This window comes from Rana temporaria, chromosome 6 (assembly GCF_905171775.1).
Source record: "Rana temporaria chromosome 6, aRanTem1.1, whole genome shotgun sequence".
NCBI lineage: Eukaryota > Metazoa > Chordata > Amphibia > Anura > Ranidae > Rana > Rana temporaria.
In genome coordinates, this window is record NC_053494.1 from 9,990,386 (window position 1) to 10,114,158 (window position 123,773).

Genomic DNA, 123,773 nt, shown 5'->3' on the forward strand with positions numbered 1-123,773 from the left:
CTTAAAAGGATGAGGTGGCAACCCTAAAGTGTGCGTCAAAATGCATGGTAGCAAAGTACATGTTAGTAAGATGCGTTGGGATGCCTTTATTAATTAATTGCATTGCCATATACCTGCAAAAGGTCTTCACATTTGTATGTGGGGCAGCTCATTGAAATGAATGGGCTGGCCTAAACGCACTCAAAAATGCACACACGCCATCGCACCTGCGTAGGTGTGAACAGAACAATAAAAACGACCATAAATGATCGACCTAGAATTATTGCTCTCACTCCAGCATGTGCGGCGATGCCTTTTATGTGTTCTGGGTCATCATTTACATACAAGTTCATGCCCTAGGTATGCGAAGACCCAAGAAGAGAAAGTACGCGACTGCTCTGTGCAGTTCCATTGCACAGAGCAGGTAAGTATAACGGGCCAGATTCACGTAGCTCAGCGGATCTATAGACCTGCTCGATCTACGTGAATTAAGATCCGCTCCCGCAAGTTTAGGAGGCAAGTGGCTAATTCACAAACCACTTACCTCCAAACTTGCGACGGCGGATCCTAAATCCCCCAGCGGAATTCAAATTCCGCGGCTAGGGGAGTGTCATATTTAAATCAGGCGCGTTCCCGCGCCGATTTAAATACGCATGCGTCGTCCGGGGAATTTCCCGGCTTGCATTGCTCCCACTGACGTCAATAGGACGTCAGTGGTTGCGACGTGAGCGGGACTTGCGACGCGCGTGTTCGTGAATCGGCGTACGCAAACGACGAAGGAAATTTCAAATTCGACGCGGGAACGCCGGCTATACTTAACATTGGCTGCGCCTGATAAAAGAAAGGGTAAGTATACGACGGAAAACCGCTACGGAAACGACGTAAAAACAATGCGACGGGTCCGCGTACGTTCGTGAATTTGCGTATCTCGCTGATTTACATATTATTTATCGTAAATCAGCGGGAACGCCCCCGGCGCCATTTTTAAATTTAAAAAAAGATCCGACAGTGTAACACAGTGTAACGCTGTCGGATCTTAGCCCTATCTATGCGTAACTGGTTCTATGAATCAGGCGCATAGATAGGACCAGTTTACGTCAGAGATACGATGGGGGATCAGGAGATACACCGTCGTATCTCTTTGTGAATCTGGCCCAACATATTTGTAAATTTTCTATAATATTATAATTTTTTTTACCTTTACAATCGCTTTAAGAACTGACGGCAGGCGATCACTAATATGTTTCACTTACTCATACGGTTCTGTAAATACACCCTGCTAGGAAGTGTACTTAGTCGGAGGGGGGGGCCATGTTTACCTAACTGAAGGATCAGATCCTCTACTTGAAGTCTAATAATTAAAGGGGGAATCCCTTGAAGCAGGAATCCTTTGTACTTACCAGCCATGACCGGGGAGTCCTGCGTCTGTGATCACGATCTCGGCGTGTGAGGGATATAATGTCTCTACGAGGAAATGAAAAAATATATCGGAAACTGAAAGTAACATTGTGACGGGAAGGACTAGTATCTCTTACTAGTAACTCTTACACTGCCGGTGTTGCAACTCCCTTGTCAGCAAACATATATGAGCTACCGAAGGAAACTTGCAGGACTGATAGACTGACAACCGATCGATCGGATCTCACAGAAGGAGACTCAGGTTCTAGTCCAGGCACAGCTGTGGTGTCCCCAGTGCCGGACAAGGATATTTTTATTTCATTTTATTTTATTAAAATGATATTTTACATATTTGCTATTCACTGTGCTATTATGCTATTTATATGGTTCTTCTTTACTATGTACTACCTACTAGACACACTGGGCCAGATTCACGTATTTCCGCGTAACTTAGCCGCTGCGTAACGTATAACATTTACGTTACACCGCCGCAAGTTTTACGGGCAGGTGCTTGATTCACAAAGTACTTGCCTGTAAAGTTGCGGCGGCGTAGCATAAATCCGCCCGCCTAATTCAAATGGGGCGGGGACCATTTAAATTAGGCGCGTTCCCGCGCCGAAGGTACCGCGCATGCTCCGTTCCTAAAATTTCCCGACGTGCATTGTGCTAAATGACGTCGCAAGGACGTCATTGGTTTCGACGTTGACGTAAATGGCGTCCAGCGCCATTCACGGACGACTTACGCAAACGACGTTAAGTTTCAAATTTCGACTGCGGGAACGACGGCCATACTTAACATTGGCTAGACCACCTAGAGGGCAGCTTTACCTTTACGCCGCGTATCTCTACGGAAACGGCGTACATTTACTGCGATGGGCAAAGCGTACGTTCGTGAATCGGCGTAACTAGTCATTTGCATATTCTACGCCGACCGCAATGGAATCGCCACCTAGCGGCCGGCCTGGAATTGCAGCCTAAGATCCGACGGTGTAAGTCACTTACACCTGTTGGATCATAGGGAGATCTATGCGTAACCTGATTCTATGAATCAGGCGCATAGATACGACCGACGGAACTCAGAGATACGACGTCGTATCAGGAGATACGCCGTCGTATCTCTTTTATGAATCTGGCCCCCTGACGTGCTCTCTCCTTGGCTGCATGATTCACCCGTCCTTCCCTTTCACAGTACAAGACGGGTTAAACATGAACATCTGCACGTACAATGGGACTGGAATGGGGGGAAGGGAGATATTGCAACATATTTAAACTGGAACTCCAGGCAAATATAACATAATTCCCAACTCTCCCCGATTTCGAGGAACTGTCCCTAATTTGAAACAAAGTCTCTCTGTCCCTCTTTCCTCCTCACTTGTCCCTCATTTTGGTCTGATCTATATTCCTTTCATGTCTAATGCTGCGTACACACGATCATTTTTCGGGTTGTAAAAAATGACATTTTTTTTTTATGTCATTAACCACTTAAGCCCCGGACCTTTAGGCAGCTTAATGCCCAGGCCAGGTTTTGCGTTTCGGCACTGGGTCGCTTTAACAGACAATTGCGCGGTCGTGCGACGTGGCTCCCAAACAAAATTGGCGTCCTTTTTTCCCCACAAATAGAGCTTTCTTTTGGTGGTATTTGATCACCTCTGCGGTTTTTATTTTTTGCGCTATAAACAAAAATAAAGCGACAATTTTGAAAAAAATGCATTATTTTTTACTTTTTGTTATAATAAATATCCCCCAAAAACATATCTAAATTTTTTTTTCCCTCAGTTTAGGCCGATACGTATTCTTCGACCTATTTTTAGTAAAAAAAAATCGCAATAAGCGTTTATCGATTGGTTTGCGCAAAATTTATAGCATTTACAAAATAGGGGATAGTTTTATTGCATTTTTATTAATTATTATTTTTTTACTGCTAATGGCGCCGATCAGCGATTTTTTTCATGACTGCGACATTATGGCGGACACTTCGGACAATTTTGACACATTTTTGGGACCATTGTAATTTTCACAGCAAAAAATGCATTTAAATTGCATTCTTTATTGTGAAAATGACAGTTGCAGTTTGGGAGTTAACCACAGGGGGCGCTGAAGGGGTTAGGGTTCACCTAGTGTGTGTTTACAACTGTAGGGGGGTGTGGCTGTAGGACTGACGTCATCGATCGAGTCTCCCTTTTATAAGGGATCACTCGATCGATACGCCGCCAGCTCCGGGGAGCGATCGCGACGGAGCGGCTAAAAACAAATAGCCGCGCCATCGTCCCGGATCGCTCCCCGAGGGAACCCGACCGCCGCATGTAGCGGGGGGGGGGTCCCGATCGGACCCCCGACCCGCGGAAAGGCAAGGACGTACATGTACGCCCATTTGCCTGTACGTGCCATATTGTGGACGTACATATACATGCGGCCGTCGGGAAGTGGTTAAAAACGATGGTGTGTGGGCTTCAGAGCATTTTTCGGGTTCTCAAAAACTGACCAAAAAAAAATTCGAACATGCTCTATTTTTTCACGATGTTTTTAACCTTGTAAAAAATGGTCCTGTGTGGGCTTTAACGACGTGAAAAATCCGCGCATGCTCAGAAGCAAGTTATGAGACGGGAGCGCTCGTTCTGGTAAAACTAGCGTTCGTAATGGAGTAAGCACATTCATCACGCTGTAACAGACAGAAAAACGTGAATCGTCTTTTACTAACACGGAATCAGCTAAAGCAGCCCCAAGGGTGGCGTCATCCAAATGGAACTTCCCCTTTATAGTGCCGTCGTACGTGTTGTACGTCACCGCGCTTTGCTAGAGCATTTTTTTTTTCACGATCGTGTGTAGGCCGTTTTAATGATCGAGTTGAAAAAAACTTCGATTTTTCTAGACCCTTAAAAACGTCTTTTTTTACAACCCGAAAAATGATCGTGTGTACGCGGCATAAGCCTATTTCTGACATTTGTTGCTTCCAAGTTAAAATCCCCCTTCCCTTTTTTTTTCTTTTTTCACATAAATAGGCTTGGAATGAGAAGCCCTTCTAAAGCAACACATACATACGGTTTTAGTGACAGCGGCCTGGGAGTTTCTCACTTCTGCCTAATCTTGTCCCATAAGGGGGGGGCACCAAACTGATTCTTTGCCCCGGGTGAAATAATATCTAGCTTCCCCACTGGTACTGCCTATAAGAGTACCAGTACCAGCCGTTCTACTCTAATAAAGTAAAGTGGCTAGTGAAGGGGGAGAGGGGGCTTGGGTGACCGGGGAGGGGGGGGGGGGTGCGGGAGTTGTCCGGCCGCTGTGGGAGAGACCTGTCAAAGTGGGCCAGTCTGGATGAAGTCCAGGGCCAAATTTTTGTCCCAGTCCAGCCCTGCACGTATGCCTGCTGCACGGTGGGGGGAGCTGATGTGTGTGGCTGGTGGCTGCAATGTCCTCCGGCCACCCGTGATCGCTCCACAGAGATGCAGAACAGGGAGCCTGTCAATGTAAAACCCTGCTCCATCCGGGGAGGAGAGAGAGATCTGCTGCTCCTAGTGATCAGGAAGAGCAATCTCTCTCCTCCTCCAGTCAGTCCCCTCCCCTCACAGTTAGAAACACCTCCCAGGGAACACATTTAACCCCTTGATCACCCCCTAGTGTTAACCCCTTCCCTGATCGCTGTATAAATGTCAATGTTTTTTTTTTAATTCGGTCTTTATTTTTTTAACAAAAAATAAACACTGATGGTGATCAAATATCACCAAAAGGCTCTATTTATGGGGGGAAAATAATACAAATTTCATTTGGGTACAGCGTTGTATGACCGCGCAATTGCCATTCAAAGAGTGAAAGCGCTGAAAGCTGAAAATTGGTCTGGGCAGGAAGAGGGTTTAAGTGCCCAGTAAAGAAGTGGTTAAGAAACAGAAGTTTCCATTCCTGGAGTCCAGATCTGTCTTCGCTGGGGCCGGCTCTTCGCTGGTCTTCACATCCTCTGTGCGGTAGGGTTGCCACCTTTTCTTCAAGCCAAACCCGAACATTTCAGCAGCCTGGCACACCTTTGGGTGCCCCAATAAGAGTAGTAATGTGGTGCACATAGCATACTGTAGTAAATAGTGGTTGTGGCCAAATTTCACTTGCTGACATCATCGCCTTGCCCCCCAGACAGCCGCCCACAGCTCCCGGACGGCAACAGATTTGTGTGTGGCAACCTTGGTTACATGGGGAGCCACAGCCCGGTCTGAATAATGCCTCTGGGTTTTTAGTCTGCCTGAAACCTGGACACATGATTCAAAACCCGGACTGTCCGCGTGAATAAATATAGAGGCGCTATACCGTCGGAATTGCTGCGGGATTCGGCCGCTAGCGGTGCGGTATTAACCCCCGCTAGCGGCCGATAAAGGGTTAATACCACCCGCAATGCGCCTCTGCAGAGGCGCATTCCGGGCGGTATTACCGCGGTTTCCCATTGTTTTAAATGGGAAGGAGCGGTATACACGCCGCTCCTCTCACCGCTCCAAAGATGCTGCTTGCAGGAGATTTTTTTCTCTCCCGCCAGCGCATCGCCTCAGTGTGAAAGCCCTCCGGCTTTCACATTGAGAAGGCTGGGCAGGAGTTTTTCAGGCGCGATAGCAGCGCTATTTTTAGCGCTGTACCGCCTGAAAAACTCCTCAGTGTGAAAGGGGCCTAAGGTTCTCTAACAACCCTCTGAGGGCTTCACAGAACAGCTGTACTTATACTGAGATTAAATTACACACAGGTGGACTCTATTTACTAATTAGGTGACTTCTGAAGGCAATTTGTTCCTCTGGATTTTAGTTAGGGGGTATCAGAGTAAAGGGAGCTGAATACAAACACCACACATTTCACATATTTATTTGTAAAAAATGTTGAAAACCATTTATCATTTTCCTTCCACTTCACAATTATGTGACACTTTGTGTTGGTCTATCACATAAAATCCCAATAAAATACATTTACATTTTTGGATGCACTGCTGTGCTCTGATGAAGAGGCCTCTGTAGCCTTGAAACGCGTCAGCCGGCAGTGACACTCCTCGGGGTATTCATCATCATATCGTTGTTGACAAGCCTTTTACACTATCTCGTTTGTGAGTAGTTTTATATTTCTTTTTTCATCTATTAACCACTTCCCGACCTCCTCATGTACATATACGTCAGCAGAATGGCACAGACAGGCACATGTACGTACCTGTACGTCCTCTGCTAGACGTGGGTCGGGGGTCCGATCGGGACCCCCCCGGTACATGCGGAGGTCGGGTCCGCTCGGGGAGCGATCCGGGACGACGGCACGGCTATTTGTTTTTAGCCGCGCCGTCGCGATCGCTCCCCGGAGCTGAAGAACGGGGAGAGCCGCGTGTACACGCGGCTTCCGCGTGCTTCACTGTGTCGGCGCATCGATCGCGTCATTCCTTTTATAGGGAAGACACGATCGATGACGTCATTCCTACAGCCACACCCCCCTACAGTTGTAAACACACACTAGGTGAACCCTAACTCCTACAGCGCCCCCTGTGGTTAACTCCCAAACTGCAACTGCCATTTTCACAATAAACAATGCAATTTAAATGCATTTTTTGCTGTGAAAATGACAATTGTCCCAAAAATGTGTCAAAATTGTCCGAAGTGTCCGCCATAATGTCGCAGTCACGAAAAAAATCGCTGATCGCCGCCATTAGTAGTAAAAAAAAAAAAATGCAAAAAAACTATCCCCTATTTTGTAAACGTTATAAATTTTGCGCAAACCAACCGATAAACGATTATTGCGATTTTTTTTACCAAAAATAGGTAGAAGAATACGTATCGGCCTAAACTGAGGAAAAAAAATTTTTTATATATGTTTTTGGGGGATATTTATTACAGCAAAAAGTAAAAAATATTGCATTTTTTTCAAAATTGTCGCTCTATTTTTGTTTATAGCGCAAAAAATAAAAACCGCAGAGGTGATCAAATACCACCAAAAGAAAGCTCTATTTGTGGGGAAAAAAGGACGCCAATTTTGTTTGGGAGCCACGTCGCACGACCGCGCAATTGTCTGTTAAAGTGACGCAGTCCCGAACTGTAAAAACCCCTCGGGTCTTTAGGCAGCAATATGGTCTGGGGCTTAAGTGGTTAAACTGTCAAACGGTAATACACGAGGCTGGTGCTGCCTTTCTTTTTCTTCTCTTTGGTAAATACTCCTAGAACCCCGGGGTGAAGTGCTATGTGACTCCTGGGGGACGGGAACCACAAACATGAAAGTGACACGACTTCTTTAACTTCTTCTGTACATAAGATTTCATTCTGCTGCCTGGAATCCTCCTCCTGGATGACGAGCGGACTGACAATCTAAACACAGTTAAAAATAAATCCCCAGATGTGCGTGCGAAAGAAAGACTGGGAGGCGTTTTCTGAGGTTTTAGAGGAATTACTTTCTTTAGTTTTCTGGTTGAAATCAGGAGGCTTTGACAATGGAGAGGAGGGCATTAAAAGTCAGGACGTAACATTGTAGTCAAGTGAAGCAGCATGCTTATTATATCTATAATATTATAATGTGGGGTGACACCTAAGTGCATCCAGTTCTGAAGGCCACTGAGATCATTTCCCTCTGGCTGGATTCCAGGAGAGGACGAAACATATAAAACTGGCAGCAGAAAAGGACCAACCAGTCCATCGAGACCTATTTGTTGTTTTGTGTGTGTGCTAGACTTTTAATTTCCTGTATCTTTGTCTGAGGATAGACCTACGTTTGTCTCAAGTATGTTGTACTACATGGAAGGCCCCCTTTTAAGTGTGCCCCCTCTCCCTTCTTAAGTGTGCCCCCTCTCCCTTCTTAAGTGTGCCCCCACTCCCTTCTTAAGTGTGCCCCCTCTCCCTTCTTAAGTGTGGTCCCCCCCTCCCTTCTTAAGTGTGCCCCCTCTCCCTTCTTAAGTGTGCCCCCTCTCCCTTCTTAAGTGTGCCCCCTCTCCCTTTTCAAGTGTGGTCCCCCTCTCCCTTCTTAAGTGTGCCCCCTCTCCCTTCTTAAGTGTGCCCCCTCTCCCTTCTTAAGTGTGGTTACCCTCTCCCTTCTTAAGTGTGCCCCCTCTCCCTTCTTAAGTGTGGTTACCCTCTCCCTTCTTAAGTGTGCCCCCTCTCCCTTCTTAAGTGTGCCCCCTCTCCCTTCTTAAGTGTGGTCCCCCCCTCCCTTCTTAAGTGTGCCCCCTCTCCCTTCTTAAGTGTGCCCCCTCTCCCTTCTTAAGTGTGCCCCCTCTCCCTTTTCAAGTGTGGTCCCCCTCTCCCTTCTTAAGTGTGCCCCCTCTCCCTTCTTAAGTGTGCCCCCTCTCCCTTCTTAAGTGTGGTTACCCTCTCCCTTCTTAAGTGTGCCCCCTCTCCCTTCTTAAGTGTGGTTACCCTCTCCCTTCTTAAGTGTGCCCCCTCTCCCTTCTTAAGTGTGCCCCCTCTCCCTTCTTAAGTGTGGTCCCCCCTCCCTTCTTAAGTGTGGTCCCCCCCTCCCTTCTTAAGTGTGCCCCCTCTCCCTTCTTAAGTGTGCCCCCTCTCCCTTCTTAAGTGTGCCCCCTCTCCCTTTTCAAGTGTGGTCCCCCTCTCCCTTCTTAAGTGTGCCCCCTCTCCCTTCTTAAGTGTGCCCCCTCTCCCTTCTTAAGTGTGGTTACCCTCTCCCTTCTTAAGTGTGCCCCCTCTCCCTTCTTAAGTGTGGTTACCCTCTCCCTTCTTAAGTGTGCCCCCTCTCCCTTCTTAAGTGTGCCCCCTCTCCCTTCTTAAGTGTGGTCCCCCCCTCCCTTCTTAAGTGTGCCCCCTCTCCCTTCTTAAGTGTGCCACCCTCTCCCTTCTTAAGTGTGGTCCCCCCCTCCCTTCTTAAGTGTGGTCCCCATCTCCCCTCTTAAGTGTGCCTCCTCTCCCTTCTTAAGTGTGGCCCACCTCTCCCTTCTTAAGTGTGCCCCCTCTCCCTTCTTAAGTGTGGTTAGCCTCTCCCTTCTTAAGTGTGGTCCCCCCCTCCCTTCTTAAGTGTGCCCCCTCTCCCCTCTTAAGTGTGGTCCCCATCTCCCTTCTTAAGTGTGCCGCCCTCTCCCTTCTTAAGTGTGCCACCCTCTCCCTTCTTAAGTGTGTCACCCTCTCCCTTCTTAAGTGTGCCACCCTCTCCCTTCTTAAGTGTGCCACCCTCTCCCTTCTTAAGTGTGCCACCCTCTCCCTTCTTAAGTGTGCCGCCCTCTCCCTTCTTAAGTGTGCCGCCTTCTCCCTTCTTAAGTGTGCTTTGCCTCCCTACATCCTACCTGGCAGGGCCCCTGGCTGAAACTGACTGAGGACAGAGATTTATCAGTTCCTTTCTCTACTAACCTCAGCTGCAGAGATGAATGGATAACAATAATTAGGAAGCGCTCAAAAGCGCCCCATCATTGGTGTCAGTGGGAGGAATAGTGCCCCATCATTGGTGTCAGTGGGAAGGATAGTGCCCCATCATTGGTGTCAGTGGGAGGAATAGTGCTCCATCATTGGTGTCAGTGGGAAGGATAGTGCCCCATCATTGGTGTCAGTGGGAGGAATAGTGCTCCATCATTGGTATCAATGGGAGGAATAGTGCTCCATCATTGGTGTCAATGGGAAGGATAGTGCCCCAGCATTGGTATCAATGGGAGGAATAGTGCCCCATCATTGGTATCAATGGGAGGAATAGTGCTCCATCATTGGTATCAATGGGAGGAATAGTGCTCCATCATTGGTGTCGGTGGGAGGAATAGTGCCCCATCATTGGTGTCAATGGGAGGAATAGTGCCCCATCATTGGTATCAATGGGAGGAATAGTGCTCCATCATTGGTATCAATGGGAGGAATAGTGCTCCATCATTGGTATCAATGGGAGGAATAGTGCTCCATCATTGGTATCAATGGGAGGAATAGTGCTCCAGCATTGGTGTCAATGGGAAGGATAGTGCCCCAGCATTGGTGTCAATGGGAAGGATAGTGCCCCAGCATTGGTGTCAATGGGCAGAATAGTGTCCCATTGTTGGTGTCAGCGGCAGGAACTATGCCACACTGTTGCTGAGAGTGGGAGGGAATAATGCCTCAAAGCAAGCAAAGGGCCCCAGGGACACAGTTTGGAGACCACTGCTGTATACAGAGAAAAATAGATTTAAGATATAAATACACTTTATAATTTTCCCAATCAGTGCTCTTCTTTAGTAAACTTCTTTCCATATTCATTTTTGTTTGGAAGAGTTATTGGTATTTTACAAATCAAATTTCTCAGCACATTCTTTTTACCTTTCATTTCTCAATCCTTCCTTTGCCAGGCTCCCCGTATCACCCCAATGCAATCATTGTATCATCGAGACTATCCTCTCCTATTAATAGTTCTCATTCATTGTCTGCAGCCTTCTACCTCCCCGGGGAAGTCCCCATCCTGCTTCCTTGTCTTGTTGTGTCACTAGGACAGGAAATGAAGGAAATCTCTCCAACAGGACAGAGCTGGCATAAAAATAAACTGAGGGGCAATTGGCTCCTCCCCGCAATAATTAACCCCCTCTGGGAAGCTCTCTCTCTCGAAAGGGAGTTACCTTGGGGGCGCGCTCCCGTGTCATACACTCGGCGTCCATAGCCGCCGAGTTTATGACTTGGCCCTACCCCCTGGCGGGCGTGTCATTGGATTTGATTGACAGCAGTGGGAGCCAATGGCTACAATGCTATCAGTCTATCCAATGAAGAGTCGAGAAGCCGTGGAGAGAGCGACGCTGGAGCACGCCCATGGAAATTTTAAGCTCAGGTAATTAAACGGGGGGCTGGGGGGCCGGACACTGCAAGGTGTTTTTTCACCTTAATGCATAGAATGCATTAACCACTTAAGACCCGGACCATTATGCAGGTTAAGGACCTTGCCCCTTTTTGCACATGGGCACTGCGTCGCTTTAACTGACAATTGCGCGGTCGTGCGACGTGGCTCCCAAACAAAATTGGCGTCTTTTTTTTCCCACAAATAGAGCTTTATTTTGGTGGTATTTGATCACCTCTGTGGTTTTTATTTTTTGCGCTATAAACAAAAATTACTGAGGGGCAATCAGCGTTTTTTTTTTCGTGACTGCGGTATATATATTCATTACACACAGGGTGATATAATTCAAGAATTTCTTTCTTTTATCTCACGTGTGAGTTAATTGTGTTTTGTTATCAATTGTTTAGGTGACATCTATTGAGACCCATTATTACATTATATTATGTTATATTATTATGTCCTACCATTTTACAGTGTATATATGTATTTTGTACTCATTAAACAATGTTTACACTGATTGATTCATTCTACTTAGTAGTGCTGCTTCATATAAAGTCCCACAACTTTTCTTTCTTTCCAAAAAATATCAGGGATGGAGGTAAATCAAAGGTATTGGCTCATACAAAGTCCCAACTTTTTAGCTGTTCTCAATACTCCAGGTGCGGCCGGACCAGAGTCTTGTAGAGCTGGAGAATTATCGTTTTATCTCTGGAGTTTATCCCCTTTTTAATGTATGCCAATATTCTGTTTGCTTTGTTAGCAGCAGCTTGGCATTGCTAAGGACCCCCTCTACTAGGACCTCTACTAGGAGCCCATCTACTAGGACCCCCAGGTCCTTTTCCATCCTTGATTCCCCCAGAGGTTCTCCCCCCCCCAGTGTATAGATTGCATTCATATTTTTGCCACCCAAATGCATTATTTTACATTTTTCTACATTAACCACTTACCCCCCGGACCATATTGCTGCCCAAAGACCAGAGTACTTTTTGCGATTCGGGACTGCGTCGCTTTAACAGACAATTGCGCGGTCGTGCGACGTGGCTCCCAAACAAAATTGGCGTCCTTTTTTTCCCACAAATAGAGCTTACGTTTGGTGGTATTTGATCACCTCTGCGGTTTTTAGTTTTTGCGCTATAAACAAAAATAGAGAGCCAATTTTGAAAAAAATGAATATTTTTTACATTTTGCTATAATAAATATCCCCCAAAAATATATAAAAAAACATTTTTTTTCCTCAGTTTAGGCCGATACGTTTTCTTCTACATATTTTTCGTAAAAAAAAAATCGCAATAAGCGTTTATTGATTGGTTTGCGCAAAAGTTATAGCGTTTACAAAATAGGGGGTATTTTTATGTCATTTTTATTATATTTTTTTTACTAGTAATGGCGGCGATCAGCGATTTTTTTTTCGGTATTGCGACATTATGGCGGACACTTCGGACACTTTTGACACATTTTTGGGACCATTGGCATTTTTATAGCGATCAGTGCTATAAAAATGCATTGGATTACTATAAAAATGCCACTGGCAGTGAAGGGGTTAACACTAGGGGGCGGGGAAGGGATTAAGTATGCCTGGGTGTGTTCTAACTGTAGGGGGGGGTGGCCTCACTAGGGGAAACACTGATCCTCTGTTTATACATTGTATGAACCGAAGATCAGCATTTCCCCCGCTGACAGGACCGGGAGCTGTGTGTTTACACACACAGCTCCCGGTCCCCGCTCTGTAACGAGCGATCGCGTGTGCCCGGCGGCGATCGCGCCCGCCGGGCACATGCACGGGAGTCGGGGGGGGGGGCGCGCGCCCCTAGTGGCGGCTGGGAGAGAGGACGTCATATTACGTGCTCTCGCCCAGCAGAGCCACCTTGTGGACGTATAACGACGGTGCGCGGTCGGCAAGTGGTTAAACCTCATTTACCATGTAGTTGCCCACCCCATTCATTTGTTCAGATCTTCTTGCAAGGTTTCCACATCCTGCGGAGAAGTTTTTGCCCTGCTTAGCTCAGTATCGTCCGCAAATACAGAGATTGAACTGTTTACCCCCATCCTCCAGGTCGTTTATGAACAAATTTAATACTTTGATTTTGCAATAAATCATTAATCACAAAGTGTGGCATAGACATTTTAATGACTTTTCCAAGGTATGACCCAAGTGGTTTGTAGCCATCACCCCTCCAGCGCTGGATTCCGAGGAATCTTTTGCTGTTTGTTCTTTTGCACAACACCAACCCCGGTGTTTCGGTTCCCCTCTCGCTGCAGAGAGCCAACATTAATTTCACAGGCTGACATATGTTGGTTCTACAAACAGCGGCTGAACTTTTATAGAATTACATTTGTGTCTCATTTAAAGGGGAGTTCCAGCCATTTGTATGTTTATTAAAAGTCAGCAGCAACAAAAAGTGTAGCTGCTGGCTTTTAATAAACAGACACTTACCTGCTCCAGCGCTCCAGCGACGCGCCGGCCGGGGCTCCGCTCCTCACCCCCCCTCCCCGGCCGGCGTCTTCATTCTCAGTGTGGGCACCCGGCCGTGACAGCTTTCGGCTTCACGGCCGGGCACCCACTGCGCATGCGCGAGCGGCACTGCGCATGCGCGAGCGGCGCGGCCCGGCGCCGCGCCGTGTAATTGGCCAGGAGATCGCCTAGGACCAGTGACGTGTCCTAGGCGATCGCCTACAGCAGCCACTTCCTGAAGGCGATTAAGCTTAGTCGCCTACAGGAAGGAGGAAGTGGGACAGGAAGTCCCACTCGTGCTGAAGCCCCCATTCCCCCCCAAAAAAATTACATGCCAAATGTGGCATGTAAGGGGGAGAGGAGTGGGATAAGAGGAAGTTCCAAATTTGGGTGGAACTCCTCTTTAAGTTCCTCATCCCCTGACATACATTGGAGAGTTTCAAGGTGAAATGCCATATGCAAAAAAAAGTGTTATTATTACTAGCTTGTACAATATGTAGACGTCGAGTGACAAGGGAAATGTATTATGAAAGTGAACTTGACCCTTTGTCTAAAATGTTAGAAGGTAACAAGATTGCAGCGAGTCTGCAAATATCTTTTCTTATTTTCAAACTGGTCTTTTGTACAGCAGGCTTGTCCAACCCGCTGCCCACGGCTATGAATGCGGCCCAACACAAATTTGTAAACTACTTCAAAATTTAGATTTTTTTGGGGAGGGGGGATGTTTTTGTAAAAAATACATTTACACTTAGCCAACACATGAGTTCAAAGGAAAACTTGTCTGCAGCCCATCAGCCTGTTGACACCATCTCCATCACCATCTCCATCTCCATCTCCATCAGATTTTAAAAATGGTCAGAGTAAGGAGTTGGAAACTCCAAGGAGAGGTAGGTTAAAAGTGCACTTTTTTTAAAGTGCTACTAAACCTAAAAACGTTTTAAATTTCCCTGTGCCCCCCTTCCCTTCCCTGTGTGAAGAGTAAGAGGGGGAGAAGAGATCAGCACTCTGAATGGCTGCATCTATTCTCCCCTTACTTCACTCAGCATTCGAGAAGCAGCAGGAGCCATTGACTCTTGCTGCTCTCAATCAAATGCAGTGAAGAGGAAGTGGGGGGGTGGGCCTAAGTCCTGCTGTGTAAGTCTATGAAGCACAGCTCTATAGACACACAGGTCGGGAGCGCGCAGACCATGTTTCTCCTCATAGCAAGTGGCTGGCTATGGTGGACATTAGGGATGTCCCGATACCGATACTAGTATCGGTATTGGTACCGATACCGAGCATTTCCTGAGTACTTGTACTCGGGGGGAAATGCTCCGATGCTTCACCCGATACCTGGGCAGTCAGGGTGATCGGTGAGGCAGGGGAGTTGCAAGTCTTCTCTGTGCTGTCTTCTCCCCCCGTGCTGTCTTCTCCCCCCGTGCTCCGTGCTGCCTTCTCGCTCCGTGCTGCCTTCTCCCCCTGTGCTCCATGCTGCCTTCTCCCCCCGTGCTCTGTGCTGCCGTCTCCCCCCGTGCTCTGTGCTGCCGTCTCCCCCTGTGCTCCGTGCTGTCTTCTCTCCCCATGCTCCGTGCTGCCTTCTCCCCCTGCGCTCCGTGCTGACTTCTCCCTCCGTGCTGACTTCTCCCCCCGTGCTCCTTGCTGCCTTCTCCCCCCATGCTCCGTGCTGTCTTCTCCCCCCGTGCTCCGTGCTGCCTTCTCCCCCCGTGCTCCGTGCTGCCTTCTCCCCCCGCGCTCTGTGCTGCCTTCTCCCCCCGTGCTCCGTGCTGCCTTCTCCCCCCGCGCTCCGTGCTGCCTTCTCCCCCCCGTGCTCCATGCTGCTTTCTCCCCCGTGCTCCTTGCTGTCTTCTCCCCCCGTGCTCCATGCTATCTTCTCCCCCCGCGCAGCTAAACTCGGCTCCTACCTTTTCCGAATGAACAGAGTCAGTGATCACCGACTCTGTCCAATCACATAACTGAGCATCGTAACCTGTGTTTACGATGCTTCAGTTTATGAATGGAGAGGAGCTTCTCTCCATTCATTTTAGCTGAGGCTGCTGAGAAAGGGACTGGGGAATCTGTGTCCTTAGTCCCTTTCTCTGTCTTAAAGGGGAGATGTCAGAGGTCTGTTAAGACCCCTGATATCTCTTTAAAGACCCCCAACAGGGCTGATTAAAAAAAAAAAAAAAAACATTGCAATAAATATTTAAAAAAAATAAAAATAAAATGTAAATAAAATAAAAAAACACACTGACAATCCACCCCCCCCCATTCTGTGCACTACCACTGCACATAGCAGGTAAGTATAATGCCCCGTACACACGGTCGGAATTTCCAACAAGAAAAGTTTGATGTGAGCCTTTGGTCGGAAATTCGGACCGTGTGTAGGCTCCATCAGACTTTTTCTGTCGGAATTTCTGCCAACAAAAATTTGAAAGCTGGTTCTCAAATTTTCTTCTTTTGTTCTTGCCGGAAATTCTGATTGTCTGTATGCAATTCCGACGGACAAAAAAACACGCATGCTCTGAATCAAGCAGAAGAGCCGCACTGGCTATTGAACTTAATTTTTCTCAGCTTGTTGTACGTCTTGTACCTCACCGCGTTCTTGACAGTCAGAATTTCCGACAACATTTGTGTGACCGTGTGTATGCAACACAAGTTTGAGCCAACTTTTCGTCAGAAAAAAATCCACCGTTTTCTTGTCGGAATTTCCGATCGTGTGTACGTGGTAAAACATGATTGTTATTTTAATAATAAAAAAAAAAAATCGGACTAGTAAGACTTTAATATTTGATTTGGAAGGGCAGACCTTGAGCTTGATCATATGTCAACATTTGCCTTACCTTTATTTCATGTCCGCTCTTAGTTCAAGAATAGATTCCAACAAAATGTTTGACTTCCTTCCAATTTCTTAACACAGATGACTACAATAATGAAAGGGTCGGAGACATTTGATTTCACCCAAAATGCTTTGAGCGAGAAGAGAGGAACTCCAAGTTGGGCTGGAAGATCACTTTGGTTAATACTTGTTTGGAAGGCCTGACCGTGAGGACGATTATATGACAACATTTACTGTATGTAGAAATTTTGTTCTGATCACATTAGCTCAAGAATGGTTCCCAACGAAATGTTTGACTTCCTTCCAATTTTTTTAACGCAGATGAATACATCAATGAAAGAGTCTGAGGCCTCGTACACACGACCAAGGAACTCGTCATAAATGAAACATCTTTTTCCTCGACGAGTTCCTTGTCAGGCTGGTCGAGAATCTTGACAAGCTTTCTTTGCGTACACACTGTCAAGACAAAATCTCGTCGTTCTCAAACGCGGTGACGTACAACACATACAACGGCAGGGGAAGTTCGATTCCACTGGCACAACCCTTGGGGCTGCTTTTGCTAATCTCATGTGTTTGCGTGTTAAGTAAAAGTTTGGTGAGAGACGATTCGCGCTTTTCAGTCTGTTACAGTGTGACGAATGTGCTATCTCCATTACGAACGCTACTTTTACCGAAGGTGCGCTCCCGTCTCATACTTTATTCTGAGCATGCGCAGGTTTCTAAGCATACACACGAACGTATTTCTCGTCGTAAACCAGCCCGACGAGGAACGCGACGAGGAAATTGAGACTCCCGACGAGGAAAAAGAGAACTTGTTCTCTTTTTTTCTCGTCGAGTTCCACAACAGTTTTCTCGACGAAAAACATACACACGACCGTTTTCCTTGGCAAAAAAAGCTCTGCCACCAAGTTTCTTGATGGATTCTGTCGAGGAAAACGGTCGTGTGTACGAGGCCTCAGAGGCGTGATTTCACCCAAAATGCTCAGAACGAGAAGGGAAGAACTCCAGGTGGCCTAGAAGATCCCTTTTCAATAATTGTTTTAGAAGCCCTGACCTTGAGATCGGTCTAATGTCAACATTTACCTTTTATTCTGATCCCGTTGGCTCGAGAATGGTTCCCAACGAAATGTCTGACTTTCTTCCAATTTTGTAACACAAATAAATATATTAATGAAAGAGTCCAAGAGGCGGGATCTGCGATTGGCACTGCGCTGACAAGCCATTCACCTCTGCAGCTAGGGGTTCGGATCCCGGTCTCAGCTACATGTGAATTGAGTTTGGTGGTCTCAGCCCGGCTCCCGGTGGGTGTGCGCTTAGTACGCCCTCCCACAAAAACCACCACATTTACGCGCACTCGAAATTGGGTTAACATGCACGCACTTTGACCACGCGGTCTCTAAAAAGAGAGGCGAAGGACTAACAGGGCTGGTTGAGCGGGCTAGATCCTCTCACTCCATTATAGGGAGTCCCTCTGCCCCGTTGGGCTTCAAAGCGGAGCAGGTAGGACGGGCTGTGTGGGAGGACCCCCTCACACACCCGCCATTGCCACCCGGGGCATGGAGAAAGGTGGCAGATTGTCTCTGGGGGAGGCCTGCCTACTCCCAACTCCTGCAGTCCGGCTCCTCTCTCGAGTACACGCACAAAATACACTTTAAAAAAAAAAAGTCCAAGAGACGTCATTTCAACCGAATTTTATTTTAAGTGCTGTGATAAAATGATGTCACCCAAAGAAAAGATGTATGTTTTGGCAAGGACAGTTTTGGATTACAACAAGATGTACATGTAATGGGATATCTGTGGTGTGACTAATCGTACATCATCCTTCAGTGACCATAGCCTAGTTGGCCATCGTGTCCCCTTCTTTCCCCCGATCACCATTCCCCACACCCCCAAAATCAAGATGGAAAGTCAAAAGTCAAAGTCAAGGTGGAATGAGAAATATAGAGAGGCAATGCATTGATCTTATTAGCCTTTCCAAGTTGTAGCCATGGAATGACAAATATTGGAATGCTTTGTGTATGAAGAGCATTTCAACTACATTTTGAAAAAAAAATAAGGTATATAAGAAACAACAAAAAGAGTGATTTTATGTGTTTTGTTTATAAAACCCTATATATAGATCAGATTCTATGTGATAACAGATTCTTTATTTTAAGATGTAATGAATTCACAGCAAAGGACACTAATGGAAAGAGAAATGAAGTTTATCTTTAAAAGCTATCTAGCCCCCCCCCCCCAGAGAATTGTAATATATTGCAACTTATCAGTGTGGTGGCTGCCTTCTCTATTCTCCTACCTGGTGATTATGCCAGAAAAACACTTCCTGTCCTGGGTGACAACGCTCACTCACTGTACTGGATCTAGCTATGAGTAGTGTTGTTACCTTAGGCTGCTCTCCTGATTTATGCCCCGTACACACCGTTGGAAATTCCGACAAGAAAAGTCTGATGTGAGCTTTTGGTCTGAAATTCCGACCCTGTGTAGGCTTCATCGAACGTTTGCTGTCGGGATTTTCCCGCCAAAAAAAGATTGAGAGCTGGTTCTCAAATTTTCAGATGGAAAAAATTCCAATTGTCTGTAGCAATTCCGACGCGCAAAATGCCGGCGCATGCTTGGAAACAATTCAATGCATGCTCGGAAGCATTGAACTTCATTTTCTCGGCTCGTCATAGTGTTGTACGTCACCGCGTTCTTGACGGTCGAAGGTTCAGAGAACTTTTGTGTGACTGTGTGTATGCAAGCCAAGCTTGAGCAGAATTCCGTCGTTATAAACATCCAAGGTTTTTCCGACGTAAAATCCGATCGTGTGTACGCGGCATAAGGCTACAACATCCCCGACCCCCTTTTCTCATCTCCAGTACCTAGGAAGAAATGTGCTGTAAATCACAGAAGATAACTGGGGAGGGTGATAACATTATTTGAGAGGAAGTTACAAGGACACTATTTTTTATGGCAGAATCAGTAGGTATTTTTCTGTACTTGCAGAAAATGTTCTTAGCCTGAAAAAGGAAACTAGCAGCCACCCCATCTACAGACTGGTAAGCTGAAATATATGACATTTTTCTTCTTGGGTTTAAATATCCTTTAAAAATCCCTGTAGATGGTGTTACATTTGTAATGTAATCTTCAAAAATAGTTTAGGGATTCTCCAGATCTTTGATCAAAGGACCATTATGTTTCTTTAATATTTCATAGAGAGTATCCTTGTCAGATTTAGAAAACCCCCTGATATTCCTGTAGAGCCCCCTCATCTTCTCCTGGGGAAGTCTTTTATTTCGTATGGTGTCGTATTGTTCGTCTATTAGCAGACCTTTAGTTTTGAGACTATCCAGGATGGGTTCCACCAGAGCACAGCGGGCTATCAGAGACTGTTCATGTTCATACGCAAAGCGCTGTACAAGAAACCTGTAATCAGAAAAAAAATATTCACAACATTTTACAAAAAAAGGTTCTTGTTGAGTGAGAATATATAAGGCCTCGTACACACGACCGCACATGTCCGCTGAAACTGGTCCGCGGACCAGTGTCAGCGGGCATATCCGATCGTGTGTACAGGCTAGCGGACAGATTTCCAGCGGACAAATGTTTCTTAGCATGCTAAGAAACATGTCCGCTGGAAAGCTGTCCGGCGGACATGTCCACTGGTAAGTACGTCTAACCAGCGGACCGAAATCCCGCACATGCGTCGAATTGATTTGACGCATGCGTGGAAGCATTGAACTCGCACGATAGAGAACGTCAGTGTCGTCTACGTCACCGCGCAGATTTTGGTTTGATGGTGTGTACAGCCATCAGACCGAAATCTCCCAGCGGACATGTCCGATGAAAACGGTCCGGCGGACTGGTCCGAACTGTCCCCTCGTCTGTACGAGGCCTAAGAGTTGTGGGTCTTTTTAAAGCTTTTGAATTTTACACTGGAAGGAATTTGCCATGTTAGTCACACTGAAACTCAATGTCTCCTCCAGGAGGGTTCTACTTATTTGTAGAGGTTCTATCAGGATTCCCATCAATGCACAGTGCCTAAGATCTACAGAATTTTTAGGGCTTAAAGCGGGGGTTCACCCTATAAACAAGAAAAAAAATAAAAAAAATTTCTTCTAGCATAAAATCAGGCATTGTAGCGCGAGCTACAGTATGCCTGTCTCGAATTTTTTATCCCCGTACTCACAGTGTAATCGTACATAGACGATTCCGACTGCCCACGGGGAATGGGCGTTCCAATCCAGACGGAAGGTGATTGACGGCCGGCCCTGGCGCGTCACGCTTCTCCGGAAATAGCCGAAATAGGCTTGGCTCTTCACGGCGCCTGCGCATAGCCTGTGCGCAGGCGCCGTGAAGAGCCGAGACCTACTCCGGCTGTCTTCGGGGAGCGTGACGTGCCAGAGCCGGCCGTCAATCATCCTCCCTCTCCATAGGCACGCCCATTCCCCGCGGGAGTCGGAATCTATAATGTACCAGTACACTGTGAGTACGGGGATAAAAAATTCGAGACAGGCATACTGTAGCTCGCGCTACAATGCCTGATTTTATGGTACAATGTTGACACTGAGGGTGAACTACCGCTTTAATGAAGGAGAAAAACACCCTTTTCCAAAACTGGGGCCTCCTTCTTATGGGAGCTCTACGTTCTGCTCAGACTGCTATCAGCACTGCACAGCTTGGCTTTTCAGTGGAGTTACTTGTGTCACTAGCCCAAGCAAAGTCTTCCTTTTGCCTTAAAGGGTTGTAAAGGTACAATATTTCCCCCCCTAAATATCTTCCTTTCCCTTAGTGCCGTCCTCCTTCACTTACCACATCCTTCCATTTTGTTTTTAAATGTCCTTATTTCTTCTGAGAAATCCTCACTTCCTGTTCTTCTGTCTGTAACTCAACACCGTAATCAGAGGCTTTCTCCCTGGTGTGGAGTGTCGTGCTCGCCCCCTCCCTTGGACTACGGGAGAGTCAGGACACCCACTAACACACAGCTCATTTCTCTATCTGCAACGTAGAGAGCGTCCTAACTCTCCTGTAGTCCAAAGGAGGGGGCGAGCACAAAACACAACACCAGGGAGAAAGCCTCGCATTACTGTGTGGAGTTACAGACAGAAGAACAGGAAGTGAGGATTTCTCAGAAGAAATAAGGACATTTAAAAGCAAAATGGAAGGATGAGGTAAGTGAAGGAGGACGGCACTAAGGGAAAGGAAGATATTTAGGGAAAAAAAATTGTACCTTTGCAACCCCTTTAAGGAGAATGCACAAGGATGGAAGGTCCATAAATACTGCACCACATTCCCTTTCAGTGAATTCTCTGTGGATAAAAATGGTTTATCGGTTAGGAGAGATCTCTATGACAAAGTTGCAAACAGCATTGAAGACTCAACGGGGGATCTCCACACTGCATTGTTACTAGTGTTGCTCACGAATATTCGCATTGCGAATATTCGACTCGAATATAGCATATTCGAGAAATCGCGCTATATTTCGAATTTCGCGGTGAATATTCGCAATTCCGAATATTCGCATTTTTTCAATTTGATTTTTAAAACAGATCACATCCTATCGACGTCTAAAAGCATTGCTGGTATGATTAGAGACCCTGGGCCGAGTAGCTAAGCTGAGGCGATCCTTTTATGTTGCCAAATTGAAAAAAAAAAATTGCGATTTTTCGCTATTGCGAATGCGAAAATGATTGCGAATTTTCGATAACTGTGGTAGGAGAACTCTGATTGTCTCTGATGCAAAAGGGGGGGCTTTGTGTATGTTTCTGTTATGAATATTTGTATGTTTGATATTATTATTTTTTGTAAGAAGGAAAAAATTGCGCATACCTTAAAAAAGGGGAGAATACAGCAGCAACTCAAAAATGTTATACAACATAAATTAATACAAGACAGAAAATGGAGTCGCTCTACAAGAATAAAAAATATGTCTAGTGACAAGACATGTGGGCAAATTATAAAATAAGCAAGCGCAAATAACTTGTGAAATACACAGTGAAACAAATATATAAAGAAATATAGTCCCAATAATAGAAAAATAATCTTTCATAAAAATGTCTTTGATATGTGAAGTGAAAAAAAGTCCAAAGCATGCAGCATGAACGTGTTCAATCTTCAAGGTGTTTGATTGACAAATGGCTGTGACAGATGGATAGAGTAAAGAATCACCACCAATGCAAAATACTTTTTATTTTGTATTGTAAAATATCACGAATATTCTGAGCCAATCAGAGTGCTCCTTCCGCATTTGCCGAATATTCGCAATTATTTTGTATTGTAAAATATCAAGAATATTCTGAGCCAATCAGAGTGCTCCTTCCGCATTTGCCGAATATTCGCAATTATTTTGTATTGTAAAATATCACGAATATTCTGAGCCAATCAGAGTGCTCCTTCCGCATTTGCCGAATATTCGCAATTATTTTGTATTGTAAAATATCACGAATATTCTGAGCCAATCAGAGTGCTCCTACAGCATTTGTCGAAATTGCGCAATAAATATCGCATTCGCATGTTGCGATATTTCGATAAAATATCACGAATATTCTGAGCCAATCAGAGTGCTCCTACCGCAGTTATCAAAAAATCGCAATTATTTTCGCATTCGCAATAGCGAAAAATCGCAATCATTTAATTTTGATAAAATATCACGAATATTCGAATTTAGCGAATATATCTCGAATATTCGAATATATATTCGAGATATATCGCGAAATCGAATATGGCATATTCTGCTCAACACTAATTGTTACACCCAAAATACATTTGCGGGATTATTTTATAATGAATACACAGGCCGCCGGTGTGATGGACTCTTTTTTTTTTTAAATGTTGGCTGCCATGTACATTTGGAATCACTAACTTGGAAGCAATTAATGAAAATGACTCTGCACTGAAACTCACTAATGGGTGACAGACTCCTTACGTGTTGAAATGAGTTAAGTTGAGTTGAGAGGTATCTTAATATAGCGTGGTCTTACCCCGAAGGGTCTCGACGTGCATAGCAGAGATCCTGGGAAAAGAGGACGCAGGAACCAAAAGCAGCACAGAGCGGCAGAAAGGGTGGAAGAGAGAGGCTACGCAGGAAAGGCTTGCGTGAAAATCTAAGTCTTCAGTAACCCGCGGAAGACCGGGATAGTAGGGGCCTCCTAGAGCTCGACAGGGAGGCTATTCCATAATACGGCACCCTGGTGGGAGAAGGCCCGACTACCACGCCGGATCTTCTTGGACACCGAGATGTAGAGGAGATCTCTGAAATGGTGTGTATGGATAAATTAATCTGTTTGTGCCAAATCAGATTTGAAGCCAATCTGGCCAGTTTGCTTTGACCCAGTGGCCAATGATGAGCAGTGAGGGATGGTGAACCAGCTGGAACTTTCTGTAAGAAGTGGGAGCAAAGTGATCTAGTGACCGGTCCAACAAACTCCTTAACTAGTTCATTGTATGTTGGGTCAATGTGGAATATTGTCTCGCAGAATACCACCATCCAACCCATTGACACATAATTGTCTGACCACTGAAACAGTTGGGGACTCTAATTAGACAGGGACTGACTCTTAGATCAGAATCATTATACATGGACATGACTGAGGGACCTGGATCTGGTGGCCTAGTCTTATGGAAAGAAGCCTCCTCTACAGAATAATTGGTGACAGGACCTCCTCTTATATTGCTTACCAAATGGATCAGATGGTGGATCCTCATTGGGCTTCTTTCTCTCTTTCACTGAAAATAATAAAAAAAGTACAGACATTAATCTCTCTATCCCGACATGTTATCTTATTTTAGAAGCAGAATTGTCCTCTTTTCAGTACACAAATAATACAGTATGGGCCAGATTCACATATAGTTGCGGCGGCATAACGTATCGTATATACGTTACACCGCCGCAAGTTTTCATTGCAAGTGCCTGATTTACTAAGCACTTGCGTGAAAACTTACGCCGGCGGCATCAGGCGCAAGCCCGCCTAATTCAAAGGGGCGTGTGCCATTTAAATTAGGCATGCTCCCGCGCCGGACGTACTGCGCATGCTCCGTTTTGAAATTCTCCCCGTGCTTTGCGCGAAGTGACGTCATTTTTTTGAACGGCGACGTGTGTAGCGTACGTTCGTATTCCCGGACGTCTTAGGCAAGAAAAAATTATTTGAAATTCGACCCGGGAAAGACGGCCATACTTTAACATGGCTCGTCTAAAGTTAAGCCATGTTAAAGCAGCCGTAACTTTGCGACGGGAAAAAATTACTAGCGACAATGTAACGAACGCGAAAACCTTTGTGGATCGCCGTAAATCCTCATTTGCATACCTGACGCTGGAATACGACGCAAACTCCACCCAGCGGCGGCCGAAATATTGCATCCTAAGATCCGACGGTGTAAAACAATTACACATGTCGGATCTAAGGGCTATCTATGCGTAACTGGTTCTATGAATCAGTCGCATAGATACTCTGAGAGATACGACGGAGTATAAGGAGATACACTGTCGTATCTCTACTGTGAATCTGGCCCAGTTTTTGCAAATCCGACGGACTGTTTACATGTTAAATCTTATGCCGCGTACACACGATCATTTTTCGTCATGAAAAAAACATTATTTTTCAAAAACGTCAAAAAAAAATTCGAACATGCTGCGTTTTTTAACGTCGTTTGTCGTTTTTCGGATTGTAAAAAATTATTGTGAAACAAGGTTTTTTTTCATGCTGAAAAATGATCGTGTGTACGCGGCATTAAAAGCAGCAGCAAACCTGCTGGCCTTACATGGTTGCTAATGTGACCGAACACCTCTAATTTTCACATTTAAACATTGTAAACAGTCTGTCGGATTTACAAATACAGGGCTAGATTCAGAGACAGTTACGCCGGCGTATCAGTAGATACGCCGTCGTAACTCTGAATCTACGCCATCGTAAATGTAAGCGTATTCTGGAAAACAGATACGCTTAAATTAGGCTAAGATACGAGCGGCGTAAGGCCCCATACACACGAGAGAATTTATCCGCGAATACGGTCCAGTGGACCGTTTCCGCGGATAAATCCTCTCGAGGATTTCGGCGGATTTTCATGCGATGGAGTGTACACACCATCGCATTGAAATCCGCGCTGAAATCCTCTGGCGATGACGTGTCGCGCTGTCACCGCGATGATGACGCGGCGACGTGCGCGACGCTGTCATATAAGGAATTCCACGCATGCGTTGAATCATTACGACGCATGCGGGGGATCCCTTCGGACGGATGGATCCGGTGAGTCTATACAGACCAGCGGATCCATCCGTTGGGATGGACTCCAGCAGATGCATATGTTCTGCATGTCAGCAAATATTCGATCTGCTGGAAATCCATCCCAGGGGAGATATATCCGCGGAAACAGATCCGCTGGAGTGTACACACCATAGGATCTATCCGCTGAAACCCATTTGCTGGGATTTATCTGCGGATGGATTCTATGGTGTGTACGGGGCCTAAGTCTCCTACGTCGCTATATGAGGCATAGCCAATGTTAATAAGTATGGACGTAGTTCCCACGTTTTGAATTTTGAAAATTTTACGTTGTTTGCGTAAGTCGTTCGCGAATAGGGCTTTGCGTAAATTACGTTCACGTCTAAAGCATTGACTATTTGCGACGTGATTAGGAGCATGCGCACTGGGATACGTTCACGGCCGGCGCATGCGCCGTTTGTGAGAAACGTCATTTACGTGGGGTCATGTTTTATTTACATAAAACACGCCCACCTCTTGACAATTTGAATTCGGCGCGCTTACGCCGGCAGATTTACGCTACGCCGCCGCAACTTACGGAGCAAGTGCTTTGTGAATACTGCACTTGCCTCTCTAAATTGTGGCTACGCCCGCACAAATTTACGTCGCCGTACCTGAATCTAGCCCACTGTATTTAAGCACATAAGCTCCGTTTTGTGGTGAAAATAACTGTGAAATCGAAAACTCCGGTGGGTGTAACAAGATGTCCGCCTGCCCCCTTCACACTCTATCATTACTGTGCAATGGTGTGGGGTGTAGCAAGATGGCGGCGACAGAACGTCACTTCCGGAGCAATCTGTGATGGGGAGCGGAATGTGACAAGACACCTTTCTTTAAAACCAAATCCCCCTATCCCTCTTTACTCCTCATTTGTCCCTCTTTCGTGTCTGATGTATTGACCTCTATTTAAAAAAATATATAATATTTACTAGCTACAAAAAAAACGTTTTTAATGATTTCATTTGTCATTTTAATGGAAAAATGCAAAAAAATAAATAAAACACATATTTTTTTTTGTGTGTCCTTTACCTACATAATTTGTGCCAAAAGGTGTCCCACTTTCCTGTCTCTGAAAGTTGGAACACATGTACAGTATGTCTATAACCAGAATTTTTTTTATGTACCGGTAACTAAGCCTCAAGATCTGAAAAAAAAAAGTGTATTTTTACCCAAAAATTGTGTTTGAAAAACCGCTGCGCAAATATTGTATGACATAAAAACTTGCACAACCCACCAATTTATTCTCTAGGGCCTGTGCTTTAAAAAAATATATATATACAGTGGGGAAAAAAAGTATTTAGCCAGCCACCAATTGTACGTTGTTTTAAACGTCGTTTTTCGGATTGTAAAAAATGATCGTGTGTGGGCTAAAATTACGTAAAAAACCAGCGCAAACGCTCAGAAGCAAGTTATGAGACGGGAGCGCTCGTTCTGGTAAAACTATTCATAATAGAGTAAGCACATTCATCACGCTGTAACAGACAGAAAAGCGCGAATCGTCTTTTCTTAACACGGAATCAGCTAAAGTAGCCCAAAGGCGATTGGAACTTCCCCTTTATAGTGCCGTCGTACGTGTTGTACGTCACTGCGCTTTGCTAGAGCATTTTTTTAAAACGATGGTGTGTGAGCAACGTCGTTTTAATGATGAAGTTGGGAAAACGTTGTTTTTTGGACATGCTGAAAAACAACGTTTTTTTTCATGCTGAAAAACGGTCGTGTGTACGCGGAATTAAAAGCAGCAGCAAACCTGCTGACCTTACATGGTTGCTAATGTGACCGAACACCTCTGATTTTCACATTTAACATGTAAACAGTCCGTCGGATTTGCAAACACTGGCCGGGATTCAGAGAGATCGGCGCATCTTTAGATAGGCGTAGCGCATCTCATATGCGCTACGCCGACGTAAAAAATTGAGAGGCAAGCTGAGTATTCACAAAGCACTTGCTCCCATATTTACGCCGGCGTAACGTAAATGGGCCAGCGTAAGTCCGCGTAATTCAAAGTAGCAAGGCAGTGGGTGTGTTGTATTATAATTAAGTGTGACCCCATGTAAATGCATGGCCGAACGAACGGCGCTTGCGTGCGCATGCTCAGAATCATGTCGCATTTACTCCCTAAGGCCCCATACACACCATAGAATCTATCCGCAGATAAATCCCATCAAATGGGTTTCTGCGGATAGATTCTATGGTGTGTACACTCCGTCGGATATTTTTCCGCGGATAAATCTCCCCTGGGATGGATTTCCAGCAGATGGATATTTGCTGACATGCTCAACAAATCCATCTGCTGGAATCCATTCCAACGGATGGATCCGCCCGTCTGTACAGACTTACCGGATCCATCCGTCCAAAGGGATTCCCCGCACGCGTCGTAATGATTTGACGCATGCGTGGAATTCCTTATATGACAGCGTCGCGCCCGTCGCCGCGTCATAATAGCGGCGACGGCGCGACACGTCATCGGCAGAAGATTTCAGCGCGGATTTCAATGCGATGGTGTGTACACGCCATCGCATAGAAATCTTCTGAAATCCTCGAGAGGATTTATCCGCGGATACGGTCCGCTGGACCGTATCTGCGGATAAATCCTCTCGTGTGTATGGGGCCTCAGATACGCCAGGTCCATTCATGCGACGTGAACGTAACCTACGCCCAGCCCCATTCACGTACGACTTACGTAAACAACATAAAATACGACGGCTGTTCCGACGTTTCCGCTGTCCATACCTTAACATGACTTACCCCTGCTTTATGAGGGGTAAACTTACGCCGGACGTACGCCTTACGTAAACGGCGTAGCTTACTGCGACGGGCGCAAGTACGTTCGTGAATCGGCGTATCTAGGTAATTTACATATTCAACGCGTAAATCAACGGAAGCACCCCTAGCGGCCAGCGTAAATATGCACCCAAGATACGACGGCGTAGGAGACTTACGTCGGTCGTATCTTGCCAAAATTCAGGCGTATCTCCTTTCCTGAATAAGCATATAGATACGTCGTCGTAAGTCCATTCTGAATCCCGGCCCCTGTATTTAAGCACATAAGCTCCGTTTTGTGGTGAAAATAACTGTGAAATCTAAAACTTTGGTGGGTGTAACAAGATGTCCGCTTGCCCCCTTCTCACTCTATCATTACTGTGCAGGAGTGTGGGGTGTAGCAAGATGGCGGCAAAGGGAACGTCACTTCCAGAGCATTCTGTGATGGGGAGCCGAATGTGACAAGACACCTTTCTTTAAAACCAAATCCCCCTATCCCTCTTTACTCCTCATTTGTCCCTCTTTCGTCTCTGATGTATTGACCTCTATTAAAAAAAAATATATAATATTTACTAGCTATAAAAACAATTTTTTTAATGATTTCATTTGTCATTTTAATGGAAAAATGCAAAAAAAAAACACTTATTTTTTTTTTGTGTGTCCTTTACCTACATAATTTGTGCCAAAAGGTGTCCCACTTTCCTGTCTCTGAAAGTTGGAACACATGTACAGTATGGCCCAGATTCTCATACATTCGCGCTGCTCCTGGGCAGCGTAATATATGAGCTCTACGTTACACCGCCGCAGGTCTACAGGTTTACATCCTGATTCTCAGAACACTTACCTGTAAACTTGCGGCGGTGTAGCGTTAGATTGCTCGGCGCAAGCCCGCCCAATTCAAATGGGGCGGGCACCATTTAAATTAGGCGCGCTCCCGCGCCGAGCGTACTGCGCATGCTCCGTCGGGTAAATTACCCGACGTGCATTGCGCTAAATGACGTCGCCCCGACGTCATTTGCCTAGATGTATACGTAAATGGCGTCCAGCGCCATTCACGGACGTCTTACGCAAACGACGTAATTTTTATTGAATTCGACGCGGGAACGACGGCCATAGTTAACATTGGTTGCGCCTGCTAATTAGCAGGGGCAACCTTACGCGTCGCGTACGCTACGCAAACGACGTTAATTCGCTGCGTCGACCTCGCGTATGTTCGGGAATCGCCGTACTTACCTCATTTGCATAGACGACGGGGAAAAGCGACGATGCGACACCTAGCGGCGGGAAAAAAAATTACTTTTAAGATCTGACAGCGTAACAGCCTTACGCTTGTCAGATCTAATGGGTACCTATGCGAAACTGATTCTGAGAATCAGTCGCATAGATACCCGGGGCCAGATGAGGTGTTACGACTGCGCTAATGGTGTTGCGCCGTCGTAACGCCTTTGAGAATCTGGCCCTCTGTCTATAACCAGAAGTGTATTTTTACCCAAAAATTGCGTTTGAAAAACTGCTGTGCAAATATCGTATGACATAAAAACTTGCACAATCCACCAATTTATTCTCTAGGGCCTGTGATTTAAAAAATATATATATACAGTGGGGCAAAAAAGTATTTAGTCCCCACCAATTGTGCAAGTTCTCCCACTTATAAAGATGAGAGAGGCCTGTAATTGTCATCATAGGTACACCTCAACTATGAAAGACAAAATGTGGAAACAAATCCAATCACGTTGTCTGATTTGGAAAGAATTTATTTGCAAATTATGGTGGAAAATAAGTATTTGGTCAATATCTAAAGTTCATCTCAATACTTTGTTATATATTAGGGCTGGGGAAATTAAAGATTAATTCCTCGATTAATCTTTAATTTTTTTGATCGTTCAAAATTATTTTTATCGATCAAATTTCTTGACGTCACCGGACAGTCTGGACAGTGAGACTTACCCTGCTGGATGGAAGCAAACTGCACCCATTGGATTGAGGTACCTTTGCATCTGTGAAGCAGGAGGATGCATCAGGCTCCATCAGGGGAAGGGGGCAAAAATAACCATCGTTTTCCTGTCCTAAGCAGTTTTGTGCAGACAATTCTTTGTGTATCGGCAACATCTGTTCCGTGCGAAAGACTGTTCAGTTCTTCAGAATATTGTCAATAAAATGCGATCATGTCTGCTTCCAGAAAATGTAAACACTCTGGTATGTCTGTGTGACTGGCTAAAGTGATGTCTACTATAAAGTGACTGACAGTCAATACTAGATACGTTTTATAATTAAAGTTAAACTAACTTACTACGTTTTTCTTAAAGTTTAATAAGAAAAAATTACTTACGTCAGTGCTACAGTTTGAATTTAAAACGTATTTGTGTGAACTGTGAAGTTAAGTCATGGATTGTGGAAACTAACTAGTGACGGGTGATTGTATAGAGTGTATACCACATTTACCACTGACTAATGCAGAGTTGCAATGCAAGGAGATCAGCTGAAAGTAGTTGGATCTGTATGTGCGTTATAATTAATCGAAATTAGTCGATTAATCGATAAAGAATAAAAAAAGATTAATCGAACACGAAAATTGTAATCAGTAACAGCCCTAATATATATCCTTTGCTGGCAATGACAGAAGTCAAACGTTTTCTGCAAGTCTTCACAAGGTTGTCACTGTTGCTGGTATGTTGGCCCATTCCTCCATGCAGATCTCCTCTAGAGCAGTGATGTTTTGGGGCCGTCGCTGGGCAACACAGACTTTCAACTCCCTCCAAAGGTTTTCTATGGGGTTGAGATCTGGAGGCTGGCTAGGACACTCCAGGACCTTGAAATGCTTCTTACGAAGCCACTCCCTCGTTGCCCGGGCGGTGTGTTTGTTATCATTGTCATGCTGAAAGACCCAGACACATTTCATCTTCAATGCCCTTGCTGATGGGAGGAGGTTTGCACTCAAATTCTCACAATACATGGCCCCATTCATTCTTTCATGTACACGGATCAAACGTCCTGTTCCCTTTGCAGAGAAACAGCCCCAAAGCATTATGTTGCCACCCCCATGCTTCACAGTAGGTATGGTGTTCTTTGGTTGCAACTCAGCATTCTCTCTCCTCCAAACACGACGAGTTGCGTTTCTACCAAACGGTTCTACTTTGGTTTCATCTGACCATATAACATTCTCCCAATCCTCTTCTGGATCATCCAAATGCTCTCTAGCAAACCTCAAATGGGCCCGGACATGTACTGGCTTAAGCAGGGGGACACATCTGGCACTGCAGGATCTGAGTCCCTGGTGGCGTAGTGTGTTTCTGATAGTAGCCTTTTGTTACGTTGGTCCCAGCTCTCTGCAGGTCATTCACTAGGTCCCCCCGTGTGGTTCTGGTATTTTTGCTTACCGTTCTTGTAATCATTTTGACCCCACGGGGTGAGATCTTGCGTGGAGCCCCAGATCGAGGGAGATTATCAGTGGTCTTGTATGTCTTCTATTTTCTAATTATTGCTCCCACAGTTGATTTCTTCACACCAAGCTGCTTGCTTATTGCAGATTCACTCTTCCCAGCCTGGTGCAGGTCTACAATTTGGTTCTGGTCCTTCGACAGCTTTTTGGTCTTCACCATAGTGGAGTTTGGAGTGTGACTGTTTGAGGTTGTGGACATGTGTCTTTTATACTGATAACAAGTCCAAACAGGAGCCATTAATACAGGTAATGAGTGGAGGACAGAGGAGCCTCTTAAAGAAGAAGAAAAATAAAAAATGGGTAGTCTATTGCGCTACAGTGTTGAAATGTGAACCAAGTAAATAAATGGGAACCAAATATTAAATAAATAGGTGATAGTATAGGTGAATACTAAAGCTGCTATATCTGCAGGTGCACAAAACCAATAACATATAATGTCGTTACGTCACGGTCTCATGACGGTCTCGTGACGGTCTTGTTACGTCACAAGACCGTGACGTAACGACGTAGGAAGCGAAACCTATGCAATCAGCCGGAGGCCAACGGAAGTAAGTCGGCTTGTCATCACCCCGCGTCCTATGCTGTAGCGCGAATTGACGATTTTAAACCCTTTTATGAAGATTTGAATAAATAATTTTACCACCGTACACAACGTCCTTCACTATTGTGGCATCTATCTTTTCACCTCATCCTTTGGCTCCATCCCTGAGATACACGGACACACGGATCCCAGGACCTCCAACGCCCCAGGACATAATTGGAATCCATTCAGGAGTGGCGGCGCTGACCCAACAGAAGGAGGAACCCTTTGCCCTATGCGCATATACCATCGGTTGAAGGTAAGGGCAATAGGAGATAAGTTATAGGATTCAAACACCATGTCTAGATGATCCATCCATTTGATTTGCTCCTCAAGATCATCCATTTGCTATTCCATTTATAGACTCTATTTACAGTGTTTATTGCCTCCAGTGGGGCAGTCACCTTCATGTTTTGGGCTCTCCTAGCCCACTTTTTTCAATGGAGATGGGTTTTAGGACAAACCTCGTTGACTGCGGCCAACTTGTGTAAGAGTTGGGTGTGGGACTAGGGGGAAAATTGAGGGGGGTACTGTTTTGCTGAATGCTTTCCCGGATCCCCTCAATTTTGTTAATGAAATAATCCGATAATTCATTGCAAAATTCTTGTGTGTCAGAGTTGGGGGCTTCCAAACAGACCGGATTCATGGTCTGGGTGACAAGCTTGAAGAGCTCGCGGGGGCGGTTTAGGGCATTAGAGATGATGTAGGAAAAATGTTTTTTTTTGGCCTTAAAAATTTCTTTGTGGTATTTTTTTGTTACTACCTTATAGGTGGTGTGGTTTTCATCTGAGGCGCTTCTTTTCCAAGCTGCTCCTGCTCTTCTGCGCTCTTGCTTTATCAACGCCAGCTGGTCGTTAAACCAGCCGGCGTTGTTTTTCCGGATGCAAGTTTTGCGTTTCGGTGCTACTACATCGGCTGACTGTAGTAACGCTGCGTTTATGGCATCCAGGGTTTCAGTGGCTGATTGGTGAGATTGGATTGTTTTTATTTTGTTCCCCAATGTTGTTTTGAAGAGTTCTGAATGGAGCTTCTTCTGAGATCTTGTCCAGTGCGTAGTCACTGGTTTTGATGTTTTTATTGATGGGGCGTTTTTAATAATTATGAATTTGATTATATGGTGGTCTGTCCATGGTAGGGGCTCATTTTTTTGGATTTTTACTTCCAGCTCTTGTCTGAAAATAAGATCAAGGGTGTGACCTGAGGTATGCGTGGGCCCACACACTAGCTGCTGCAGCCCTAGTGCTTTCAAGTGGTCAATGCAGGCGTCAGCAATGGGATCCTGTGGGGAGTTGGCCCAGAGGTTAAAGTCACCCAGCAGCAATAGATGTTTGCTGTTTAGGGTGTAAGTGGAGATGAACTCTGTTAAAGAAGAAAGAAGCTGCGATTTTGGACCCGGTGGTCTATAGCAGAGTAGGATATGGACGGTTTGTTTGGGGATTTGTTTGAAGTTGCAGCGAGAGGGTTTCCATGAAAGGAAGTGGGCTTTGGAGGATTGGTTTAGTGACCGAGAGGTGACTCTTGTGGATCACCGCCAATCCTCCACCTCTTTGCCCCACTCTGTTTTCTGTTATTATGCGATAATTTTCTGGCACCAGTTCACGTAGAATGGTGTTACAGTCTGCTGAAAGCCAGCTTTCTGTAATGAAAAGGCAGTCTAAATCGCATTGTAGGATGAGATCATGGATTTCAAGTCGGTGTCTTACTGCCGATCTTGTGTTGACCAGTGCGCATGATATGCGTTTTGGTTGGGATAGGTTGGTGCCATGTTTAGCGGTCGATCGTCGATCGATTCTAAACAGTCGTTCTTTCTTTAAGGCATTTTTGGTGGCGGTCGGCAGTATTGAGGCAAATGGCTTTATGCCCCAAATGGTTACTGCCGAATATCTCAGATTGGTCATGATTGTTGACGTCCTGGGGGGCGAAGTATTATCGGGGGGGGGGGTTCCGTAATGCTCGGAGGGACGATTCACTGAATCGTACTTCCCTGTTTGATCCAGAGGAAGGCGAAAAACCTCTGTCCGTGCTAAGCCAATGTGCCGTGGCAGGGCAAAAAATTCCTTCCTGACCCCCCAAGGGGCGATCGGATGGATCTCTGGATCAAGCTACTACGGAAGCCTGTGGTAACTTTTAGGGGGGGTGCCAATAGGGAGTTATTGGGTTGAGAATGGGGTGGGGGATAAGAATCTAGGGGTGTAACAAGCTGGGCCCGGGCTGAAGGCCTGTGCTCCTGCTGGGGGGCTATGCAGCTGGGTGGCTAAATCCTACTAGGAAGAGGGCTGTTGGACTGTTTGGAGGTGGATGGGGGGTGGATGGGAGGTGGATAGGAGGGGGTGACTCGTTTGAGGGAGTTTTTGGAAGATGCACGGTGTAACTCCGTGTATCTTGCCGCGCGACGCTAGGCCGCGGCTGAAGCCACGGTCTTTCCTTAAAATGCGGCCGCCGACTAGATCCAGAAGGTGGCGCGGGGGCCGCGGCTTGTCCTGAAAAGGACGGCCGCTGCAGGCAGTGGTGCGAAGGGGTACCCCTGTGAACCAGGGGCTTACCTTACGGAGGGAGCCGGAAGCCAGGGGAAGGCCAGAGGGAGCGGAACGAACGATGCTGGGCTGGACCGGCAGACCCTGCCTGTTCTGGTGCCTGAGCCACACGTCCTACTCCTAGGATCGTGCGCCATAGGTACAGGCAAGCACCAGATTCTAGCCCTGGGGGAGCACGGGGAGGACTGTGTAGCAGATGGGTACTCACGGAGCACACAAAAAACACGTAGACTGTGGTTCAGGGATGCAATGTCATCCCTGGCCAGCAGCTGGCGCCAGAGGGGTTCTGGCAGAGTAAGTTTCTCCAGCAGCCAATCAGAGGAGCTTTTCCCTTGTGGGGCGTGCTGGAGAGGGGTATATCTGTGACAGGTGTCATGTGTTCTAAAATCTTCGCGGGGTCCCGTTCCAGGTGCGGCATCCACCTTCAGGGTGTGCGCATCCATGGACCCCGCCGGCGTAGCCCACCTGGCCAAAGTTGCAGGCTACGAAAACCCTCATCCGGAGGTACAAGGGGACCCCAGTCAATTTTGGTTGGGTTCCTGATTATATTGAGAGGATCCCAGGCTGGGTGCCGTTCGATTGGGGAGTCGGTTTGAGGAGGACCCGGAGGCAGGTCGTCCAACAGAGCCTGAACAAACCAATTGGGGACCAGAGTACTGACAGGTATGTTTGCTGTCATCTGGTGACCAACGCAGAAATGTACTGGGAGGATTTGCTTCATTTACAGTATCTACCTAGCTCCTTTATTGTAATTGGCCTGTGAGACAGGCCTGCATCCTCCCAGAAATCCTAAGTGACACCTTGGCTGCCAGACTTATACAAAGAGGTCTGTCCGGGGGCACTTTACCCACTCCGATGAAGTGGCGACGAGTTACAAATTGGTACTACGCAGAGCAGTACTGACTGCTCCATTAATATCCAGGCCTGATACTGCAAGGTTCTTCTTTTCTCTCTATTCATCAACTTTGCCCTTCCTAATTGATGTTGATGTTGGCCTGGAAAAAAAAGCATTGGAAAAAAACTTTTTTCACTCTCTGGACCGTCGCTCACTGTTTTGTCTCTACAATTGCACCCCTGGACAATGCCAGGGTAACTTAATAGGCCGATCCCAAATCAACCAGAGGCTCCTCCGGGGGTAGCGCTACAATACAGGTATGTGAGAGCCAGAAATCTTGCTTGTTTGTAGAGGAAACCGAATACCACACCATAATTTGCAAATATTTTTTTTCCAAATCAGACGATGTGATTGGATTTGTTTCCACATTTTGTCTCTCATAGTTGAGGTGTACCTATGATCACAATTATCTAGCCCCTTCTCATCTTTATACGTGGGAGAACTTGTACAATTGGTGGGGACTAAGGGCCAAATCCTCAGCCAGGCGGCGTAACTTAACTTTCAGCAGTTAAGTTACACTGACTTAAAGTTTTTACCTAAGTGCCTGATCCACAAAGCACTTACGTAAAAATTTCAAGCAGTGTAAGTTAAGTGCCGCCGTCGTAAGGCGTTCCTCCTCTCCGGGGGGCGTTTACAATTTAAATGAGGCGCGCTCCCGCGCCGGCCGTACTGCGCATGCGTGTGACGTCATTTTCCCGACGTGCATCGCGCGAACGTAATTGACGCCGGGCGGCTTTGTGGATTGCGACGGGACACTAAAGTTGCGACGGGTGAAAAAAAGACGCGCCGGGAAAACAAATAATTAAAAAAAAAAATGACAGCGTCGCTCAGCATGCATTCCTGAGAGGGAGAACTCCATGCCAATTTTCAAAGAAAAAACCGGCATGGGTTCCCCCCCCAGGAGCATACCAGGCCCTTAGGTCTGGTATGGGTTGTAAGGAGACCCCCCCACGCCGAAAAATCGACGTAGGGGGTCCCCCTACAATCCATACCAGACCCGTATCCAAAGCACGCTACCCGGCCAGCCAGGAAGGGAGTGGGGACGAGCGAGCGCCCCCCCCCCCTCCTGAGCCGTGCCAGGCCGCATGCCCTCAACATGGGGGGGTTGGGTGCTCTGGGGCAGGGGGGCGCACTGCGGGCCCCCCCACCCTAGAGCACCCTGTCCCCATGTTGATGAGGACAGGACCTCTTCCCGACAACCCTTGCCATTGGTTGTCGGGGTCTGCGGGCGGAGGCTTATCGGAATCTGGGAGTCCCCTTTAATAAGGGGGCCCCCAGATACCGGCCCCCCACCCTAAGTGAATGGATATGGGGTACATCGTACCCCTATCCATTCACCTGTAGGCAAAAAGTAAAAGTTAATAAACACACAACACAAGGCTTTTTAAAATATTTTATTATTCTGCTCCGGAGGCCCCCCCTGTCTTCGTTATTAGCTCAATTTCCAGGGGGGGCTTCTTCTTCCACTCTCCGGGGGTCTTCTCCGCTCTCCGGGGGGGGGCTTCTCCGGACTCCGGGGGGCTTCTTCCATCTTCTCCCCTCTTCCGCTGTTGACTCGGCGAACCCCGGTTCTTCTGGAGATGTCCGGTGCCTTCTTCTTCAGCGCTGGCTGCCTGCTATGTTTGTGTGTTAGCTCAATTAGTAACAGGCAGCCAGCGCGGTCTTCTGTGACGTCATCTTGTTCTCTTCTGTTCTTCCGATCTTGCCTCGTCGCCTCTTGTCGCTGTAATGATGGAAGCGCGCCTTGCATCACATTTATATAGGCATCACCGTCCCATGATGCTCCGGTAGGTACCCACGTGGTGGGTGCCTACCCACGTGCACCCACCACGTGGGTACCTGCCGGGGCATGATGGGACGGTGATGCCTATATAAATGTGATGCAAGGCGCGCTTCCATCATTACAGCGACAAGAGGCGACGAGGCAAGATCGGAAGAACAGAAGAGAAGAAGATGACGTCACAGAAGACCGCGCTGGCTGCCTGTTACTAATTGAGCTAACACACAAACATAGCAGGCAGCCAGCGCTGAAGAAGAAGGCACCGGACATCTCCAGAAGAACCGGGGTTCGCCGAGTCAACAGCGGAAGAGGGGAGAAGATGGAAGAAGACCCCCGGAGAGCGGAGAAGCCCCCCCCGGAGTCCGGAGAAGCCCCCCCCGGAGAGCGGAGAAGACCCCCGGAGAGTGGAAGAAGAAGCCCCCCCTGGAAATTGAGCTAATAACGAAGACAGGGGGGGCCTCCGGAGCAGAATAATAAAATATTTTAAAAAGCCTTGTGTTGTGTGTTTATTAACTTTTACTTTTTGCCTACAGGTGAATGGATAGGGGTACGATGTACCCCATATCCATTCACTTAGGGTGGGGGGCCGGTATCTGGGGGCCCCCTTATTAAAGGGGACTCCCAGATTCCGATAAGCCTCCGCCCGCAGACCCCAACAACTAACGGCAAGGGTTGTCGGGAAGAGGTCCTGTCCTCATCAACATGGGGACAGGGTGCTCTGGGGTGGGGGGGCCCGCAGTGCGCCCCCCTGCCCCAGAGCACCCAACCCCCCCATGTTGAGGGCACGCGGCCTGGCACGGCTCAGGAGGGGGGGGGCGCTCGCTCGTCCCCACTCCCTTCCTGGCTGGCCGGGTAGCGTGCTTTGGATACGGGTCTGGTATGGATTGTAGGGGGACCCCCTACGTCAATTTTTCGGCGGAGGGGGGGTCTCCTTACAACCCATAACAGACCTACGGGCCTGGTATGCTCCTGGGGGGGAACCCATGCCGGTTTGGAATTTACAAATTGCCGTGGAGTTCTCCCTCGGGAATGCATACCAAATGCCGTCGCTTGAATGGGCCTTTACAAGGTGTGACTAACTTTAGACCATGTAAAAGCAGCCCTAGTTTTACACCAGGCAAACTAACACTTACGGCGAAAAAACTAGGCACAAAAGCTTTGAGGATCGCCCTAAGTGCTAATTTGCATACTAACAGAGGCATTTCGACTCGAAATGCCCCCAGTGGCGGATGCGGTACTGCATCCTAAGATCCGGCAGTGTAAGTCCCTTACAGATGTCGGATCTTCTGCCTAACTTAGGAAAACTGCTTCTGAGGATCAGTTCCAAAGTTAGAACCAGAGATACGACGGCTTACGCCGGAGTATCTCTTTTGTGGATTTGGCCCTAAATACTTTTTTGCTCCACTGTATCTGGTAGCCCAGTCTTATGGAAAGAAGCCTCCTCTACAGAATAATTGGTGACAGGACCTCCTCTTATATCGCTTACCCTCTGAAGTAGATGGTGATTCCTCATTGGGGTTCTTGCTCTTTCTCTCTTTCACTGAAAATAAAAAATGCACAGACATTAATCTCTCTATCCCGACATGTTACCTTATTTTAGAAGCAGAATTGTTTTCTTTTCAGTACACAAATAATACAGTATATGCTTATTTATTTAATTGATACAGTATAACAGTGCAAAGATTGCTGCTCAGGTAGCTGCCTACAATAAGCTCTCACCCGATTGGCTGATTTGGGTATGGCATGACATCATTGTCCTGTGCACCGCCATGCTGTATAAGACCTCATGTGCACACATTGGTGGATACATTTGGTCCCCTGTAAACAGTCGGGGCTCTGAGGGTGCTGCCTGGACATTATGCCAATAGTCCCCAACTGCCTTTGTCTTGTCACATTCGGCTCCCCATCACAGAATGCTCCGGAAGTGACGTTCCCTTCGCCGCCATCTTGCTACACCCCACACTCCTGCACACTAATGATAGAGTGAGAAGGGGGCAAGCGGACATCTTGTTACACCCACCGGAGTTTTAGATTTCACAGTTATTTTCAACACAAAACGGAGCTTATGTGCTTAAATACAGGATTTGCAAATCCGACGGACTGTTTGCATGTTAAATCTTATGCCGCGTACACACGATCATTTTTCGTCATGAAAAAAACGTTGTTTTTCAAAAACGTCATTTAAAATGATGGTGTGTGGGCTACACATAATTTTTCAGGTTCTGAAAAACGACAACATTTTTTTTCGAACATGCTGCATTTTTTAACGTTGTTTTAAACGATGTCGTTTTTCGGGTTGTAAAAAATGGTTGTGTGTGGGCTAAAACGACGAAAAAAACCTGCACAAACGCTCAGAAGCAAATTATGAGACGGGAGCGCTCGTTCTGGTAAAACTACCGTTCATAATGGAGTAAGCACATTCATCACGCTGTAACAGACAGAAAAGCGCATTGGGAAAACGTCGTTTTTTTTCATGCTGAAAAATGATCGTGTGTACGCGGCATTAAAAGCAGCAGCAAACCTGCTGGCCTTACATGGTTTATACAGTGAATAATAGTGCAGCGCAAAAACAGGAGCAATTAAATAATACAATAACATGAAATAGGAAAAAAGTCCATAATGTGCTCTGGTGCAGAAAATATTCCAACAGTAAAGGTAGGTGCAAAACACAATCCAGGAGTGATGTCCAAGAAAGAAGAAACCTCCACCAAATGGAAAGGATGGCCTCTCACCTTACTACTCAGACCAACAAAGGGTCAATCAGCATGAATAAAGCACAGCAAGCTTCCTGCTCTCAGGGATGTCAGCAGTATGTAGAGACTCGATCTCACAACAGCAGCCAGATAAGCGGATAAAGTGGAGCATTCAGGGCATGTAAAAAAGAAGAGGAAATCTAGTGCTCTCTGAAGCAAACCGATCATTTATTGAAATAAAACAAAGAACAACTCACATGTAAAAGCACTCTCGTCTGAGTGCTGAGGTACAGGCATAAAACACAGTGTATCCGATCGTGATACACATGGGAAAGCGATAGCGGGTGACGTCATGCGTAGCCCCTCCCCCTCGTGCGCGTTACGTCCCGGTGGGCGGGACTTCTTCAGTGTGGGGTGAAAGAGGATCCCAACCTGTCCTTTGCCACCGAAACCTGCTCTATGCCACCACAATCTGTCCTTTGCCACCCCAGCCTGCCCTATGCCACCGCAACCTGCCCTATGCTACCGACCTTTGCCACCCCAGCCTGCCCTATGCCACTGCAACCTGCCCTATGCCACTGCAACCTGTCCTTTGCCACCCTAGCGTGCCCTATGCCACCGCAACCTGCCCAATGCCACCTGTCCTTTGCCACCCTAGCGTGCCCTATGCCACCGCAACCTGCCCTATGCCACCACCACCTGTCCTATGCCAACACAACCTGCCCTATGCCACTGCAATCTGTCCTTTGCCACCCCAGCGAGCGTGCCCTATGCCACCTCAATCTGCCCTATGCTACCTCAACCTGTCCTATGCCACAGCAACCTGTCCTTTGCCACCCCAGCATGCCCTATACCACCCAACCTGCCCTATACCACCCTATACTATCATTTACAGGGGCCGTTTGGGGGTAAGCCCCATGACCCACGCTGCCTGCAGGGTGCTGGGCAGGATAGACAGGAGGGGGGGTGACACCATGTTTTGCCGCACCAAGTGACACCAACCCTAGTGACGCCACTGTGTATTAGACATTTATTTCTGCATATAAGAGCAGTGTATGGGACTTTTTGCTAAGATTGTGTTTCAATTTATTTTGCTGCAATTATATGGAGCATGAATTGTGTGCATGTTGAGTGACATCACACAGGCACCATTCAGATGATTTTTCACATTTGTAGCAATCTTTTTGGTTGATACATTTATTTTTCCTAGTTCATTTCACCTAGCACCCAAGTTATGTATGCACTGGTCCTTTTACTTATTACATTCGATGAATTCCTATCTGATAGACGTTATCGGCAGCCCAATGGCCAACTGAAGAAAACACGTATGGCAATGACGCTGCAAATTGCGAGGCAGTGGCTTGGCGGCAGGAAGTGATATTACCAGCGTGTAAGAAACTTTGCAACAAATTCATAGGAAACAATTTGCTTCAGAAAACTATTTGAAGAAAAAATAGGTTTGAGTTTTACATTTACTTTGTAATTTTCCCAGTCAATGCGTTCCTATGAAACTCCTTTCTATCCGCAAGATTTATTGATTATTAGAATTTAACAAATCATCTTTCCAAACGTTTCCGTTTCTATTTCTCTCTCTTTATCGCCCCTCCTTTGCTAGACTCCCCGCCCATATCTCATCTCTTTGCACTATTAATACTATTACATGCTGCACATCCTCTCTCTTCTATTAACAGCAGTGGCGGCTGGTGCTCTATTTTTTTGGGGGGGCGCAAACAAAACCCCAGTCAACCCCCCCCCCCCCCCCCCGCAACTCGCAGACAATGGGACCTGCAGACAGACAGAGAGACAGATAGATAGATAGACAGACAGATAATAAAACAAATATATAGATAGATAGATAGATAGATAGATAGATAGATAGATAGATAATTAGATAGATAAATAGATAATTAGGCAGATAGCTATAGATAGATAGATGGATAGATAGAGGGAGGGGGAGGGAGCGAGAGATAGAGCTATATATAATTAGATAGATAATTAGATAGACAGACAGATAGATAGATAGAGAGACATAGCTAGATAGAGCTATAGATAAATAGATAATTAAACAGATAGATAGATGGAGGGAGGGAGGGGGAGAGAGATAGAGCTATAGATAATTAGATAGATAGATAATTAGACATACAGATAGATAATTAGATAGATAGATAGATAGATAATTAGACAGACATATAGATATAGATAATTAGATAGATCGATAGATAGATCGATAGATAGATAGATAATCAGACAGACAGATATAGATAGATAATTAGATAGAGAGCGATAGATAGATAGATAGATAGACAGACAATTAAACAGATAGAGAGAGACAGAGAAAGAGAGAGAGAGAGAGAGGGAGAGCGATAGATAGATAGATAGATAGATAGATAGATAGATAGATAGATAGATAGATAGATAGAGCTGTAGATAGATAAAGAGATAGAGCTGTAGATAGATAATTAAACAGACAGATATATAGATATAGATAGATAATTAGATGGATATAGATAGATAGACAGATAGATAGATAGATAGATAGATAATCAGACAGACAGCTAGCTATAGATAATTAGATAGACAGACAAATAGATAGATAGATAGATAGATAGATAGATAGATAGATAGAGACATAGAGATATAGAGCTATAGATAGATAGATAGATAGATAGAGACATAGAGCTATAGATAGATAGATAGATAGATAGATAGATAATTAAACAGACAGACATATAGATATAGATAGATAATTAGATAGATAAATAGATAATTAGGCAGATAGCTATAGATAGATAGATAGATAGATAGATAGATAGATAGATAGATAGATAGATAATTAAACAGACAGATAGATATAGATAGACAGACAGATAATTAGATAGATAAATAGATAGATAATTAGACAGAGGTAGCTAACAGATAGATAGATAGATAGATAGATAGAGACATAGATAGATAGAGACATAGATAGATAGAGACATAGATCTATAGAGAGAGAGAGAGAGATAGATAGAGCTATAGATAGATAGATAGATAGAGACATAGAGCTATAGATAGAGAGATAGATAGATAGAGAGAGATAGATAGATCTATAGATCGAGAGATAGATAGATAGAGCTATAGATAGAGCTATAGATAGATAGAGACATAGAGCTATAGATAGAGAGATAGATAGATAGAGAGAGATAGATAGATCTATAGATCGAGAGATAGATAGATAGATCTATAGATCGAGAGATAGATAGATAGAGCTATAGATAGAGCTATAGATAGATAGATAGATAGATAGATAGATAGATAGATCTATAGAAAGAGAGATAGATCTATAGAAAGAGAGATAGATAGATAGATAGATAGATAGAGCTATAGATAGAGAGATAGATCTATAGATAGAGAGATAGATCTATAGATAGAGAGATAGATCTATAGATAGAGAGATAGATCTATAGATAGAGAGATAGATCTATAGATAGAGAGATAGATCTATAGATAGAGAGATAGATCTATAGATAGAGAGATAGATCTATAGATAGATAGATAGATAGATAGATAGATAGATAGATAGATAGATAGATAGATAGATAGATAGATAGAGCTATAGAGAGATAGATAGATAGATAGATCTATAGATCGAGAGATAGATAGATAGAGCTATAGATAGAGCTATAGATAGATAGATAGATAGATAGATAGATAGATAGATAGATAGATCTATAGAAAGAGAGATAGATAGATAGAGAGAGCTATAGAGAGATAGAGAGAAAGAAAGAGAGAGAGAGAGAGAGAGAGAGAGAGAGAGAGAGAGAGAGAGAGAGAGAGAGAGAGAGAGAGAGAGAGGACAGGCAGGACAGTCAGATAGATTAGATAGACAGACAGAGATAAGAGATTTGTAAAGCACAGCTGCAGGACGCAGGCACTCTAAGCCCTCACACACATACAGGAGATGTGAAGCACGGCACCCTCCCCCTCCCTCCTGTCCTCTCTCAGTCCGATCACAGTACAGGCTGAGCATACAGCATAAGGTGGTGGACATGATGGGGTGGACAGGACAGACAATGAGACAAATAAAGTATTTTAATAAAGTTAATTACCTTAGTCCTCCTGGAGTCAAAAGCGAAGTAACACTGCCCTGGGGAAAGCACCGCCCATTTCCTTCTGCAGTGAGGAAGCAGCAGGACCCAATTAGAGAGGAGAGTGGAGACACTGGAGAGTGATTGGCTCATGGCGCACAGCACATAGCCACAGAGCTTAAAAAAAAACTGCAAATGAAGCGTCTTGCCTGCTGCATTGGCATGACGCTTCAATGATGCTATAGCAGTGCTCTGAGTCTTTGACCGGCGCTCACCCTGAACATGCACCGTCTTAAAGGACCTTTTTTTTTTCTTAAAGGGCCCAAAAAAAAAAAATTTTTTTTCATTTTTTTTTTTTTTTTTTTTTTACTGGCTTTGGGGAGAGGGGGGGCGGCGCCCATGCGCCCCCTATGGACGGGCCGCCGCTGAAAACAGAGGGGGTTATTTACGAAAGGCAAATCCACTTTGCACTACAAGTGCAAACTACAAGTGCAAAGTGCACATGAAATTGCACCGAAAGTGCACTTGGAAGTGCAGTCGCTGTAGATCCGAGGGGGACATGCCTCCGGAGCCGATGCGAGTGGCCAGCAGGCACGATGGCCGCCGGGCACCCGCGATCGCTCGTGACAGAGCGAGAACCGGGAGCTGTGTGTATAAAAACACACGGCTCCCGGTTCTTTCAGGGGGAGAAATTACTGATCGCCTATTCATACAAACTATGAACAGCGATCTGTCATTTCCCCTAGTAAGTCCCCCCCCCCCAGTTAGAACACAATTAACCTCTTGATCGCCCCTAGCGTTAACCCCTTCACTGCCAGTGACATTTTTACAGTAATCAAGGCATTTTTATAGCACTGATCGCTGTAAAATTGTCAATGGTCCCAAAAATGTGTCAAAAGTGTCCGATGTGTCCGCCATAACGTTGCAGTCCCAATAAAAATCGCATATCACCGCCATTACTAGTAAAAAAAAATAATAATAATAATAAAAATGCCATAATTTTATCCCCTATTTTTTTTACCAAAAATATGTAGAAGAAAACATATCGGCCTAAACTGAGAAAAAAAAGTAAAAGACATTGGGGGGTTATTTACAAAACGCAAACCCACTTTGCACTACAAGTGCACTGAAAGTCGCTGTAGATCTGAGGGGGACATGCAAGGAAAATAAAAAACAGCATTTTTTTCTTGTACATGATTTACCCACTTCCCGACCGCCGCATGTACATATATACGTCGGCAGAATGGCACGGACAGGCATATTGGCGTACCTGTACGTCCCTGCCTAGACGTGGGTCGGGGGTCCGATCGGGACCCCCCCCCCCCCCGGTACATGCGGCGGTCGGAAATCGCCGGGGAGCGGAGCGATCTGGGATGAGGGAGCGGCTATTCGTTTATAGCCGCTCCATCGCGATCGCTCCCCGGAGCTGAAGAACGGGGAGAGCCGTATGTAAACACGGCTTCCCCGTGCTTCACTGTGGCGGCGTATCGATCGTGTCATCCCTTTTATAGGGAGACACGATCAATGACGTCAGACCTACAGCCACACCCCCCTACAGTTGTAAACACACACTAGGTGAAGCCTAACTCCTACAGCGCCCCCTGTGGTTAACTCCCAAACTGCAACTGTCATTTTCACAATAAACAATGCAATTTAAATGCATTTTTTGCTGTGAAAATGACAATGGTCCCAAAAATGTGTCAAAATTGTCCGAAGTGTCCGCCATAATGTCGCAGTCACGAAAAAAATCGTTGATCGCCGCCAATAGTAGTAAAAAAAAATAATAATAAAACTATCCCCTATTTTGTAAACGCTATAAATTTTGCGCAAACCAACCGATAAACACTTATTGCGATTTTTTTTTTACCAAAAATAGGTAGAATAATACGTATCGGCCTAAACTGAGGAAAAAAACGTTTTTTATATATTTTTGGGGGATATTTATTATAGTAAAAAGTAAAAAATATTGCATTTATTTCCAAATTGTCGCTCTATTTTTGTTTATAGCGCAAAAAATAAAAACCGCAGAGGTGATCAAATACCACCAAAATAAAGCTCTATTTGTGGGGGGGGGAAAGGACGCCAATTTTGTTTGGGAGCCACGTCGCACGACCGCGCAATTGTCTGTTAAAGCGACGCAGTGCCGAATCGCAAAACCTGGCCGGGTCCTTTAGCAACAAAATGGTCCGGGGCTTAAGTGGTTAAAGCGACGCAGTGCCAAATTGTAAAAAAGTGCTCTGGTCAGGAAGGGGGTAAAATTTCCTGCTCCCAGTCTTACCGTTGTCCAGGCGCTGCTCTAGATCTGCTGCCACTTGATTCTCATCGATGGCCTTTAGAACGCTTACAGTAAGTTCCACGCCATACGAATCCCCGTAGTATTGCAGAATCAGCTTTGTGAGGTCTTCGGGGTCTTTATTTTCCAGCTTGCCTTGGGGGATCTTGTTGTAGCCGTCCTTAACTGTGAACTCTCGATCACTTAACTTGTTACGGAAGCTCTTCAGACTCCCACTATTCAATTCGTTCAGAGCCGCGAGCACGCGATCCTGGACCGTCTTCTCCATTCTCCTCTATGACTTGCTGATTCGGGACCCTGCTCGGTGTTCTTCGATCTCTGCAAACGTCTCTCTACAAGGAAGTTTGAATGTAAAACCGCAACTCAGACTTTGTAAGCGGAAAACGAAAGCAATTTTTTCTCTTCTATTATTCCCGCCAGAGATGCCCTGAATACATTTAACCACTTCCATACCGGGCCTATTCCTACACTCCCCTCCTACATGTAAAAATCATCAATTTTTTGGTAGAAAATTACTCAGAACCCCCCAAACAGGGGCGTACCTAGTGCATTTGGCGCCCGGGGCGGATCCTATATCTGGCACCCCCCCCCCACCTTAAAATGTAAAAACACCCCACTTTGCCCCCTGCATACCTCTGCATCCTTAAATATCTCTTTGTCACTATCGTGTACACCCTGCACCCCTGGACCCCTTTACATTACACAGCACCTCTAGACCCCTTTACATTACACAGCACCCTGCAACCCTTTACATTACACAGCACCCCTGGACCCCTTCACATTACAGAGCACCTCTAGACCCCTTTACATTACACAGCACCCTGCACCTCTAGACCCCTTTACATTACACAGCACCCTGAATCTCTGGACCCCTTTACATTACAGAGCACCCTGCACCTCTGGATCTCTTTACATTACATAGCACCCTGCACCTCTGGATCTCTTTACATTACACAGCACCCTGCACCTATGGAACCCTTTACATTACAGAGCACCCTGCACCTCTGGACCCCTTTACATTACAGAGCACCCCGCACCTCTGGACCCCTTTACATTACAGAGCACCCTGTACCTCTGGATCTCTTTACATTACACAGCACCCTGCACCTATGGAACCCTTTACATTACAGAGCACCCTGCACCTCTGGACCCCTTTACATTACAGAGCACCCTGCACCTCTGGACCCCTTTACATTACAGAGCACCCTGCACCTCTGGATCCCTTTACATTACACAGCACCTCTGGACCCCTGTACATTACACAGCCCCCTGCACCTCTGGATCCCTTTACATTACACAGCACCCTGCACCTCTGGACCCCTTTACATTACACAGCACCCCGCACCTCTGGACCCCTTTACATTACAGAGCACCCTGCACCTCTGGACCCCTTTACATTACACAGCACCTCTGGACCCCTTTACATTACACAGACCCCCACAGCTCTGGACGCCTGTATGTTACACAGACACACCCCCTAACAGTTCTGGACCCCCTGCATGTTAAACAGACCCCCGTACAGTACAGACCCCCACTATAGTGCAGACACCCCCCACAGTGCAGTCCCCCCTCACAGTGCAGAAACCCCCCCTATAGTGCAGTCGTCCCCCCTCCCCCACAGTGAAGACACCCCCACTATAGTGCAGACACCCCCCACAGTGCAGTCCCCCTTCACAGTGCAGAAACCCCCCCTATAGTGCAGTCCCCCCCCCACAGTGAAGACACCCCACCCTACAGTGCAGTCCCCCCCACAGTGCAGTCCCCCCCCCCCACAGTGCAGACACCCCCTGTGATACATTTGCCTATATGTCTCAGTTTAATTCTCCCTGCTTGCCATTGTGATTACCATCCGGTTATGGAAGTGCTAATGTCCCCTCACTATTTCTAAAGGTTAATTGATCTATTGTGTTGTGTGAAGGAGATCTGTGTTTATGTGGCTTGTGTTAATTATTCTGATTGCTTCATTGTGGTAATTATCTCTCTATATGCGGGGTCGAGTTGTCTAGTTAATGTATTCAGTACAACTAGTACTCAACTCCACTGATGTCATTATCTAAAGAAAATGTGTTTTCAGACTCGGCTCCGTCGTGTCTGCCTACTCATCTGTATGGAAGCCCCAGTGTGAGGGGGGCGGAGATTTGTCATTGTAACAGTTTTGGAAATGACATATAAGCTGTGTGTTATAACATTAAACTCTGTCTTGTTCTAGCAGTAAGCCTGGACTAATGTGTGGCTTAATGGGCGATCTCAGGAATATTCCTCCTAGTGGAATATTGGGTGATGTTCTTATGGGAAGAAGGGAATCTTTGACGGGGATATCATACCGATACCGTCACAAATTGGTTGGCAGCAGCGGGATTTTCCCTTCTACTCTCCTTTACACCCGGGATTCCAAGCAGACACTGGAAGAACTACTGGAAGTTCGTGGAAGGATTGCTAGCAACAAAACCGAACGGGTCATCATAGCAGAATCAATGGAGATAGACCAGGAGAACGGGATTGCAGCAACGCCAGCGGTACAAGAGATGGAGACACCAGTGATTCAGGAGGAGGAATCGCCAGCCAACAAGCTAATGAGAGAGAAGCTAGCATGGTTCGGCCCGAACCCAACGGCAGATGTGGTGCTGAGAGTGATGGAGCTACAGGAGGCTAAAGAAATAAGGGACGCAGAACTACAGTTAAAACTGGCAGCAGTCCAACAAGCAGCCGCACCTTCTCCGAACAGTGAGTACAGCACAGCAGACGCAAGGAAGATTCCGTTTAGCGCTTTTAAAGCTTTTGATGAAAAAGACTGTGAGATTGATAACTACCTGGCGGATTTTGAGCGACAATGTAACCTGCACCGAATAGCTAGAAGAGAGTGGGTTGCAATATTGTCAGGCAAACTGTCAGGCAAAGCTTCTGATGCTTTCCGGACCGTGCCAGATCAGGATATCCATAGCTACGCCAGGGTTAAAGAAGTGCTCCTGGCTCGTTATGCAGTAACCCCAGAGTCCCACCGACAGAAGTTCAGGGACTCACGCAAAACCACGAAAGACTCTTACGCGGAATGGGCATGCCAGTTGTCCCTGTCGGCCTCTAACTGGGTTAACAGCAGCCAGGCCACCACCGCAGAGGACATTTTGCAACTAATGCTCCTGGAGCAATTTTACAATCACATCCAGACGGATGTCAAAGACTGGGTGAGAGATCGCAGGCCCATGACTCTACCAGAGGCCGCGAAGTTGGCGGATGAATATGCGGATACTCGCAAGACAAACCAGGTCACACCACGGGAACAACCTCCACGACCAACGGCGCCCTCACACCCACCAGCCGCTAGATACCAACCGCCTAACAGACCGATGACATCTAGCCCTCGCTATCCACGCCAGGAGGACAACGAACAACGCTGCTTCCGGTGCAAACAGTTGGGTCACTTCAAGCAGAATTGCCCCATGAATGACAACACCAGGTCAAATTGGTCTCAACCTGGGTACCGCCCACCAGCAGCAGCCCATTGTGTAGACTCGGCTTGGGATCCCCAGGAGCTGGGTCAGGAAGAACCATTGGGCACCCCTTACGAAGCCCTCATGGTACAATCTGTTATTACGGACAACAGGGAACACCATTGTCAGCTGGTCATGGGTGACAGCCATGAGCCGGAGGGGCCTTGGAGGGAGCTGGGCAGAAAGAGGCACCGCCAGCTACCCTCCAAGAAGAAGAGGTCCTGGAAGTCATATAACCAGCGGACCTGGGAGGAGAAGAAGCGACTGGAGGAGATGGAATCGCAGCGGGCGCCCCAGATGCGGGCCGAGATGTTCGCCAAGGGCCCACCGGTGGCCCCTTACACCACCACCCAGTTCCTGATGATGAAGGACCAAGTGGAAAGCCTGCAGGACATGAGCAAGCAGGATCTGATCCGTGAGTACATAGAGCTGGAGGAGTGCATAAGCCGCATGGAGGAGGAGAACAACCACCTGAGGTCACAGCGGGCTGAACCCCCCAGGCTTCATGAACTGGAGATGGAGCTGGAGAAGCTCAAAGAGGAGAACCGGCGGCTGCGGAGGGAGCAGGGGGTGGCTGACCTTATGGGGCTCTGAGTCCTCTCCCCCCCCCCCCCGGACTCTGAGCACCAGTGCTACAGCATTTCAACAAATATAACTTTTTATTTTTATGAATCTCCTGTGATTGTCACTTCAGAGCCATAACCTGCCCCTCCCATAGCGGGACACCTAGATGGCGGCGCACAGACCCATTCGCCGTCTTCACACTGGTGGCATACCTGAGTCTGAAGCAGTTGCCAAGGGAGGTCAGTCATGCCAAACGGAGTTAACCTCGGACTAAAAGCTCTAAACCCGTCAACCCTACTGGACCAGGGAAGGTCCAACCGGGTTTTCCGGAGCAGGGAGAAAAAGGGGGGCCATTGTGATACATTTGCCTATATGTCTCAGTTTAATTCTCCCTGCTTGCCATTGTGATTACCATCCGGTTATTGAAGTGCTAATGTCCCCTCACTATTTCTAAAGGTTAATTGATCTATTGTGTTGTGTGAAGGAGATCTGTGTTTATGTGGCTTGTGTTAATTATTCTGATTGCTTCATTGTGGTAATTATCTCTCTATATGCGGGGTCAAGTTGTCTAGTTAATGTATTCAGTACAACAAGTACTCAACTCCACTGATGTCATTATCTAAAGAAAATGTGTTTTTAGACTCGGCTCCGTCGTGTCTGCCTACTCATCTGTATGGAAGCCCCAGTGTAAGAGGGGGGCGGAGATTTGTCATTGTAACAGTTTTGGAAATGACATATAAGCTGTGTGATATAACATTAAAGTCTGTCTTGTTCTAGCAGTAAGCCTGGACTAATGTGTGGCTTAATGGGCGATCTCAGGAATATCCCTCCTAGTGGAATATTGGGGTGATGTTCTTATGGAAGAAGGGAATCTTTGACGGGGATATCATACCGATACCGTCACACCCCCCTACAGTACAGACAGTCCCCCCCTACAGTGCAGACCCAGACCTCACCCTACAATACACTACAGACCCCCCCCCCTTCAGACCTCCCGCCTGTCATCTCGGCTCAGATGATCAGCGCTGGACATGATGCACCACATGGCACGTGTAGCAGTCTACATGAAGGGGGAGGAGGAGGAGGAGGAGGAGGAGGAGGAGGCGGCGGCGGCGGCTTCACTCTGGCTCTACTCGGCTGCATGAGACAGAAAGGGCAGCAGCGCGGCCAAGAGAGGAGGGTGTCATTCGAGCACGGCGAGCACCCCCTCCCCACTACAGCTACCGGCTCTCCTGGCTGCGATGATCTTACCTGTTTAAACCCGTGGCCGCCCGGGTTTTCTTTGCATCGGTCATAGAGGGGGGGGCGCCAGCCTGACATCGCCCCGCCCCCCCCAGTGTGTGGCGCCCCGCCCCACTTAGTACGCCTCTGCCCCCAAACATTATATGTGGGTTTTTTTGTTTTTTTTAACAGAAATATATGTTTTTTTTAGAAGACACCCTAGGGAATAAAATGGCGGTGTTGCAACTTTTTATCTCACACGCTATTTGCGCAACAATTTTTCCAGCGCATTTTTGGCGGGATAAAAATGAATTGAACAAAACAGTAAAGTTGGCCCAATTGTTTTCTATAATGTAAAAGATGATGTTACGCCGAGTAAATAAATACCCAACATGTCACGCTTTAAAGTTGCGCACGCTCATGGAATGGCGCCAAACTTCGGTACTTAAAAATCTCCATAGGCGACGCTTTAATTTTTTTTACAGGTTACCAGTTTAGAGTTACAGAGGAGGTCTAGTGCTAGAATTGTTCTAGCGCATGCAGGGATACCTCACATGTGTGGTTTGAGCGGCGTTTACGTATGTGGGCGGGACTTACGTGTGAGTTTTCTTCTGGGTGCGAACTACCGGGGACAGGGGCGTTTAAAAAAAAAAAAAATAATTCTATTTTACTTTATTATTTTTATTTCTACACTTGCTTTTACGTTTTTTTTTTTGATCACTTTTATTCCTATTACAAGGAATGTAAACATCCCTTGTAATAGGAATGGTTCATGACAGGTCCTCTTTATGGAGAGAGGCGGGGTCAATAAGAACCCCACATCTCTCCTCCAGGCTGGAATTCGTGAGATTGAAAAACAAAATTCACGATCTCATGCTTTCCAGCCAGCTTTGTTCACAACCGCGGCCCAAGCGTGACGTCATAACGTCGCGCCTGGGCCTCCGACGGTCATAGAGATGGCTGGTGACCATGTGGTCACCGGAAATCTCTATGGCCATCATCCGGCAGTGGCTGATTCTTTCTTCGGGTCCCCCATGGCACCGGAGAAGCACCGGATGGTGGCGGGATGTCCCCTCCCATCGCCCGTAAGAACGATCAAGGGCAGTGGCGGTTCGTCCATAGAGGGCGCTGGAGCGCCGCCCCCTCTGGCTCTCACCGCCACTGAGTGAAATAACATAGATTCATGCATTGCACGAATCTATGTTATTTTCACCGCTGCCGCTGTTATTCAGATGGTCGGCGCTCAATGTCCAGCCATCTGAATAACGCCAGCTGGTTGGCTGTAGGGAAATGTCTATCAAAGCCAACGGCTCTGATAGGCTTTCCCAATACAGCCCTCGGGTCCCGGAAGCTTATTCTCGGAGCGCACAGACTGTACGCCCCTTGAATATGATGACAGGCGTCTCAGCCAATCACGTTGGCCGGTTCTGGCTACCTGTAACCTGATTGGCTGAGACGCCTGTCAGTCATCGAGGGCGGGAGAAGACATCGTGGGACGTGGATGCCTGACTCCAGTAAAGGTAAGTGCCGGGGGGGGGGGAGAACGCAATTTACAGGGCACAGTGGGGACAATTGGCACAGCGGCGACCATTAAAGGGCACAGTGGCTGCGTTTAATGGCATGGCACAATGGTGACAATGGATGGCACAGTGGCTGCGTTTAATGGCATGGCACAGTGGTGACAATGGATGGCACAGTGGCTGCGTTTAATGGCATGGCACAGTGGTGACAATGGATGGCACAGTGGTGACAATGGATGGCACAGTGGCTGCGTTTAATGGCATGGCACAGTGGTGACAATGTATGGCACAGGGGCTGCGTTTAATGGCATGGCACAGTGGTGACAATGGATGGCACAGTGGCTGCGTTTAATGGCATGGCACAGTGGTGACAATGGATGGCACAGTGACTGCGTTTAATGGCATGGCACAGTGGTGCGAATTGATGGCACAGTGGTGCGAATTGATGGCACAGTGACTGCATTTGATGGCATGGCACAGTGACTGCGTTTAATGGCATGGCACAGTGGTGCAAATTGATGGCACAGTGGTGCGAATTGATGGCACAGTGACTGCATTTGATGGCATGTAACAGTGGCTGCGTTTGGGCACAGTGAGACTGCAATTTTTTTTTTCCTTTGCGCCCCCCAAAAATTTTGAGCACCAGCCGCCACTGATCAAGGGGCAGAACTGCCGCCATGATCGTTCTTATGGTGCACAGAATCGTCGGCTGAAAACGAGGATATGTGAATGATGCCTGCAGCTGCCCCCATTATTCAGATATTTCCACTGAACCTCAAGGATGTCATATGACGACCTTGGGCTGGAAGTGGTTTTAAAGCAATATACTGCTTCCTGCTGCCACCTTTTACGGGCAGGAAATGTTGTTCAGCGTGCTGCCTCTGTCCTCAATGCTCAAGGAACCTTGAGTAACCTCTGGAGGAAACCTGTTTGAGAAAGGCTGCCCTTAAAAAAAAAAAAAAAAAAAATTTCTAGCATGCCATTCAGCAAAGTAGCGCGAGCTACAGTATGCCTTTATATATTTTTTTGGGCGCCGTACTCACTGTTTAATCGCGTAGTAAAGTTTCAGGGCAATGGGCGTTCCTATGCAGAGGGAACGTGATTGACGGCCGGCTATGGCGCGTCACGCTTCCCGAGAAGAGCCAAAATAGGACTTTGCTCTTCACGGCGCCTGCGCAGTCAGCTCCGATGTCTGTGCGCAGACGCCGCATAGCGCCGCGAACAGCCGAGTCCTACTCCGGCTCTTCGCGGGAAGAGTGGCGCGCCATAGCCGGCCGTCAATCACGTTCCCTCTGCATAGGAACGCCCATTCCCCGCGGGGAGTCTGAAACTTTACTACGCCATTAAACAGTGAGTACGGCGCCAAAAAAATATATAAAGGCATACTGTAGCTCGCGCTACTATGCTGAATGGCATGCTAGAAACTTGTTTCTCAGCCTCCGCTGGTTCATCAGATCCAAGTGGAGGCTGAGAAACGCGTCATCCCATTGGCTGGCCTGGGTCCCCACGTCACTTCCAGTCGTACGGCGATACGTTGCGTTCCACGCTGGAACGCACGCCGCTTTGAAGCAGCGTCCACGGCTCCTGGATCTCTTGTGGTCCCCCAAAGGCTCCCTAATACTTTGGACTTCCATCTTCCACGGTACCATGACACTGGACCAGCCGTTTTTCCCTATCATGCCTGTGTTATCACTGTCCTTGTGAGTAACCAATTTACTGTGTACAAAATTATTTTCAATTAAATTCTTATTTACTGCACTTAGTTTGGCGCATTTTCCTTCTTGTTTGTATATATCTTTCAGAGTTTGCTTCTGCTTCAGGATTTTGCTGCCGCTAGTGCTTATTGGACTTTTATTCATTTATTTATTCATTTTAAAGTTATTGACATGGACCTTATGATGGGTTAATCTTCTGATTATTGATTGTGCTCTTCTGATCATGCGCCATCTACCTATATGTATTATATTGACTACATTAATGAAAGAGCCTGAGAGGCGAGATTTCACCCAAAATGCTCAGAACGAGAAGGGAAGAACTCCAGGTGGCCTAGAAGGTCAATAATTGTTTTAGAAGCCCTGACCGTGAGATCGGTCTTATGTCAACAGTTACCTTTTATTCTGATCACGTTGGTTCCCAACGAAATGTCTGACTTTCTTCCAATTTTTTAACACAAATAAATATATTAATGAAAGAGTCCAAGAGACGTCATTTCAACCAAATTTTATTTTAAGTGCTGTGATAAAATGATGTCACCCAAAGAAAAGATGAATGTTTTGGCAAGGACAATTTTGGATTACAACAAGATGTACATGTAATGGGATATCTGTGGTGTGACTAATCGTACATCATACTTCAGTGACCATAGCCTAGTTGGCCATCGTGTCCCTTCTTTCCCCCGATCACCAATCCCCACACCCCCAAAATCAAGATGGAAAGTCAAAAGTCAAAGTCAAGGTGGAATGAGAAATATAGAGAGGAAATGCATTGATCTTATTAGCCTTCCCAAGTTGTAGCCATGGGGCCGGATTCAGATACCTGAGCGTATCTGTCCGGCCGGCGTAACGTATCTAAGATACGTTACGCCGCTGTTATTTTTGGGTGCAAGTTCCGTATTCAGAAAGAACTTGCGCCGGCGTAACGTATGTGGGTCGGCGTAAGCCCGCCTAATTCAAATGGGGATGTTGGGGGCGTGTTTTATTTAAATTTGGCTTGACCCCGCGTATTTTACGTTTTTTTTGAACGGCGCATGCGCCATTCGTGAAAACATCCCAGTGTGCATGCTCGAATATCCGCCGCAAAACGCCATTGCTTTCAACGTGAACATAAATTACGTCCAGCCGTATTTGTGAACGACTTATGCAAACGACGTAAAAATTTAAAAAACTTGGCGCGGGAACGAGGGCCATACTTAACATAGGATACGCCGCACATACCCCTCATATAGCAGGGGTAACTTTGCGTCGGAAAAAGCCGAACGCAAACGACATTAAAAAAAAAAGCGCCGGGCGGTCGTTCGTTTCTGAATCAACGTAAATAGTAATTTGCATATTCCTCGCGTAAACAAACGGAAGCGCCACCTAGCGGCCAGCGTAAATATGCAGCCTAAGATACGACGGTGTAAGACACTTACACCTGTCGGATCTTAGGGATATCTATGCGTAACCTGATTCTCTGAATCAGGCGCATAGATACGCCGTCGAATCTCTTTTCTGAATCTGGCCCATGGAATGACAAATATTGGAATGCTTTTGTGCACGAAGAGCATTTCAACTAGACATGTGCATTCATTTTTGTCCAAATTCATTTTAGTCCGAATTTCAGGTATTTTCGTTATCGTTTTAACAAACGATAACGAAAGCACAGAATCCGAAAACCGAAAGATCTGACATAAACAAATGCTTTATTTTCGTTTTCATTGCGACAACAGTTCGATATAGATAGGAGATTCGACATGACGCTGACAATAGCAATCTGTATCTATCGAACCTGTGGTCGAATGTGCCTAACCTTAACTCTATTAGTCCGAGATTATTCTACATAGAGAGAAAAGATTCGACATTATAAAGAGAAAAGATTCGACATTATAGAGAGAAAAGATTCGACATTATAGAGAGAAAAGATTCGACATTATAGAGAGAAAAGATTCGACATTATAGAGAGAAAAGATTCGACATTATAGAGAGAAAAGATTCGACATTATAGAGAGAAAAGATTCGACATTATAGAGAGAAAAGATTCGACATTATAGAGAGAAAAGATTCGACATTATAGAGAGAAAAGATTCGACATTATAGAGAGAAAAGATTCGACATTATAGAGAGAAAAGATTCGACATTATAGAGAGAAAAGATTCGACATTATAGAGAGAAAAGATTCGACATTATAGAGAGAAAAGATTCGACATTATAGAGAGAAAAGATTCAACATTATAGAAAGAAAAGATTCAACATTATAGAGAGAAAAGATTCGACATTATAGAGAGAAAAGATTCGACATTATAGAGAGAAAAGATTTGACATTATAGAGAGAAAAGATTCGACATTATAGAGAGAAAAGATTTGACATTATAGAGAGAAAAGATTTGACATTATAGAGAGAAAAGATTCAACATTATAGAGAGAAAAGATTCGACATTATAGAGAGAAAAGATTCAACATTATAGAGAGAAAAGATTCGACATTATAGAGAGAAAAGATTCGACATTATAGAGAGAAAAGATTCGACATTATAGAGAGAAAAGATTCGACATTATAGAGAGAAAAGATTCGACATTATAGAGAGAAAAGATTCAACATTATAGAGAGAAAAGATTCGACATTATAGAGAGAAAAGATTCGACATTATAGAGAGAAAAGATTCGACATTATAGAGAGAAAAGATTCGACATTTTAGAGAGAAAAGATTCGACATTATAGAGAGAAAAGATTCAACATTATAGAGAGAAAAGATTCGACATTATAGAGAGAAAAGATTCGACATTATAGAGAGAAAAGATTCGACATTATAGAGAGAAAAGATTCGACATTATAGAGAGAAAAGATTCGACATTATAGAGAGAAAAGATTCAACATTATAGAGAGAAAAGATTCGACATTATAGAGAGAAAAGATTCAACATTATAGAGAGAAAAGATTCGACATTATAGAGAGAAAAGATTCGACATTATAGAGAGAAAAGATTCGACATTATAGAGAGAAAAGATTCGACATTATAGAGAGAAAAGATTCGACATTATAGAAAGAAAAGATTCGACATTATAGAGAGAAAAGATTCGACATTATAGAGAGAAAAGATCACTGCTGGAATTGGGTGGGGGAAGTAGAATAAAAATAATGATGATGATGAATGTTATTGGCTGATTGTAACCAAAGAGGAGGAGCAGTAAAATAGCTAGAAGTTTGGAGAAACTAATGTGAAAGTCGGCTGACTGTTGGGGTAGACAATTCAACATGAACAACGAAGATTCGACATTATAGAGACAGTGTTGGGGTAGACAATTCAACATGAACGACGAAGATTCGACAAAGCAACGAAAAACATACAAACGTCGAATCTGTCATTGAAGGCTTATGGTGTCTGTCAAAAGTTCTAAGAAGATTTGACGAAGTAGCTAAACTGCACGACGCCGCGATCGTACATTTCCGGGCCAAATGCATCGGCCCATAGGCTATAGAAGAATTCGAATGTTGGTTGACTAGTAATAATAATTAACAAATATAATAATTATTACTAGTTTTATACAACATTAGAATTCTACTATAGCTAGCTTGTAGGCGGAACATTTGACCGGAAATGTACGATTGCGGCGTCGAACAGTTTCGCTGCTCCGTCGAATCTTCTTTGAACATTCGACAGACACCATAAGCCTTCAATGACAGATTCTACCAATTTTTGGACGAATGCAATTTTTAACAAATTAACTAAAAACAGATTTCGGGAGTAACTAAATAAAATTTTTCGGACTAAAACGAAATTCCGAAACAAAATATTTCAGCGTGCACATGTCTAATTTTAACTACGCTTTGAAAAAATAAGGTATATAAAAAACAACGAAAAGAGTGATTTTATGTGTTTTGTTTATAAAACCCTATATATAGATCAGATTCTATGTGATAACAGATTCTTTATTCTTTAAGATGTAATGAATTCACAGCAAAGGACACTAATGGAAAGAGAAATGAAGTTTATCTTTAAAAGCTAATCCCCCCCAGAGAAATGTAATATATTGCAACTTATCAGTGTGGTGGCTGCCTTCTCTATTCTCCTACCTGGTGATAATGCCAGAAAAACACTTCCTGTCCTGGGTGACAACGCTCACTCACTGTACTGGATCTAGCTATGAGTAGTGTTGTTACCTTAGGCTGCTCTCCTGATTTATGCCCCGTACACACAGTCGGAAAATCCGACAAGAAAAGTCCGGTGTGAGCTTTTGGTCGGAAATTCCGACCGTGTGTAGGCTCCATCGAACTTTTGCTGTCGGAATTTTCCGTCAAAAAAAGATTGAGAGCTGGTTCTCAAATTTTCCGATGAAAAAAATTATTCCAATTGTCTGCAGCAATTCCGACGCGCAAAATGCCGGCACATGCTTGGAAACAATTCGACGCATGCTCGGAAGCATTAAACTTAATTTTCTCGGCTCGTCGCAGTGTTGTACGTCACCGCGTTCTTGACGGTCGAAGGTTCAGAGAACTTTTGTGTGACCGTGTGTATGCAAGCCAAGCTTGAGCGGAATTCCTTCGGAAAAACCATCCAAGGTTTTTCCGACGGAAAATCTGATCGTGTGTACGCGGCATTAGACTACAACATCCCCCCAACCCCCTTTTCTCATCTCCATTACCTAGGAAGAAATGTGCTGTAAATCACAGAAGATAACTGGGGAAGGTGATAACATTATTTGAGAGCAAGTTACAAGGACACTGTTTTTTATGGCAGAATCAGTAGGTATTTTTCTGTACTCGCAGAAAATTTTCTTAGCATGAAAAAAGGAAACTAGCAGCCACCCCATCTACAGACTGGTAAGCAGAAATATATGACATTTTTCTTCTTGGGTTTAGATCTTCTCTTTAGAGTTCTCCAGATCTTTGATCAAAGGACCATTATTTTTAGTTAATAGAGTTTCCTTGTCAGATTCAGAGAATCCCCAGATGTTCATGTAGAGCCCCCCCTCATCTTCTCCTGGGGAATTTGTTCAGCTTGTATGATGTCGTATGGTTCATCTCTTAGCAGACCTTTATTTGAAATCTAGGATGGGAGACACCAGAGCAACGCGGGCTATCGGTGCCTCCTGATGGTTATACACGAGGTGATCCTCCTGGGGTTCGGGGGCAGAAGCTGTAATCAGAAAAAAAATATTCACAAAACTTTACAAAAAACGGTTCTTGTTGAGTGAGAATATATAAGAGTTGTGGGTCTTTTAAAGCTTTTGAATTTTACACTGGAAGGAATTTGCCATGTTAGTCGCACTGAAGCCCAATGTCTCCTCTAGGAGGGTTCTATTCATTTGTAGAGGTTCTATCAGGATTGCACAGTGCCTAAGATCTACTGAATTTTTTAGGGCTAATGAAGGAAAAAAACTTGTACACACTTTTCCTAAACTGGGGCCTTCTTCTTGTGGGAGCTCTACGTTCTGCTCAGACAGCTATCCACACCGCACAGCTTGGCTTTTCAGTGGCACTGGCCCAAGCAGTAGTGTATTTAGGTTTTGTGCTGCCCTAGGCCAGACTAAACTTGTGACCCCCTAATTTAAATATGACCCACCCATTCCTGTCAATGACACACCCCTTTCTCTTTAAGACCCGCCCTGAAATTTTCGAGTGGGGACACTAGTTCTTAGGGCCTGGGGGGGGGGGCATTGGATTCCCTTAATTTGCATAGATTTCCTCTCACTTCCTGTTTGGCTATGGGGCAGGAAGTGAAGGGAAATCTCTGCAATGGGACAGGGATGGTAAAAAATAAATTAACAGGGGCTATAACCCTCCCTTACGCTATCCAAAATGAAAAAAAAAGGTGTTGCCTCTAGTTCTTTAAGCACAAATTTCTGATAATTTGATGGAGAGGACTAAGAAGATATAACCATGCCAATGGTGCAGCTGACGGGGACTCTTTCCATGCTGCCCACCTGCAAAGTGCTGCCCTAGGTCTGGGCCTTGTTGGCCTAGGCCAGGATACAGCGTTGGGCCCAAGCAAATCCTCCCTAATGTCTTGAGGAGGATCCACGAGGATGGAAGGTCCATAAATACTGTTCCACATTCCCCTTTAGTGAATTATCTGTGGAAAAAAACTCACTAAGGGCCCATTCACACCTGAGCATAGAATTTACCGAAATTTTTCCGGCGTTTTTTACCACGTTTTTTACCGTGTTTTTGCCACGGTTTTGTACAGGTCAAAAGGTCACCAATGTAAAAAGCAGAAAAACGCCCAAATCTGCCTAAAAAGAAGTCCCAGAACTCGTTTGAGCTTCAGGCGTTTTGGGCTTCTGGCTTCAGGCGTTTTGGGCTTCTGGCTTCAGGCGTTTTGGGCTTCTGGCTTCAGGCGTTTTGGAGATGTGAACCATCTCCATAGAGAATAATAGATTTTTTCCCCTCCAGCGTTTTGTAGCTTGAGGCTCCAAGCTACAAAACGCTCAGGTGTGAATGGGGTCTTAGGGCTGATGGACTCCTCAGGCCTTGTACACATGATCAGTCTAAACTGATGAAAACGGACTGAAGGTCCGTTTCATCGGTTAACCGATGAAGCTGACTGATGGTCTGATGTGCCTACACACCATCAGTTCAAAAACCGATCGTGTCAAAACGCGGTGGCGTAAAACACAACAACGTGCTGAGAAAAATGAAGTTCAATGCTTCCAAGCATGCGTCGACTTGATTCTGAGCATGCGTGGGTTTGGAACCGATGCTTTTGCGTACTAACCATCGGTTTGGACCGATCAGTTAGGCGTCCATCGGTCAAATTTTAAAGCAAGTTCTATTTTTTTTTTGACCGAAGGATAACTGACCGATGGCACCCACACACGGTCGGTTTGGACCGATGAAACTGAACTTCAGTCAGTTTTCATCAGTTTAGACTAATCGTGTGTACAGGGCCTCACGTGTTGAAATGGTATATAGGGACGAATGAATCAGTTTGTGCCAAATCAGATTTGAAGCCAATCTGGGCAGTTTGCTTTGAAGGGTGGTGAGCCAACTGGAACTTTCTGTAAGAAGTGGGAGCAAAGTGATCTAGTGACCGGTCCAACAAACTTCATTACTAGTTCATTGTATGTTGGGTCAATGTGGAATATTGTCTCGCAGAATACCCCCATCCAACTCATTGACACATAATTGTCTGACCACTGAAACAGTTGGGGACTCTAGACAGGGACTGACTCTTATATCAGGGACAGGGCCAGGGAAAACTTTCAGCGAAAGACCTGATAAATGTGGCTCTGAACATACACTGAGCCCATAGAATCATTATAAATGGACATGACTGAGGAACCTATCTGGTGGCCCAGTCTTATGGAAAGAAGCCTCCTCTACAGAATAATTGGTGACAGGACCTCCTCTTATATTGCTTACCCTCTGAAGTAGATGGTGGTTCCTCCTTGGGCTTCTTTCCCCCCGTAAAACCTTCCACTGAAAATAAAAAATGCACAGACATTAATCTCTCTATCCCGACATGTTATCTTATTTTATCTGACAGCAGAATTGTCCTCTTTTCAGTACACAAATAATACAGTATATGCTTATTTATTTAATTGATACAGTATAACAGTGCAAAGATTGCTGCTCAGGTAGCTGCCTACCATAAGCTCTCACCTGATTGGCTGATTTGGGTATGGCATTTCATCATTGTCCTGTGCACCGCCATGCTGTATAAGACCTCATGTGCACACATTGGTGGATACATTTGGTCCCCTGTAAACAGTCGGGGCTCTGAGGGTGCTGCCTGGACATTATGTCAATAGTTCCCAACTGCCTTTGTCTTGTCACATTCAGCTCCCCATCACAGAATGCTCCGGAAGTGACGTTCCCTTCGCCGCCATCTTGCTACACCCCACACTCCTGCACACTAATGATAGAGTGAGAAGGGGGCAAGCGGACATCTTGTTACACCCACCGGAGTTTTAGATTTCACAGTTATTTTCAACACAAAACGGAGCTTATGTGCTTAAATACAGTGTTTGCAAATCCGACGGACTGTTTGCATGTTAAATTTTAAAAGCAGCAGCAAACCTGCTGGCCTTACATGGTTGCTAATGTGACCGAACACCTCTGATTTTCACATTTAACAGTCTGTCGGATTTACAAATACTGGGGTAGATTCACGTAGTTCGGCGTTTCTTTGTGCGGGCGTAACGTATCCTATTTACGTTACGCCTCCGCAACTTTTACAGGCAAGTGCCGTATTCTTAAAAGAAAGTTGCGGCGGCGTAGCGTAAATAGGCCGGCGTAAGCCCGCCTAATTCAAATAGTGAAGAGGTGGGCGTGTGTAATTTAAATTAGGCTTGACCCGACGTGATTGACGTTTTTCCAGAACGGCGCATGCCTTTATGGAAGAATGGCAAGAAGAAAGACATTTTTTAAAGATATCCATAAAAAGTGTCGTTTAAAGTTTGCCACAAGCCACCTGGGAGACACACCAAACATGTGGAAGAAGGTGCTCTGGTCAGATGAAACCCAAATCCAACTTTTTGGCAACAATGCAAAACGTTATGTTTGGCGTAAAAGCAACACAGCTCATCACCCTGAACACACCATCCCCACTGTGAAACATGGTGGTGGCAGCATCATGGTTTTGGCCTGCTTTTCTTCAGCAGGGACAGGGAAGATGGTTAAAATTGATGGGAAGATGGATGGAGCCAAGTACAGGACCATTCTGGAAGAAAACCTGATGGAGTCTGCAAAAGACCTGAGACCGGGACGGAGATTTGTCTTCCAACAAGACAATGATCCAAAACATAAAGCAAAATCTACAATGGAATGGTTCACAAATAAACATATCCAGGTGTTAGAATGGCCAAGTCAAAGTCCAGACCTGAATCCAATCGAGAATCTGTGGAAAGAACTGAAAACTGCTGTTCACAAACGCTCTCCATCCAACCTCACTGAGCTCGAGCGGTTTTGCAAGGAGGAATGGGCAAAAATTTCAGTCTCTCGATGTGCAAAACTGATAGAGACATACCCCAAGTGACTTACAGCTGTAATCGCAGCAAAAGGTTTGTAGGTAAAGTTGATCCGGGGTAAATCCGATTGCCTCTCGGGGGATCAGGAAGGAATTTTTTCCCCTGCTGTAGCAAATTGGATCTCATGCTCTGTTGGGTTTTTTTTTCTCTGGATCAACTGTGGGTATAGAGTTGGGTGTATGGGATTGTATTGTGTTTTTTATTTTGTTTGTTTATTTTTTTGTGGTTGAACTTGATGGACTTGTGTCTTTTTTCAACCTGACTAACTATGTAACTATGTAAAAGGTGGCGCTACAGAGCATTAACTTAAAGGGGGCTGAATAATTTTGCACGCCCAATTTTTTATTTGTTAAAAAAGTTTGAAATATCCAATATGTTTGGGGGTTCTAAGTAATTTTCTAACAGAAAAAAAAAGATTTTCACAAAAAGTGCCAGAAAATGCCCAGTCTTCAAGTGGTTAAATATATATATATATATTTATATATACTTTACAACCACTTTAACCACTTAAGGACCCCCTACTGATGATATACGTCGGCAGAATGGCACGGCTGGGCACAGGTACGTCGCCTTTAAGTGCCCAGCCGTGGGTCCGAAGCTCCGTGACCGCACCTGCGGGACCCGCGGACCCAATCACCGCCGGTGTCCCGCGATCGGTCACAGGAGCTGAAGAACGGGGAGAGGCGAGTGTAAACAAACCTTCCCCCGTTCTTCTCTGTGGCAATTTCAGTGATCGTCTCTTCCCTGATATAGGGAACGATGATCACTGATGTCACACGTCTGGCCCCGCCCACCTACAGTTGGAAACACACATGGGGTCACACTTAACCCCTACAGCACCTCCTAGTGGTTAACTCCTAAACTGCAATTGTCATTTTCACAGTTATCAGTGCATTTTTATAGCACTTTTCGCTGTGAAAATGACAATGGTCCCAAAAATGTGTCAAGACTGTCCGATGTGTCCGCCATAATGTCACAGTCACCAAAAAAAATCGCTGATCGCCGCCATTAGTAGTAAAAAAATAAATATTAATAAAAATGCCATAAAACTATCCCCTATATTGTAAACGCTATAAATTTTGCGCAAACCAATCGATAAACGCTTATTGCGATATTTTTCTTTACCAAAAATAGGTAGAAGAATACGTATCGGCCTAAACTAAGGGGAAAAAAAATGTTTTTTTATATATTTTTTGGGGATATTTATTATAGAAAAAAGTAAAAAATATTGATTTTTTTTCAAAATTGTCGCTCTATTTTTGTTTATAGCGCAAAAAATAAAAACCAAAGAGGTGATCAAATACCACCAAAAGAAAGCTCTATTTGTGGGGAAAAAAGGACGCCAATTTTGTTTGGGAGCCACGTCGCACGACCGCGCAATTGTCAGTTAAAGCAACGCAGTGCCGAATCGCAAAAACTGGCCAGGTCCTTTAGCTGCATAATGGTCCGGGTCTTAAGTGGTTAAACCTGAACCTTCCTGGGGAAGTCCCCTCTTTGTGTAACTCTTCGTTCTCTTGCATCAGCTCAACCCAGAGCTCTCCAGAAACAACACCAGATTGTGGTATTTTGTCTCTTTAATGTCCCTGATGATGAACATCTGCTTCACAAATCTGCCACTAGGGAAATACAGTGTATAGCCCACCATTGCTGATCATTCCTGACGTTTCCTCCGATCCTCTCTCCTTACATTCCAATCAATCTTCAATGTGTTCTACTCAGAGCAATGCAATAAGAAAACTACGATTGTATAAAAATGTTTTTATATTCTATTTACTAAGTTGCAACAGTGCTAAAAACGCGCCAGTAAAAAAATCTTAGACTCTGTTCCATGCTCAGTTTACACGCCCTCCGCTGAGACAAGACACCTGAAACATCTGCAGTGCATCTGTTTTCCATCACAACCTTCTTTTTTTTTTTTTCATGATTTTCTTAAAGAATGAAGAGGGAATCTCCACGTTCACTCCACTAAATGCAAATTGTTCATAATCAGTAGACAAAACCAGCACACACAGGAGAAATATCCTAAATCTGGCCATACACTATTAGATATTGTCATACAATGAATCCCTCTCTACTGGGCTATTGTAGTCTGACAGCTGCCAGTGGTGGCTGGACATGTGCAGAACGAAAACAATGTGTTTAGTTTCATTATTTACCTAAATTCATTTAGTTAAATTTGTTTCATTCGTTTAAGGCCTCATTCACACGACGGGCCGTTCGGGTCCGCCTGTCACGGACCTGAACGGCCGCTCCATGCATCCCTATGGAGCGTCGGATGTCAGCGGAGACATGTCCGCTGACATCCGATCCGATCCGCTAAAAACAGACGTATGGGGGCCACGTCCCCATCCGTCCATGCGGATCGGGTAAGATCTGATGAAAACGGACATGCTGTCCGCAGGGCTGGATTTTCTCTCCCTGCCGCCCCAAGGCAAGGTTCCACAATGCACCCCCTCCCCGCCAACCGAACCCCCCCCCCCCAAAATCAACTGAGAATGTGCGGCACGGTTAGTTCAAATATGTGTTTTTTTTTTTATCACTTTTTTTTATTTTTATTTATTTGTAGCTTGTCGCTTACTTTCTTAAATTTTTGTATAATTTTCTTATTATTTTTCTTATTATTTTTCTTATTCTTTACTTTTTTATTTTATTAATTTAATTATTATTTCTTATTATTTATTTATTTTTTATACATTTTTTTCACTTACCTTTTTTGCTATCACACAGGAGAAAACAATTTCCTGTGTGATAGCAATTGGAGGTGACATGTTCTCTTTATTGACCCTGTCACCTCCAAAACAGGAGTCCTAGCACTGTGCTAGAACTCCTGTCACAGCTGAGATGGGAAGAGCACAGCTCTCCCCTCTCTCTGTGTACATCGGCAGCAGGGACAGGAGACAGACTCGGTGGCCAGGGGGGGGGGGGGGGGGGCCCGAAGACAGAGCCAGCAAAGAGAGGTATGTGGGGTGGGGGGAGAGGGGAGGACGGACGGGAGCACATATTTTACAAATGATTTCGGCGACATCGCCGCAATCACTTGTTAACGAGCGAGAGGATTCCCCCATAACTTACCGCCCTTAACTGTATCTTCCGGGCGTCGGGGGACTCCATGCCACTGCCGCCCCTTGGAGCCCTGCTGCCCCAAGGCCTGGCCTCAGTGGCCTTGTGGGAAATCCTGGCCTGGCTGTCCGTTTTCATCAGATCGCTCCATAGGACACAGCGGTGCCCGACAAGCCCCTCCCCGCTCAGTGAGTAGAGAGGAGCTTGTCATCCGTCGGCTCAGCGGGGATCTGCATTCTGATCTCCCGCTGAGCTGGCGGGAGCAGGCGGACTCCGTAGGAACGGAGTCCGCCTGTGTGAATGGAGCCTAACTCGTTTTCGGGATTAGTTTCGTTTATGCGTTTTCAAACCCATTTGAATAATTTCCCAATTCAATTTTTTTTCGAATAGTTTTCGAATTAGAATAGTTTTCCAATTTCCAAAAATAATAAAATAGAATAGAAAAAAAAGGAATAGAATATAATTTTTTTTTCTATTCTATTCCTTTGTTTTCTATTCTATTTTATTATCTTTGGCATTCGGACAACTATCCGATCCCAGTGTTGTGTTTCATGCAAAGTCCCGCTGCCCCCTTTGTCCCCCATTTTGTCCTTTATTGTAACTATTCAAATTAAAAAACGATTTGAATTCAGATTTCGTCCGCATTCGAATTTCGTTATTTCAGATTAGTTTCAATTCGGAACTATCCTAATTCGGATACAACGGAAATTTCCGAAGAACGAAAATTTGTCCGCATTTTAATTGTGGTGGTTATCAGAGTAGCCAAACATTAACTGCATCTAGTTTGGTAGTGGGTTTTCTGCCTGGCTCCTTTAATTTTTCAGTCGAAGGATGCCGGGGGGGGAGGGGGCTAACAAGGCCACCCCACCAAGCAAATTTTGTCCGTTTCATCGGAACCTGCCTGAAATTCCAAGGCTTCATGCACACTGGACTTAAGGTATTAAAGTAGAGGTTAACCCGGAAATGTAAATTTTTAACATTAGATTGAGGCTCATTTTGTGAAGGGGAATCGGGTAGTTTTTTTTTAAATCGAAGCAGTACTTACCGTTTTAGAGAGCGATCTTCTCTGCCGCTTCCGGGTATGGTCTTTGGGACTGGGCGTTCCTATTTGATTGACAGGCTTCCGACAGGCTTCCGACGGTCGCATCTATCACGTCACGATTTTCCAAAAGTAGCTGAATGTCGGTGCGCAGGCGCCGTAAAAAGGGCCGCAACGACGTTTGGCTTCTTTCAGCTACTCGTGACGCGATGTATGCGACCGTCGGAAGCCTGTCAGTAGACTGTCAATCAAATAGGAACACCCAGTCCCGAAGACCCATACCCGGAAGCGGCGGAGAAGATCGCTCTCTAAAATTGTAAGTACTGCTTCGTTTTTTAAAAAAACTACCCGATTCCCCTTGACAAAATGAGCATCAATCTAATGTTAAAAAAAAAATTTCGGGTGAACTCCCGCTTTAAGGGGAACCCTGCACCATTTTTTTTTAAATGGCGTAGGGATCCTCCTCAAAAACCATACCAGGCCCTTCAGGTCTGGTATGGATACTAAGGGGAACCCTGCGCCAATTTTTTTTTAAAAAAGTGGTGCGGGAGTCCCCCCAAAAATCAATACCAGGCCCTTATCTGAGCACGCAACCTGGCAGGTTGCAGGAAAAGGGGGGGCACCCCCCTCCCAAACCATATCAGGCCACATGCCCTCAACATGTTCCCATGTTGATGTTCGACTCGAAAATCCGGCTCATCCCTACTATTGAGGATGAGGCCATATAGTGTATGGCCAGCTTTATTATTCAAATGAGTGACAGTCACATAAGATAAATATTTAGCCCACAGCCAGCTTTACCTTTCTCCAGCGCCTTCTTAAGGGCCAAGGCCACATCCTTCTCATCGATGGCGTCTAGAACCTCCACCGTCAATTCGGGTCCATAAGGAGCTGTGTAGTGACTCAATATCACATCCACTACGTCAAGAGGTTTTGCCTTCTCTAGTTTTCTCTTGCGAATCTTTGTGTAGCCCTCCTTGATTTCCCAGTCTCTTATTTTGGCACAGAACTTCTCGAAGCTCTCCTCACCCAGATCCTCCAAGGCGGTAAGCAATTCATCTCGCACAGTCCGTGCCATCCTCCCCTATGTGGTGCCTCAAGAGATGCCAAACTCCGCTCCGTCTCCAGCAGCTCGCCTGTTCTTCCACTTCCACGGAAATGAGATCTGCAAATTTCGAGCTGAATGAAAAGTGAAAGCAACTTATTTGTTCTTTTCCCGCCTTGAAAAAATAAAAATAACCCTGACTTAGTTCAAAGTCAGCCAGGCTTGTGTCAGCCAGAGGAGGTCGGCTTGTTTTTTGGTGCAGCAGTGAAGATTTGGTTGAATGTTTTTTTCTGAGTGTTGGACGTATAATGCAGCTTTGTAGATGAAGAGGACACTCCAACCACCACCGGAAATATAGTAGTAGTTCATTTCCTATAACATCAGTTTCCTCTTTCAGAAATTTTTTATCTGCACTAATCTTTCACACTTGACAACCGTGGTGTGTCATAATTCCACAGCTCCCAACTGTCCCTGATTTCGGAGGACTGTCCCTGATTAGGAGCAATGTCCCTCTGTCGCTCGTTCCTCCTCATTTGTCCCTCATTTTGGTCTGATCTATATAGTTGTATATAAAATGCACTATTTAGCTTTTTTTTTTTTTTTTCAAATATATAGGCCCGGATTCACGTAGCACTTACGCCGACGTATCTCGAGATACGCCGCGTAAGTGCACATATGCGCCGTCGTATCTATGCGCCTGACTCTGAAAGCAAGATACGCCTGAAACTAGGCTTTATCCGACCGACGTAAGTTTCCTACGCCGTCGTATCGTGGGCGCATATTTACGCTGGCCGCAAGTGGCGCTCCCATTGATTTACGATTCGAATATGCAAATGAGTAAAATACGCCGATTCACGAACGTACTTGCGCCCGGCGCATTAATATACGTAAGTAGTACATCCGGCGTAAAGTTACGACTCATAAAGTAGGTGTAAGTCAGCAGCATCAATGCAAATGGCTGCACCAGGGAACCCAGCCGTCGTTTTTTACGTTGTTTACGTGAATAGGGCTAGGTGTAGGTTACGTTCACGTCGTAGGTAATGATTCGACATATCTTTGGCGTTCGTTCCGACGTGATTCTGAGCATGCGCACTGGGATACGTCCATGAGTTCGTTATTCGTATCTTGATGGCGCTCAGCCCATCATTTACATGGGGTCACGCCCCATTAGCATGGCTCACGCCCACTGCCACTTACGACGAGTTACGCCGAGGGATCCCCAGCGTAGATTTGGGAGCAAGTGCTTTGTGAATACTGTGCTCGCCGCTCTGCGCTACGTCGGCGTAGCGTATATTCGATACGCTACGCCGGCATAACTATGCGCCGCTGTATGTGAATCCGGGCCATCATTTTTATTAATGCCCAACATGGGCCAAGACAAGGCATTACAAACAAATACAAGGGGACATTCAAGGAAATAACAACAGATATTAGAAGTAGGGAGAAGGGAGGGGGGACATCATCAACATTATCATAAGGAGGGAGAAGCAAGGCCGGGGTCCAGCACGGCTGCCAAAACAAAAAACATATTGTATATCCGTCGACCAGTACCCCTTAGGTAACACCATAGGGCCGTAGGCCCCTTCTAACAGTGAGGCCTCCATACAACCACAATAAAGACCCCAAGACCCCAGTCACCCCCCACCCAAACAGAGCCAACCACCGGGGCAGGGAGGGGGGCAGGAGGAGAGGGGGGGTGTGATGCATTTGCCTATATGTCTCAGTCTAATTCTCCCTGCTTGCCCTGTGTATTCTGTCCTCGGCTAACAGGTTATTGACGTGCTAATGTCCCCTCACTATTTCTAAAGGTTAATTGATCTATTGTGTTGTGTGAAGGAGATCTGTGTTTAAGTGGCTTGTGTTAATTATTCTGATTGCTCCCATGTGGTAATTATCTCTCTATATGCGGGGTCGAGCGGTCTAGTTAATGTATTTAGTACAACTAGTAATCAGCGTCCTTGATGTCATTGTCTAAAGAAAATGTGTTTTCAGTATCGGCTCCGTCGTGTCTGCCTAATCATCTGTGTGGAAGCCCCAGTGTGAGGGGGGCGGAGATTTGTCATTGTAACAGTTTTGGAAATGACATATAAGCTGTGTGTTATAACATTAAACTCTGTCTTGTTCTAGCAGTAAGCCTGGACTAATGTGTGGCTTAATGGGCGATCTCAGGAATATCCCTCCTAGTGGAATATTGGGGTGATGTTCTTATGGAAGAAGGGAATCTTTGACGGGGATATCGTACCGATACCGTCACAGGGGGCAAAGCAGAAGAGAGAGAAAAGAAAAAAAAAGGAGAAAGGAGAAGAGAGAAAAAAGAAAAGAAAGGGGGGGGGGGGCTTGGGAGGGGAAGGGCCAGAGCAGACCAGGGAGAGTTATCGGGAAACCCTGGTTGATTCAGGACGGCCCCCGAGCCAATCTGTATACAGAGCCGTGACTTCCTCAAGTAGTCCTAAGGGCAATACCTTCCGCTGAGAAGATAAAGTGGTTCCATAGCTCCCACGTCTCTTTACATTTTTCCTGTTGTTGTCTCGCAGAGAGCACCAAGTCTTCCGTTTTCGTATCACTATTTATCTTTTAAAAAGTTTTTCTCAGTGCTAAACCTTTCATCCAATTTCTAAATTGTTGCATTTGTAAATTTCAAGAGCCAATATAAAGAAATAGTAGGGGTTAAAAAAACAACCAAAAAAAAGCCGCACGTGTGGATTTAATGGATCTTTTTTTTTATGTATAATTCTCCTTTAAAAGGGCGTGTCGGGGGTGTGTCCTATATCTGCATATTTTTGCTAATAGGTGTCCCTCATTCCCATCTCAAAAAGTTGGGAGGTATGTAACTGCATAGATCTGTTTTCAGTGGAATGATGGGCACCATCAACACTGACATACAGTATCTCACAGAAGTAAGTACACCCCTCACATTTTAGTAAATATTTTCTTCTATCTTTTCATGTGACAACACTGAAGAAATGACACTTTGCTACAATGTTGTGTAGTGAGTGTACAGCTTGTATAACAGTGCACATTTGCTGTCCCCTCAAAATAACTCAACAACAAAATGTCCAAATTGGGCCCAATTAGCCATTTTCCCTCCCCGATGTCATGTGACTCGTTAGTGTTACAAGGTTTGGGGAGAAGGTTAAATTTGGTGTTATCGCTCTCACTCTCTCATACTGGTCACTGGAAGCTCATCATGCCACCTCATGGCAAAGAACTCTCTGAGGATCTGAAAAAAAAAGAATTGTTGCTCTACATAAAGATGGTCTAGGCTATAAGAAGATTGCTAAGACTCTGAAACTGAACTGCAGCACGGTGGCCAAGACCATACAGCGGTATAACAGGACGGGTTCCCCTCAGAACAGGTCTCGCCATGGTCCACCAAAGAAGTTGAGGTCACGTGCTCAGCGTCATATCCATAGGTTGTCTTTGGGAAATAGACGTATGAGTGCTGCCAGCATTGCTGCAGAGGTTGAAGGGGTGGGGGGGGGGGGGGGTCAGGCTGTCAGTGCTCAGACCATACGCCACACACTGCATTAAATTGGTCTGCATGGCTGTCATCCCAGAAGGAAGCCTCTTCTAAAGATGATGCACAAGAAAGCCCACAGACAGTTTGCTGAAGACAAGCTAATCCGGAATTTGACAGCCAATCCAGGTCACTTAGGCCTCGTACACACGACCGAACATGTCTGCTGAAACTGGTCCGCGGACCTGTTTCCGCGGACATGTTCGGTCGTGTGTACAGCCGACCGGACAATATTCCGGCGGATCGGACAGGTTTCCAGCGGACAAATGTTTCTTAGCATGCTATGAAACATGTCCGCTGGAAGCCTGTCCGTCGGACATGTTCGGTCGTCTGTACGACTTACCGGACATGTCCGATCAAGCGAAAGCCCTCGCATGCGTCAAAGTGATTCGACGCATGCGTGGAAGCATTGACCTTCCAGGGTCGCGCACGTCGCCGCGTCATCGTCGCGGCGACGGCGCGGCCACATAACCGCGTATCCTGTCCGCGGGGATTTTGGTTTGATGGTGTGTACAACCATCAGACCGAAATCTCCAAGCGGACCGTTTTCATCAGACAGATCCGCTCGTGTGTACAAGGCCTTACACTTGGCGTGGTCGACAGGATAGAGTAGGTCACCATCTGGAGAAGCAAAATGTTTGACAAAAGAGGTGACTTCTTGCAAGTTGTGTAGAGGTGGGGCTTCTTCCGCGGAGGACTGGAGATTAATGTGAGGACACCACGGGACCATCGGGATTTGTTGTGTTTTTAGACGAACAGCAATTCGTTTGGCTATGGTATGCATCTTTCTCATTAGGAAGTGGTAAACATATACAACTCCATCCTCATAGAATATAGCCACTATGTAATATAACGAGGTATTTATAATTCATAAATTTGTGCTTTTCTCGCATAGGAAAAAAAATCCCTGAAGAAGACCTCTAACCTGATTGGTCGAAACGCGTAGGGATACTATGTGAAACTCTACACAAGCCTAATGGTTTTATATCATTTGAGTTCATGTGTATTTTTCCCATTGTTGATGAGTTATGTTTTCATATGTCAAGGCCAGAATTGCTCTTTACGACCCCAATGTAATTGCATTAATACCTTTTCGATACTATGATACAAATAAATTAATCATTTTTATGGAAATCATTTGCTATTCCTTTCGATCATATCCTTGTTTGTTTGACTCCCTTCCACGTTCTTCCACGTTCTTAACACAGATGTATATTTACACATATTAATGACGGGGTCTGAGAGACGTGATTTCACCCAATTTTATTTTAAAAATATTCCAAACACAGAAAAGATATAAACGTTTGTCAATGACACTTCTGGATGGTTGTTCAGAGGTCCTTACAACGAGATAGACATATAATGGGATATCTGTGGTATGGATAATCGTAAATTGTTCCTTAGTACCCATAAGACCGTTGGTCATTGTGTCCCCCCATCACCACCACCCCACCCCCACCCCCACCCCAATCCCTTATTGGCAATTTCTCAAGGTGGAATGATGTATGTAAGAAATGTAGCTGTAGCTATGGAATGACAAACATGGGGAACGTTTTGTGTATATAAAAATGAACTTGTCTGCTTAAACATTTAGACTACAATTTTTTTTTTAAAAGTATATAAAAACGGAAAGAGTCATTTTAGACATTATGGCCCAGATTCTCGTAGGGCGGCGTAACGATGTGCGGGCGTAGCGTATGTTATTTACGCTACGCCGCCGCAACTTACAGAGGCAAGTGCAGTATTCACAAAGCACTTGCGTCCTAAGTTACGGCGGCGTAGCGTAAATGTGCCGGCGTAAGCCCACCTAATTCAAATGTGGAAGAGGTGGGCGTGTTTTATGTAAATTAAGCATGACCCCACGTAAATGACGCTTCGAACGAACGGTGCATGCGCCGTCCGTGGACGTCTCCCAGTGTGCATGCAGCGGATATAAAGCCTAAGATACGTCGAACACTGCCTACGACGTGAACGTAACTTACGCACAGCCCTATTTGCGTACGACTTACGTAAACGACGTAAAAAGATACGCTTGTTCCGACGTCCATACCTTGCATGGGCTGCGCCACCTAGAGACCAACTTTATCTTTACACCGGCTAATGTCTTATGTAAACGGCGTAACTAAATGCGACGGGCGTATGAACATTCGTGAATCGGCGTATCTTGCTCATTTACATATTCGACGCGGAAATCAACGGAAGCGCCACCTAGCGGCCAGCGTAAATATGCACCCCAAGATACGACGGCGTAGGAGACTTACGCCGCTCGTATCTTGGCCAAATCTATTCCTAACTGATTCTATGAATCAGGCGCATAGATACGACGGCGGCCATTCGGACTTACGATGGCGTATCTGGACATACGACCATCGTAAGTCTTTGCGAATCTGGGCCTATGTTTGTAAAATATTGCAAAAAATCCGATCCTTTGATCTACCCGTAAGACATTTTTGGGGTTGATTTACTAAAACTGGAGAGTGAAAAATCTGGTGCAGCTGTGCATGGGAGCCAATCAGCTTCGAAGTTCAACTTGTTCAATTAAAGTGATTGTAAATTCACCATGTGACTTTACATGTATCCCCTCCGGGCAGGCTGCCATTCGCTACAGTGGATTTGTTTTAAAAAAAAAGGAAAAGGCTAAATACCTTTTTTCACACCGCAGCTGTGCGGTCACGTGATCCCCCTGTGATGGCCGGCCCCGATCTATGGAGAGCAGTAGGAGGGGCCGAGATCCCCCTGTTCTGGCCGGCCCCGAACTATGGAGAGCAGTGGGAGGGGCCGAGATCCCCTTGTTCTGGCCGGCCCCGAACTATGGAGAGCAGTGGGAGGGGCCGAGATCCCCTTGTTCTGGCCGGCCCCGAACTATGGAGAGCAGTGGGAGGGGCTGAGATTTCCCTGTGATATCACCCGGCCAGCACAGGGGGATCTCGGCCCCTCCCACTGCTCTCCAAAGATCGGGGCCAGCCAGCACAGGGAGATCTCGTCCCCTCCCACTGCTCTCCATAGATCAAGTCTGCCAGCACAGGGGGATCTTGGCCCCTCCCACTGCTCTCCAAAGATCGGGGCCAGCCAGCACAGGGAGATCTCGTCCCCTCCCACTGCTCTCCATAGATCAAGTCTGCCAGCACAGGGGGATCTTGGCCCCTCCCACTGCTCTCCAAAGATCGGGGGCCAGCCAGCACAGGGAGATCTCGTCCCCTCCCACTGCTCTCCATAGATTAAGTCTGCCAGCACAGGGGGATCTTGGCCCCTCCCACTGCTCTCCATAGATCGGGGCCAGCCAGCACAGGGGGATCTCGGCCCCTCCAACTGCTCTCCAAAGATCGGGGCCGGCCAGCACTGGGGGATCTTGGCCCCTTCCTCTGCTCTCCATAGATCGGGGCCGGCCAGCACAGGGGGATCACGTGACCGCACAGCTGCGGTGTGACAGAAGGTATTCAGCCTTTTCAATTTTTTTTTTTAAAACAAATCCACTGTAGTGAATGACAGTATAATCTGAAGGGGATACTTGTATATTTGCTGCACTACTGTATGGGGGAGGGGCGGGCAGGAGAGCCACTCTCATGATGATGGGGAGGGAGGGAGGGGGAGAGGGAAGAGACTGTCAGAGCATAGCAGCAGATAACAGAGGAACATAAACTGACCACGGTAGTCAGGGCTCAGCAGTCATGATTACCGTGGTCAGCACAGACAGGGAGGCACAGGAACTGACAGGATCAACCAGGATTTTTACAAGTTAGGAAGGGAAAAATGACTTTGAACAAGCACTGTGCTATACCATACCTCTCAACATTTTGAGATGGGAATGAGGGACACCTACTAGCAAACATATGTAGGCATAGGACACTCCTGCTCGCCCCCTCAAGAGGCTTTCTCCACACCAGGGAGAAAGCCTCGCATTACTGTGTGCAGTTACAGACAGAAGAACAGGAAGTGAGGATTTCTCAGAAGAAAAGCAAAATGGAAGGATGAGGTAAGTGAAGGAGGACGGCACTAAGGTAAAGGAAGATATTTAGGGGAAAAATAAAATTCCTTTACAACCCCTTTAAGCTTTGACAAAAAAAAAAAAAAAAACCTGGAAGCTGATTGGTTTCTATAAAGGGCGGCACCAGAGTTTGCACTCTACAGTTTTAGTAAATCTCTGCCAATGTGTGACCCGCAGAGGGCACCGGTGGACAGAGCAATGAAGCGCTGCACATCTCTGCAGATACAAGGCACTGGGCTCAGTAAACAGAACTTTCAAGAAAAAAGTCATCAGGGAACTCTTTGATTGCACTTTGGCTTCCTAAATTTGTGCCCCAAAGGGGGTTCTCGAGCTGGAGGGGTCCATTCAGTGATATCCAACTCTCTGAGCTCATTAACTTCCATAGGGCCTCATGTGGTTTGAGACCTTATCTGAGATCAGCTGTACTGGACACAGACTGTTAGATATGTCCCATGCCTCCCCAGTGTGAGAGCAGGAGTGCTTTCACACTGGGGCGGTGCGGTTGCAGGACGTTAGAAAAAGTCCTGCAAGCAGCATCTTTGGGGCACTGTATACAGTGGAACTTTGCATTGCGAGTAACGCGGTTAATGAGCGTTTCGCAATACGAGCGCTGTATTTTAAAAAATCCTAACTTCGGTTTGCGAGTGTTGTCTCGCGAAACGAGCAGGATTCAGGCCAAAGCGGTGTGCAGTACCGCGTTTGGCCTGAGGTTGGGGGGGGGGGCGCTGGAGCCAAACAGAGCTGATCGCAGGCGATCAGCGCCGTCCGGAAATCCCCGGAAAGACATGAAAATACTCTGTTTCCGAGGTCAGCCTAGGTGTCCTCGGGCCTTTCCGGATGTTTTAGAAGCTCTCCACCCCCCCCCCCCCCCCACCCACCTCTGGCCGCATGCGGTATTGCATGCCGTTGAAGTAAAAAAAAAATTCGTTTCCATTGACTTCAATGGGGAAACTCGTTTTGATACGCAAGTGCTTTGGATTACGAGCATTCTCATGGAACGGATTATGCTCGTAATCCGAGGTTCCACTGTATACCGCTCCCATTGAAATGAACAGGCAGCGCTGCCGAAACGCCTGCAAAGTGCTTCGGCAGCGCCGCAACACGGGCGCTTTTAACCCTTTCCTCGGTCGCTAGCGGGGGTTAAAAGTGCCCCGCCAGCGGCCGAAAAGTGCCGCTAAAACAACGCGCTAAGGGGTCTTAACTATCCTTGTAGAGGGTGTTACATTTGTGATGTCATCTCCGGAGACGGTTTAGGAGGACTGCTCCAGATCTTCAATCAAAGGACGATTTTTGTCCTTTAAGATTTCATAGAGCGTCTTCTTGTGGGACGGAGACCAGCCCCTGATGAAGGTGTAGAGTTTCCTCATCCTGTCCTGGGAAGTTTTTTCAGCGAGTATGACGTCATAATCTTCATCAATTATCAGACCTTTAGACAAGAGACCATCCAGGATGGGAGCCACCTGAACACAGCGGCTGATCAGAGCCTCCCGATGTTCATCCACAAAGGGAACCACCTGGGGTTTGGGGGCAGAAGAGGAGGAAGCTGTAATCGGAAAAAAAAATGAAAATATTCACACAACTTTACCAAACAAACGGGGCTTCTCTTAGTGAAAATGATGTGTTTTGGGTCTTTTACAGCTTTCGGGCCAGATTCACAAAGAGATACGACGGTGTATTATCTACAGATACACCATCGTATCTCTGACGTAAACTGGTCCTATCTATGCGCCTGATTCATAGAATCAGTTACGCATAGATAGGGCTAAGATCTGACAGTGTTACACTGTCGGATCTTTTTTTCAATTTAAAAATGGCGCCGGGGGCGTTCCCGCTGATTTACGATAAATAATATGTAAATCAGCGAGATACGCAAATTCACGAACGTACGCGGACCCGTCGCAGTCTTCTTACGTCGTTTCCGTAGCGGTTTTCCGGCGTATACTTACCCCTTCTTTTATCAGGCGCAGCCAATGTTAAGTATAGCCGGCGTTCCCGCGTCGAATTTGAATTTTCCTACGTCGTTTGCGTACGCCGATTCACGAACACGCGCGTCGCAAGTCCAGCTCACGTCGCAACCACTGACGTCCTAGTGACGTCAGTGGGAGCAATGCACACCGGGAAATTCCCCGGACGACGCATGCACATTTAAATCGGCGCGGGAACGCGCCTGATTTAAATATGACACTCCCCTAGCCGCGGAATTTGAATTCCGCCGGGGGATTTAGGATCCGCCGTCGCAAGTTTGGAGGTAAGTGGTTTGTGAATTAGCCACTTGCCTCCTAAACTTGCGGGAGCGGATCTTAATTCTATAGATCCGCTGAGCTACGTGAATCTGGCCCTTCGAGTATTACACTGGAAGGAAATTGCTATATTATTCCCGCCGAAGCCCATTGTCTCCTCCAAGAGGGTTCTACTTATTTGTAGGGGTTCTGTCCGGAATGCTCCGCCCATCAAGCATTTTTATGCACACAGTAGACATGTGCAACTCGTTTAGTTCCAAATTAGTTTTTTAACGAATTTTTACAAATTAGTTAATTCCGAAATTCCAGAATTTTTCAATTTCCAAATTTTCGGATTTCCCAAAATATCGAAATTTCCAAATTTTCGAACTCCGAAATTTCGAATTTCTGAAAATTTGTAAATACGGAATTTCGGAAAGTCAAAAATTTGGAAAATTCTAAATTTACGGAATTCGGAAATTCTAAATTCGGAATTCAGGCTAGATCAGTACTATCAGAAATTTGAACATTTTGAAAAACAAAATAAAAAATTGTGTTAAGAATATAACAATTGGCAAGTACAGTATATCACAATATTAAAGTGGAGATTCACCCTTAAAAAAAATTCTGACATCACATGGAGTCGCGCCATCCTACCGACAGAATGCCGGTGTTTTTTTTATTTTTTTCAGCACATACCTCCTTATCACGATTTTCACCCCCCTGGGACTGGGCGTTCCCAAGCACTGCCTGTGATTGACAGGCTTCCCGAACGGCGCATACTGCGCGTCACAGGCTGCCGACAGAACCCGAACGTCGGTGCGCAGGCGCCCGTATAGAGCCGCACCGATGTTCGGGTTTTTTCGGCAACCTGCGACGCGCAGTATCCCCCGCTCGGAAGCCTGTCAATCACAGGCAGTGCTTGGGAACGCCCAATCCGGCGGGATTGCCGGGGGTGAAAATCGTGATAAGGAGGTATGTGCTGAAAAAAAAAAAAAACACCGGCATTCTGTCGGTAGGATGGCGCGACTCCATGTGATGTCAGAATTTTTTTTAAGGGTGAATCTCCACTTTAAGAAGACAGCACTGTAAGGTGGACTTCTCAACATGTTTCACCCATGTGTCAGGCTTCTTCAGGGGGGGCTGTCCAGTTTGAAAGTACAAGCCTTCTGTGTCTCCTAAAATAGATCCAAACGCTGCCACAATTTCTAGACGGCTATCTGCGTCAAGGGGACCATATGTGACAGGCGGCCACAGGGGGCATAGGAGGACCAGAAAAACAAGTTGTGCAGTGGACTTAATTCCAAGGGATCTAAAACGCTGTCTGTAACCTCAAGTGTGGATCTCCAAGACTGATGCTGTTTGACAGCCCCCTGGGATATAAACACGCTGTCAGACAGCATCAGTCTTGGAGATCCACACTTGAGGATACAGACAGCGTTTTAAGTCCACTGCAGAACTTGTCCTTCTATGCCTCCTGTGGCTGCCTGTCACATATGGTCCCCTTGACGCAGATAGCCGTCTAGAAATTGTGGCAGCGTTTGGATCTATTTTAGGAGACACAGAAGGCTTGTACTTCCAAACTGGACAGCCTCCCCCGAAGAAGCCCGACACATGGGCGAAACATGTTGGGAAGTCCATCTTACAGTGATATCTTGCTAATATTGTGATATACTGTACTTGCCAATTGTTATATTTTTAACACAATTTTTTATTTTGTTTTTCAAAATAAAAAATAAATCATTTTTAAATACTATATTTGATATTATGTGTAACATTAGTTTGCACCTAAAATATCCCCAATACTTCCCTTTTTCATCTACTAAACCTAGGGATGTGGTGCTAAAATCAAGTTGGTATGCCACGATCAAAAAATAAAACCTGGAAGCTGATTGGTTTCTGTGCAGAGCTGCACCAGACTTTTAGCTAGATTCAGAAAGAGTTAGGCCGGCTTATCTACAGATAAGCCGACCTAACTCAGAATCTGCGCCGACCTATGTTTAAGTGTATTCTCAAACTGAGATACGCTTAAACATATCTAAGATACGACGGCTTGCGCGGTCCTATCTTAGGTTGCAATATTGAGGTTGGCCGCTAGGTGGCGCTTCCATTGCGGTCGGCGTAGAATATGTAAATCAGTAGATACGCCGTTTCACGAACGTACGCCCGGCCGCCGCAGTACAGTGCAGTGCAGTTTCCGTAACGCATTATCAGGCCTAAAGTTATTCCATCTAATAGATGGAATAGTAATGTTAAAGTATGGCCGCCGGTTCGAAATTTTTACGTCGTTTGCGTAAGTCGTCCGTGAACAGGGATTTACGTCGTTTACGTCCACGTCGAAATCAATAGGCCCGTGCGGCGTACTTAGCCGCAATGCACACTGGGAAATGTAGGCGCCTGGCGCATGCGCAGTTAAAAGAATATGTCAAAAACGTGAGGTCAAAGCATATTAACATAAAACACGCCCCCTCAGCCGAATTTGAATTAGGCGCGCTTGCGCCCACCGCATTTACGCTACGCCGCCGTAACTTAGCAGGCAAGTACATTGTGATTCATGTACTCGCCTCACTAACTTTCGGCGGCGTAGCTTAAATGCCTTAAGCTACGCCGCCGCAAAGTTGCGGACATGTACCTGAATCTAGCTATTTGTACTTTTAGTAAACCAACCCCTATGTGTTGGGCCAGTGCGAAATATTGTCTGGTGAAATAACACCATCCACCTCACGTTATAATTGTCCAACCAGCGCTATCAGTATTGAGTTAGAGGCTCCAATCAAACAGGGCGCGGCTGTTATATCAGGGACATGGCCTGGGGGGGAAGTGTCAACTGAAGACCAATGAGAGCCGGTCCCTGAACATACACTGAGCCCATGGAATCATTATAAATGGACAGGACTGAGGGACCTATCTGGTAGCCTAGTCCTATGGAAAGAAGCCTCCTTTACAGAATACAGTGGAACCTCGGATTGCGAGTAACGCGGTTAACGAGAGTTTTGCAATATGAGCACTGTATGTTAAAAAATCGTAACTCGGTTTGGGAGTCTCGCAAAACAAGTAGGATTCAGGCCAAAGCGGTGTGCAGTACCGCTTTTGGCCTGAGGTGGGGGGCGCGGTAGCCAAGCAGAGCCGAACGTCGCACGGAAAGGCCCGAGGACAGCTTGGCTGACCTTGGCAAATCTCGGGTAGGAAGTCTTTCTGAGGTTTGCGGAGGTCAACCGAAGTGTCCTTGGGCCTTTTTGCCCATTTCCAAGGCTCTCCAGCGCCTCCCCCCGCCTCTGGCCACATGCGGTATTGCATCCCATTGAAGTCAATGCGGAAAAAATTATTTTCATTTCTATTGACTTCTATGGGGAAACTCGCTTTGATATGCAAGTACTTTGGATTACGAGCATTCTCCTGGACCGGATTATCCTTGCAATCCGAGGTTCCGCTGTAGTTGGTGGCAGGATCTGCTCTTATATTACTTACCCTCTGAAGTAGATTGCGGTTCCACCTTGTCCTTCTCTCTCCATTTAAAACCTTCCACTGAAAAAGAAAAGAAGAGAGAAGAACGGACATTAGTCTCCCTATCCCGACATGTTATCTTATTTCATCTGACAGCAGAATTGTCCTCTTTTCAGTACACAAATGTCATCAATGCGACATTACGGCGGACACATCGGACACTTTTGACACATTTTTGGGACCATTCACATTTATACAGCGAACAGTGCTATAAATATGCACTGATTACTGTATAAATGTGACTGGCAGGGAAGGGATTAACACTAGGGGGCGAGGAAGGGGTTAATGTGTGCCCTGCTAGGTGATTCTTACTGTGGGGGGAGGGGACTGACTGGGGGAGGTGACCAATGGTTGTCCCTATATACTTGTCATGCGATTTGTCGCACCCTATCGTCGGCCGTGAAACTGTTCAAATCGGTGTGACGCCGATTTTGCTGTGCCTCACCGATTTGAAAGAAAAAGAAGTCCCTGCGCTACTTTTGGCGAATTTAGGTGGGAATTGCATAGACACCTGGCATGAAGTCGCACAGATGTCAGCCAAGTCACACCTGAAGTCGCTCTGACCTGAAGCTTTGAAACTGCGCGATTTCAAGTGAAGTCGCAGGATTTCAAAGCTGCTTTTTAGTGTGAACTAAAGGGCTAAAGGCAGTGGCTGTGCATCCATAGAGGGCGCAGGAGCGCCACACCCTCTCTCCTGCACCCGGCCTTCTCTCACCAATAGATAGATTCATGCATTGCATGAATCTATCTATTGTCGCCGCTGCTGCCCCCTATTCAGGTGTCCGGCCCCTTGTCAGTGGGTGTGTTTTTGGAAGCGCCTGATTAGAGCCGCCGGCTCTAATAGGCGTCCTGACTAGAGCCGTGGGCTCTAATAGGCGTCCAAATTGGTAAACAGCGGGCGCAATGCTGTGCGTTTGCTGTTTATTTCGTGTTGTGTTAGAAAAGCGAATAAATCGCTTCCCTAACACTGACCCGCCTCTCAGCCAATCAGGTGTTCGGATCTGGTTAGCCTATCAGTAGTCCAATCATAGCAGAGATGGGAAGAGGACGGGAGAAGACATGGAGGACTCGGGACGTAGAGAGGACAGTGCCGAGACTGGTAAGTGCCGGGCAGGGGCACACTGGCAGCATTAGATGGGCACAGTGGCAACATTTGATGGGGCACACTGGCAGCAAATGATGGGCACAGTGGCAGCATTTGATGGGCACACTGGCAGCAAATGATGGGCACAGTGGCAGCAATTCATGGACACAGTGGCGGCAATTGATGGGCACAGTGGAAGCATTTGATGGGGCACACTGGCAGCAATTCATCGGCACAGTGGCGGCAATTGATGGCACAGTGGCAGCGCTTGATGGTTTTTTTTTTTCAGTTTGTTTGCGCCGCCCCCAAAAATTTTGAGCACCAGCCGCCGCTGGCTAAAGGTGTCTCCATTGCTCCCCTTTCAGAGTGGAGGCACCCTAAGACAGGATCACCAGGTGAAAATAAAGGGAAAAGCCCTAAAGGGGTTGTACCTTAGTGCAGTCCTCCTTCACTTACCTCATCCTTCCATTTTGCTTTTAAATGTCCTTATTTCTTCTGAGAAATCCTCACTTCCTGTTCTTCTGTCTGTAACTCCACACAGTAATGCAAGGCTTTCTCCCTGGTGTGGAGAAAGCCTCTTGAGGGGGGAGGGGGCGAGCAGGAGTGTCAGGACGCCCACTAACACATAGCTCCTTTATCTGCAATGTAGAGTGCGTCCTGAATCTCCCGTAGTCCAAGGGAGGGGGCGAGCACGACACTCCACACCAGGGAGAAAGCCTTGCATTACTGTGTGGAGTTACAGACAGAAGAACAGGAAGTGAGGATTTCTCAGAAGAAATAAGGACATTTAAAAGCAAAATGGAAGGATGAGGTAAGTGAAGGAGGACGGCACTAAGGGAAAGGAAGATATTTAGGATTTTTTTTACCTTTACAACCCCTTGTAAAGCCATCACATTTACGGATTTGTACGATACATTGTATGACGTTTCATTGAATACCATTTAAAGTGACACAAAGTATCCATAATGATTCTTTCCTCTGCATGTACAGTCCTGCCCATCTCACAGCTGGAATGCATTCATATATGAAGTAATGAATTCTCTGTAACCATAAACCTTTCCGGGAAGTCGCCTCCTTGTGTGACTCTTCATTCCCGGCTGTCAGCTCAGCCCAGAAACCAGTGACCAGGGAAAGTACCCGGATGGGGAATCTTGTCCCTTTAATTTCCCTGATTATGAACATCAGTCGGCTTCACAAATCTGCCACTAGGGGGCTATAGAGTCTGCCATTGCTGATCCTACCCCTGAAAATGGTACTTCCCTGGTTCTCAAGCTGGGGCAGCCAGCATTGGCATATCTCTCCTATGACAGGTCGGGTGTAATTGGGGGGGGGGGGGGGGAACTGGCAGCAATTGATGGGGCAAACTGGTGGCAATTGATGGGGCAAACTGGCGGCATTTGATGGGGCAAACTGGCGGCTTTTGATGGGGCAAACTGGTGAAGTTTAAAGGGGGTAACTGGCAGCATTTGACGGGGCAAACTGGCAGCAATTGATGGGTCAAACTGGCGGCATTTGATATGGCAAACTGGCGGAATTTGATGGGGCAAACTGGCGGCAATTGATGGGGCAAACTTGCATCATTTGCTTGGGCAAACTGGCATCATTTGATGGGGCAAACTGGCGGTGTTTAATTGGGGCAAACTGGCGGTGTTTGATGGGGCAAACTGGCGGCATGTGATGGGGCAAACTGCCATCATTTGATGGGGGCAAACTGGAAGCAATTGATGGGGCAAACTGGCAGCAATTGATGGGGCAAACTGGTGTCAATTGATGGGGCAAACTGGCGGCATTTGATGGGGGGAAACTGGTATCATTTGATGGGGCAAACTGGTGGCATTTGTTGGGGCAAACTGGCGGCATTTGATGGGGGGAAACTGGCATCATTTGATGGGGCAAACTGGTGGCTTTTGATGGGGCAAACTGGCGAAGTTTAAAGGGGGAAACTGGCAGCATTTGATGGGGCAAACGGGCTACATTTGATGAGGCAAACTGGCGACATTTGATGGGGCAAACTGGTGGCATTTGATGGGGCAAACTGGCATCATTTGATGGGCAAACTGGCAGCAATTGATGGGGCAAACTGGTGGCAATTGATGGGGCAAACTGGCGGCATTTGATGGGGCAAAATGGTGGCTTTTGATGGGGCAAACTGGCGGCAATTGATGGAGGAAAATGGCGACATTTGATGAGGCAAACTGGCGGCATTTGATGGGGCAAACTGGCATCATTTGATGGGGTAAACTGGCAGCAATTGATGGGAAAAACTGGTGGCAATTGATGGGTCAAACTGGCAGGTTTTGATGGGGCAAACTGGTGGCAATTGATGGGTCAAACTGGTGGCAATTGATGGGGCAAACTGGCGGCGTTTGATGGGGCAAACTGGCATAATTTGATGGGGCAAACTGGCGGTGTTTGATTGGGCAAGCTGGTGGCGTTTGATGGGGCAAACTGGCGGCATTTGATGGGGGCAAACTGTCAGCGTTTGATGGGGCAAATGGGTATCATTTAATGGGGCAAACTGGTGGCAATTGATGGGGCAAACTGGCGGCAATTGATGGGCACAGTGGTTGCCTTTGATGGGAACAGTGGCGACAATTGATGGGCACAGTGGCTGCAATTTATGTTTTTTTTTCAGTTTAGTTGCGCCCCCCCAAAAAATGTGTGCACCAGCCGCCACTGGACGCAAGTATCTGTTGATTGGCCCGGCTCATTGTCCCATTCCGAAAAAGAAAAAGCATTTAAAGCCTATGATGATATTTACCGGTCTCCAGGTCCTTCTTAAGGTCCGAGGCCACTTGCTTCTCATTGATTTTGTCCAGAACATCCGCCGTCAGCTCCGGTCCATAAGAAGCCATGTACCACCTCAAGATCAGATCCACCACGTCTTCTCGATCGGCAGTCTCTAGTTTGCTTCTGGGGATCTTGTTGAAGCCCGCCTCAGTTGGCCAATCATTGAGTTTGTTCCGGAACCTCTTGAAGGTCTTCTCATCCAACTCATCCAAGGCCGTGATCAGGGCGTCTCGCACGGTCCGGGCCATCGTCGCCTATGTGGTGCCTCAGAAGATGCCAACCTCAGCGCCGTCTCCAGCAGCACGTCTGCTCTTTGCCTTTTCAAGGAAAATATGTCTGCAACTTCCTAACTGAAAGTGAAAGCAGTTTCCATGTACGCTTGTTTTTTTGCTCTTGAACTTCCTCTTCTCTTTTTCCCGCCTTTAAAAAAAATAAATAACTTTAACTATTTTAAAGCCGTAGATGAGGTCGCCTTTTTTTTTTTTTTTTTGCGGTGCAGCAATGAAGAATTCCTTATACCGTACGTCTCTTTGGTCTTGCAGTTATATAGAACCTGTAAGGCGACTACGTAGAAGGAGAAGACAGGGGCCCCTCCCCCCCTCCCTCCACCGCCTTACAAATACTAGCAATTCATTTCCTGGAACAACAGTTTCCATTTACAGAAAGCGTATTATCTTCACTGAACTTTAATACACGAGACCGATGTGTGAGTTGTACGTACAATGATCAGATTACAGGGGAACTCTGGGAAAAAAAATCATATACAGTGCCTTGAAAAAGTATTCATACCCCCTGAAATTTTTCACATTTTGTCATGTTGCAACCAAAAACGTAAATGCATTTTATTGGGATTTTATGTGATAGTCCAGTGATGGGGAACCTTGGCACCCCAGATGTTTTGGAACTACATTTCCCATGATGCTCCACTCCAGTGTTGCCAACCTACCAGATTGAAATTTACTGGCACAACACCCGAAATTTACTGGCACAGCCAAATTTTTACTTGCATTTCACAAGAGTTACTAAATTACATTTTTAGGTGCAAATTTCAGTATTTAGGCTACAAACAAGTACACTAGGCAAATAGCAATGTGATTTAAGGTAGATATTAGGGTAAAAAAACATATTTTTGTTATTTTAGATATAATACGGGCAAATTATTTAGTCACATCACCCACTACCTCCATCCCCCTCTGCCACCAACACCCCCTGTCTCCATCCCCCACTCTCTGCGTTGCCACCATCCTCCCCTGCGGTGCCACCAACACCCCCTACCTCCAATCACCCCCTGCCACTAACACCCCCTGCCTCCAATCACCCCCTGCCACTAACACCCCCTGCCTCCAATCTCCCAATCTCACCCTGCCACTAACACCCCCTGCCTCCAATCTCCCCCTGCCTCCATTGCCCCCTGCCTCCATCGCCCTCTGCGGTGCCACTGCAGCCACCATCAATCCCCATGCGCAGTTCCAAGCCGAACCGATCTTGGCTATTTTTACTGGCACATTCCCGCAACCACGGACATTTACGAACAGGGGGAAAAAGTGCCCGTTTTTACGAACTGTCCGTAAAAATATGGACGGTTGGCAACACTGCTCCACTCCACTGCAGAGTGCATGAGCATCATGGGAAATGTAGTTCCAAAACATCTGGGGTGCCGAGGTTCCCCATCACTGTGATGGACCAACACAAAGTGGCTCATAATTGTAAAGTGGAAGGAAAATGATAAATGTTTTTAAACATTTTTTACAAATTAATATGTGAAAAGTGTGGGGGAGGGGCATTTGTATGGCGCCCCCCGGAGTCAATACTTTGTAGAACTCCCTTGCTCTACAATTACAGCTGCAAGTCTTTTTGGGGGATGTCTCTACCAGCTTTGCACATCTAGAGAGGGACATTTCTGCCCATTCTTCTTCTTTGTAAAATATCTCAAGTTCTGTCAGATTGGATGGAGAGCGTCTGTGATCAGCAGTTTTCAAGTCTTGCCACAGATTCTCAATGTGATTTAGGTCTGGACTGTGACTGGGCCATTCTAACACATGAATATGCTTTGATCTAAACCAGTGGTTCTCAACCTTTCTAGTGCCATGACCCCTTGATAAAATTTCACAAGGTGTGGGGATTCCTAACAGTAACATGATCCCCACAACATGATGCTGCCACCACCATGTTTCACAGTGGGGATGGTGTGTTCAGGGTGATTTGCAGTGTTAGTTTTCCTCCACACATAGGCCCAGATTCACAGAGAGCAAGGCGCACATTACGCCGCCGTAGAGCAAACACTGTACGCTACGCCAACGTAGCGCGGAGAGGCAAGCATTGCATTTAGCAAGCCAGTGCTCCCAACGCTGCGCCAGCGGGGCGTGGGTTTCGAAGGCGCACGCCGGCGTAGGTGAAAGTGGGCGTGAACCCATGCAAATGAGGCGTGACCCCGTGCAAATGATGGGCCGAGCGCCAGACAGGTACGTATCACGAACTGCTCATGTGCCATGACGTGGACGCATGCACAGCACCCCCCTGCGCCTGCTCACAACCACGCCGGCACAACTGCCTAAGCTACGCCGGATCACTGTGTACACCGTGAACATAACGTACGCCCAGCCAGACACACGTCCAATGCACAATAGGCCGGCTTGTGTTCCTTGGTGCAGACCTGTGCATGTCTGTTGCCGGGTTGCACCTCATTTATGGGGAATAACTTTACGTCGGACGTACAACTTACGCGCATCTCGCATAGCATGCGCCAGGCACACGCACGTTCGTGAATCGGCGTATTTCCCTCATTTGCATGTTTGAATGGCTAATCAATGGGAGCAGCACCATGCGCCCAGCCCATATGTGCGCCCACCCTACGCCGGCGTGTGCAAGCTACGTCGGTGGGGTGTAGCCTGTCTTTAGGCGCATGCTGGTTTGTGGGTCTGCCGCACAGATTTGCACTTACGTCGGCGTAACGTGTTATACATCAGCGTAACTGCTTTGTAAATCTGGGCCTCTGTGTTTTGCTTTTAGGCCAAAAAGTTAAATTTTGGTGTCATGTGACCAGAGCACCTTCTTCCACATGTTTGCTGTGTCCCCTCCCCCACATGGCTTCTCACAAACTGCAAACGGGACTTCTTATGTCTTTCTCCAATGTCTTTCTTCTTGTCACTCTTCCATAAAGGGCAGATTTGTGGAGAGACCACTAATAGTTGTCCTGTGGACAGATTCTCCCCCCTGAGCTGTGGATCTCTGCAGCTCCTCCAGAGTTACCATGGGCCTCTTGGCTGCTTCTCTGATGAATGCTCTCCTTGCCCGGCCCGGTCAGTTTAGGTGGACAGCCATGTCTTGGTAGGTTTGCAGTTGTGCCATACTCTTTCCCATTTTCGGATGATGGATTGAACAGAAGCTCCGTCAGATGGTCAAAGCTTGGGAGATTTTTTTATAACCTAACCCTGCTTTATACTTCTCCACAACTTCATCCCTGACCTGCCTGATGTGTTCCTTGGCCTCAGGGCTGGACCGGGACAAAAATTCGGCCCTGGACTTCATCCAGACCGGCCCACTTTAATTCAATAAAATATTGCCCCCACCCCCCCGAAAAATCACGCCCACCAAAAGGCCCCTACATCCATTATTGTAAATCATGAGAGGGTGAGAGAGAGGGGAATGAGAGAGAGGGAGGGTTGAGGGAAAGGGGGTGAGTGTAAGAAAAAGAGAGTGAGTGTAAAAGAGAGGGGGTGAGTGTAGGACCCCTTTTTACACTGAGGAGTTTTTTAGGCGCTTTTGGGCGCCTGTAAAGCGACTGAAAAACGCTTCCGCTGCAGTCCCAGTGTGAAAGCCTGAGTGCTTTCACACTGGGGCGCTGCCAGGCGTTAAAAAAAAATCTCCAAGCAGCATCTCTGTTTTAAAAAACGGCCCACTGAGCCATCGGCCCACCGGGAAACTCCCTGTAGTCCCTATGGCCAGTCCATCCCTGCTTGGCCTTCATGATGCTGTTTGTTTGCTAAGGTTCTCTAAGAAACCTCTATCATAGAGTGGGAACACAGTGGTGTGTTTCCACTGAAGTCTGTGGGGCACAAAATCCTGCTGCATCACACCAAAGTGGCACGTGTACCTTCTCCAAAATCGCATCGCAGTTGCATTGCATTGATTTCCAAGGGCACCATTGAAATCAATGTTATTTCCATTGTCATGTGCTTCTGGGCAACCCGAGTTGCATCTGAAGTCGCATTAGTGTGAACAAGGCCTTCCAGTCAGGAAGCCAGGAGCAAGCCACACAAGGGACACATCAGATCATTAGTAAGCCATGTCCCTTATGCTGTTTTTTTTTTTCTTTGGCTAAACCTAGGCTTTAACAAGTAGTTAACCTTATGGCCGGTCCAACGGGCTGTCCACTTTTCATGTGCAATCTGATCTTTGCATACTATCTGTGTCTCTCTATCTCTATCTATCTATCTATCTATCTATCTATCTATCTATCTATCTATCTATCTATCTATCTATCTATCTATCTATCTATCTATCTATCTATCTATCTATCTATCTATCTATCTATATGTTTTTTTATAGCTGAGCTGTTGCTACTGTTTACTCCTGACCATTCTGAGGGTGCAGTTCTCAGTTCTGACCAGGAGATGGCAGCAGATACAAAGCTATAAGGAGGAGAGCCGGGGCCCATAGACTAATGAGAATAATAGGATTGGTTGCTGTAGGCAACAACGCTGATATTTCTTTGCACTATTTTCATAGAAATAAGTTTGATAATAGTTTATAGAAAGGAAGATAACAGCACTTGACACAATTTGATGATATGTAAGAAATTCAATTATAGAATTCTTTTGCATTTAATCCCCCATAGAATTTATTGACAGTGGGCCGGATTCAAAGAGATTTGCGCATTTATTACGGAGGCGCAGGGCAACGATTTTGCCCTGCGCCCCCGCAATTTTTTTGCGCTGCCCTCGATTCACGGAGCAGAAGCTCCGTAAATTGCGCGGGCGCGCCGGGCATTTTGCAAAATGCCCGGCGCAAGAGCACGCAATTTAAATGATCCCGTAGGGGGCGGGAATCATTTAAATTAGGCGCGTTCCCGCGCCGATCGTAGAGCGCATGCTCCGTCGGGAAACTTTCCCGACGTGCATTGCAGCAAATGACGTCGCAAGGACGTCATTTGCTTCAAAGTGAACGTGAATGGTGTCCAGCGCCATTCACGAATCACTTACGCAAACTACGTAAAATTCAAATTTTGCAACGCGGGAACGACGGGTATCCTTAGCATTGGCTGCGCCTGCTATTAGCAGGAGCAGCCTTACGCTAAGCACGCCGTACGGAAACAACGTAACTTGCGTACGCAGGGCCCACGCAACAATTGTGAATCGGTGTTAGTATGCAATTTGCATACTATACGCTGATCACAATGGGAGCGCCCCCTAGCGGTCAACGCAAGAATGCAGCCTAAAATCTGCGTGGCATAAGAGCCTTATGCCACGCAGATTTTAGGCTGCAGTCGGCGTTACGATGTTCCTGAATCAGGAGCATTCGTAACGCCGGAGCAAGTAAGCAATTGCGCTGCGTAACCTATGGTTACATAGGCGCAATTGCTTCTTGAATCTGGGCCAGTGTAATGCTCAGCACACAACTTCAGAGCCCCATGGGCAGACACGTGTGTTTGGTGACTGGGTTTTAACCACTTGCCCTCCAGAAGGTTTTACCCCCCTTTATGACCAGGCCATTTTTTGCGATGCACTGCATTATTTTAATAGACAATTGCGCGGTCCTGCGACGCTGTACCCAAACAAAATTGGCGTCATTTTTTCCCCACAAATAGAGCTTTCTTTTGGTGGTATTTGATCACCTCTGCGGCTTTCATCAAAAAATGACGACAATTTCGAAAAAAAAAGCAATATTTTTAACTCTCTGCTATAAAACATCAATAAAAAAAATGAAAAAAAAAAAATCTAATTTCTTTATCAATTTAGGGCAATATGTATTATTCTACATGTTTTTGGTAAAAAATAAAAATAAAAATCGCAGTAAGAATATATCGAATGGTTTGCGCAAAAGTTATAGGCCTGTATTCTCGTACCTCGGCGCATAGTTATGCCGGCGTAGCGTATCGAATATACGCTACGCCGACGTAGCGCAGAGCGGCGAGCACAGTATTCACAAAGCACTTGCTCCCAACGTTGCGCCGGCGTAACGTAAATTCGTAGGCGTAAGTCGGCCTAATTCAAAGTAGGTGGAAGTGGGCGTGATCCATTTAAATGAAGCGTGACCCCATGCAGATGATGGGCCGAATAACCGGCGCATGCGCCGTCTCGTGGACGCTTCCCAATGCGCATGCTCAGAATCACGTCGGAAATACTCCTTAAGATATGTCGAATCACTGCCTACAACGTGAACGTAACCCTATTCACGTACTACTACGTAAACGACGTAAAATACGACGGCTGTTCCCTGGTCCATACCTTAACGTGACGTACACCTGCTTTATGAGGCTTAACCTTACGCCGGACGTAAGCCTTACGCAAACCGCGTATATGATGCGCCGGGCGCAACTACGTTCGTGAATCGCCGTATCTCCCTCATTTGCATATTTGCAATGAGGCGGCCAGCGTAAATATGCGCCCAAGATACGCCGGCGTAGGAAAGTTACGTCGGTCGGAGGAAGCCTATTTTCAGGCGTATCTAGTTCTATGGGTACGGCGCAGAGATACGACGGTGCACATTGACACTTACGCGGCGTATCTCAAGATACGCCAGCGTAAGTGCTACGTGAATCCGGGCCATAGAGTCTACAAACGATGGGATAGATTTATGTAACTTTTATTTTGTTTTACTAGTAATGGTGGCGATCAGCGACTTATAGGGGGACAGCGACATTGCAGCGGACAAATCTAACACTAAGTGACACTTTTTGGGGACCAGTGTTAAAAATATGCACTGTTACTGTACTAATGACACTGGGAAGGGGTTAACATCAGGAGTGATCAAAGGGTTAAATTTGGGTGACCACGTGTCCTGCATTTTGCAGGTCTGTCCCGGGCACCTTCATTCCAGGACAATGCAGTGTCCCGGAATGAAACTGACACAGCCACCCATCCCCCCCCCCCCCCCTGGGGCCAATCTGATGCCCCCAAAAAAGGTCGCCACATCACCGCTTTACTCACTGACAGTACTTGCCCTGGCCGGGAATGCCTGGAGGAGCACAGTCCCCGCCCCCTGCTTGTGATTGGAGAAATCATAAATCCCGCCTCTTGTGTCCAATCACTGTACTGTGATTCGTTACAGCACAAGCTGATTTTTGGGAAGGGGGGTGTCCCTGAATGGTAGATTGGAAATGTGGTCACCCTATTTTGACCGCTCCTTATTGGTCCCTTATTTTTTTTCTTTGACCCCGCGGTGCAGCGCACAAAAACAAAACACTACAGTGAACCAAAAAAAAGAGTGTACATAAGGTGCGTCATGTGGTTCTCGCCCAAAGAGGAAGGACCCATCTTTGCCCTCCTGGGGAGGAAAAGACACACACCTAGTTCCACCTGGCCAAAAGACCTGGCTGACCATTCATGGCCGGCCAAGGTCAACCAATGAGCATTAGGGGAGAAGCCTGGTGGGTGCCCGCCCCGGCTTGCCTTTGCAACCAATGTATAAGAAGAATAGGCTGCACACCACAGTATGTGACCCATAATCCTGTATTGGGACATCCCAGAGTGATGTGCTATATATACACATGGGTGTATTACTGTAAAGGTAACAGGAAGTCGGTGATTAACAAATCCCGGAACACCTGTGATAGGTGAAGGTGGGGCTATATATAGAATATAATTTGGACATACCTGTGTAATGACTAAGCACTAATTGTAGTGTGAAACGCGTCAGCCAGGCTCTCTTTCCCCCGTGGTGTCACTCTGGGATGTCCCAATGAAGGATTTTGGATCACATACTGTGGTGTGCAGCCTGTTCTTCTCATGTACCCCCCATAATGTCCTCTGTACCCCCATAGTGTCCTCTGTGCCCCCCATAGTATCCTCTGTACCCCCCTCAAAGTGTCCTCTGTACCCCCTCATAGTGTCCTCTGTTCCCCCCCATAGTGTCCTCTGTCCCCCCCCATAGTGTCCTCTGTGCCCCCCATAGTGTCCTCTGTACCCCCGTAGTGTCCTCTGTACCCCCCATAGTGTCCTCTGTACCCCCGTAGTGTCCTCTGTGCCCCCATAGTATCCTCTGTACCCCCTCATAGTGTCCTCTGTACCCCCCTCATAGTGTCCTCTGTACCCCCTCATAGTGTCCTCTGTACCCCTCTCATAGTGTCCTCTGTACTCCCCATAATGTCCTCTGTACCCCCATAGTGTCCTCTGTGCCCCCCATAGTATCCTCTGTACCCCCCTCAAAGTGTCCTCTGTACCCCCCTCAAAGTGTCCTCTGTACCCCCTCATAGTGTCCTCTGTACCCCCCTCATAGTGTCCTCTGTACCCCCCTCATTGTGTCCTCTGTACTCCCCATAATGTCCTCTGTACCCCCATAGTGTCCTCTGTACCCCCTCATAGTGTCCTCTGTACCCCCCTCATAGTGTCCTCTGTACTCCCCATAATGTCCTCTGTACCCCCTCATAGTGTCCTCTGTCCTCTGTACCCCCTTATAGTGTCCTTTGTTCCCCCCACCATAGTGTGCTCTGTACCCCCCCATAGTGTCCTCTGTTCCCCCCCATAGTGTCCTCTGTGCCCCCCATAGTGTCCTCTGTACCCCCGTAGTGTCCTCTGTACCCCCCATAGTGTCCTCTGCACCCCCGTAGTGTCCTCTGTGCCCCCATAGTGTCCTCTGTACCCCCCTCATAGTGTCCTCTGTTCCCCCATAGTGTCCTCTGTACCCCCGTAGTGCCCTCTGTGCCCCCCATAGTGTTCTCTGTACCCCCCTTATAGTGTCCTCTGTTCCCCCCCATGGTGTCCTCTGTTCCCCCCCATAGTGTCCTCTGTACCCCCCTCAGTGTCCTCTGTTCCCCCCCATAGTGTCCTCTGTACCCCCCTCATAGTGTCCTCTGTTCCCCCCCATAGTGTCCTCTGTACCCCCCTCAGTGTCCTCTGTTCCCCCCCATAGTGTCCTCTGTCCCCCCCCATAGTGTCCTCTGTGCCCCCCATAGTGTCCTCTGTACCCCCGTAGTGTCCTCTGTACCCCCCATAGTGTCCTCTGTACCCCCGTAGTGTCCTCTGTGCCCCCATAGTGTCCTCTGTACCCCCCTCATAGTGTCCTCTGTTCCCCCTAAAGTGTCCTCTGTACCCCCGTAGTGCCCTCTGTGCCCCCCATAGTGTTCTCTGTACCCCCCTCATAGTGTTCTCTGTACCCCCCTCATAGTGTTCTCTGTACCCCCCATGGTGTCCTCTGTTCCCCCCCATAGTGTCCTCTTTTCCCCCCCATAGTGTTGGGTGACCACATTTCCAAACTACCATTCAGGGACACCCCCCCTTCCCAAAAATCATCTTGTGGTGTAACGAATCACAGCACAGTGATTGGACACAAGAGGCGGGATTTATGATTTCTCCAATCACAAGCAGGGGGCGGGGATTGTGCTCCTCCAGGCATTCCCGGCCAGGACAAGTACTGTCAGTGAGTAAAGCGGTGATGTGGCGGCTATTTTTGGGGGCATCAGATTGGCCCGGGGGGGGGGGGGGGGTGGCTGTGTCAGTTTCATTCCGGGACTCTGTACTGTCCTGGAATGAATGTGCCGGGACAATCCGGGACACGTGGTCACCCTAGGTCAAAATCATTAGGTAATTATCAATCTGGGCACAGGAGTTTTTTTTCTATTATTAAGCCCACCACAACAGACCACCCTGGTGTAACGGGGCCCTTGTCCACTCTGTCACTGTAGAACCTCCCAATTCTTATTGGCTCCCACAAAGAGAATGCCTTTTGCAGACCAAAGGCCCCCCATCTTACTGGCTGACTCCTTATGTACCCTGGGCCTACAGGACCTACTGACCGGCAGGGTACAGTTGCCTCGCAACTCTGGGCTGGTATGCCAAGTTTACTAAAATCACTGCCCAAATGGTGCCCTCTGCTGTTCCTGGTTATCTCCCAACAGGGACGTCTAGTTGAATTTTGCCAACTACAGCTAAGAATGCCCCAAGTGCATAAAAATATATCCTGCATCCCCCCCCCCCCCCCCCCCATCAATTGTTCTGGGTGTGTGAAGGTGGTTGTGTTTTCAGGCACCCAAAAAATGGTTTCTTCCAAAAATATTCTGGTAGCTTTAGGACTGATATTAACATTGACCACAGCAGGCCTACAGGCTGCAAAGACCAAGAGGCCAGTGAACAGGTGGTGGTGGGGGAATCTTCCCATGGGGACACCTGATCCAGTGACCACCTGTTGTGTCTACAGGAAGAAAAAGATGCCCCCCCCCCCCAATGAGACACAGGTGGCAAAACAACTTTCATCCTTTCCATATGCCGACCAAAATGAAAAAAGTTTGGGCTTTGGATACACTTTTAGCCAGATTCAGGTACGGCAATATTTAAGTTTATTTTGCAAAGCAAATATACAAAAATCAAATACTTTCAACAGGGTACATTCTCTGTACTGCGGCGCAGCGCATAAATACACTACATATCAATACAGTTGCAAGCATACAATTAAATGACATTCATTCAACCCATTCTGCGGTATGATGCCTGATGTGTTGCGCAGAGTTGTGAAACCCCGAAACATCACATCGTGCAGGACGCCGCATTACCCAGATTCAGGTACGGCGGCGCATTTTTCAGGCGGCGTAGCATATCGTATTTAAGCTATGCCGCCCTAAGTCAGAGAGGCAAGTGCTGTATTCACAAAGCCTCCTAAGTTACGGCGGAGTAGCCTAAATGGGGCCGGCGTAAGCATGCCTAATTCAAATGAGGATGAGGGGGCGTGTTTTATGTAAATGGGGGGTGACCCGACGTGATTGACGGTTTTTACGAACGGCGCATGCGCCATCCATGTACATATCCCAGTGTGCATTTCTCCAATGTACGCCGCAAGGACGTATTGGTTTCGACGTGAACGTAAATTACGCCCCCGCCCCATTCACGGGCGACTAACGCAAACGACGTAAAAATTTCAAATTTCGACGCAGGAACGACGGCCATACTTAACATTGGCCCAGATTCAAGAAGCAATTGCGCCTGTGTAACCATAAGTTACACGGCGCAATTGCTTACTTGCTCCGGTGTAACGAGTGCTCCTGATTCAGGAACCTCGTTACACCGACTGCAGGCTAAAATCTGCGCGGCATAAGGCTCTTATGCCACGCAGATTTTAGGCTGCATTCTTGCGGGGGCCGCTAGGGGGCGCTCCCATTGTGATCAGCGTGTAGTATGCAAATTGCATACTACCACTGATTCACAAACTTGCGCGGGCCCTGCGCAAGCCAGGTACGGAGTTTCCGTACGGCAACTTTAGCGCAAGGCTGCCCCTTCTAATAGTAGGGGCAGCCAATGCTAAAGAATAGCCGCCGCTCCCGCGACGTGAAATTTGAATTTCACGTCGTTTGCGTAAGTGATTCGTGAATGGCGCTGGACGCCATTCACGTTCACTTTGAAGCAAATGACGTCCTTGCGATGTCATTTGCCGCAATGCACGTCGGGAAAGCTTCCCGACGGAGCATGCGCTGTACGCTCGGCACGGGAGCGCGCCTAATTTAAATGATTCCCGCCCCCGGCGGGATCATTTACATTGCGCGCGCTTACGCCGGGCAATTTTGCCGGCGCCCCCTTGCAATTTACGGAGCTACTGCTCCGTGAATCAAAGGCAGCGCAAAATATTTGCGGGGGCGCAGGGCAAAATCGTTGCCCTGCTCCCCCGCAAATATCGCGCAAATGTACCTGAATCTGGGCCATTGACTAGGCCAGCTATTTGTTAGACTAACAATGCACAAGCTTAAAGGAACCTATTTAGAAAATAAAAAAACAAACCTTTACAACCCCTTTAAGGAGCGGCCTTTTTTCAGATGTGTTGTTTACAAGTGAAAAACTATTTTTCATCTCCCTCCGTCTCGCAGCGGCTTAAAGAAAATAGCTGAAATATATACTATGGAAAGAGGTAGTGCTGCTATTCAAGGCAGAGAAGAGAAGTTTAATAAAAAATGGTCAACATGGTCAGCTTATGTCTGCTCTAAAGCAGGGGTCTCCGAACTGTGGCCCGGGGGCCAGATGCGGCCCTTTGCTTGATTTTATGCGGCCCTCTGGGGAAAATTTCATCCACAGATGCCAACAATGGGACATTGTCCCCCCCCCCCCCTACTCACACCGATGAAAGGACACAATTCCTCTCAATTACACCAAAGATGGGGCACTATTCCCCCCCCAATGATGGTCCACAATTTCTCCCATTGACTCCAATAATGGGGTCCAATGACACCAATGAGAGGGGACAATTCCTCCAAGTTATTCCAACAATGGGGCACAATTCCTCCCACTGACACTAATGATGGGGTACAGTTTCTCTCAATGACACCAATGATGGGGCACAATTCCTTCCAATGACACTAATAATGGTGTCCAATGACACCAATGATGGGCACAATCCCTTCCAATGACACCAATAATGGGGTCCAATGACACTAATGAGACGGGGACAATTCCTCCAAGTTATTCCAACAATGGGGCACAATTCCTCCCACTGACACTAATAATGGGGTACAGTTTCTTCAACTAACACCAATGATGGGGCACAATTCCTTCCAATGACACCAATAATGGGGTACAATGACACCAACAATGGGAAAAAATTTCTTCCAATGACACTATGACACCACTTCCTCCAAGTGAGTCCAGCAATGGGGCACAATTCCTCCCACTGATACCAATGATGGGGCACAATTTCTCCCAATGACAGCAATGATGGGGCACCATTCCTCCCACTGAGACAAACAATGGGACATTATTTTTCTCTCAATGATGTTGGGACCTTTTCTACTCCCAATGGCCGCAGTCCGGCCCCCCTAAAATCTGCAGGACAGTTAACCCGGCCCTTTGCTTAGACAGTTTGGAGACCCCCTGCTCTAGAGAATATGGCTGTGCACTGGCGGAGGCGGAATAGAGGAATATTTTTTTATTATTTTTTTGTTTTGTTTTGATTTGATTTGTTTTTGGTTTGTTTGGTTTTGTTTTGTTTTTTGCTGTGACAGTGATCTGCCGATATGGTTCTGGCTATAGTGAAAGTTCCTGTGCAGGCGCAATCTGATCTGCCGATATGGTTCCGGCTAACGAGAAAGTTCCTTCAAGGACTGCGCAGGCGCAAACTTGCCGACGGAAATCTCCGAACCTTCGGCCGGCATCCAGGGCGACGTGGATTTCGAGGAAAGTGGCCAGTCGGCCTCGCGTCCTTGCTTCGGTCGGACGGCTCGCTCCGCTCGCTCGGCCTCCTGGCTCTTTTTTTAACATCCTCCAATCCACAGGGATGTTAAAGAATGAGCCTGGATGCCGGGCGAGGTTCGGAGATTTCCGTCGGCAAGTTTGCGCCTGCGCAGTCCTTGAAGGAACTTTCACGTTAGGGGAACCTTAAGGACAAGTCACCGGCTTGATAAATAGGAAGGACGATGAAGATTATCTATACCGTCAGGATATCTAGAAAAGGAAAATTTTTGGAACTGAAATGCTCTGTAAATTCCTTTATTTTAGAATCGATGTTATATATGTGACACGTATGCAATTGAAGTATGTTCGTTTGTATAAAATGGATTAAAAAACAATAAAAATTAGGATTCAATAAAAAAATAAATAAAAAAAATTGCTGGAAAATTGCTTAGAACCCCCAAACATTAGACATTTTTTTTTTTCTAACGCCCTAAAGAATAAAATGGTGGCCATTGCAATACTTTCTGTCACACCGTATTTGCGTAGCGGTCTTTCAAGCGCACTTTTTTTGGGCAAAAAATACACTTTTTTTTTTAATTAAAAAATAAGACAACAGTAAAATTAGCCCAATTTTTTTTATATTGTGAAAGATAATGTTACTCTTCAAAATTGCGCCCGCTCGTGGAATGGTTACAAACTTTTACCCTTAAAAATCCCCATAGGCGACGTTTAAAAAATTCGACAGGCTGCATGTTTTGAGTTACAGAGGAGGTCTAGGGATAGAATTATTGCTCTCGCTCTACCGATTGCGGCGATACCTCACATGTGAGTGCCAAGCCAGGGACCCAGCAGGGAAGCGGGGTGACACTGGAGGAAGATACCGAGTGCTACCAGTGGAAGAGCTCAGGGGATCCAGTGGCAGTAGTAACTACTATAAGCTTGTTGCCATAGGAGACAGCGGTCCTACCTATACAGAAGTGGTGTCCGGCTGGAGGCCTTCACCTGTATAGCTGTCTATCTATAGAAGTTTCGGAGTTTGCCATCTAACCTTGCATCAGGGTGTCCTGGCCCTAACCCTCTCCCACAGTTCTGTTCAAGAGACAATAAATCTCATTTTGCATTCTAAAAGTGTTCTGTGCCCACCTGTTCATCTTGCATTACACCCCCCATGCCTTGCAACCCACGTTACACGGAAGGATCTCAGCTGTCCCTAACTCTGGAGGTCACCATTAGGCCTCGAGGGGCCCCGGGACTTTGCTACAGAAAGAACCCAAACTTGTAATGAAATTTGTCATGTGAGATCTGGCCATTGATTCAGACGGAGGGTCAGCTGGTGAGATGGAGGGACGTGGTGAGTGTGTGTGATGTGACAGCTGTCTCTATCTGTCCCTGCGTTCCGTAACCCTCAGCTGTTCCCGGACAGTCAGAAATAACTGGGTGTGGGTGGAGGGGGCTGGGCATTCCTATTACTGGGCACTGGGAGCCATAGCTACACCTCCACTGGTGGGTGACCTCAACACTACGACTCAGGGTCTGTCCTTCCTGGTCAGTGTCTGTCCACTTGGAGGGTGTCTCTTCTGGTCTAGGTAAGTCTCTCTTTCTCCTGATCATTTTATCTCTCTTTCCCATTCCTGGTTAGTGCCTGTCCACTTGGCTTGTGTCTATTCCAATCAGTGTCTGTCTCTCTCTCCTGGTCAGTCTCTCTCTTTTCTGATCTCTCTCTCTCGGTCAGTCTCTCTCGGTCAGTCTCTCTCGGTCAGTCTCTCTTGGTCAGTCTCTCGCTCTCTCTCTCCCTCTCTTATTCAGTCTTTCTCTCTCTCTCCTGATCAGTATCACGCTCTCTATCCTGGTCAGTCTCTGTTTCCCTCTCTCTTTCCTGTCAGTCTCTTGTTCTCTCTCTCTCCTGGTCAGTCTCCTTCTCGCTCCTGGTCAGTGTCACTCTCTCTATCCTGGTCAGTCTCTCTTTCTCTCTCTCTCTCCTACTCTCTCTCCTGCTCAATCTCTCACCTCTAGTTATTGTCTCTCTATCCGGTCTCTCTCTCCTGGTCAGTCTCTCTCTCTCCTGGTCAGTCTCTCTCTCTCCTGGTCAGTCTCTCTCTCTCCTGGTCAGTTTCTCTCTTTCACTCTCCTGGTCAGTCTCTCTCTCTCTCCCTCTCCTGGTCAGTCTCTCTCTCTCTCTCTCTCTCCTGGTCAGTCTTTCTCTCTCTCCTGGTCAGTCTTTCTCTCCTGGTCAGTCTCTCTCTCTCTCTGTCAGTCTCTCTCTCCCTCTCCTGGTCAGTCTCTCTCTCTGTCAATCTCTTTCTCTCTCCCTCTCCTGCTCAATCTCTCTCTCCTGGTCAGTCTCTCTCTCTCCTGGTCAGTCTCTCTCTCTCTCCCTCTCCTGGTCAGTCTCTCTCTCTCTCTCTCTCTCCTGGTCAGTCTTTCTCTCTCTCCTGGTCAGTCTTTCTCTCCTGGTCAGTCTCTCTCTCTCTCTGTCAGTCTCTCTCTCCCTCTCCTGGTCAGTCTCTCTCTCTGTCAATCTCTTTCTCTCTCCCTCTCCTGCTCAATCTCTCTCTCCTGGTCAGTCTCTCTCTCTCCTGGTCAGTCTCTCTCGCTCTCCTGGTCAGTGTCTCTCTCCTGGTCAGTCTCTCTCTAGGTCAGTCTCTCTCTAGGTCAATCTCTCTCTCTCCTGGTCAGTCTCTCTCTCTCTCCTGGTCAGTCTCTCTCTAGGTCAATCTCTCTCTCTCTCCTGGTCAGTCTCTCTCTCTCTCTCTCCTGGTCAGTCTCTCTCTCCTGGTCAGTCTCTCTCTAGGTCAATCTCTCTCTCTCTCCTGGTCAGTCTCTCTCTCTCTCCTGGTCAGTCTCTCTCTAGGTCAATCTCTCTCTCTCTCTCTCTCTCTCTCTCTCTCTCTCTCTCTCTCCTGGTCAGTCTCTCTCTCTCTCCTGGTCAGTCTCTCTCTAGGTCAATCTCTCTCTCTCTCTCTCTCCTGGTCAGTCTCTCTCTCTCTCTCCTGGTCAGTCTCTCTCTAGGTCAATCTCTCTCTCTCTCTCTCTCTCCTGGTCAGTCTCTCTCTCTCTCCTGGTCAGTCTCTCTCTCTCTCTCTGTCAGTCTCTCTCTCTCTCTCTGTCAGTCTCTCTCTCTCTCTCTGTCAGTCTCTCTCTCTTTCTCCAGGTCATTGTCTGTCTATTGTTTCAAATACATTGCTCCCAAGCCAGTGTGCTTCTCATCCCTACAAGCTGTCAGAACTCACTATCTATTTTTACTTTTCACAATTATATCATTTTCCTACCCCCCCCCCCCCCCCCCCCCGTCTATTTTATGTGAACTCTGATATCCTTCGTCTTCTTCTCTTCACAGATTGTTAGCTCTGTGACGCTGTGGACGCCATCAGACAATTTGCAGGTATGTCGCTCAATTATATTCTTCCCGGCCACATGTGGGTGACTTCATTACCTCCTCACTCACTCTTCCTCCAACCATTAGGAAGTAGACAACCAGCCTGCTAACAAACAAAATCATGACTTTGCCTAGGCTGATGTGATGTCATCAGTCTGCTGCAGGCAGGAGGAAGCATGTCCTCAGTCTCCCCTCCCCCAGAAATCAGACTGCAACATTGTAACTTTATACAATTCACAAGGCGAGAGGCTGCAGCAGGGACTGATCAGTGCCCGACATTTGTAAGCACAGAGCTGGCATCTCAGTTCAGGAAGAAGAGGATGACCCAACATGATGCCAGAACAAAGATGGCCTTGTCTTCCTGGAGAGAGAAGCAGATGAAGCTATTGTCAGGGGAGGGCTTGTGATCTATACCTACCTCTCTACATAGACGTGTTACACTGACACGTTCAGGGCCGTCTTAATAGCATCATGGGCCCCTGGGCAAAGTAATGCTCTGGGGCCCTACAATGATGACAGTGCAGGTAAACAGACATCAAGTAGGTAGAAGGCAGACTTCCTCCCCTGTGTATCTATCACTCTCAGTGCCATCATGGGGCCCCCAATTTCAGGGCAGCGAGGGGCCCAAGGACCAGCTGCTTTGGGGAAAGTGCAGGGGCCCCTCATGCAACTGGGGCCCCTGGGCAGTGCCCTCTCATTAAGACCGCCCTGAACACGTTACTTAGCATGCTATACATAACATAGAAAACACATATATGATGAGTATAAAAGCAGAAGAGTTTATGGATTGGTTTCCAAGTTTGAAGAGTCACAACCCGCTCCTCTCCTCCGCTCCTCTCCTCCACTCCTCTCCTTCTCTCCTCTCCTCTGCTCCTCTCCTCCGCTCCTCTCCTCTCCTCCGCTCCTCTCCTCCACTCCTCTCCTTCTCTCCTCTCCTCTGCTCCTCTCCTCCGCTCCTCTCCTCTCCTCTCCTCCGCTCCTCTCCTCCACTCCTCTCCTCCGCTTCTCTCCTCCGCTCCTCTCCTCCGCTCCTCTCCTCCGCTTCTCTCCTCAGCTCTTCTCCTCTCCTCCGCTCCTCTCCTCTCCTCCGCTCCTCTCCTCCGCTCCTCTCCTCTCCTCCGCTCCTCTCCTCTCCTCTCCTCAGCTCCTCTCCTCTCCTCCGCTCCTCTCCTCCGCTCCTCTCCTCCGCTCCTCTCCTCTCCTCCGCTCCTCTCCTCTCCTCCGCTCCTCTCCTCCGCTCCTCTCCTCTCCTCCTCTCCTCCGCTCCTCTCCTCTCCTCTCCTCTCCTCCGCTCCTCTCCTCTCCTCTCCTCCTCTCCTCCGCTCCTCCTCTCCTCCGCTCCTCTCCTCCGCTCCTCTCCTCTCCTCCGCTCCTCTCCTCTTCTCCTCCGCTCCTCTGACATTACCCTCTCTGGCATGTTGCTGGCTTTTACTGATATCCTATTTATAGAGTTCAGGTCCCTCCCAAAATTCTTCTCGTGTACAGCCAGCGACGTCTTCATATCTCTAGAGTTATGGCTGAATGCTCTGCAGAGCTGGCTGATCCGAGAGCAACAGTCTGCAGAATTCAAGGCCATTTATTAAAAAAAAAATGATAAAATGTGTACAGCAGATACCGTATTTATCGGCGTATAACACGCACCCCAAGTTTAGGAGGGAAGTTTAAGGAAAAAATGTACATTTTAAATGCCCATCAATGCAGCCTTATCAGTGTCCATCTGCGGCCTTTCCTCTAAAGTGTGTCCATTTGCGGCCTTGCCCAAATCACAGCATTACCAGTGTCCATCTGCCTGCCGAGGAGGGAACGAGCACCGCTGAGATAAACAGAGCCGGGTGTCCTGTGTACTCAGGGCCGTTGCTACCACTAGGCAAACTAGGCAGCCGCCTAGGGCTCCCTGCTGCCTAGTGCGCCTGGCCACTGGTGTTCCTACTCTCTTCTCTCTACAGCAAGAAACTGAGTCTCAGCATCAGCAGGCAGCCTCCTCTCCGTTCACACATAGTGTCAGAGGCGCAGTGGCGGTGGAGGACTGTGTCTGTGTCATGACTCCCGAATGAACGGAAGCATGCAAACATTCATTGATGGGCACTGGTGAGGCTGTATTGATGGGCGCTGGGTGGGCTGCATTGATGGGTGCTGGTGAGGCTGCATTTGATGGGGGTTGGTGAGTAAGCATTTGATGGGGGCTGGTGAGGCTGCATTTGATGGGGGTTGGTGAGTAAGCATTTGATGGGGGCTGGTGGGGCTGCATTTGATGGGGGTTGGTGAGGAAGCATTTTATGGGGATTGATGGGGCTGCATTTGCTGGCCGCTGGTAGGGCTGCATTTTATGGGCACTGGTGAGGCTGCATTTAATGGCCGCTGGTGAGGCTGCATTTTATGGGTGCTGGTGAGGCTGCATTTAATGGCCGCTGGTGAGGCTGCATTTAATGGCCGCTGGTGAGGCTGCATTTTATGGGTGCTGGTGAGGCTGCATTTAATGGCCGCTGGTGAGGCTGCATTTTATGGGCGCTGGTGAGGCTGCATTTTATGGGCGCTGGTGAGGCTGCATTTTATGGGTGCTGGTGAGGCTGCATTTAATGGCCGCTGGTAGGGCTGCATTTTATGGGCACTGGTGAGGCTGCATTTAATGGCCGCTGGTGAGGCTGCATTTTATGGGTGCTGGTGAGGCTGCATTTAATGGCCGCTGGTGAGGCTGCATTTTATGGGCGCTGGTGAGGCTGCATTTTATGGGCGCTGGTGAGGCTGCATTTTAAGGGGAAAAAAGTGCATGTTATACGCCGATAAATACGGTAATTTCTGAGCAAACCTGATCCTCGATGGGTAGATGTCTCCCTGTACTCCCACAATCAGCAAATAAAATAAAAAACTGACAGGGGGTTAAGGATCCTAATCTATGCAAAAAAAAATAATGTTTTTGATACCTTTCGTCTTCTCTCTTCCCATGTTGGATGCATGTTTGATGGGTTTCCATTGTCTTCTCTCTTCCCATGTTGGATGCATGTTTGATGGGTTTCCATTGTCTTCTCTCCAGCATGGCGAACCCTCAGCTTGTGCAGGGCATGCAGAATGACCTCACCTGCCAGCTCTGCCTGGAGCTCTTCCACTCCCCCATCACCCCGGAATGCGGGCATACCTTCTGCCAGGCCTGCTTGACTGGGGCCCCCAAGGGCCAGGATGAGGGTGGTTCCATTCTATGTCCCACCTGCCAGGCCCCGACCCATCCCAAGTCTCTTCGCATCAACCGTCAGCTGGAGAATCTGGTCCAAAGCTTCAAGCAAGTCCCGCAGGGCCACTGCCTGGAGCACCTGGACCCGCTCAGCGTCTTCTGCGAGCAGGACAAGGAGCTGATCTGCGGGGTGTGCGCCTCGCTGGGCAAACACAGGGGCCACAACATCATCACAGCTGCCGAGGCCCACACCAAGATGAAGGTAATACCCAGCACACAGAAACTTACCACAGGTTATACAGAGCCACAGTGATCTAAAGTTCAAAAAAATACACCGATCAGCCATAATATTATGAACACCTGATGTGGATTAATTCATTTCCCTGACACAATTTCTCAGGAAGGAACCCATTCTACCATCTGATTCAAATTACTATGGTGAGACAGTGCAATCTATAGACAAAACAGACCACATCTCACCTTCCAACGTATAATGCATATAAAAACAAATAAACAGTATAAGGAATATAAAAACAATATATAAGAATATAAGAAAAGCAAAATTTAAGTGATTCTAATAATAAAAAGAATTAGTCTAATTTGAAAATATGGATTTTAGAATCATCTCCACCACACACCCACCTCATATTGAGCATGGCCCCCTTTTGCTAAAACAGCCCCAAACCTTTAAAGCGGAGGTTCACCCATAGAGAGCACATTTTCCCCATAGGATGCTCGTTTTGTCTAGGGGAATTGGCTAATTGTTTTAAAAAATGATCCGTACTTACCGTTTACGAGATGCATCCTCTCCGTCGCTTCCGGGTATGGGCTGCGGGAATGGGCGTTCCTTCTTGATTGACAGTCTTCCGAGAGGCTTCCGACGGTCGCATCCATCGCGTCACGATTTTCCGAAAGAAGCCGAACGTCAGTGCGCAGGCGCAGTATAGAGCCGCACCGACGTTCGGCTTCTTTCGGCTACGAGTGACGCGATGGATGCGACCGTCGGAAGCCTCTCGGAAGACTGTCAATCAAGAAGGAACGCCCGCTCCCGAAGACCCATACCCGGAAGCGACGGAGAAGATGCATCTCGAAAACGGGTAAGTACGGATCATATTTTAATACAAATAGCCGATTCCCCTAGACCGAACGAGCAGGAATCTAAGGGGAAAAGGGGAAAAATTTAATAAATGGGTGAACTCCCGCTTTAAGGCATGGACACCAAAGTAACATCCATGTTTTTAGTCTCTAGTTAATTTGGGCCTAGCCTTGCCCATTAAAATTGTCATGTTACTGGCCAACATTACACTATCACATACCTCCCAACTGGCATGAATTGTGCGATTGTGCGGGAGAGATTATTGTCCCGCATAACGGGAAAGAAGAGTTCCCCCCCCCCACACTCCTCAACACTGCAGCAGAGGAACATTAGGAGGAAGTGGAAAGAAGACAGGTAACCCCCCTCTCCCTGCTATTGTACTGTATCTGCAGGTCCAGCGGCAGCACCTCCACCCCCGCTGAACAACTGCTATGGCCATATATTTATTTTGGTGGTCATGCGGTAGCAACCCCCCCCCCCCCCTTCAACAACTCTTATATGGTCAGATCGTTTTCTCTGCAGCGTCCCGCGGTAGAAGCCACCCCCCCCCAAATGGTCCTGCTCCCCCAGTGTCCCGCAGGTTAATGTTGAAAAGTTGGGAGGTATGCTATCATATCATCTGCAGTCTCCTATCTCCTACCTGCCTGTAGTCTCTAGTATATTTTGGCCTATTTTCTCATATTAACACTGTCCTGCTACTGACCAAATTTACACTGCTGTATCCTCTGCACTCAATCCTTGTTGTAAAGCCACAGCCTTTGTCTCTAGTAAATTTGGGCCTAGTCTTGCTCATTCGAAATTCTCCTGCTTTTGGCCACTTTTACACGGCTGCATCCTCTTTAGTATCCTAATCCTTTTAGTAAAACCCCAGTCTGTGAACTTTGTCTCTAGTACATATGGGCTGAGCCTATCTATTTGGGGCCAGATTCTCGTAGTTTGGCGTATCTTTGCGCGGGCGTAACGTATCCGATTTACGTTCCGCCTCCGCAACTTAGATGGGCAAGTGCTGTATTCTCAAAGCACTTGCTCCGTAAGTTGCGGCGGCGTAGCGTAAATCGGCCGGGGTAAGCCCGCCTAATTCAAATTTGGAACACGGGGGGCGTGTGTTATGTAAAATAACCATGACCCGACGTGATTGACGTTTTTCACGAACCGCGCATGCGCCGTCCGTGTACATATCCCAGTGTGCATTGCTCCAAATACGCCGCAAGGACATATTGGTTTTGACGTGAACGTAAATTACGTCCAGCCCCATTCACGGACGACTTACGCAAACAACGTAAAATATTCAAAATTCGACGCGGGAACGACGTCCATACTTAACATTGGTACGCCGCATGTACGCCACCATATAGCAGGGGTAACTTTATGCCGAGAAAAGCCTAACGTAAACGGCGTATCTGTACTGCGTCGACCGGGCGTACGTTCGTGAATTCGCGTATCTAGCTGATTTACATATTTCTAGATGTAAATCAGCGTACACGCCCCTAGCGGCCAGCGTAAATATGCAGTTACGATCCGACGGCGTAAGAGACTTACGCCGGTCGGATCTAATAGAAATCTATGCGTAACTGATTCTAAGAATCAGGCGCATAGATACGACGGCGCAACTCAGAGATACGACGGCGTATCTGGAGATACGCCGTCGTATCTCCTTTGTGAATCCGGGCCTTAATCTTTTCCTGCTGCTTAACAATTTTGCACTGCTGTGTTATCTGTGGTCACCAGTGGTGGCTAGGGTGACCACATTTCCAAACTACCATTCAGGGACACCCTTCCTTCCCAAAAATCAGCTTGTGCTGTAACGAATCACAGCACAGTGATTGGACACAAGAGGTGGGATTTATGATTTCTCCAATCACAAGCAGGGGGCGGGGATTGTGCTCCTCCAGGCATTCCCGGCCAGGACAAGTACTGTCAGTGAGTAAAGCGGTGATGTGGCGGCCTTTTTTGCGGGCATCAGATTGGCCCTGGGGGGGGGGGGGTTGTCTGTGTCAGTTTCATTCTGGGACACTGTTTTGTCCTGGAATGAATGTGCCGGGACAGACCTGCAAAATGCGGGACTGTCCCGGGCAAACCGGGACACGTGGTCATCCTAGTGGTGGCTGGTGATTTTTTTTTTGAGGGGAGGGGGGCAAACCCCCCCCCCCCCCTTACGGTGCCAGAATTGAACAAGATTCACCATCCCTAAATTTTGCCTATAAATTCAGGTTCACCAAACCCTGGGTGAATGGAGCCTGTACAGATTAGCCCATCACTACCAATCTGACATTAAATTGTACTGTTAATAGTTTTTTCCACAGTGACATAAAAAAGGCAATAAAGAGCAAAGCAGAAAGGGCAAAAACATAATCTGCTGAATATATAAATATACAATGGGAGCTCCTTGGTTGTAAGAGTGTTGGGCAGGTGATATCATCGGAAGAAAGATGTCATTGTCTAACCCTACACAGCTACATTGTAGCTTCCAGTGTGACCACAATAAAGGATTGTCTGATGTGATATCTATATATATTACTAATACCAGTATACATGTTACTAATACCAGTATAAATGTTACTAATACCAGTATAAATGTTACTAATACCAGTATAAATGTTACTAATACCAGTATAAATGTTACTAACACCAGTATAAATGTTTCAGAGAGAACTCCCCCAGCAGCAGGTCCTCCTGCAGGAAGCTCTTCTGCGGAAGGAGAAGACGGTGACAACTTTGGACAGACAGGTGGCTGAGGTGCAGGTACGTCTCTTCAACATGACCGGCTATCATAGGCAGGGCTGTCCTAATGAGAGGGCACACCTGGGCACTGCCCAGGGGCCCCAGGTGCATAAGGGGGCCCCTGCACTTTCCCCAAAGCAGCTATGCCTTGAGCCCATGCTGCCCCAAAATTGGGAGCCCCATGATGGCACTGAGAGAGACAGATGCAAAGGGGAGGCAGTCTGCCTTCTAACTACTTAATGTCTGTTTACCTGCGCTGTCATCATTGTAGGGGCCCCAGAGCATTACTTTAGGGGCCCATGATTCTATTAAGACGGCCCTGATCATAGGACAACCTAAAATTCACCAAATCATCACCAAAAGTGTCTTCTAGGAAAGTGGACAGCCAGGGTTTGATAATACAGTGGAACCTCGGATTACCGGGATAATCCGTTCCAGGAGAATGCTCGTAATCCAAAGCGAGTTTCCCCATAGAAGTCAATGGAAATGAAAATAATTTGTTCCGCATTGACTTCTGTGGCATGCAATACCGCATGTGGCCAGAGGTGGGGGGGCGCCGGAGAGCCTCGGAAAGGCCCGGGGCGGCTCCGCTGAACTCGGAAAACCTTGGAAAGGCTCGGGAACTGAGTATTTCCAAATGTTTCCGAGTATTTCCGACGGGCTCCGGCGCCCCCCCGCACCTCTGGCCAAATATGCGGTACTGCACACCGCTGTGGCTTGAATCCTGAGACAACACTCGCGAAACGCTCGTTAACCGCGTTACTCGCAATCCGAGGTTTCACTGTATAGATAAAACATCATTTATTTTTTCACTACAGTCATTCACCTCCATGACTATAGTCCTATACTGTACCTCCTTAGACCCTCCGCTGTCACCGATTTTCTCTTGGTGTCAGGAAAACTTGTCGGAAGTGATTCATGCTGATAGCAGAGGAGTGAAGCAGCAGAAAGAAATGGCACTTAGTGCTCTGGATAGAGACAAGTACACACTATAGAGGGATTGCTGTGTTCACATTTCATGTCTGAGGTTTACAACCACTTTAGTGGTCTATTAATGATGAGTACAGAGCTGCATTACTTGCACCTTTTATATCTGTCTGGAGTGCAGCTCTCCGAGGAATTTTCCCTGGAATTTTCCTCCTCCCACAATTCTCAGGGTCTGTGTTCTCTGACGATTCTCTACATCACAGGACGCGGTGACCCGCTTTAAGAAGAATGTGAAGCAGCAGCTGAGCATCATGCGCTCTTACCTGAACATCATGGAGACATCGCTGGCCCAGGAGGCGGACAAGGCAGAGCAGAACGCTACCGCCGCCCTGCTGGGGGAAAGGAAGAGCATGGCCCATTATGTGGAGCAGCTGAGGCAGATGGAGGGAGTCCTGAAAGACGTGGAAGGCCAGGAGCAAACCGAATTCCTGCGGGTAAACCATTTGACAAACTATGTCATGGGGGGGACGGGGGGGGGGGCTTATTTGTCTGGAGCTGATTTAAAACGGGGACGGCTCAACTGCTGTGAAAACTTTATTTTTGTTTCAGATGTACCTAGGCCTGGGCACACCCTAATCAGGCCCTGTGGTGAAAATTTCCCCCCATTTTTTTTATTTATTTATTATTATTTTTGTAAGGGGCCCGGAGGTACCCAGGGCCTCGGATGACAACCCCCCTTTTTTTTATTTATTTTTTTATAAAAGTAAAATATTTTTTTTCTCTCTCTATATATATATATATATATTCTTTTTTCTTTTTATTAAAGGGCCCAGAGGTCCCCAGGGCCCTGGATGGCAACCCCCACTTTTTTTATATATTTTTTTGTTTTGTTTTTATTAAAGGGCCCACAGGTCCTTAGGGCCCCAGATGGAAGCCCCGCTTTTTTTTTATATAAAAACATTTTATATATATATTTTTTTTCTTTTTATTAAAGGGCCCAGAGGTCCCCAGGGGCCCCAGATGGCTACCCCCCTTTTTTATATATTATATATATATATATATTATTTTTTTATTTTTATTAAAGGGCCCAGAGGTCCCCAGGGCCCTGGATGGCAACCCCCCTTTTTTTTTTACATATTTTTTTGTTTTTATTAAAGGGCCCACAGGTCCTTAGGGCCCCAGATGAAAGCCCCGCTTTTTTTTTTTATAAAAACATTTTATATATATATTTTTTTTATTTTATTAAAGGGCCCAGAGGTCCCCAGGGGCCCCAGATGGCTACCCCCCCTTTATATATATATATATATATAATTTTTTTCTTTTTATTAAAGGGCCCACAGGTCCCCAGGGCCCCGGATGGCAGCCCCCTTTTTTTATAAAAACATTTTATATATATTTTTTTCTTTTTATTAAAGGGCCCATAGGTCCCCATGGGCCCCAGATGGCTACCCCCCTTTTTTTTATATATATAAATATATATATATATATATATATATATATATATATATATATATATATATATATATATATATATATATTTATTTATTATTTTTTTCCGCTGTAGATCTGAGGGGGACATGCAAGGAAAATAAAAAAACAGCATTTTAGCTTGCACATGATTGGATGATAAAATCAGCAGAGCTTCCCCTCATTTCAGATCTTCCCCTCAGATTTACAGCGACTGCACTTGCAGGGCACTTGTAGTGCAAACTGGATTTGCCTTTAGTAAATATTTATTTTATTTTTAATAAAATGTATTTTTATCTGTGTACCTTAAAAATAACGCCAACTACCTGAATTAATGGAGACGATTAATTTTATACCAGTCTCTGATTTTGCGATATGATGATGATTTACAAGCATCAGACTCATCAATCTGATCTTGTGTATTTTTTTTATTTTTTTTTTGCAGAAATTCTGTGTGGTGACATCCAGGTAAGATAAAAAAAAAAAAAAAAGAATCAGCATTTTATATATGAAACCAACAACTCTTCCCGCTGTTGTAAGGCTAAAAGTCTCAATATAGCCCAGTGGCGTCGCTAGGGGGGTGCGGGGGGTGCGGGCCGCACCGGGTGACACCCACTAGAGGGGTGACACCATCCCGATTTAAAAAAAAAAAAAAAAAAATTTTTTTTTTTTTTTTTTTTTAGCTGACATGACCAGAGGTGCAGGTGGCTGTGTAATGTAAAAGGGGTGCAGTGATGCAGGGTGTTGTGTAATGTAAAAGGGTCCAGAGGTGCAGGGGGCTATGAGATGTAAAGGGGGCCAGTGATGCAGGGTGCTGTGTAATGTAAAAGGGGTGCAGTGATGCAGGGTGCTGTGTAATGTAAAGGGGTCCAGAGGTGCAGGTGGCTGTGTAATGTAAAAGGGTCCAGAGGTGCAGGGTGCTGTGTAATGTAAAGGGGTGCAGAGGGCTGTGTAGTGTAAAAGGGTCCAGAGGTGCAGGGGGCTATGTGATGTAAAGGGGTGCAGAGGTGCAGGCGGCTGTGTAATGTAAAAGGGGTGCAGTGATGCAGGGTGCTGTGTAATGTAAAGGGGTCCAGTGATGCAGGGTGCTGTGTAATGTAAAAGGGGTACAGTGATGCAGGGTGCTGTGTAATGTAAAGGGGTCCAGAGGTGCAGGTGGCTGTGTAATGTAAAAGGGTCCAGAGGTGCAGGGTGCTGTGTAATGTAAAGGGGTGCAGAGGGCTGTGTAGTGTAAAAGGGTCCAGAGGTGCAGGGGGCTATGTGATGTAAAGGGGTGCAGAGGTGCAGGCGGCTGTGTAATGTAAAAGGGGTGCAGTGATGCAGGGTGCTGTGTAATGTAAAGGGGTCCAGTGATGCAGGGTGCTGTGTAATGTAAAAGTGGTGCAGTGATGCCGGGGGCTTTGTAATGTAAAGGGGTCCAGAGGTGCAGTTGTGGAGAGGGGTACACATTAGTAACAAAAAGATATTGAAGGATGCAGAGGTATGCAGGGGGCACAGTGGGGTGTTTTTACATTTTAACGTGGGGGGGGGGGGGTGCCAGATATTGGATCCGCCCCGGGTGCCAAATGCTCTAGGTACGCCCCTGATATAGCCGATAGAGATGATATCCACTCTAGAGAAAACTTTCCTTTAGTGATGTTAACCACTTAAGCCCCGGACCAATATGCTGCCTAAAGACCCAAGGGGTTTTTACAGTTCGGGACTGCGTCGCTTTAACAGACAATTGCGCGGTCGTGCGACGTGGCTCCCAAACAAAATTGGCGTCCTTTTTTTCCCACAAATAGAGCTTTCTTTTGGTGGTATTTGATCACCTCTGCGGTTTTTATTTTTTGCGCTATAAACAAAAATAGAGCGACAATTTTGAAAAAAATGCAATATTTTTTACTTTTTGCTATAATAAATATCCCCCAAAAACATATATAACATTTTTTTTTCCCTCAGTTTAGGCCGATACGTATTCTTCTATTTATTTTTGGTAAAAAAAATCGCAATATCGGTTGGTTTGCGCAAAATTTATAGCGTTTACAAAATAGGGGATAGTTTTATTGCATTTTTATTTTTATTTTATTTTTTACTACTAATGGCGGCGATCAGCGATTTTTTTCGTGACTGCGACATTATGGCGGACACTTCGGACAATTTTGACACTTTTTTGGGACCATTGTCATTTTCACAGCAAAAAATGCATTTAAATTGCATTGTTTATTGTGAAAATGACAGTTGCAGTTTGGGAGTTAACCACAGGGGGCGCTGTAGGAGTTAGGGTTCACCTAGTGTGTGTTTACAACTGTAGGGGGGTGTGGCTGTAGGACTGACATCATCGATCGAGTCTCCCTAATAAAAGGGATCACTCGATTGATGCAGCCGTCACAGTGAAGCACAGGGAAGCCGTGTTTACATACGGCTCTCCCCGTTCTTCAGCTCCGGGGAGCGATCGCGACGGAGCGGCTATAAACGAATAGCCGCGCCGTCGTCCCGGATTGCTCCCCGAGGCTTACCGACCGCCGCATGTAGGCCGATCTGACCCCCCACCCACGTCAAGCAGAGCACGTACGGGTACGTACATGTGCCTGTCCGTGCCATTCTGCTGACGTATATCTACATGAGGAGGTCGGCAAGTGGTTAATATCTCCTTTTCACTGTGACATCATCATTCCCTTGTCTTGTGTACACTCCTTTAACTGTAAAGAACCCCGTCCTATAAAAAAAAAAAATCTCCTTTAATTTTATCAGTGACGTCCCTTATTCATGTAGATCGGCACATCTTTGTGCCAGCGTAGCGCATCTCATATGCGCTTACGCCGACGTTACTCTGAGAGGCAAGAGCAGTATTCGCCTAGGTTCACACTGCTGCGAATTCAAAATCACGGTAAAATGCGCGATTTTACCGCAATTTCGCGGCTGCGATTTTCCCGCGATTTTGCCGCGATTTCGGCCGCAATTTAATGTAAATCGCGGACCGAAATCGCAAAAAGTAGTACAGGAACTACTTTTTGAAATCGCAGATGCGGCGTCGCACTGATTAGGACAGTGCCATTGCCGACAATTGCCGCCGATTTGAGATGCGATTTGACATGTCAAATCGCATCTCAAATCGTTCCAAATCGTACCCAGTGTGAACCAGGGCTCAACAAAGCACTCGCTCCCAAACTTGCGCCGTCGTAAGCCCCCCTAATTCAAAGTAGGTTGAAGGAGGGCGTGATACATGTAAATGAACCGTGACCCCATGCAAATGAATGGCCGAACGAACGTCGCATGCGCGCACATGCTCAGAATCTCGTCGCATATACTCCCTAAGATACGACGGCTCAATGCCTACGACGTGAGCGTAACCTACGCCCAGCCCCATTCACGTACGACTTACGTAAACGACGTAAAATACGACGGCTGTTCCCTGGTCCATACCCTAACATGACTTACCCCTGCTTTAGGTGGAATAACTGTACGCCTTACGTAAACGGCGTAGATTACAGCGACGGGCGCAAGTACGTTGGTGAATCGGCGTATCTCGGTCATTTGCATATTCGACGCGTAAATCAATGGAAACGCCCCTTGCGGCCAGCGTAAATATGCGCCCAAAATACGACGGCGTAGGAGACTTACGTCGTAGGAAGCCAAAATTCAGGCGTATCTTGTATTGAGAGTTAGGCGCACAGATACAAACGGCGCATCCGAGAACTTACGCGGCGTATCAGAAGATACGTCGGCGTAAGTCCTACGTGAATCCGGCTAATTGTCTTTATACAGGACTTGGATTAAAAAAAAAGTTATATTGTTACATTGTTACCGTGACGTAATTGATGTTATTAGCATGTCAGGGTGTCCTGAGACTTGTAGTTCATAATAAATAGCAGCAGTATAACGCCGAGTTCTGTTATCAGGTTGGGTAAGATTCTATCTGAGCCTCCTCTTCCCGGCCGTCTGGATATCCAGCTGCCCATCATCTCCGATGAGTTCAAGTTCCAGGTGTGGCGGAAGATGTTCCGAGCGCTGATGCCAGGTAAGATTCTGGGAGGGGCTTCGGGGTGGGGGGACACACCCGATTGGTCCAAATTATACAGAACTAATCCAGTACTGACTCAAGATTTCCATCATTGCTGGCTCATTGATGAGTCCAATAGCAGACCTCCGTGACTCAGAATCAATGGGGCGCAAACTGTTGGCGCGATATAAATCCTGTCTAATAATATTAATAGGTGTGCACACAGGGGGTGTGCCTGGGCACACCCTAATCAGCCACTGTGGAGCATATTCCCCCTGTTTTGACTCCTAACATTTCGCCAACGCCCCCCTAATGGGGCTTCTAAAAAAAATATGAAACGAAATATGAAAAAATAAATAAAATAAAAAATAAAAAAATTAAATAATAAAAATGAAAAAATACTGACACCATCCTCTGCCTTACTGACACCAATCTCTGCTCTACTGACACCGTCCTCTGCCCTACTGACACCAATCTCTGCTCTACTGACACCGCCCTCTGCCTTACTGACACCAACCTCTGCCCTACTGACACCATCCTCTGCCTTACTGACACCAATCTCTGCTCTACTGACACCGTCCTCTGCCTTACTGACACCAATCTCTGCTCTACTGACACCGTCCTCTGCCTTACTGACACCAATCTCTGCTCTACTGACACCATCCTCTGCCTTACTGACACCAACCTCTGTCCTACTGACACCATCCTCTGCCCTACTGACACCAACCTCTGCCCTACTGACACCAACCTCTGCCCTACTGACACCAACCTCTGCCCTACTGACACCAATCTCTGCCCTACTGACACAAATCTCTGCCCTGCTGACACCAATCTCTGCTCTACTGACACCAATCTCTACTGACACCAATCTCTGCCCTACTGACACCAATCTCTGTCCTACTGACACCAATCTCTGCCCTGCTGACACAAATCTCTGCCTTACTGACACCAATCTCTACTGACACCATCCTCTGCCTTACTGACACCAATCTCTACTGACACCAATCTCTGCCCTGCTGACACCAATCTCTGCCCTGCTGACACCAATCTCTGCCCTGCTGACACCAATCTCTGCCCTGCTGACACCAATCTCTGCCCTGCTGACACCAATCTCTGCCCTGCTGACACCATCCTCTGCCTTACTGACACCAATCTCTGCTCTACTGACACCGTCCTCTGCCTTACTGACACCAATCTCTGCTCTACTGACACCGTCCTAGGACTGCCTTACTGACACCAATCTCTGCTCTACTGACACCATCAGTGTATGTATGTATATATATACGCACACACACACACGCATATGTGTTTGAGCTTTGGGGTGCACACCCTAATGCAATAGACTGCGCACACCTATGAATTTATTGATATGATTTTGGAAAGAAAAAGGGGCATCCAGAAGAAACTTATACAAGAACAGGGAAAACATACAAACTCCATGCAGGTAATGTCACTGGTGGTAATTGAATCCAACCAGCCTGCAATACCACATATGCCCAGCAGGTGACAGCAATAGCACAGCATTCACATCACAGTGTCACGCCACAAGGTTAAACGCACGCCCCTGTATGTCCTTGATGGAAAAAAGTTAAAGTGTAACATAAATGTAATAGATTGAAGCTCACCGCTCGTTAAATGCGGTGTCTGAATTATTTTTATTTATTTTATTTTTTTCGGAATTTTCACCTGTTGATGGAGCCAGGAACATGCTTTTTTTCTAGAGTGACAACCCCCTCACTCATTACGCCATATCTATGGAACAGCAAAATAATGTGAGCACTACAGGACACCTCCCTTATCTCCATAATATGTGGGGGGGGGGGGAGGGGGCGTGAGAGCCAAGAACAATGTAACTGATAACATTGCAGACGGAGAGCACAGGAAGTTATCAACTCACAAGGGTATTTTTTTGCACAGATATAACAAAACATTTTCAGTGGTATTGTTTGCAGATAAAAAGAGAAGTTCGCTGTTGGGGGTTTATATAAACTTTACAGTTGAACTCCAGGCAGAGCAGGCCTCGACAAAATCCGGGCGCCAGGTCGAAATTGTGACAAGAAATTGTGACCTGGCGCCCGCCGGTAATTGAGGCCGCGGCTTTGCGGCCTTCTAGGCCGCAAAGCCGCGGCCTCAATTACCGGCCGTCGCGGGTCCGCCACGTTTGCGCGGCGTGCGAGGTGGTGCCATCTGGTGGTGGCCGTTGGCATTACAAGTAAAACAGCAGTTCTAATGTGTATTTTTTTTTTTTTACTGTTTTCACTGCCATCTTCTTCCCTCTAATTAGAACCCCCAAACATTATGTATATTTTTTTATTCTAACACCCTAGAGAATAAAATGGCGGTCGTTGCAATACTTTCTGTCACGCCTTATTTGCGCAGCGGTCTTACAAGCGCACTTTTTTGGGGGAAAAAATACACTTTTTTTATTAAAAAATAAGACAGTAAAGTTATACCCATTTTTGTTTATATTGTGAAAGATAATGTTACGCCGAGTAAATTGATACCCAACATGTCACGCTTCAAAATTGCGTCCGCTCGTGGAATGGCGACAAACTTTTACCCTTTAAAATCTCCATAGGCGACGTTTAAAAAATTCTACAGGTTGCATGTTTTAAGTTACAGAGGAGGTCTAGGGCTAGAATTATTGCTCTCGCTCTAACGATCGCGGCGACACCTCACATGTGTGGTTTGAATACCCATCTATGTCCTCTAGACAGTGTCCACTGCCGAAAAATTCGTTCATTTTCGTTTTCATTATATTCGTTTTTTTGGATCTTTCGGAAATTCGGAATTTGGAAGTTTGAAAATTTTAAAATTTTAAAATTCAAAATCTTTTGAATTTTCGAATTTTCAAATTTCTAATTTCCAATTTTCCAATTTCCGAATTTCAAATTTCCTAAATTTTCTAAATTTTAGAGTTTCCGAAATCTTGAATTTTCGCAATTTCCAAATTTCTGAAATTCCCGAATTTTCGAAATGTAGGAAATTCGAAAATTTGGAAATTCGAAAATTTGGAATTCAGAAATTCTAAATTCTAAAATGATAAATTCTAAGGGCCAGATTCACATAGAATTACGTTACGCTGCGACGGCGTAACGTTTCGCATTTACGTTACACCGCCGCAGGTTTACAGCGTAAGTGCCTGATTCACAAAGCTCTTACCTGTAAACTTGCGGCGCTGTAGCGTAAATCCGCTCGGCGCAAGCCCGCCTAATTGAAATGGGGCAGGCACCATTTAAATTAGGCGCGTTCCCGCGCCGAGCGTACTGCGCATGCTCCGTCCGTAAAATGACCCGACGTGCATTGCGCTAAATGACGTCGCAAGGACGTCATTGGTTTCGACGATAACGTAAATGGCGTCCAGCGCCATTCACGGACGACTTACGCAAACGACGTGAAATTTAAAATTTTGACGCGGGAATGATGGCCATACTTAACATGGGTTACACCACCTAGAGGACAGCCTTAGTTTTACGCGACGCATCTCTACGGAAACGACGTAAATTTAGAGCGACGGGCAAAGCGGACGTTCGTGAATCGGCGTAACTAGTCATTTGCATATTCTACGCCGACCGCAATGGAAGCGCCACCTAGCAGCCGGCCTAGAATTGCAGCCTAAGATCTGTCGGATCTTAGGGCTATCTATGCGTAACCTGATTCTATGAATCAGCCGCATAGATACGACAATCGTATCTCAGAGATACGACGGCGTATCTCTTTTGTGAATCTGGCCCCATAATTCTAAATTCTAAAATTCGGAAATTCAAAATTTTGGAAATTCAGAAATTTCCGAATTAATGAACTTGTCAACATTCATTAAAAAACGAATTGCACATGTCTAACGCTCTCCCTGCTTAGAAATAATTCAGTGGGAGGTACGCTGTGTCTATCCCCGCCCCCTATCCCCCCCAATATTATGAGGAGGCGTGGCCCTGTGTGATTTGAGTTTTCTACAATTGATGTGACCGCCACCGTTTTCTTTCACATTTCTTCACAGCTCTGGAAAACCTAACCTTTGACCCCAACTCGGCCCAGCAGAACCTGGTCATCTCCTCCGACGGCAAATCGGTGGAATGTTCCGACCACAAACAGTCCGTGTCTGACGACCCAGCGCGTTTCGACAAGAGCAACTGCTTAGTCACCCAAGAGAGCTTCACGGAAGGAGAGCATTACTGGGAGGTCATCGTGGAGGACAAGCCAAGATGGGCGCTGGGTGTCATCTCTGAATCCGCCAACCGCAAGGGCAAGCTGCACGCCACCCCCGCCAACGGTTTCTGGCTCCTGGGATGCAAGGACGGGAAGGTCTACGAGGCCCATGTGGAGCAGAAGGAACCTCGGACCCTCCGCGTCGACGCTCGCCCGGAAAAGATCGGGATCTACCTCAGCTTTTCCGATGGGGTCATCTCCTTCTTCGACTCGGACGACGAGGACAACGTCAAACTCCTGTACACGTTCCATGAGCGATTCTCGGGCCGCCTCCACCCGTTCTTCGATGTCTGCTGGCACGACAAGGGGAAGAACGCCCAGCCCTTGAAGATCTACGCATCCCCTGGTACCCAGCTGTAAATTCAGTCCGGACGTTGGCCACGAACCCAACCGAGGAGCAGTAGGTTAATGCATGTAGAATTCAGGAACCAGTCAGTCTACCTCCAAGCTCAGCCCAACGCCATCAATGGCTCTAAAAATGTAGGGCTCAACTGTCATTTTTGGCACAATGACTAGCTGGTTCCAGGGGGTTCCTCCAACCCAACAACCACAACCACAGGCCAAAAAACGGTATCTACACAATACCCACAATGTGAAGATAGTTTAGTATAAAACCCAAAACATTTTCACTGAACTGTTTAAGAAACACGATGAATGGAAATACACCCAACAAATGAAGAGGGCCCCGGCTCCAAGGGCCACACCGTGTATCAACACTGATGGTTGAGCTTGAAGGACACGTCATTTCACCCGATGTATTGTGAGGGGCTTCTGAATAAATCGGTTTATAGAAAAAGATCTTCGAGTGGCCTTCACTTCTCCGAAATAAAGAGACCGCAGATCACTCGGTGGTCTCGCAGAGAGAGAGACGCTTTTTAATGCATAAAACCGACTTCCTGTCTCGTGTAATTCATAGAGAAACCTGGCAAAGGGCTTCAACATGTGGGCAGCCGGGGGGTGGGGTGGTTCAACGGGTGCTTTGCTGGGTTGATGCACATTCTCACAGGTCAGTCTGTTCCCCAGTACAGTACCCCCCCCCCCCTCTTCAGATTAGTTTGTCTCCCAATAAACCCCCCCCCAGGTCAGTCTGTTCCCCAATATAATCCCCCCTCAGATCAGTCTGTCCCACCAGTATAATCCCCTGCCCCCTTCCCAGGTTAGTCTGTCCCCCAGTAAAATCCCCCCCCCCCAGGTCAATCTGCCCCCCCCAAAAAATAGTCCCCCCAGGTCAGTCTGTCCCCCAGTATAATCCCCCTCTCCCAGGTCAGTCCGTCCCCCAGTTTAATCAGCTCTCGGGTCAGTCTGTCCCCCAGTATAATCCTTCCCCCCAGGTACGTCTGTCACCCATTATAATCCCCCAGTATAATCCCGCCCAGGTCAGTCTGTCCCCCAGTATAATCCCCCCCAGGTCAATCTGTCCCCCAGTATAATCCCCGCCCAGGTCAATCTGTCCCCCAGTATAATCCCCCCCAGGTCAGTCTGTCCCCCAGTATAATCCCTCCCCCCAGGTAAATCTGTCCCCCAGTATAATCCCCCTAGGTCAGTCTGTCCCCCAGTATAATCTCCCCCAGGTCGGTCTGGCCCCCAGTATAATCCCTCCCCCCAGGTAAATCTGTCCCCGAGTATAATACCCCTAGGTCAGTCTGGCCCCCAGTATAATCCCTCCCCCCAAGTCAGTCCATCCCCCAGTTTAATCAGCTCTCAGGTCAATCTGTATCCCAGTATAATCCCCGCCCAGGTCAGTCTATCCCCCAGTATAATCCCCCCAGTTCAGTCTGTTCCCCAGTATAATCCATTCCCCTCCCACCAGGTCAGCCTGTCCCCCAGTATAATCCTTTCCCTGCCCCCTGGTCAATTTGCCTCCCAGTATAGTTCTCACAGGTCAGTCTGTTCCCCAGTACAATCCCCCCCCCCTCTTCAGATTAGTTTGTCTCCCAATAGCCCCCCCCCCCTCAGATCAGTCTGTCCCACCAGTATAATCCCCTACCCCCTTCCCAGGTCAGCCTGTCCCCCAGTATAATCCTTTCCCTGCCCCCTGGTCAATTTGCCTCCCAGTATAGTTCTCACAGGTCAGTCTGTTCCCCAGTACAATCCCCCCCCTCTTCAGATTAGTTGTCTCCCAATAAACCCCCCCCCCAGGTCAGTCTGTTCCCCAGTATAATCCCCCCTCAGATCAGTCTGTCCCACCAGTATAATCCCCTACCCCCTTCCCAGGTTAGTCTGTCCCCCAGTAAAATCCCCCCCCCAAAGTCAGTCTGTCCCCAATCTCCCCCCCCACCCCAAATAGTCCCCCCAGGTCAGTCTGTCTCCCAGTATAATCCTTCCTACCTAGGTTAATCTGTCTCCCAGTATAATCCCCCTCTCCCAGGTCAGTCTGTCCCCCAGTTTAATCAGCTCTCAGGTCAATCTGTATCCCAGTATAATCCCCTTTAGGTCAGTCTGTCCCCCAGTATAATCCTTCCCCCCAGGTACGTCTGTCACCCATTATAATCCCCCAGTATAATCCCCGCCCAGGTCAATCTGTCCCCCGGTATAATCCGCCCTGGTCAGTCTGGCTCCCAGTATAATCCCTCCCCCCCAGGTAAATCTGTCCCCCAGTAAAATTCCCCCCAAGGTCAGTCTGTCCCCCAGTATAATCCCCCACCAGGTCAATCTGTCCCCCAGTATATATCCCCCCAGGTCAGTCTGTCCACTAGTATAATCCCCCCCAGGTCAGCCTGTCCCCCAGTATAATCCCCTCCCAGGCCAGTCTGTCCCCCAGTATAATCCCTCCCCCCCAGGTCAATCTGTCCCCCAGTATAATCCCGGCCCAGGTCAATCTGTCCCCCAGTATAATCCGCCCTGGTCAGTCTGGCCCCCAGTATAATCCCTCCCCCCCCAGGTAAATCTGTCCCCCAGTATAATCCTCCCAGGTCGGTCTGGCCCCCAGTATAATCCCTCCCCCCCAGGTAAATCTGTCTCCCAGTAAAATTCCCCCCAAGGTCAGTCTGTCCCCAGTATAATCCCCCCCAGGTCAGTCTGTCCCCCAGTATAATCCCCCCCAGGTCAGTCTGTCCCCCAGTATAATCCCCCACCAGGTCAATCTGTCCCCCAGTATATATCCCCCCCCGGTCAGTCTGTCCCCTAGTATAATCCCCCCCAGGTCAGTCTGTCCCCCAGTATAATCCCCTCCCAGGCCAGTCTGTCCCCCATAT

At 46.8% G+C, this 123,773-nt stretch overlaps 4 protein-coding genes across 8 annotated transcripts in view; 1 reads left to right on the forward strand and 3 right to left on the reverse strand.

Annotated features, from left to right (window-relative positions):
* Positions 1 to 1,514, reverse strand: part of LOC120943044 (apoptosis-associated speck-like protein containing a CARD) — a 6,729-nt gene extending 5,215 nt beyond the window's left edge. Inside the window, exon 1 of the mRNA XM_040356110.1 lies at positions 1,380 to 1,514. Coding sequence (XP_040212044.1) covers positions 1,380 to 1,386 — 7 coding nt within the window. The 5' untranslated portion in view covers positions 1,387 to 1,514. The remainder of the gene's footprint in view (positions 1 to 1,379) is intronic.
* A 17,593-nt stretch (positions 1,515 to 19,107) lies between these two features.
* Positions 19,108 to 69,588, reverse strand: LOC120943042 (apoptosis-associated speck-like protein containing a CARD). 5 transcript variants are annotated; one of them, XM_040356105.1, is made up of 5 exons: positions 68,992 to 69,588; positions 62,485 to 62,541; positions 39,069 to 39,122; positions 24,015 to 24,062; positions 19,108 to 19,763 (listed from the first exon to the last, which is right to left on the reverse strand). In XM_040356105.1, the coding sequence occupies exons 1-5, from the start codon at positions 69,266 to 69,268 to the stop codon at positions 19,720 to 19,722; spliced, it is 480 nt and encodes a 159-aa protein (XP_040212039.1). In that variant the 5' UTR covers positions 69,269 to 69,588; the 3' UTR covers positions 19,108 to 19,719. The 5 variants fall into 5 exon arrangements, with proteins under 5 accessions (XP_040212039.1, XP_040212043.1, XP_040212042.1 ...); XM_040356109.1 differs by lacking the exon at positions 62,485 to 62,541; XM_040356108.1 differs by lacking the exon at positions 39,069 to 39,122 and having other exon boundaries at positions 68,992 to 69,587.
* An 8,106-nt stretch (positions 69,589 to 77,694) lies between these two features.
* LOC120943045 (apoptosis-associated speck-like protein containing a CARD) lies at positions 77,695 to 86,943 on the reverse strand. Its single transcript, XM_040356111.1, has 3 exons — positions 86,306 to 86,943; positions 82,425 to 82,481; positions 77,695 to 78,280 (listed from the first exon to the last, which is right to left on the reverse strand). Exons 1-3 carry the CDS (start codon positions 86,580 to 86,582, stop codon positions 77,988 to 77,990), a joined length of 627 nt encoding a protein of 208 aa, XP_040212045.1. The 5' UTR covers positions 86,583 to 86,943; the 3' UTR covers positions 77,695 to 77,987.
* A 14,152-nt stretch (positions 86,944 to 101,095) lies between these two features.
* Positions 101,096 to 121,377, forward strand: TRIM72 (tripartite motif containing 72). The gene is made up of 8 exons (XM_040356112.1): positions 101,096 to 101,224; positions 102,976 to 103,020; positions 106,046 to 106,442; positions 109,923 to 110,018; positions 111,188 to 111,418; positions 112,837 to 112,859; positions 116,273 to 116,391; positions 120,371 to 121,377. Exons 3-8 carry the CDS (start codon positions 106,047 to 106,049, stop codon positions 120,937 to 120,939), a joined length of 1,434 nt encoding a protein of 477 aa, XP_040212046.1. The 5' UTR covers positions 101,096 to 101,224; positions 102,976 to 103,020; position 106,046; the 3' UTR covers positions 120,940 to 121,377.
* The last annotated feature ends 2,396 nt before the right edge of the window (positions 121,378 to 123,773 follow it).

What these genes read in the sequence shown, in the direction of transcription:
- LOC120943042 (XM_040356105.1), bottom strand. Translation starts at nt 69,268, where the DNA reads ATGGCACGGACTGTGCGAGATGAATTGCTTACCGCCTTGGAGGATCTG. An exon ending in TAAGAAGGCGCTGGAGAAAG is followed by an intron (nt 62,542 to 68,991) that starts GTAAAGCTGGCT and finishes TTTTATTTTCAG; the next exon opens with TGGAAGGTTTTACGGGGGGA. An exon ending in ATCACCATCTACTTCAGAGG is followed by an intron (nt 24,063 to 39,068) that starts GTAAGCGATATA and finishes TATTATTTTCAG; the next exon opens with TGAAAGAGAGAAAGAAGCCC.
- LOC120943045 (XM_040356111.1), bottom strand. Translation starts at nt 86,582, where the DNA reads ATGGCCCGGACCGTGCGAGACGCCCTGATCACGGCCTTGGATGAGTTG. An exon ending in TAAGAAGGACCTGGAGACCG is followed by an intron (nt 82,482 to 86,305) that starts GTAAATATCATC and finishes TTTCTTTTTCAG; the next exon opens with TGGAAGGTTTTAAATGGAGA. An exon ending in ACCGCAATCTACTTCAGAGG is followed by an intron (nt 78,281 to 82,424) that starts GTAAGTAATATA and finishes TTCCGATTACAG; the next exon opens with CTTCCTCCTCTTCTGCCCCC.
- TRIM72 (XM_040356112.1), top strand. Translation starts at nt 106,047, where the DNA reads ATGGCGAACCCTCAGCTTGTGCAGGGCATGCAGAATGACCTCACCTGC. An exon ending in AGCAAACCGAATTCCTGCGG is followed by an intron (nt 111,419 to 112,836) that starts GTAAACCATTTG and finishes TTTTTTTTGCAG; the next exon opens with AAATTCTGTGTGGTGACATC. An exon ending in GTTCCGAGCGCTGATGCCAG is followed by an intron (nt 116,392 to 120,370) that starts GTAAGATTCTGG and finishes ATTTCTTCACAG; the next exon opens with CTCTGGAAAACCTAACCTTT.